At 42.1% G+C, this 144,007-nt stretch overlaps 5 protein-coding genes and 1 non-coding gene across 12 annotated transcripts in view; 4 read left to right on the top strand and 2 right to left on the bottom strand.

The window, feature by feature from the left end:
• The window catches only part of LOC110510389, an 84,850-nt gene extending 21,531 nt beyond the window's left edge, over positions 1-63,319 (bottom strand). Inside the window, exons 1-14 of one of the 2 annotated variants that reach the window (XM_036948845.1) lie at positions 63,218-63,319; positions 62,551-62,639; positions 50,150-50,228; positions 49,995-50,041; positions 49,788-49,866; positions 49,259-49,532; positions 48,609-48,778; positions 2,151-2,430; positions 1,767-1,936; positions 1,339-1,633; positions 986-1,083; positions 544-823; positions 167-285; positions 1-25 (exon numbers count right to left, since the gene is read on the bottom strand). The exon at positions 1-25 is cut by the window's left edge and continues 285 nt beyond it. In XM_036948845.1, the coding sequence (XP_036804740.1) occupies positions 1-25; positions 167-285; positions 544-823; positions 986-1,083; positions 1,339-1,633; positions 1,767-1,936; positions 2,151-2,430; positions 48,609-48,778; positions 49,259-49,532; positions 49,788-49,866; positions 49,995-50,041; positions 50,150-50,228; positions 62,551-62,639; positions 63,218-63,232 (2,020 nt within the window). In that variant the 5' untranslated portion in view covers positions 63,233-63,319. The remainder of the gene's footprint in view (positions 26-166; positions 286-543; positions 824-985; positions 1,084-1,338; positions 1,634-1,766; positions 1,937-2,150; positions 2,431-48,608; positions 48,779-49,258; positions 49,533-49,787; positions 49,867-49,994; positions 50,042-50,149; positions 50,229-62,550; positions 62,640-63,217) is intronic. The other variant, XM_036948846.1, reaches the window with a different exon arrangement.
• Positions 63,320-71,341: 8,022 nt separating this feature from the next.
• LOC110493376 (zinc finger protein 501) lies at positions 71,342-82,044 on the bottom strand. Of its 4 annotated transcripts, none has more exons than XM_036948841.1 (5): positions 81,239-82,044; positions 78,576-78,695; positions 75,658-75,798; positions 74,439-74,757; positions 71,342-74,346 (listed from the first exon to the last, which is right to left on the bottom strand). In XM_036948841.1, exons 2-5 carry the CDS (start codon positions 78,679-78,681, stop codon positions 73,581-73,583), a joined length of 1,332 nt encoding a protein of 443 aa, XP_036804736.1. In that variant the 5' UTR covers positions 78,682-78,695; positions 81,239-82,044; the 3' UTR covers positions 71,342-73,580. The 4 variants fall into 4 exon arrangements, with proteins under 4 accessions (XP_036804736.1, XP_036804737.1, XP_036804738.1 ...); XM_036948842.1 differs by having other exon boundaries at positions 81,296-82,044; XM_036948843.1 differs by having other exon boundaries at positions 81,489-82,044.
• A 3,841-nt stretch (positions 82,045-85,885) lies between these two features.
• On the top strand, positions 85,886-97,207 carry LOC110495039 (zinc finger protein 2 homolog). The gene is made up of 4 exons (XM_036948301.1): positions 85,886-85,986; positions 86,708-87,181; positions 87,653-87,824; positions 95,275-97,207. Exons 1-4 carry the CDS (start codon positions 85,972-85,974, stop codon positions 96,528-96,530), a joined length of 1,917 nt encoding a protein of 638 aa, XP_036804196.1. The 5' UTR covers positions 85,886-85,971; the 3' UTR covers positions 96,531-97,207.
• A 4,400-nt stretch (positions 97,208-101,607) lies between these two features.
• LOC118936444 (zinc finger protein 239-like) lies at positions 101,608-119,833 on the top strand. 3 transcript variants are annotated; one of them, XM_036948838.1, is made up of 2 exons: positions 101,608-101,770; positions 117,600-119,833. In XM_036948838.1, exons 1-2 carry the CDS (start codon positions 101,638-101,640, stop codon positions 118,865-118,867), a joined length of 1,401 nt encoding a protein of 466 aa, XP_036804733.1. In that variant the 5' UTR covers positions 101,608-101,637; the 3' UTR covers positions 118,868-119,833. The 3 variants fall into 3 exon arrangements, 2 of the variants coding, with proteins under 2 accessions (XP_036804733.1, XP_036804734.1); XM_036948839.1 differs by lacking the exon at positions 101,608-101,770 and adding an exon at positions 112,698-112,848; XR_005036796.1 differs by lacking the exons at positions 101,608-101,770; positions 117,600-119,833 and adding exons at positions 112,706-112,848; positions 113,050-113,761.
• LOC110494880 (zinc finger protein 239) lies at positions 104,326-108,138 on the top strand. Its single transcript, XM_036948840.1, has one exon. The coding sequence runs from the start codon at positions 106,735-106,737 to the stop codon at positions 107,875-107,877; it is 1,143 nt and encodes a 380-aa protein (XP_036804735.1). The 5' UTR covers positions 104,326-106,734; the 3' UTR covers positions 107,878-108,138.
• LOC110494873 lies at positions 111,616-112,602 on the top strand. Its single transcript, XR_005036797.1, has 3 exons — positions 111,616-111,676; positions 112,353-112,532; positions 112,572-112,602. It is a non-coding gene; the product is annotated as an uncharacterized LOC110494873 (transcript).
• Positions 119,834-144,007: the final 24,174 nt, after the last annotated feature.

Here is a 144,007-nt window from a genome sequence, read left to right as displayed (position 1 = left end):
TGTCCATCTCTAGCTTTGGGATTTTCTAGATTCAAATCAACAGAATAGATAGAACATACTTCTATAACAGGGACATGTTCTATATTAATCTGACCTGTCCTCTTGTTCTATTGTGAACATGTTGGTCACCATGGCAGCAGTGAGAAGGGCAGGGACAATCAGGCACCTTATGTTTGATGAACAACGGGGCTCTGCCAGTCAATGGGACACAATGCTCCTCAATCTTTTCGCGCCTGGAAACTAGACCAGGCCAGGATGGTTCCTCACTTGTTCTCCTTTTCTTTCCTGCAGGGGTCATCAAAAAGAGAGAGAGAGAAAGAAAGTGTAAAGAAAGAGAGAGAGAGAGACAGAGAGAGAGAGAGAGAGCAAGAGAGAGAGAGAGAGAGTTTAAAGTGTTGTTAGCTGGTTAACATACCCACATGTTAGTGTAATAGTCAGTTTAGAAACAGTCAACAGGCTGTGCGGGATCTTTGTGTGAATCTCTATCACTCAATATCCCAGATCTGAGTGTGTAATGATAAATCTATCGTCTGGATGTGTTACCTCTACTGTGATATATCTCTAACTTCTCTGCCAGATCATCCAGATTCATCCCCCTCAGGATCCTCAGTGTGATCCTCACAGCTCCCTCATGGTCGTATCTCTTCACCATCTGATCCACTGTGTCCTGTCTGTCAGTGTTCTCCAGCTGGCTCTCTGGGATGGGAGGAAAGTCTAACATCCTGCCACTAGTCAGGTGAGACTGAAATTTCTTCAGCTGTTCTTCAGTGAGTTCCTCCAGACTGGTCAGCAGCAGAGCTGGAACAGTCAATATTTGGGGTCTCTAAAAAGGTGACAAGATTTAAAGAAGGAATATAAACACTGGTTACTGATACAAAGAACATGAATATAGCCACACACACACAAACATCCTAATTTCTCTGACAGATAATTTTTTCAAATGAGAGGGTGTTAGCGTGTTGTGCATGTGCACCCGTCCTCTCACCTGTAAGCTGTGTTGTACTGAGGAGGGAAGGAACCTGGAAGGCTTCTCCATGACAACACTGGGTGGATAGAGGGCTTGGTAGAAGACAGGGCTGGAATCTGGAGTTATGGATGAAAATATTGATTTGTGATAAGAGCCTGAGTGACCAGAGGGACTCCCTGGGGGCATAGGGTCTCCCTGAGCGAGAGAGAGCGATATATATGTATTTATATTAGCTGGTTAACTTTGATCCTACATTATAACATTACTAAAACTAAATGTTAACAATCTGGGGTGATCTTTGTGTGAATCTCTATCACTCAATATCCCAGATCTGAGTGTGTAATGATAAATCTATCAACGGGATGTGTTACCTCGTCTGTGATATCTCTCGAACTTCTCTGCCAGATCTTCCCGGTTCATCCTCCTCAGGATCCTCAGTGTGATCTCCACAACTCCCTCAGGGCCGTACCTCTTCAGCATCTGATCCACTATGACCCGTCTGTCATTGTTCTTCAGCTGAGTTTTTGGGATGGGAGGAAAGCCAGTCAGGTAAGGTGGAAGCTGTTTGCTTAGAGTCAGTTCCTGCTGAAATATCTTCAGCTCGTCTGTGCTCAGCTCCTCCAGAGTGGCCAGCAGCAGAGCTTCTCTTTTCTTATCTGCAGGTTTCTAAGAAAACAACAACAGAACAGATAGAATTTTAATTTGGTGACAACCCTTTCTTTCTGTCACTATAATCGGTCTCCATGACTTCTACCAGGTGTGGGGTTACGTGAACCTAAACATCCCCTCTCCTCCTCACCGTGACCAGCTCATATTTGTCCTTTGTGATTCCAGTGTCTTTGCTGCCTGCTGCCTCTCTGTCCAAGGCTCTAGAACGTCCAGACAGATGGACATGTTTCTTCTCTCTCTCTTCATCATTGCCAGTGTCTGATGAGTTGCTCCACCATTTTGTTTCTGTTGTAGATACAGCTATAGAAGATGAAGTGAAGAGGGATAATGGTGTTGTTGTCTCATTACATTTTCCTATTTATCTACAATTATCAATCTACACCATGTTGTCTTCGTTTAAGCAATTATAAGGAGCCTGTCCTCCTATAACTCCCCTAACCAGCCTCCTCTGGCTTAGACCTACACTGAACTGTGATTGTGATGTATAGATTGATGTACATTGTTGTTATGTTACCTCTAGTGTGATATCGCTCTAACTTCTCTGCCAGATCATCCAGATTCATCCACCTCAGGTTCACAAGTGTGATCTTCACAGCTCTCTCAGGGTCGTATCTCTCCACCATCTGATCCACTGTGACCTGTCTGTCAGTGTTCTCCAGCTGGCTCTCTGGGATGGGAGGAAAGTCTAACATCCTGCCACTAGTCAGGTTAGACTGAAATATCTTCAGCTGTTCTTCAGTGAGCTCCTCCAGAGTGGTCAGCAGCAGAGCTGGAACATCCAACGTGGAGGATCTCTAAAATAACAAAGAAGATAAGATAGAAATAAAGGGATAGAAATACAGACTACTGATATAAAATAAAGAACATGAACATCGCCACACACACACAACGTGATAGGAATGTATTTTACGCTACTGCTACTCTCCGTTTGTCATATATGCATTGTCACTTTAACTATACCTACATGTACATACTACCTCAATTAGCCCGACTAACCGGTGCCTGTATATAGCCTCACTACTGTATATAGCCTCTACTGTATATAGCCTCTCTACTGTACAGTGCCTTGCGAAAGTATTCGGCCCCCTTGAACTTTGCGACCTTTTGCCACATTTCAGGCTTCAAACATAAAGATATAAAACTGTATTTTTTTGTGAAGAATCAACAACAAGTGGGACACAATCATGAAGTGGAATGACATTTATTGGATATTTCAAACTTTTTTAACAAATCAAAAACTGAAAAATTGGGCGTGCAAAATTATTCAGCCCCTTTACTTTCAGTGCAGCAAACTCTCTCCAGAAGTTCAGTGAGGATCTCTGAATGATCCAATGTTGACCTAAATGACTAATGATGATAAATACAATCCACCTGTGTGTAATCAAGTCTCCGTATAAATGCACCTGCACTGGGATAGTCTCAGAGGTCCGTTAAAAGCGCAGAGAGCATCATGAAGAACAAGGAACACACCAGGCAGGTCCGAGATACTGTTGTGAAGAAGTTTAAAGCCGGATTTGGATACAAAAAGATTTCCCAAGCTTTAAACATCCCAAGGAGCACTGTGCAAGCGATAATATTGAAATGGAAGGAGTTTCAGACCACTGCAAATCTACCAAGACCTGGCCGTCCCTCTAAACGTTCAGCTCATACAAGGAGAAGACTGATCAGAGATGCAGCCAAGAGGCCCATGATCAAAAGCCATTTCTTAAAGATATCCATAAAAAGTGTTGTTTAAAGTTTGCCACAAGCCACCTGGGAGACACACCAAACATGTGGAAGAAGGTGCTCTGGTCAGATGAAACCAAAATTGAACTTTTTGGCAACAATAAAAACGTTACGTTTGGCGTAAAAGCAACACAGCTCATCACCCTGAACACACCATCCCCACTGTCAAACATGGTGGTGGCAGCATCATGGTTTGGGCCTGCTTTTCTGGAGCTCGAGCTGTTTTGCAAGGAGGAATGGGAAAAAATTTCAGTCTCTCGATGTGCAAAACTGATAGAGACATACCCCAAGCGACTTACAGCTGTAATCGCAGCAAAAGGTGGCGCTACAAAGTATTAACTTAAGGGGGCTGAATAATTTTGGCACGCCCAATTTTTCAGTTTTTGATTTGTTAAAAAAGTTTGAAATATCCAATAAATGTCGTTCCACTTCATGATTGTGTCCCACTTGTTGTTGATTCTTCACAAACAAATACAGTTTTATATCTTTATGTTTGAAGCCTGAAATGTGGCAAAAGGTCGCAAAGTTCAAGGGGGCCGAATACTTTCGCAAGGCACTGTATATACAGTAGCGAGGCTATGCACAGTAGAGGCTATATAAGGTAGAGGCTATATACAGTAGAGAGGCTATATACAGTAGCGAGGCTATATACAGTAGAGAGGCTATATACAGTAGAGGCTATATACAGTAGAGGCTATATACAGTAGAGAGGCTATATACAGTAGAGAGGCTATATACAGTAGCAAGGCTATATACAGTAGAGAGGCTTTAAAAGGTAGAGGCTATATACAGTAGCAAGGCTATACACAGTAGCGAGCCTATATACAGTAGAGGCTATATAAGGTAGAGGCTATATAAGGTAGAGGCTATATAAGGTAGAGACTATATAAGGTAGAGGCTATATAAGGTAGAGGCTATATAAGGTAGAGACTATATAAGGTAGAGGCTATATAAGGTAGAGGCTATATAAGGTAGAGACTATATAAGGTAGAGGCTATATAAGGTAGAGGCTATATACAGTAGAGAGGCTATATACAGTAGAGAGGCTATATACAGTAGAGAGGCTATATACAGTAGAGGCTATAAACAGTAGCGAGGCTAAATACAGTAGAGATGCTATATACAGTAGCAAGGCTATATACAGTAGAGAGGCTTTAAAAGGTAGAGGCTATATACAGTAGCAAGGCTATACACAGTAGCGAGCCTATATACAGTAGAGGCAATATAAGGTAGAGGCTATATAAGGTAGAGGCTATATAAGGTAGAGGCTATATACAGTAGCGAGGCTATATACAGTAGAGGCTATAAACAGTAGCGAGGCTAAATACAGTAGAGATGCTATATACAGTAGCAAGGCTATATACAATAGAGGCTATATACAGTAGCAATGCTATATACAGTAGTGAGGCTTTATACAGTAGTGAGGCTATATACAGTAGTTGGGCTATATACAGTCGTGGGGCTTTATACAGTAGAGAGGCTTTATACAGTAGTGAGGCTATATACAGCAATGAGGTTATATACAGTAGAGAGGCTATATACAGCAATGAGGCTATATACAGCAATGAGGCTATATACAGTAGAGGCAATTCCAGTAGAGAGACTTTACACAGTAGAGGCTATATACAGTAGTGAGGCTTTATACAGTAGTGAGGCTATATACAGTAGTTGGGCTATATACAGTCGTGGGGCTTTATACAGTAGAGAGGCTTTATACAGTAGTGAGGCTATATACAGCAATGAGGTTATATACAGTAGAGAGGCTATATACAGCAATGAGGCTATATACAGCAATGAGGCTATATACAGTAGAGGCAATTCCAGTAGAGAGACTTTACACAGTAGAGGCTATATACAGTAGTGAGGCTATATACAGTAGTGAGGCTATATACAGTAGTGAGGCTTTATACAGTAGTGAGGCTATATACAGTAGAGGCTATATACAGTAGAGGCTAAATACAGTAGAGGCTAAATACAGTAGTGAGGCTTTATACAGTAGTGAGGCTTTATACAGTAGTGAGGCTATATACAGTAGAGAGGATATATACAGTAGTGAGGCTATATACAGTAGAGAGGCTTTATACAGGAGAGGCTATACACAGTAGTGAGGCTTTATACAGTCGAGAGGCTATATACAGTAGAGAGGCTATACACAGAAGTGAGGCTATATACAGTAGTGAGGCTATATACAATAGAGGCTATATACAGTAGCGAGGCTATATACAGTAGTGAGGCTTTATACAGTAGTGAGGCTATATACAGTAGTGGGGATTTATACAGTAGAGAGGCTATATACAGTTGTGGGGCTATATACAGCAATGAGGCTATATACAGTAGTGAGGCTTTATACAGTAGTGAGGCTATATACAGTAGAGGCTATATACAGTAGTGAGGCTATATACAGTAGAGAGGCTAAATACAGTAGAGGCTAAATACAGTAGAGTCTAAATACAGTAGTGAGGCTAAATACAGTCGTGAGGCTTTATACAGTAGTGAGGCTATATACAGTAGTGGGTCTTTATACAGTAGAGAGCCTAAATACAGTAGAGGCTAAATACAGTAGAGGCTAAATACAGTAGTGAGGCTAAATACAGTAGTGAGGCTAAATACAGTAGTGAGGCTTTATACAGTAGTGAGGCTATATACAGTAGTGGGGCTTTATACAGTAGAGAGGCTATATACAGTCGTGGGGCTTTATACAGTAGAGAGGCTGTATACAGTAGTGAGGCTATATACAGCAATGAGGTTATATACAGTAGAGAGGCTATATACAGCAATGAGGTTATATACAGTAGAGAGGCTATATACAGCAATGAGGCTATATACAGTAGAGGCAATTCCAGTAGAGAGACTTTACACAGTAGAGGCTATATACAGTAGTGAGGCTATATACTGTAGTGAGGCTTTATACAGTAGTGAGGCTATATACAGTAGAGGCTATATACAGTAGTGAGGCTATATACAGTAGAGAGGCTAAATACAGTAGAGGCTAAATACAGTAGAGTCTAAATACAGTAGTGAGGCTAAATACAGTCGTGAGGCTTTATACAGTAGTGAGGCTATGTACAGTAGTGGGGCTTTATACAGTATAGAGGCTAAATACAGTAGAGGCTAAATACAGTAGAGGCTAAATACAGTAGTGAGGCTAAATACAGTAGTGAGGCTAAATACAGTAGTGAGGCTTTATACAGTAGTGAGGCTATATACAGTAGTGGGGCTTTATACAGTAGAGAGGCTATATACAGTCGTGGGGCTTTATACAGTAGTGAGGCTTTATACAGTAGTGAGGCTATAAACAGCAATGAGGTTATATACAGTAGAGAGGCTATATACAGCAATGAGGCTATATACAGTAGAGGCAATTCCAGTAGAGAGACTTTACACAGTAGAGGCTATATACAGTAGTGAGGCTATATACTGTAGTGAGGCTATATACTGTAGTGAGGCTTTATACAGTAGTGAGGCTATATACAGTAGAGAGGCTAAATACAGTAGAGAGGCTAAATACAGTAGAGGCTAAATACAGTAGTGAGGCTAAATACAGTAGTGAGGCTTTATACAGTAGTGGGGCTATATACAGTAGTGAGGCTATATACAGTAGAGAGGCTAAATACAGTAGAGGCTAAATACAGTAGAGTCTAAATACAGTAGTGAGGCTAAATACAGTCGTGAGGCTTTATACAGTAGTGAGGCTATGTACAGTAGTGGGGCTTTATACAGTAGAGAGGCTAAATACAGTAGAGGCTAAATACAGTAGAGGCTAAATACAGTAGTGAGGCTAAATACAGTAGTGAGGCTATATACAGTAGTGGGGCTTTATACAGTAGAGAGGCTATATACAGTCGTGGGGCTTTATACAGTAGTGAGGCTTTATACAGTAGTGAGGCTATATACAGCAATGAGGTTATATACAGTAGAGAGGCTATATACAGCAATGAGGCTATATACAGTAGAGGCAATTCCAGTAGAGAGACTTTACACAGTAGAGGCTATATACAGTAGTGAGGCTATATACTGTAGTGAGGCTATATACTGTAGTGAGGCTTTATACAGTAGTGAGGCTATATACAGTAGAGAGGCTAAATACAGTAGAGAGGCTAAATACAGTAGAGGCTAAATACAGTAGAGGCTAAATACAGTAGTGAGGCTAAATACAGTAGTGAGGCTTTATACAGTAGTGGGGCTATATACAGTAGTGAGGCTATATACAGTAGAGAGACTAAATACAGTAGAGGCTAAATACAGTAGAGTCTAAATACAGTAGTGAGGCTAAATACAGTCGCGAGGCTTTATACAGTAGTGAGGCTATGTACAGTAGTGGGGCTTTATACAGTAGATAGGCTAAATACAGTAGAGGCTAAATACAGTAGAGGCTAAATACAGTAGTGAGGCTAAATACAGTAGTGAGGCTAAATACAGTAGTGAGGCTTTATACAGTAGTGAGGCTATATACAGTAGTGGGGCTTTATACAGTAGAGAGGCTATATACAGTCGTGGGGCTTTATACAGTAGAGAGGCTTTATACAGTAGTGAGGCTATATACAGCAATGAGGTTATATACAGTAGAGAGGCTATATACAGCAATGAGGCTATATACAGTAGAGGCAATTCCAGTAGAGAGACTTTAAACAGTAGAGGCTATATACAGTAGTGAGGCTCTATACTGTAGTGAGGCTATATACTGTAGTGAGGCTTTATACAGTAGTGAGGCTATATACAGTAGTGAGGCTATATACAGTAGAGAGGCTAAATACAGTAGAGAGGCTAAATACAGTAGAGGCTAAATACAGTAGAGGCTAAATACAGTAGTGAGGCTAAATACAGTAGTGAGGCTATATACAGTAGTGGGGCTATATACAGTAGAGAGGCTTTATACAGGAGAGGTTATACACAGTAGTGAGGCTTTATACAGTCGAGAGGCTATATACAGTAGAGAGGCTATATACAGTAGTGAGGCTATATACAGTAGGGAGGCTATATACAGTAGAGAGGCTATATTCAGTAGAGATGCTATTTTCAGTAGTGAGGCTTTATACAGTAGAGAGGCTATATACAGTAGAGAGGCTATATACAGTAGAGAGGCTATATACAGTAGAGAGGCTATATACAGTAGAGAGGCTATATTCAGTAGAGATGCTATTTTCAGTAGTGAGGCTTTATACAGTAGAGAGGCTATATACAGTAGAGAGGCTACATACAGTAGAGAGGCTATATACAGTAGAGATGCTATATACAGTAGAGAGGCTTTATACAGTAGAGAGGCTATATACAGTAGTGAGGCTATATACAGTAGAGAGGCTATATACAGTAGTACCTCTCTACGGTGTATAGCCCCTCTACTGTATATAGCCTCTCTACTGTATATAGCCTCTCTACTGTATATAGCCTCTGTACTGTATATAGCCTCTCTACTGTATATAGCCTCTCTACTGTATATAGCCTTGCTACTGCTATTTTCCACTGTCCTTTTACTGTTGTTTTTATTTCTTTACTTATCTATTTTTCACCTAATACCTATAATTTACTTAAAAATGGCACTGTTTGTTAGGGCCTGTAAGTCAGTATTTCACTGTTATGTCACCTGTTGTATTTGGCGCACGTGACAAATACACTTTGATTTGATTCACAGCTTTTTTTGTCTGATGGTGTGTGTAGGGATATGCCACCTGACCCCCACCACTCATAGAGTATGTGTGTACTGTATCATTTCAAACTGTAGAACTGAATATGACAGTGAGTACAGGTGATGGAACATATGAAGGTAGAACTGTCGAACTGACTATGACAGTGAGTACAGGTGATGTAACATATGAGGGTAGAACTGACTATGACAGTGAGTACAGGTGATGTAACATATGAGGGTAGAACTGTAGAACTGACTATGACAGTGAGTACAGGGGATGTAACATATGAGGGTAGAACTGACTATGACAGTGAGTACAGGTGATGTAACATATGAAGGTAGAACTGTCGAACTGACTATGACAGTGGGTACAGGTGTTGTAACATATGAGGGTAGAACTGTAGAACTGACTATGACAGTGAGTACAGGTGATGCAACATATGAGGGTAGAACTGTCGAACTGACTATGACAGTGAGTACAGGTGATGTAACATATGAGGGTAGAACTGACTATGACAGTGAGTACAGGTGTTGTAACATATGAGGGTAGAACTGTAGAACTGACTATGACAGTGAGTACAGGTGGTGTAACATATGAGGGTAGAACTGTCGAACTGACTATGACAGTGAGTACAGGTGATGTAACATATGAGGGTAGAACTGTAGAACTGACTATGACAGTGAGTACAGGTGATGTAACATATGAGGGTAGAACTGACTATGACAGTGAGTACAGGTGATGTAACATATGAGGGTAGAACTGACTATGACAGTGAGTACAGGTGGTGTAACATATGAGGGTAGAACTGTCGAACTGACTATGACAGTGAGTACAGGTGATGTAACATATGAGGGTAGAACTGTAGAACTGACTATGACAGTGAGTACAGGTGATGTAACATATGAGGGTAGAACTGACTATGACAGTGAGTACAGGTGATGTAACATATGAGGGTAGAACTGACTATGACAGTGAGTACAGGTGATGTAACATATGAGGGTAGAACTGTAGAACTGACTATGACAGTGAGTACAGGTGGTGTAACATATGAGGGTGGAACTGTAGAACTGACTATGACAGTGAGTACAGGTGGTGTAACATATGAGGGTAGAACTGTAGAACTGACTATGACAGTGAGTACAGGTGGTGTAACATATGAGGGTAGAAGTGACTATGACAGTGAGTACAGGTGGTGTAACATATGAGGGTAGAACTGTAGAACTGACTATGACAGTGAGTACAGGTGGTGTAACATTTGAGGGTAGAACTGACTATGACAGTGAGTACAGGTGATGTAACATATGAGGGTAGAACTGACTATGACAGTGAGTACAGGTGATGTAACATATGAGGGTAGAACTGTAGAACTGACTATGACAGTGAGTACAGGTGTTTTAACATATGAGGGTAGAACTGTAGAACTGACTATGACAGTGAGTACAGGTGGTGTAACATATGAGGGTAGAACTGACTATGACAGTGAGTACAGGTGATGTAACATATGAGGGTAAAACTGTAGAACTGACTATGACAGTGAGTACAGGTGGTGTAACATATGAGGGTAGAACTGTAGAACTGACTATGACAGTGAGTACAGGTGATGTAACATATGAGGGTAGAACTGACTATGACAGTGAGTACAGGTGTTTTAACATATGAGGGTAGAACTGTAGAACTGATGTAACATATGAGGGTAGAACTGAATATTACAGTGAGTACAGGTGTTTTAACATATGAGGGTAGAACTGTAGAACTGACTATGACAGTGAGTACAGGTGATGTAACATTTGAGGGTAGAACTGACTATGACAGTGAGTACAGGTGATGTAACATATGAGGGTAGAACTGACTATGACAGTGAGTACAGGTGATGTAACATATGAGGGTAGAACTGTAGAACTGACTATGACAGTGAGTACAGGTGTTTTAACATATGAGGGTAGAACTGTAGAACTGACTATGACAGTGAGTACAGGTGGTGTAACATATGAGGGTAGAACTGACTATGACAGTGAGTACAGGTGATGTAACATATGAGGGTAGAACTGTAGAACTGACTATGACAGTGAGTACAGGTGGTGTAACATATGAGGGTAGAACTGTAGAACTGACTATGACAGTGAGTACAGGTGATGTAACATATGAGGGTAGAACTGACTATGACAGTGAGTACAGGTGTTTTAACATATGAGGGTAGAACTGTAGAACTGACTATGACAGTGAGTACAGGTGATGTAACATTTGAGGGTAGAACTGACTATGACAGTGAGTACAGGTGATGTAACATATGAGGGTAGAACTGACTATGACAGTGAGTACAGGTGATGTAACATATGAGGGTAGAACTGACTATGACAGTGAGTACAGGTGATGTAACATTTGAGGGTAGAACTGTAGAACTGACTATGACAGTGAGTACAGGTGATGTAACATATGAGGGTAGAACTGTAGAACTGACTATGACAGTGAGTACAGGTGATGTAACATATGAGGGTAAAACTGTAGAACTGACTATGACAGTGAGTACAGGTGGTGTAACATATGAGGGTAGAACTGTAGAACTGACTATGACAGTGAGTACAGGTGATGTAACATATGAGGGTAGAACTGACTATGACAGTGAGTACAGGTGTTTTAACATATGAGGGTAGAACTGTAGAACTGATGTAACATATGAGGGTAGAACTGAATATTACAGTGAGTACAGGTGTTTTAACATATGAGGGTAGAACTGTAGAACTGACTATGACAGTGAGTACAGGTGATGTAACATTTGAGGGTAGAACTGACTATGACAGTGAGTACAGGTGATGTAACATATGAGGGTAGAACTGACTATGACAGTGAGTACAGGTGATGTAACATATGAGGGTAGAACTGTAGAACTGACTATGACAGTGAGTACAGGTGTTTTAACATATGAGGGTAGAACTGTAGAACTGACTATGACAGTGAGTACAGGTGGTGTAACATATGAGGGTAGAACTGACTATGACAGTGAGTACAGGTGATGTAACATATGAGGGTAGAACTGTAGAACTGACTATGACAGTGAGTACAGGTGGTGTAACATATGAGGGTAGAACTGTAGAACTGACTATGACAGTGAGTACAGGTGATGTAACATATGAGGGTAGAACTGACTATGACAGTGAGTACAGGTGTTTTAACATATGAGGGTAGAACTGTAGAACTGACTATGACAGTGAGTACAGGTGATGTAACATTTGAGGGTAGAACTGACTATGACAGTGAGTACAGGTGATGTAACATATGAGGGTAGAACTGACTATGACAGTGAGTACAGGTGATGTAACATATGAGGGTAGAACTGACTATGACAGTGAGTACAGGTGATGTAACATTTGAGGGTAGAACTGTAGAACTGACTATGACAGTGAGTACAGGTGGTGTAACATTTGAGGGTAGAACTGACTATGACAGTGAGTACAGGTGTTTTAACATATGAGGGTAGACCTGTAGAACTGACTATGACAGTGAGTACAGGTGATGTAACATATGAGGGTAGAACTGACTATGACAGTGAGTACAGGTGTTTTAACATATGAGGGTAGAACTGTAGAACTGACTATGACAGTGAGTACAGGTGATGTAACATTTGAGGGTAGAACTGTAGAACTGACTATGACAGTGAGTACAGGTGGTGTAACATATGAGGGTAGAACTGTAGAACTGACTATGACAGTGAGTACAGGTGGTGTAACATTTGAGGGTAGAACTGACTATGACAGTGAGTACAGGTGATGTAACATATGAGGGTAGAACTGAATATTACAGTGAGTACAGGTGTTTTAACATATGAGGGTAGAACTGTAGAACTGACTATGACAGTGAGTACAGGTGATGTAACATTTGAGGGTAACATTTATACAGGAGAGGTTATACACAGTAGTGAGGCTTTATACAGTCGAGAGGCTATATACAGTAGAGAGGCTATATACAGTAGTGAGGCTATATACAGTAGGGAGGCTATATACAGTAGAGAGGCTATATTCAGTAGAGATGCTATTTTCAGTAGTGAGGCTTTATACAGTAGAGAGGCTATATACAGTAGAGAGGCTATATACAGTAGAGAGGCTATATACAGTAGAGAGGCTATATTCAGTAGAGATGCTATTTTCAGTAGTGAGGCTTTATACAGTAGAGAGGCTATATACAGTAGAGAGGCTACATACAGTAGAGAGGCTATATACAGTAGAGATGCTATATACAGTAGAGAGGCTATATACAGTAGAGAGGCTATATACAGTAGAGAGGCTATATACAGTAGAGAGGCTATATACAGTAGAGAGGCTATATTCAGTAGAGATGCTATTTTCAGTAGTGAGGCTTTATACAGTAGAGAGGCTATATACAGTAGAGAGGCTACATACAGTAGAGAGGCTATATACAGTAGAGATGCTATATACAGTAGAGAGGCTTTATACAGTAGAGAGGCTATATACAGTAGTGAGGCTATATACAGTAGAGAGGCTATATACAGTAGTACCTCTCTACGGTGTATAGCCCCTCTACTGTATATAGCCTCTCTACTGTATATAGCCTCTCTACTGTATATAGCCTCTCTACTGTATATAGCCTCTCTACTGTATATAGCCTCTCTACTGTATATAGCCTCTCTACTGTATATAGCATCTCTACTGTATATAGCCTCTCTACTGTATATAGCATCTCTACTGTATATAGCCTCTGTACTGTATATAGCCTCTCTACTGTATATAGCCTCTCTACTGTATATAGCCTTGCTACTGCTATTTTCCACTGTCCTTTTACTGTTGTTTTTATTTCTTTACTTATCTATTTTTCACCTAATACCTATAATTTACTTAAAAATGGCACTGTTGGTTAGGGCCTGTAAGTCAGTATTTCACTGTTATGTCACCTGTTGTATTTGGCGCACGTGACAAATACACTTTGATTTGATTCACAGCTTTTTTTGTCTGATGGTGTGTGTAGGGATATGCCACCTGACCCCCACCACTCATAGAGTATGTGTGTACTGTATCATTTCAAACTGTAGAACTGAATATGACAGTGAGTACAGGTGATGGAACATATGAAGGTAGAACTGTCGAACTGACTATGACAGTGAGTACAGGTGATGTAACATATGAGGGTAGAACTGACTATGACAGTGAGTACAGGTGATGTAACATATGAGGGTAGAACTGTAGAACTGACTATGACAGTGAGTACAGGTGATGTAACATATGAGGGTAGAACTGACTATGACAGTGAGTACAGGTGATGCAACATATGAGGGTAGAACTGTCGAACTGACTATGACAGTGAGTACAGGTGATGTAACATATGAGGGTAGAACTGACTATGACAGTGAGTACAGGTGTTGTAACATATGAGGGTAGAACTGTAGAACTGACTATGACAGTGAGTACAGGTGATGTAACATATGAGGGTAGAACTGTCGAACTGACTATGACAGTGAGTACAGGTGATGTAACATATGAGGGTAGAACTGTAGAACTGACTATGACAGTGAGTACAGGTGATGTAACATATGAGGGTAGAACTGACTATGACAGTGAGTACAGGTGATGTAACATATGAGGGTAGAACTGACTATGACAGTGAGTACAGGTGGTGTAACATATGAGGGTAGAACTGTCGAACTGACTATGACAGTGAGTACAGGTGATGTAACATATGAGGGTAGAACTGTAGAACTGACTATGACAGTGAGTACAGGTGATGTAACATATGAGGGTAGAACTGACTATGACAGTGAGTACAGGTGATGTAACATATGAGGGTAGAACTGACTATGACAGTGAGTACAGGTGATGTAACATATGAGGGTAGAACTGACTATGACAGTGAGTACAGGTGATGTAACATATGAGGGTAGAACTGTAGAACTGACTATGACAGTGAGTACAGGTGGTGTAACATATGAGGGTGGAACTGTAGAACTGACTATGACAGTGAGTACAGGTGGTGTAACATATGAGGGTAGAACTGTAGAACTGACTATGACAGTGAGTACAGGTGGTGTAACATATGAGGGTAGAAGTGACTATGACAGTGAGTACAGGTGGTGTAACATATGAGGGTAGAACTGTAGAACTGACTATGACAGTGAGTACAGGTGGTGTAACATTTGAGGGTAGAACTGACTATGACAGTGAGTACAGGTGATGTAACATATGAGGGTAGAACTGACTATGACAGTGAGTACAGGTGATGTAACATATGAGGGTAGAACTGTAGAACTGACTATGACAGTGAGTACAGGTGTTTTAACATATGAGGGTAGAACTGTAGAACTGACTATGACAGTGAGTACAGGTGGTGTAACATATGAGGGTAGAACTGACTATGACAGTGAGTACAGGTGATGTAACATATGAGGGTAGAACTGTAGAACTGACTATGACAGTGAGTACAGGTGGTGTAACATATGAGGGTAGAACTGTAGAACTGACTATGACAGTGAGTACAGGTGATGTAACATATGAGGGTAGAACTGACTATGACAATGAGTACAGGTGTTTTAACATATGAGGGTAGAACTGTAGAACTGACTATGACAGTGAGTACAGGTGATGTAACATTTGAGGGTAGAACTGTAGAACTGACTATGACAGTGAGTACAGGTGGTGTAACATATGAGGGTAGAACTGTAGAACTGACTATGACAGTGAGTACAGGTGGTGTAACATTTGAGGGTAGAACTGACTATGACAGTGAGTACAGGTGATGTAACATATGAGGGTAGAACTGAATATTACAGTGAGTACAGGTGTTTTAACATATGAGGGTAGAACTGTAGAACTGACTATGACAGTGAGTACAGGTGATGTAACATTTGAGGGTAGAACTGACTATGACAGTGAGTACAGGTGATGTAACATATGAGGGTAGAACTGACTATGACAGTGAGTACAGGTGATGTAACATATGAGGGTAGAACTGTAGAACTGACTATGACAGTGAGTACAGGTGTTTTAACATATGAGGGTAGAACTGTAGAACTGACTATGACAGTGAGTACAGGTGGTGTAACATATGAGGGTAGAACTGACTATGACAGTGAGTACAGGTGATGTAACATATGAGGGTAGAACTGTAGAACTGACTATGACAGTGAGTACAGGTGGTGTAACATATGAGGGTAGAACTGTAGAACTGACTATGACAGTGAGTACAGGTGATGTAACATATGAGGGTAGAACTGACTATGACAGTGAGTACAGGTGTTTTAACATATGAGGGTAGAACTGTAGAACTGACTATGACAGTGAGTACAGGTGATGTAACATTTGAGGGTAGAACTGACTATGACAGTGAGTACAGGTGATGTAACATATGAGGGGAGAACTGACTATGACAGTGAGTACAGGTGATGTAACATTTGAGGGTAGAACTGTAGAACTGACTATGACAGTGAGTACAGGTGGTGTAACATATGAGGGTAGAACTGTAGAACTGACTATGACAGTGAGTACAGGTGGTGTAACATTTGAGGGTAGAACTGACTATGACAGTGAGTACAGGTGGTGTAACATTTGAGGGTAGAACTGACTATGACAGTGAGTACAGGTGATATAACATATGAGGGTAGAACTGACTATGACAGTGAGTACAGGTGATGTAACATATGAGGGTAGAACTGACTATGACAGTGAGTACAGGTGTTTTAACATATGAGGGTAGAACTGTAGAACTGACTATGACAGTGAGTACAGGTGATGGAACATATGAAGGTAGAACTGTCGAACTGACTATGACAGTGAGTACAGGTGATGTAACATATGAGGGTAGAACTGACTATGACAGTGAGTACAGGTGATGTAACATATGAGGGTAGAACTGTAGAACTGACTATGACAGTGAGTACAGGTGATGTAACATATGAAGGTAGAACTGTCGAACTGACTATGACAGTGGGTACAGGTGTTGTAACATATGAGGGTAGAACTGTAGAACTGACTATGACAGTGAGTACAGGTGATGCAACATATGAGGGTAGAACTGTCGAACTGACTATGACAGTGAGTACAGGTGATGTAACATTTGAGGGTAGAACTGACTATGACAGTGAGTACAGGTGTTGTAACATATGAGGGTAGAACTGTAGAACTGACTATGACAGTGAGTACAGGTGATGTAACATATGAGGGTAGAACTGTCGAACTGACTATGACAGTGAGTACAGGTGATGTAACATATGAGGGTAGAACTGTAGAACTGACTATGACAGTGAGTACAGGTGATGTAACATATGAGGGTAGAACTGACTATGACAGTGAGTACAGGTGATGTAACATATGAGGGTAGAACTGACTATGACAGTGAGTACAGGTGGTGTAACATATGAGGGTAGAACTGTCGAACTGACTATGACAGTGAGTACAGGTGATATAACATATGAGGGTAGAACTGACTATGACAGTGAGTACAGGTGATGTAACATATGAGGGTAGAACTGACTATGACAGTGAGTACAGGTGATGTAACATATGAGGGTAGAACTGACTATGACAGTGAGTACAGGTGATGTAACATTTGAGGGTAGAACTGTAGAACTGACTATGACAGTGAGTACAGGTGGTGTAACATATGAGGGTAGAACTGTAGAACTGACTATGACAGTGAGTACAGGTGGTGTAACATTTGAGGGTAGAACTGACTATGACAGTGAGTACAGGTGATGTAACATATGAGGGTAGAACTGAATATTACAGTGAGTACAGGTGTTTTAACATATGAGGGTAGAACTGTAGAACTGACTATGACAGTGAGTACAGGTGATGTAACATTTGAGGGTAGAACTGACTATGACAGTGAGTACAGGTGATGTAACATATGAGGGTAGAACTGACTATGACAGTGAGTACAGGTGATGTAACATATGAGGGTAGAACTGTAGAACTGACTATGACAGTGAGTACAGGTGTTTTAACATATGAGGGTAGAACTGTAGAACTGACTATGACAGTGAGTACAGGTGGTGTAACATATGAGGGTAGAACTGACTATGACTGTGAGTACAGGTGATGTAACATATGAGGGTAGAACTGTAGAACTGACTATGACAGTGAGTACAGGTGGTGTAACATATGAGGGTAGAACTGTAGAACTCACTATGACAGTGAGTACAGGTGATGTAACATATGAGGGTAGAACTGACTATGACAGTGAGTACAGGTGTTTTAACATATGAGGGTAGAACTGTAGAACTGACTATGACAGTGAGTACAGGTGATGTAACATTTGAGGGTAGAACTGACTATGACAGTGAGTACAGGTGATGTAACATATGAGGGTAGAACTGACTATGACAGTGAGTACAGGTGATGTAACATTTGAGGGTAGAACTGTAGAACTGACTATGACAGTGAGTACAGGTGGTGTAACATATGAGGGTAGAACTGTAGAACTGACTATGACAGTGAGTACAGGTGGTGTAACATTTGAGGGTAGAACTGACTATGACAGTGAGTACAGGTGGTGTAACATTTGAGGGTAGAACTGACTATGACAGTGAGTACAGGTGATGTAACATATGAGGGTAGAACTGACTATTACAGTGAGTACAGGTGTTTTAACATATGAGGGTAGAACTGTAGAACTGACTATGACAGTGAGTACAGGTGATGTAACATTTGAGGGTAGAACTGACTATGACAGTGAGTACAGGTGATGTAACATATGAGGGTAGAACTGACTATGACAGTGAGTACAGGTGATGTAACATATGAGGGTAGAACTGTAGAACTGACTATGACAGTGAGTACAGGTGTTTTAACATATGAGGGTAGAACTGTAGAACTGACTATGACAGTGAGTACAGGTGGTGTAACATATGAGGGTAGAACTGACTATGACAGTGAGTACAGGTGATGTAACATATGAGGGTAGAACTGTAGAACTGACTATGACAGTGAGTACAGGTGGTGTAACATATGAGGGTAGAACTGTAGAACTGACTATGACAGTGAGTACAGGTGATGTAACATATGAGGGTAGAACTGACTATGACAGTGAGTACAGGTGTTTTAACATATGAGGGTAGAACTGTAGAACTGACTATGACAGTGAGTACAGGTGATGGAACATATGAAGGTAGAACTGTCGAACTGACTATGACAGTGAGTACAGGTGATGTAACATATGAGGGTAGAACTGACTATGACAGTGAGTACAGGTGATGTAACATATGAGGGTAGAACTGTAGAACTGACTATGACAGTGAGTACAGGTGATGTAACATATGAAGGTAGAACTGTCGAACTGACTATGACAGTGGGTACAGGTGTTGTAACATATGAGGGTAGAACTGTAGAACTGACTATGACAGTGAGTACAGGTGATGCAACATATGAGGGTAGAACTGTCGAACTGACTATGACAGTGAGTACAGGTGATGTAACATTTGAGGGTAGAACTGACTATGACAGTGAGTACAGGTGTTGTAACATATGAGGGTAGAACTGTAGAACTGACTATGACAGTGAGTACAGGTGATGTAACATATGAGGGTAGAACTGTCGAACTGACTATGACAGTGAGTACAGGTGATGTAACATATGAGGGTAGAACTGTAGAACTGACTATGACAGTGAGTACAGGTGATGCAACATATGAGGGTAGAACTGACTATGACAGTGAGTACAGGTGATGTAACATATGAGGGTAGAACTGTAGAACTGACTATGACAGTGAGTACAGGTGATGTAACATATGAGGGTAGAACTGACTATGACAGTGAGTACAGGTGATGTAACATATGAGGGTAGAACTGACTATGACAGTGAGTACAGGTGATGTAACATATGAGGGTAGAACTGACTATGACAGTGAGTACAGGTGATGTAACATATGAGGGTAGAACTGTAGAACTGACTATGACAGTGAGTACAGGTGGTGTAACATATGAGGGTGGAACTGTAGAACTGACTATGACAGTGAGTACAGGTGGTGTAACATATGAGGGTAGAACTGTAGAACTGACTATGACAGTGAGTACAGGTGGTGTAACATATGAGGGTAGAAGTGACTATGACAGTGAGTACAGGTGGTGTAACATATGAGGGTAGAACTGTAGAACTGACTATGACAGTGAGTACAGGTGGTGTAACATTTGAGGGTAGAACTGACTATGACAGTGAGTACAGGTGATGTAACATATGAGGGTAGAACTGACTATGACAGTGAGTACAGGTGATGTAACATATGAGGGTAGAACTGTAGAACTGACTATGACAGTGAGTACAGGTGTTTTAACATATGAGGGTAGAACTGTAGAACTGACTATGACAGTGAGTACAGGTGGTGTAACATATGAGGGTAGAACTGACTATGACAGTGAGTACAGGTGATGTAACATATGAGGGTAGAACTGACTATGACAGTGAGTACAGGTGATGTAACATTTGAGGGTAGAACTGTAGAACTGACTATGACAGTGAGTACAGGTGGTGTAACATATGAGGGTAGAACTGTAGAACTGACTATGACAGTGAGTACAGGTGGTGTAACATTTGAGGGTAGAACTGTAGAACTGACTATGACAGTGAGTACAGGTGATGTAACATATGAGGGTAGAACTGACTATGACAGTGAGTACAGGTGATGTAACATATGAGGGTAGAACTGACTATGACAGTGAGTACAGGTGATGTAACATATGAGGGTAGAACTGACTATGACAGTGAGTACAGGTGATGTAACATATGAGGGTAGAACTGTAGAACTGACTATGACAGTGAGTACAGGTGGTGTAACATATGAGGGTGGAACTGTAGAACTGACTATGACAGTGAGTACAGGTGGTGTAACATATGAGGGTAGAACTGTAGAACTGACTATGACAGTGAGTACAGGTGGTGTAACATATGAGGGTAGAAGTGACTATGACAGTGAGTACAGGTGGTGTAACATATGAGGGTAGAACTGTAGAACTGACTATGACAGTGAGTACAGGTGGTGTAACATTTGAGGGTAGAACTGACTATGACAGTGAGTACAGGTGATGTAACATATGAGGGTAGAACTGACTATGACAGTGAGTACAGGTGTTTTAACATATGAGGGTAGAACTGTAGAACTGACTATGACAGTGAGTACAGGTGGTGTAACATATGAGGGTAGAACTGACTATGACAGTGAGTACAGGTGATGTAACATATGAGGGTAGAACTGACTATGACAGTGAGTACAGGTGATGTAACATTTGAGGGTAGAACTGTAGAACTGACTATGACAGTGAGTACAGGTGGTGTAACATATGAGGGTAGAACTGTAGAACTGACTATGACAGTGAGTACAGGTGGTGTAACATTTGAGGGTAGAACTGTAGAACTGACTATGACAGTGAGTACAGGTGATGTAACATATGAGGGTAGAACTGACTATGACAGTGAGTACAGGTGATGTAACATATGAGGGTAGAACTGACTATGACAGTGAGTACAGGTGATGTAACATATGAGGGTAGAACTGACTATGACAGTGAGTACAGGTGATGTAACATATGAGGGTAGAACTGTAGAACTGACTATGACAGTGAGTACAGGTGGTGTAACATATGAGGGTGGAACTGTAGAACTGACTATGACAGTGAGTACAGGTGGTGTAACATATGAGGGTAGAACTGTAGAACTGACTATGACAGTGAGTACAGGTGGTGTAACATATGAGGGTAGAAGTGACTATGACAGTGAGTACAGGTGGTGTAACATATGAGGGTAGAACTGTAGAACTGACTATGACAGTGAGTACAGGTGGTGTAACATTTGAGGGTAGAACTGACTATGACAGTGAGTACAGGTGATGTAACATATGAGGGTAGAACTGACTATGACAGTGAGTACAGGTGATGTAACATATGAGGGTAGAACTGTAGAACTGACTATGACAGTGAGTACAGGTGTTTTAACATATGAGGGTAGAACTGTAGAACTGACTATGACAGTGAGTACAGGTGGTGTAACATATGAGGGTAGAACTGACTATGACAGTGAGTACAGGTGATGTAACATATGAGGGTAGAACTGTAGAACTGACTATGACAGTGAGTACAGGTGGTGTAACATATGAGGGTAGAACTGTAGAACTGACTATGACAGTGAGTACAGGTGATGTAACATATGAGGGTAGAACTGACTATGACAGTGAGTACAGGTGTTTTAACATATGAGGGTAGAACTGTAGAACTGACTATGACAGTGAGTACAGGTGATGTAACATTTGAGGGTAGAACTGTAGAACTGACTATGACAGTGAGTACAGGTGGTGTAACATATGAGGGTAGAACTGTAGAACTGACTATGACAGTGAGTACAGGTGGTGTAACATTTGAGGGTAGAACTGACTATGACAGTGAGTACAGGTGATGTAACATATGAGGGTAGAACTGAATATTACAGTGAGTACAGGTGTTTTAACATATGAGGGTAGAACTGTAGAACTGACTATGACAGTGAGTACAGGTGATGTAACATTTGAGGGTAGAACTGACTATGACAGTGAGTACAGGTGATGTAACATATGAGGGTAGAACTGACTATGACAGTGAGTACAGGTGATGTAACATATGAGGGTAGAACTGTAGAACTGACTATGACAGTGAGTACAGGTGTTTTAACATATGAGGGTAGAACTGTAGAACTGACTATGACAGTGAGTACAGGTGGTGTAACATATGAGGGTAGAACTGACTATGACAGTGAGTACAGGTGATGTAACATATGAGGGTAGAACTGTAGAACTGACTATGACAGTGAGTACAGGTGGTGTAACATATGAGGGTAGAACTGTAGAACTGACTATGACAGTGAGTACAGGTGATGTAACATATGAGGGTAGAACTGACTATGACAGTGAGTACAGGTGTTTTAACATATGAGGGTAGAACTGTAGAACTGACTATGACAGTGAGTACAGGTGATGTAACATTTGAGGGTAGAACTGACTATGACAGTGAGTACAGGTGATGTAACATATGAGGGTAGAACTGACTATGACAGTGAGTACAGGTGATGTAACATATGAGGGTAGAACTGTAGAACTGACTATGACAGTGAGTACAGGTGTTTTAACATATGAGGGTAGAACTGTAGAACTGACTATGACAGTGAGTACAGGTGGTGTAACATATGAGGGTAGAACTGACTATGACAGTGAGTACAGGTGATGTAACATATGAGGGTAGAACTGTAGAACTGACTATGACAGTGAGTACAGGTGGTGTAACATATGAGGGTAGAACTGTAGAACTGACTATGACAGTGAGTACAGGTGATGTAACATATGAGGGTAGAACTGACTATGACAGTGAGTACAGGTGTTTTAACATATGAGGGTAGAACTGTAGAACTGACTATGACAGTGAGTACAGGTGATGGAACATATGAAGGTAGAACTGTCGAACTGACTATGACAGTGAGTACAGGTGATGTAACATATGAGGGTAGAACTGACTATGACAGTGAGTACAGGTGATGTAACATATGAGGGTAGAACTGTAGAACTGACTATGACAGTGAGTACAGGTGATGTAACATATGAAGGTAGAACTGTCGAACTGACTATGACAGTGGGTACAGGTGTTGTAACATATGAGGGTAGAACTGTAGAACTGACTATGACAGTGAGTACAGGTGATGCAACATATGAGGGTAGAACTGTCGAACTGACTATGACAGTGAGTACAGGTGATGTAACATTTGAGGGTAGAACTGACTATGACAGTGAGTACAGGTGTTGTAACATATGAGGGTAGAACTGTAGAACTGACTATGACAGTGAGTACAGGTGATGTAACATATGAGGGTAGAACTGTCGAACTGACTATGACAGTGAGTACAGGTGATGTAACATATGAGGGTAGAACTGTAGAACTGACTATGACAGTGAGTACAGGTGATGCAACATATGAGGGTAGAACTGACTATGACAGTGAGTACAGGTGATGTAACATATGAGGGTAGAACTGTAGAACTGACTATGACAGTGAGTACAGGTGATGTAACATATGAGGGTAGAACTGACTATGACAGTGAGTACAGGTGATGTAACATATGAGGGTAGAACTGACTATGACAGTGAGTACAGGTGATGTAACATATGAGGGTAGAACTGACTATGACAGTGAGTACAGGTGATGTAACATATGAGGGTAGAACTGTAGAACTGACTATGACAGTGAGTACAGGTGGTGTAACATATGAGGGTGGAACTGTAGAACTGACTATGACAGTGAGTACAGGTGGTGTAACATATGAGGGTAGAACTGTAGAACTGACTATGACAGTGAGTACAGGTGGTGTAACATATGAGGGTAGAAGTGACTATGACAGTGAGTACAGGTGGTGTAACATATGAGGGTAGAACTGTAGAACTGACTATGACAGTGAGTACAGGTGGTGTAACATTTGAGGGTAGAACTGACTATGACAGTGAGTACAGGTGATGTAACATATGAGGGTAGAACTGACTATGACAGTGAGTACAGGTGATGTAACATATGAGGGTAGAACTGTAGAACTGACTATGACAGTGAGTACAGGTGTTTTAACATATGAGGGTAGAACTGTAGAACTGACTATGACAGTGAGTACAGGTGGTGTAACATATGAGGGTAGAACTGACTATGACAGTGAGTACAGGTGATGTAACATATGAGGGTAGAACTGACTATGACAGTGAGTACAGGTGATGTAACATTTGAGGGTAGAACTGTAGAACTGACTATGACAGTGAGTACAGGTGGTGTAACATATGAGGGTAGAACTGTAGAACTGACTATGACAGTGAGTACAGGTGGTGTAACATTTGAGGGTAGAACTGTAGAACTGACTATGACAGTGAGTACAGGTGATGTAACATATGAGGGTAGAACTGACTATGACAGTGAGTACAGGTGATGTAACATATGAGGGTAGAACTGACTATGACAGTGAGTACAGGTGATGTAACATATGAGGGTAGAACTGACTATGACAGTGAGTACAGGTGATGTAACATATGAGGGTAGAACTGTAGAACTGACTATGACAGTGAGTACAGGTGGTGTAACATATGAGGGTGGAACTGTAGAACTGACTATGACAGTGAGTACAGGTGGTGTAACATATGAGGGTAGAACTGTAGAACTGACTATGACAGTGAGTACAGGTGGTGTAACATATGAGGGTAGAAGTGACTATGACAGTGAGTACAGGTGGTGTAACATATGAGGGTAGAACTGTAGAACTGACTATGACAGTGAGTACAGGTGGTGTAACATTTGAGGGTAGAACTGACTATGACAGTGAGTACAGGTGATGTAACATATGAGGGTAGAACTGACTATGACAGTGAGTACAGGTGATGTAACATATGAGGGTAGAACTGTAGAACTGACTATGACAGTGAGTACAGGTGTTTTAACATATGAGGGTAGAACTGTAGAACTGACTATGACAGTGAGTACAGGTGGTGTAACATATGAGGGTAGAACTGACTATGACAGTGAGTACAGGTGATGTAACATATGAGGGTAGAACTGTAGAACTGACTATGACAGTGAGTACAGGTGGTGTAACATATGAGGGTAGAACTGTAGAACTGACTATGACAGTGAGTACAGGTGATGTAACATATGAGGGTAGAACTGACTATGACAGTGAGTACAGGTGTTTTAACATATGAGGGTAGAACTGTAGAACTGACTATGACAGTGAGTACAGGTGATGTAACATTTGAGGGTAGAACTGTAGAACTGACTATGACAGTGAGTACAGGTGGTGTAACATATGAGGGTAGAACTGTAGAACTGACTATGACAGTGAGTACAGGTGATGTAACATATGAGGGTAGAACTGACTATGACAGTGAGTACAGGTGATGTAACATTTGAGGGTAGAACTGTAGAACTGACTATGACAGTGAGTACAGGTGGTGTAACATTTGAGGGTAGAACTGACTATGACAGTGAGTACAGGTGATGTAACATATGAGGGTAGAACTGAATATTACAGTGAGTACAGGTGTTTTAACATATGAGGGTAGAACTGTAGAACTGACTATGACAGTGAGTACAGGTGATGTAACATTTGAGGGTAGAACTGACTATGACAGTGAGTACAGGTGATGTAACATATGAGGGTAGAACTGACTATGACAGTGAGTACAGGTGATGTAACATATGAGGGTAGAACTGTAGAACTGACTATGACAGTGAGTACAGGTGTTTTAACATATGAGGGTAGAACTGTAGAACTGACTATGACAGTGAGTACAGGTGGTGTAACATATGAGGGTAGAACTGACTATGACAGTGAGTACAGGTGATGTAACATATGAGGGTAGAACTGTAGAACTGACTATGACAGTGAGTACAGGTGGTGTAACATATGAGGGTAGAACTGTAGAACTGACTATGACAGTGAGTACAGGTGATGTAACATATGAGGGTAGAACTGACTATGACAGTGAGTACAGGTGTTTTAACATATGAGGGTAGAACTGTAGAACTGACTATGACAGTGAGTACAGGTGATGTAACATTTGAGGGTAGAACTGACTATGACAGTGAGTACAGGTGATGTAACATATGAGGGTAGAACTGACTATGACAGTGAGTACAGGTGATGTAACATTTGAGGGTAGAACTGTAGAACTGACTATGACAGTGAGTACAGGTGGTGTAACATATGAGGGTAGAACTGTAGAACTGACTATGACAGTGAGTACAGGTGGTGTAACATTTGAGGGTAGAACTGACTATGACAGTGAGTACAGGTGGTGTAACATTTGAGGGTAGAACTGACTATGACAGTGAGTACAGGTGATATAACATATGAGGGTAGAACTGACTATTACAGTGAGTACAGGTGTTTTAACATATGAGGGTAGAACTGTAGAACTGACTATGACAGTGAGTACAGGTGATGTAACATTTGAGGGTAGAACTGACTATGACAGTGAGTACAGGTGATGTAACATATGAGGGTAGAACTGACTATGACAGTGAGTACAGGTGATGTAACATATGAGGGTAGAACTGTAGAACTGACTATGACAGTGAGTACAGGTGTTTTAACATATGAGGGTAGAACTGTAGAACTGACTATGACAGTGAGTACAGGTGGTGTAACATATGAGGGTAGAACTGACTATGACAGTGAGTACAGGTGATGTAACATATGAGGGTAGAACTGTAGAACTGACTATGACAGTGAGTACAGGTGGTGTAACATATGAGGGTAGAACTGTAGAACTGACTATGACAGTGAGTACAGGTGATGTAACATATGAGGGTAGAACTGACTATGACAGTGAGTACAGGTGTTTTAACATATGAGGGTAGAACTGTAGAACTGACTATGACAGTGAGTACAGGTGATGGAACATATGAAGGTAGAACTGTCGAACTGACTATGACAGTGAGTACAGGTGATGTAACATATGAGGGTAGAACTGACTATGACAGTGAGTACAGGTGATGTAACATATGAGGGTAGAACTGTAGAACTGACTATGACAGTGAGTACAGGTGATGTAACATATGAAGGTAGAACTGTCGAACTGACTATGACAGTGGGTACAGGTGTTGTAACATATGAGGGTAGAACTGTAGAACTGACTATGACAGTGAGTACAGGTGATGCAACATATGAGGGTAGAACTGTCGAACTGACTATGACAGTGAGTACAGGTGATGTAACATTTGAGGGTAGAACTGACTATGACAGTGAGTACAGGTGTTGTAACATATGAGGGTAGAACTGTAGAACTGACTATGACAGTGAGTACAGGTGATGTAACATATGAGGGTAGAACTGTCGAACTGACTATGACAGTGAGTACAGGTGATGTAACATATGAGGGTAGAACTGTAGAACTGACTATGACAGTGAGTACAGGTGATGTAACATATGAGGGTAGAACTGACTATGACAGTGAGTACAGGTGATGTAACATATGAGGGTAGAACTGACTATGACAGTGAGTACAGGTGGTGTAACATATGAGGGTAGAACTGTCGAACTGACTATGACAGTGAGTACAGGTGATATAACATATGAGGGTAGAACTGACTATGACAGTGAGTACAGGTGATGTAACATATGAGGGTAGAACTGACTATGACAGTGAGTACAGGTGATGTAACATATGAGGGTAGAACTGACTATGACAGTGAGTACAGGTGATGTAACATTTGAGGGTAGAACTGTAGAACTGACTATGACAGTGAGTACAGGTGGTGTAACATATGAGGGTAGAACTGTAGAACTGACTATGACAGTGAGTACAGGTGGTGTAACATTTGAGGGTAGAACTGACTATGACAGTGAGTACAGGTGATGTAACATATGAGGGTAGAACTGAATATTACAGTGAGTACAGGTGTTTTAACATATGAGGGTAGAACTGTAGAACTGACTATGACAGTGAGTACAGGTGATGTAACATTTGAGGGTAGAACTGACTATGACAGTGAGTACAGGTGATGTAACATATGAGGGTAGAACTGACTATGACAGTGAGTACAGGTGATGTAACATATGAGGGTAGAACTGTAGAACTGACTATGACAGTGAGTACAGGTGTTTTAACATATGAGGGTAGAACTGTAGAACTGACTATGACAGTGAGTACAGGTGGTGTAACATATGAGGGTAGAACTGACTATGACAGTGAGTACAGGTGATGTAACATATGAGGGTAGAACTGTAGAACTGACTATGACAGTGAGTACAGGTGGTGTAACATATGAGGGTAGAACTGTAGAACTCACTATGACAGTGAGTACAGGTGATGTAACATATGAGGGTAGAACTGACTATGACAGTGAGTACAGGTGTTTTAACATATGAGGGTAGAACTGTAGAACTGACTATGACAGTGAGTACAGGTGATGTAACATTTGAGGGTAGAACTGACTATGACAGTGAGTACAGGTGATGTAACATATGAGGGTAGAACTGACTATGACAGTGAGTACAGGTGATGTAACATTTGAGGGTAGAACTGTAGAACTGACTATGACAGTGAGTACAGGTGGTGTAACATATGAGGGTAGAACTGTAGAACTGACTATGACAGTGAGTACAGGTGGTGTAACATTTGAGGGTAGAACTGACTATGACAGTGAGTACAGGTGGTGTAACATTTGAGGGTAGAACTGACTATGACAGTGAGTACAGGTGATGTAACAAATGAGGGTAGAACTGACTATTACAGTGAGTACAGGTGTTTTAACATATGAGGGTAGAACTGTAGAACTGACTATGACAGTGAGTACAGGTGATGTAACATTTGAGGGTAGAACTGACTATGACAGTGAGTACAGGTGATGTAACATATGAGGGTAGAACTGACTATGACAGTGAGTACAGGTGATGTAACATATGAGGGTAGAACTGTAGAACTGACTATGACAGTGAGTACAGGTGTTTTAACATATGAGGGTAGAACTGTAGAACTGACTATGACAGTGAGTACAGGTGGTGTAACATATGAGGGTAGAACTGACTATGACAGTGAGTACAGGTGATGTAACATATGAGGGTAGAACTGTAGAACTGACTATGACAGTGAGTACAGGTGGTGTAACATATGAGGGTAGAACTGTAGAACTGACTATGACAGTGAGTACAGGTGATGTAACATATGAGGGTAGAACTGACTATGACAGTGAGTACAGGTGTTTTAACATATGAGGGTAGAACTGTAGAACTGACTATGACAGTGAGTACAGGTGATGGAACATATGAAGGTAGAACTGTCGAACTGACTATGACAGTGAGTACAGGTGATGTAACATATGAGGGTAGAACTGACTATGACAGTGAGTACAGGTGATGTAACATATGAAGGTAGAACTGTCGAACTGACTATGACAGTGGGTACAGGTGTTGTAACATATGAGGGTAGAACTGTAGAACTGACTATGACAGTGAGTACAGGTGATGCAACATATGAGGGTAGAACTGTCGAACTGACTATGACAGTGAGTACAGGTGATGTAACATTTGAGGGTAGAACTGACTATGACAGTGAGTACAGGTGTTGTAACATATGAGGGTAGAACTGTAGAACTGACTATGACAGTGAGTACAGGTGATGTAACATATGAGGGTAGAACTGTCGAACTGACTATGACAGTGAGTACAGGTGATGTAACATATGAGGGTAGAACTGTAGAACTGACTATGACAGTGAGTACAGGTGATGCAACATATGAGGGTAGAACTGACTATGACAGTGAGTACAGGTGATGTAACATATGAGGGTAGAACTGTAGAACTGACTATGACAGTGAGTACAGGTGATGTAACATATGAGGGTAGAACTGACTATGACAGTGAGTACAGGTGATGTAACATATGAGGGTAGAACTGACTATGACAGTGAGTACAGGTGATGTAACATATGAGGGTAGAACTGACTATGACAGTGAGTACAGGTGATGTAACATATGAGGGTAGAACTGTAGAACTGACTATGACAGTGAGTACAGGTGGTGTAACATATAAGGGTGGAACTGTAGAACTGACTATGACAGTGAGTACAGGTGATGTAACATATGAGGGTAGAACTGTAGAACTGACTATGACAGTGAGTACAGGTGGTGTAACATATGAGGGTAGAAGTGACTATGACAGTGAGTACAGGTGGTGTAACATATGAGGGTAGAACTGTAGAACTGACTATGACAGTGAGTACAGGTGGTGTAACATTTGAGGGTAGAACTGACTATGACAGTGAGTACAGGTGATGTAACATATGAGGGTAGAACTGACTATGACAGTGAGTACAGGTGATGTAACATATGAGGGTAGAACTGTAGAACTGACTATGACAGTGAGTACAGGTGTTTTAACATATGAGGGTAGAACTGTAGAACTGACTATGACAGTGAGTACAGGTGGTGTAACATATGAGGGTAGAACTGACTATGACAGTGAGTACAGGTGATGTAACATATGAGGGTAGAACTGACTATGACAGTGAGTACAGGTGATGTAACATTTGAGGGTAGAACTGTAGAACTGACTATGACAGTGAGTACAGGTGGTGTAACATATGAGGGTAGAACTGTAGAACTGACTATGACAGTGAGTACAGGTGGTGTAACATTTGAGGGTAGAACTGACTATGACAGTGAGTACAGGTGGTGTAACATTTGAGGGTAGAACTGACTATGACAGTGAGTACAGGTGATATAACATATGAGGGTAGAACTGACTATTACAGTGAGTACAGGTGTTTTAACATATGAGGGTAGAACTGTAGAACTGACTATGACAGTGAGTACAGGTGATGTAACATTTGAGGGTAGAACTGACTATGACAGTGAGTACAGGTGATGTAACATATGAGGGTAGAACTGACTATGACAGTGAGTACAGGTGATGTAACATATGAGGGTAGAACTGTAGAACTGACTATGACAGTGAGTACAGGTGTTTTAACATATGAGGGTAGAACTGTAGAACTGACTATGACAGTGAGTACAGGTGGTGTAACATATGAGGGTAGAACTGACTATGACAGTGAGTACAGGTGATGTAACATATGAGGGTAGAACTGTAGAACTGACTATGACAGTGAGTACAGGTGGTGTAACATATGAGGGTAGAACTGTAGAACTGACTATGACAGTGAGTACAGGTGATGTAACATATGAGGGTAGAACTGACTATGACAGTGAGTACAGGTGTTTTAACATATGAGGGTAGAACTGTAGAACTGACTATGACAGTGAGTACAGGTGATGGAACATATGAAGGTAGCACTGTCGAACTGACTATGACAGTGAGTACAGGTGATGTAACATATGAGGGTAGAACTGACTATGACAGTGAGTACAGGTGATGTAACATATGAGGGTAGAACTGTAGAACTGACTATGACAGTGAGTACAGGTGATGTAACATATGAAGGTAGAACTGTCGAACTGACTATGACAGTGGGTACAGGTGTTGTAACATATGAGGGTAGAACTGTAGAACTGACTATGACAGTGAGTACAGGTGATGCAACATATGAGGGTAGAACTGTCGAACTGACTATGACAGTGAGTACAGGTGATGTAACATTTGAGGGTAGAACTGACTATGACAGTGAGTACAGGTGTTGTAACATATGAGGGTAGAACTGTAGAACTGACTATGACAGTGAGTACAGGTGATGTAACATATGAGGGTAGAACTGTCGAACTGACTATGACAGTGAGTACAGGTGATGTAACATATGAGGGTAGAACTGTAGAACTGACTATGACAGTGAGTACAGGTGATGTAACATATGAGGGTAGAACTGACTATGACAGTGAGTACAGGTGATGTAACATATGAGGGTAGAACTGACTATGACAGTGAGTACAGGTGGTGTAACATATGAGGGTAGAACTGTCGAACTGACTATGACAGTGAGTACAGGTGATGTAACATATGAGGGTAGAACTGTAGAACTGACTATGACAGTGAGTACAGGTGATGTAACATATGAGGGTAGAACTGACTATGACAGTGAGTACAGGTGATGTAACATATGAGGGTAGAACTGACTATGACAGTGAGTACAGGTGATGTAACATTTGAGGGTAGAACTGTAGAACTGACTATGACAGTGAGTACAGGTGGTGTAACATATGAGGGTAGAACTGTAGAACTGACTATGACAGTGAGTACAGGTGGTGTAACATTTGAGGGTAGAACTGACTATGACAGTGAGTACAGGTGATGTAACATATGAGGGTAGAACTGAATATTACAGTGAGTACAGGTGTTTTAACATATGAGGGTAGAACTGTAGAACTGACTATGACAGTGAGTACAGGTGATGTAACATTTGAGGGTAGAACTGACTATGACAGTGAGTACAGGTGATGTAACATATGAGGGTAGAACTGACTATGACAGTGAGTACAGGTGATGTAACATATGAGGGTAGAACTGTAGAACTGACTATGACAGTGAGTACAGGTGTTTTAACATATGAGGGTAGAACTGTAGAACTGACTATGACAGTGAGTACAGGTGGTGTAACATATGAGGGTAGAACTGACTATGACAGTGAGTACAGGTGATGTAACATATGAGGGTAGAACTGTAGAACTGACTATGACAGTGAGTACAGGTGGTGTAACATATGAGGGTAGAACTGTAGAACTCACTATGACAGTGAGTACAGGTGATGTAACATATGAGGGTAGAACTGACTATGACAGTGAGTACAGGTGTTTTAACATATGAGGGTAGAACTGTAGAACTGACTATGACAGTGAGTACAGGTGATGTAACATTTGAGGGTAGAACTGACTATGACAGTGAGTACAGGTGATGTAACATATGAGGGTAGAACTGACTATGACAGTGAGTACAGGTGATGTAACATTTGAGGGTAGAACTGTAGAACTGACTATGACAGTGAGTACAGGTGGTGTAACATATGAGGGTAGAACTGTAGAACTGACTATGACAGTGAGTACAGGTGGTGTAACATTTGAGGGTAGAACTGACTATGACAGTGAGTACAGGTGGTGTAACATTTGAGGGTAGAACTGACTATGACAGTGAGTACAGGTGATGTAACATATGAGGGTAGAACTGACTATTACAGTGAGTACAGGTGTTTTAACATATGAGGGTAGAACTGTAGAACTGACTATGACAGTGAGTACAGGTGATGTAACATTTGAGGGTAGAACTGACTATGACAGTGAGTACAGGTGATGTAACATATGAGGGTAGAACTGACTATGACAGTGAGTACAGGTGATGTAACATATGAGGGTAGAACTGTAGAACTGACTATGACAGTGAGTACAGGTGTTTTAACATATGAGGGTAGAACTGTAGAACTGACTATGACAGTGAGTACAGGTGGTGTAACATATGAGGGTAGAACTGACTATGACAGTGAGTACAGGTGATGTAACATATGAGGGTAGAACTGTAGAACTGACTATGACAGTGAGTACAGGTGGTGTAACATATGAGGGTAGAACTGTAGAACTGACTATGACAGTGAGTACAGGTGATGTAACATATGAGGGTAGAACTGACTATGACAGTGAGTACAGGTGTTTTAACATATGAGGGTAGAACTGTAGAACTGACTATGACAGTGAGTACAGGTGATGGAACATATGAAGGTAGAACTGTCGAACTGACTATGACAGTGAGTACAGGTGATGTAACATATGAGGGTAGAACTGACTATGACAGTGAGTACAGGTGATGTAACATATGAGGGTAGAACTGTAGAACTGACTATGACAGTGAGTACAGGTGATGTAACATATGAAGGTAGAACTGTCGAACTGACTATGACAGTGGGTACAGGTGTTGTAACATATGAGGGTAGAACTGTAGAACTGACTATGACAGTGAGTACAGGTGATGCAACATATGAGGGTAGAACTGTCGAACTGACTATGACAGTGAGTACAGGTGATGTAACATTTGAGGGTAGAACTGACTATGACAGTGAGTACAGGTGTTGTAACATATGAGGGTAGAACTGTAGAACTGACTATGACAGTGAGTACAGGTGATGTAACATATGAGGGTAGAACTGTCGAACTGACTATGACAGTGAGTACAGGTGATGTAACATATGAGGGTAGAACTGTAGAACTGACTATGACAGTGAGTACAGGTGATGTAACATATGAGGGTAGAACTGACTATGACAGTGAGTACAGGTGATGTAACATATGAGGGTAGAACTGTAGAACTGACTATGACAGTGAGTACAGGTGATGTAACATATGAGGGTAGAACTGACTATGACAGTGAGTACAGGTGATGTAACATATGAGGGTAGAACTGACTATGACAGTGAGTACAGGTGATGTAACATATGAGGGTAGAACTGTAGAACTGACTATGACAGTGAGTACAGGTGTTTTAACATATGAGGGTAGAACTGTAGAACTGACTATGACAGTGAGTACAGGTGGTGTAACATATGAGGGTAGAACTGACTATGACAGTGAGTACAGGTGATGTAACATATGAGGGTAGAACTGTAGAACTGACTATGACAGTGAGTACAGGTGGTGTAACATATGAGGGTAGAACTGTAGAACTGACTATGACAGTGAGTACAGGTGATGTAACATATGAGGGTAGAACTGACTATGACAGTGAGTACAGGTGTTTTAACATATGAGGGTAGAACTGTAGAACTGACTATGACAGTGAGTACAGGTGATGGAACATATGAAGGTAGAACTGTCGAACTGACTATGACAGTGAGTACAGGTGATGTAACATATGAGGGTAGAACTGACTATGACAGTGAGTACAGGTGATGTAACATATGAGGGTAGAACTGTAGAACTGACTATGACAGTGAGTACAGGTGATGTAACATATGAAGGTAGAACTGTCGAACTGACTATGACAGTGGGTACAGGTGTTGTAACATATGAGGGTAGAACTGTAGAACTGACTATGACAGTGAGTACAGGTGATGCAACATATGAGGGTAGAACTGTCGAACTGACTATGACAGTGAGTACAGGTGATGTAACATTTGAGGGTAGAACTGACTATGACAGTGAGTACAGGTGTTGTAACATATGAGGGTAGAACTGTAGAACTGACTATGACAGTGAGTACAGGTGATGTAACATATGAGGGTAGAACTGTCGAACTGACTATGACAGTGAGTACAGGTGATGTAACATATGAGGGTAGAACTGTAGAACTGACTATGACAGTGAGTACAGGTGATGCAACATATGAGGGTAGAACTGACTATGACAGTGAGTACAGGTGATGTAACATATGAGGGTAGAACTGTAGAACTGACTATGACAGTGAGTACAGGTGATGTAACATATGAGGGTAGAACTGACTATGACAGTGAGTACAGGTGATGTAACATATGAGGGTAGAACTGACTATGACAGTGAGTACAGGTGATGTAACATATGAGGGTAGAACTGACTATGACAGTGAGTACAGGTGATGTAACATATGAGGGTAGAACTGTAGAACTGACTATGACAGTGAGTACAGGTGGTGTAACATATAAGGGTGGAACTGTAGAACTGACTATGACAGTGAGTACAGGTGGTGTAACATATGAGGGTAGAACTGTAGAACTGACTATGACAGTGAGTACAGGTGGTGTAACATATGAGGGTAGAAGTGACTATGACAGTGAGTACAGGTGGTGTAACATATGAGGGTAGAACTGTAGAACTGACTATGACAGTGAGTACAGGTGGTGTAACATTTGAGGGTAGAACTGACTATGACAGTGAGTACAGGTGATGTAACATATGAGGGTAGAACTGACTATGACAGTGAGTACAGGTGATGTAACATATGAGGGTAGAACTGTAGAACTGACTATGACAGTGAGTACAGGTGTTTTAACATATGAGGGTAGAACTGTAGAACTGACTATGACAGTGAGTACAGGTGGTGTAACATATGAGGGTAGAACTGACTATGACAGTGAGTACAGGTGATGTAACATATGAGGGTAGAACTGACTATGACAGTGAGTACAGGTGATGTAACATTTGAGGGTAGAACTGTAGAACTGACTATGACAGTGAGTACAGGTGGTGTAACATATGAGGGTAGAACTGTAGAACTGACTATGACAGTGAGTACAGGTGGTGTAACATTTGAGGGTAGAACTGACTATGACAGTGAGTACAGGTGGTGTAACATTTGAGGGTAGAACTGACTATGACAGTGAGTACAGGTGATATAACATATGAGGGTAGAACTGACTATTACAGTGAGTACAGGTGTTTTAACATATGAGGGTAGAACTGTAGAACTGACTATGACAGTGAGTACAGGTGATGTAACATTTGAGGGTAGAACTGACTATGACAGTGAGTACAGGTGATGTAACATATGAGGGTAGAACTGACTATGACAGTGAGTACAGGTGATGTAACATATGAGGGTAGAACTGTAGAACTGACTATGACAGTGAGTACAGGTGTTTTAACATATGAGGGTAGAACTGTAGAACTGACTATGACAGTGAGTACAGGTGGTGTAACATATGAGGGTAGAACTGACTATGACAGTGAGTACAGGTGATGTAACATATGAGGGTAGAACTGTAGAACTGACTATGACAGTGAGTACAGGTGGTGTAACATATGAGGGTAGAACTGTAGAACTGACTATGACAGTGAGTACAGGTGATGTAACATATGAGGGTAGAACTGACTATGACAGTGAGTACAGGTGTTTTAACATATGAGGGTAGAACTGTAGAACTGACTATGACAGTGAGTACAGGTGATGGAACATATGAAGGTAGAACTGTCGAACTGACTATGACAGTGAGTACAGGTGATGTAACATATGAGGGTAGAACTGACTATGACAGTGAGTACAGGTGATGTAACATATGAGGGTAGAACTGTAGAACTGACTATGACAGTGAGTACAGGTGATGTAACATATGAAGGTAGAACTGTCGAACTGACTATGACAGTGGGTACAGGTGTTGTAACATATGAGGGTAGAACTGTAGAACTGACTATGACAGTGAGTACAGGTGATGCAACATATGAGGGTAGAACTGTCGAACTGACTATGACAGTGAGTACAGGTGATGTAACATTTGAGGGTAGAACTGACTATGACAGTGAGTACAGGTGTTGTAACATATGAGGGTAGAACTGTAGAACTGACTATGACAGTGAGTACAGGTGATGTAACATATGAGGGTAGAACTGTCGAACTGACTATGACAGTGAGTACAGGTGATGTAACATATGAGGGTAGAACTGTAGAACTGACTATGACAGTGAGTACAGGTGATGTAACATATGAGGGTAGAACTGACTATGACAGTGAGTACAGGTGATGTAACATATGAGGGTAGAACTGACTATGACAGTGAGTACAGGTGGTGTAACATATGAGGGTAGAACTGTCGAACTGACTATGACAGTGAGTACAGGTGATGTAACATATGAGGGTAGAACTGTAGAACTGACTATGACAGTGAGTACAGGTGATGTAACATATGAGGGTAGAACTGACTATGACAGTGAGTACAGGTGATGTAACATATGAGGGTAGAACTGACTATGACAGTGAGTACAGGTGATGTAACATTTGAGGGTAGAACTGTAGAACTGACTATGACAGTGAGTACAGGTGGTGTAACATATGAGGGTAGAACTGTAGAACTGACTATGACAGTGAGTACAGGTGGTGTAACATTTGAGGGTAGAACTGACTATGACAGTGAGTACAGGTGATGTAACATATGAGGGTAGAACTGAATATTACAGTGAGTACAGGTGTTTTAACATATGAGGGTAGAACTGTAGAACTGACTATGACAGTGAGTACAGGTGATGTAACATTTGAGGGTAGAACTGACTATGACAGTGAGTACAGGTGATGTAACATATGAGGGTAGAACTGACTATGACAGTGAGTACAGGTGATGTAACATATGAGGGTAGAACTGTAGAACTGACTATGACAGTGAGTACAGGTGTTTTAACATATGAGGGTAGAACTGTAGAACTGACTATGACAGTGAGTACAGGTGGTGTAACATATGAGGGTAGAACTGACTATGACAGTGAGTACAGGTGATGTAACATATGAGGGTAGAACTGTAGAACTGACTATGACAGTGAGTACAGGTGGTGTAACATATGAGGGTAGAACTGTAGAACTCACTATGACAGTGAGTACAGGTGATGTAACATATGAGGGTAGAACTGACTATGACAGTGAGTACAGGTGTTTTAACATATGAGGGTAGAACTGTAGAACTGACTATGACAGTGAGTACAGGTGATGTAACATTTGAGGGTAGAACTGACTATGACAGTGAGTACAGGTGATGTAACATATGAGGGTAGAACTGACTATGACAGTGAGTACAGGTGATGTAACATTTGAGGGTAGAACTGTAGAACTGACTATGACAGTGAGTACAGGTGGTGTAACATATGAGGGTAGAACTGTAGAACTGACTATGACAGTGAGTACAGGTGGTGTAACATTTGAGGGTAGAACTGACTATGACAGTGAGTACAGGTGGTGTAACATTTGAGGGTAGAACTGACTATGACAGTGAGTACAGGTGATGTAACATATGAGGGTAGAACTGACTATTACAGTGAGTACAGGTGTTTTAACATATGAGGGTAGAACTGTAGAACTGACTATGACAGTGAGTACAGGTGATGTAACATTTGAGGGTAGAACTGACTATGACAGTGAGTACAGGTGATGTAACATATGAGGGTAGAACTGACTATGACAGTGAGTACAGGTGATGTAACATATGAGGGTAGAACTGTAGAACTGACTATGACAGTGAGTACAGGTGTTTTAACATATGAGGGTAGAACTGTAGAACTGACTATGACAGTGAGTACAGGTGGTGTAACATATGAGGGTAGAACTGACTATGACAGTGAGTACAGGTGATGTAACATATGAGGGTAGAACTGTAGAACTGACTATGACAGTGAGTACAGGTGGTGTAACATATGAGGGTAGAACTGTAGAACTGACTATGACAGTGAGTACAGGTGATGTAACATATGAGGGTAGAACTGACTATGACAGTGAGTACAGGTGTTTTAACATATGAGGGTAGAACTGTAGAACTGACTATGACAGTGAGTACAGGTGATGGAACATATGAAGGTAGAACTGTCGAACTGACTATGACAGTGAGTACAGGTGATGTAACATATGAGGGTAGAACTGACTATGACAGTGAGTACAGGTGATGTAACATATGAGGGTAGAACTGTAGAACTGACTATGACAGTGAGTACAGGTGATGTAACATATGAAGGTAGAACTGTCGAACTGACTATGACAGTGGGTACAGGTGTTGTAACATATGAGGGTAGAACTGTAGAACTGACTATGACAGTGAGTACAGGTGATGCAACATATGAGGGTAGAACTGTCGAACTGACTATGACAGTGAGTACAGGTGATGTAACATTTGAGGGTAGAACTGACTATGACAGTGAGTACAGGTGTTGTAACATATGAGGGTAGAACTGTAGAACTGACTATGACAGTGAGTACAGGTGATGTAACATATGAGGGTAGAACTGTCGAACTGACTATGACAGTGAGTACAGGTGATGTAACATATGAGGGTAGAACTGTAGAACTGACTATGACAGTGAGTACAGGTGATGTAACATATGAGGGTAGAACTGACTATGACAGTGAGTACAGGTGATGTAACATATGAGGGTAGAACTGTAGAACTGACTATGACAGTGAGTACAGGTGATGTAACATATGAGGGTAGAACTGACTATGACAGTGAGTACAGGTGATGTAACATATGAGGGTAGAACTGACTATGACAGTGAGTACAGGTGATGTAACATATGAGGGTAGAACTGACTATGACAGTGAGTACAGGTGATGTAACATATGAGGGTAGAACTGTAGAACTGACTATGACAGTGAGTACAGGTGGTGTAACATATGAGGGTGGAACTGTAGAACTGACTATGACAGTGAGTACAGGTGGTGTAACATATGAGGGTAGAACTGTAGAACTGACTATGACAGTGAGTACAGGTGGTGTAACATATGAGGGTAGAAGTGACTATGACAGTGAGTACAGGTGGTGTAACATATGAGGGTAGAACTGTAGAACTGACTATGACAGTGAGTACAGGTGGTGTAACATTTGAGGGTAGAACTGACTATGACAGTGAGTACAGGTGATGTAACATATGAGGGTAGAACTGACTATGACAGTGAGTACAGGTGATGTAACATATGAGGGTAGAACTGTAGAACTGACTATGACAGTGAGTACAGGTGTTTTAACATATGAGGGTAGAACTGTAGAACTGACTATGACAGTGAGTACAGGTGGTGTAACATATGAGGGTAGAACTGACTATGACAGTGAGTACAGGTGATGTAACATATGAGGGTAGAACTGTAGAACTGACTATGACAGTGAGTACAGGTGGTGTAACATATGAGGGTAGAACTGTAGAACTGACTATGACAGTGAGTACAGGTGATGTAACATATGAGGGTAGAACTGACTATGACAGTGAGTACAGGTGTTTTAACATATGAGGGTAGAACTGTAGAACTGACTATGACAGTGAGTACAGGTGATGTAACATATGAGGGTAGAACTGACTATGACAGTGAGTACAGGTGATGTAACATTTGAGGGTAGAACTGTAGAACTGACTATGACAGTGAGTACAGGTGGTGTAACATATGAGGGTAGAACTGTAGAACTGACTATGACAGTGAGTACAGGTGGTGTAACATTTGAGGGTAGAACTGACTATGACAGTGAGTACAGGTGATGTAACATATGAGGGTAGAACTGTAGAACTGACTATGACAGTGAGTACAGGTGGTGTAACATATGAGGGTAGAACTGTAGAACTGACTATGACAGTGAGTACAGGTGATGTAACATATGAGGGTAGAACTGACTATGACAGTGAGTACAGGTGTTTTAACATATGAGGGTAGAACTGTAGAACTGACTATGACAGTGAGTACAGGTGATGTAACATTTGAGGGTAGAACTGACTATGACAGTGAGTACAGGTGATGTAACATATGAGGGTAGAACTGACTATGACAGTGAGTACAGGTGATGTAACATTTGAGGGTAGAACTGTAGAACTGACTATGACAGTGAGTACAGGTGGTGTAACATATGAGGGTAGAACTGTAGAACTGACTATGACAGTGAGTACAGGTGGTGTAACATTTGAGGGTAGAACTGACTATGACAGTGAGTACAGGTGGTGTAACATTTGAGGGTAGAACTGACTATGACAGTGAGTACAGGTGATGTAACATATGAGGGTAGAACTGACTATTACAGTGAGTACAGGTGTTTTAACATATGAGGGTAGAACTGTAGAACTGACTATGACAGTGAGTACAGGTGATGTAACATTTGAGGGTAGAACTGACTATGACAGTGAGTACAGGTGATGTAACATATGAGGGTAGAACTGACTATGACAGTGAGTACAGGTGATGTAACATATGAGGGTAGAACTGTAGAACTGACTATGACAGTGAGTACAGGTGTTTTAACATATGAGGGTAGAACTGTAGAACTGACTATGACAGTTAGTACAGGTGGTGTAACATATGAGGGTAGAACTGACTATGACAGTGAGTACAGGTGATGTAACATATGAGGGTAGAACTGCAGAACTGACTATGACAGTGAGTACAGGTGGTGTAACATATGAGGGTAGAACTGTAGAACTGACTATGACAGTGAGTACAGGTGATGTAACATATGAGGGTAGAACTGACTATGACAGTGAGTACAGGTGTTTTAACATATGAGGGTAGAACTGTAGAACTGACTATGACAGTGAGTACAGGTGATGTAACATATGAGGGTAGAACTGTAGAACTGACTATGACAGTGAGTACAGGTGATGTAACATATGAGGGTAGAACTGACTATGACAGTGAGTACAGGTGATGTAACATATGAGGGTAGAACTGACTATGACAGTGAGTACAGGTGATGTAACATATGAGGGTAGAACTGACTATGACAGTGAGTACAGGTGATGTAACATATGAGGGTAGAACTGTAGAACTGACTATGACAGTGAGTACAGGTGGTGTAACATATGAGGGTGGAACTGTAGAACTGACTATGACAGTGAGTACAGGTGGTGTAACATATGAGGGTAGAACTGTAGAACTGACTATGACAGTGAGTACAGGTGGTGTAACATATGAGGGTAGAAGTGACTATGACAGTGAGTACAGGTGGTGTAACATATGAGGGTAGAACTGTAGAACTGACTATGACAGTGAGTACTGGTGGTGTAACATTTGAGGGTAGAACTGACTATGACAGTGAGTACAGGTGATGTAACATATGAGGGTAGAACTGACTATGACAGTGAGTACAGGTGATGTAACATATGAGGGTAGAACTGTAGAACTGACTATGACAGTGAGTACAGGTGTTTTAACATATGAGGGTAGAACTGTAGAACTGACTATGACAGTGAGTACAGGTGGTGTAACATATGAGGGTAGAACTGACTATGACAGTGAGTACAGGTGATGTAACATATGAGGGTAGAACTGTAGAACTGACTATGACAGTGAGTACAGGTGGTGTAACATATGAGGGTAGAACTGTAGAACTGACTATGACAGTGAGTACAGGTGATGTAACATATGAGGGTAGAACTGACTATGACAGTGAGTACAGGTGTTTTAACATATGAGGGTAGAACTGTAGAACTGACTATGACAGTGAGTACAGGTGATGTAACATATGAGGGTAGAACTGACTATGACAGTGAGTACAGGTGATGTAACATTTGAGGGTAGAACTGTAGAACTGACTATGACAGTGAGTACAGGTGGTGTAACATATGAGGGTAGAACTGTAGAACTGACTATGACAGTGAGTACAGGTGGTGTAACATTTGAGGGTAGAACTGACTATGACAGTGAGTACAGGTGATGTAACATATGAGGGTAGAACTGACTATTACAGTGAGTACAGGTGTTTTAACATATGAGGGTAGAACTGTAGAACTGACTATGACAGTGAGTACAGGTGATGTAACATTTGAGGGTAGAACTGACTATGACAGTGAGTACAGGTGATGTAACATATGAGGGTAGAACTGACTATGACAGTGAGTACAGGTTATGTAACATATGAGGGTAGAACTGTAGAACTGACTATGACAGTGAGTACAGGTGTTTTAACATATGAGGGTAGAACTGTAGAACTGACTATGACAGTGAGTACAGGTGGTGTAACATATGAGGGTAGAACTGACTATGACAGTGAGTACAGGTGATGTAACATATGAGGGTAGAACTGTAGAACTGACTATGACAGTGAGTACAGGTGGTGTAACATATGAGGGTAGAACTGTAGAACTGACTATGACAGTGAGTACAGGTGATGTAACATATGAGGGTAGAACTGACTATGACAGTGAGTACAGGTGTTTTAACATATGAGGGTAGAACTGTAGAACTGACTATGACAGTGAGTACAGGTGATGTAACATTTGAGGGTAGAACTGACTATGACAGTGAGTACAGGTGATGTAACATATGAGGGTAGAACTGACTATGACAGTGAGTACAGGTGATGTAACATTTGAGGGTAGAACTGTAGAACTGACTATGACAGTGAGTACAGGTGGTGTAACATATGAGGGTAGAACTGTAGAACTGACTATGACAGTGAGTACAGGTGGTGTAACATTTGAGGGTAGAACTGACTATGACAGTGAGTACAGGTTGTGTAACATTTGAGGGTAGAACTGACTATGACAGTGAGTACAGGTGATGTAACATATGAGGGTAGAACTGACTATTACAGTGAGTACAGGTGTTTTAACATATGAGGGTAGAACTGTAGAACTGACTATGACAGTGAGTACAGGTGATGTAACATTTGAGGGTAGAACTGACTATGACAGTGAGTACAGGTGATGTAACATATGAGGGTAGAACTGACTATGACAGTGAGTACAGGTGATGTAACATATGAGGGTAGAACTGTAGAACTGACTATGACAGTGAGTACAGGTGTTTTAACATATGAGGGTAGAACTGTAGAACTGACTATGACAGTGAGTACAGGTGGTGTAACATATGAGGGTAGAACTGACTATGACAGTGAGTACAGGTGATGTAACATATGAGGGTAGAACTGCAGAACTGACTATGACAGTGAGTACAGGTGGTGTAACATATGAGGGTAGAACTGTAGAACTGACTATGACAGTGAGTACAGGTGATGTAACATATGAGGGTAGAACTGACTATGACAGTGAGTACAGGTGTTTTAACATATGAGGGTAGAACTGTAGAACTGACTATGACAGTGAGTACAGGTGATGTAACATTTGAGGGTAGAACTGACTATGACAGTGAGTACAGGTGATGTAACATATGAGGGTAGAACTGACTATGACAGTGAGTACAGGTGATGTAACATTTGAGGGTAGAACTTTAGAACTGACTATGACAGTGAGTACAGGTGGTGTAACATATGAGGGTAGAACTGACTATGACAGTGAGTACAGGTGGTGTAACATTTGAGGGTAGAACTGACTATGACAGTGAGTACAGGTGATGTAACATATGAGGGTAGAACTGACTATGACAGTGAGTACAGGTGATGTAACATATGAGGGTAGAACTGTAGAACTGACTATGACAGTGAGTACAGGTGTTTTAACATATGAGGGTAGAACTGTAGAACTGACTATGACAGTGAGTACAGGTGGTGTAACATATGAGGGTAGAACTGACTATGACAGTGAGTACAGGTTATGTAACATATGAGGGTAGAACTGTAGAACTGACTATGACAGTGAGTACAGGTGTTTTAACATATGAGGGTAGAACTGTAGAACTGACTATGACAGTGAGTACAGGTGGTGTAACATATGAGGGTAGAACTGACTATGACAGTGAGTACAGGTGATGTAACATATGAGGGTAGAACTGTAGAACTGACTATGACAGTGAGTACAGGTGGTGTAACATATGAGGGTAGAACTGTAGAACTGACTATGACAGTGAGTACAGGTGATGTAACATATGAGGGTAGAACTGACTATGACAGTGAGTACAGGTGTTTTAACATATGAGGGTAGAACTGTAGAACTGACTATGACAGTGAGTACAGGTGATGTAACATTTGAGGGTAGAACTGACTATGACAGTGAGTACAGGTGATGTAACATATGAGGGTAGAACTGACTATGACAGTGAGTACAGGTGATGTAACATTTGAGGGTAGAACTGTAGAACTGACTATGACAGTGAGTACAGGTGGTGTAACATATGAGGGTAGAACTGTAGAACTGACTATGACAGTGAGTACAGGTGGTGTAACATTTGAGGGTAGAACTGACTATGACAGTGAGTACAGGTTGTGTAACATTTGAGGGTAGAACTGACTATGACAGTGAGTACAGGTGATGTAACATATGAGGGTAGAACTGACTATTACAGTGAGTACAGGTGTTTTAACATATGAGGGTAGAACTGTAGAACTGACTATGACAGTGAGTACAGGTGATGTAACATTTGAGGGTAGAACTGACTATGACAGTGAGTACAGGTGATGTAACATATGAGGGTAGAACTGACTATGACAGTGAGTACAGGTGATGTAACATATGAGGGTAGAACTGTAGAACTGACTATGACAGTGAGTACAGGTGTTTTAACATATGAGGGTAGAACTGTAGAACTGACTATGACAGTGAGTACAGGTGGTGTAACATATGAGGGTAGAACTGACTATGACAGTGAGTACAGGTGATGTAACATATGAGGGTAGAACTGCAGAACTGACTATGACAGTGAGTACAGGTGGTGTAACATATGAGGGTAGAACTGTAGAACTGACTATGACAGTGAGTACAGGTGATGTAACATATGAGGGTAGAACTGACTATGACAGTGAGTACAGGTGTTTTAACATATGAGGGTAGAACTGTAGAACTGACTATGACAGTGAGTACAGGTGATGTAACATTTGAGGGTAGAACTGACTATGACAGTGAGTACAGGTGATGTAACATATGAGGGTAGAACTGACTATGACAGTGAGTACAGGTGATGTAACATTTGAGGGTAGAACTTTAGAACTGACTATGACAGTGAGTACAGGTGGTGTAACATATGAGGGTAGAACTGACTATGACAGTGAGTACAGGTGGTGTAACATTTGAGGGTAGAACTGACTATGACAGTGAGTACAGGTGATGTAACATATGAGGGTAGAACTGACTATGACAGTGAGTACAGGTGATGTAACATATGAGGGTAGAACTGTAGAACTGACTATGACAGTGAGTACAGGTGTTTTAACATATGAGGGTAGAACTGTAGAACTGACTATGACAGTGAGTACAGGTGGTGTAACATATGAGGGTAGAACTGACTATGACAGTGAGTACAGGTGATGTAACATATGAGGGTAGAACTGTAGAACTGACTATGACAGTGAGTACAGGTGGTGTAACATATGAGGGTAGAACTGTAGAACTGACTATGACAGTGAGTACAGGTGATGTAACATATGAGGGTAGAACTGACAATGACAGTGAGTACAGGTGTTTTAACATATGAGGGTAGAACTGTAGAACTGACTATGACAGTGAGTACAGGTGATGTAACATTTGAGGGTAGAACTGACTATGACAGTGAGTACAGGTGATGTAACATATGAGGGTAGAACTGACTATGACAGTGAGTACAGGTGATGTAACATTTGAGGGTAGAACTGTAGAACTGACTATGACAGTGAGTACAGGTGGTGTAACATTTGAGGGTAGAACTGACTATGACAGTGAGTACAGGTGTTTTAACATATGAGGGTAGACCTGTAGAACTGACTATGACAGTGAGTACAGGTGATGTAACATATGAGGGTAGAACTGACTATGACAGTGAGTACAGGTGTTTTAACATATGAGGGTAGAACTGTAGAACTGACTATGACAGTGAGTACAGGTGATGTAACATTTGAGGGTAGAACTGACTATGACAGTGAGTACAGGTGATGTAACATTTGAGGGTAGAACTGACTATGACAGTGAGTACAGGTGATGTAACATATGAGGGTAGAACTGACTATGACAGTGAGTACAGGTGTTTTAACATATGAGGGTAGAACTGTAGAACTGACTATGACAGTGAGTACAGGTGATGTAACATTTGAGGGTAGAACTGACTATGACAGTGAGTACAGGTGATGTAACATATGAGGGTAGAACTGACTATGACAGTGAGTACAGGTGTTTTAACATATGAGGGTAGAACTGTTGAACTGACTATGACAGTGAGTACAGGTGGTGTAACATTTGAGGGTAGAACTGTAGAACTGACTATGACAGTGAGTACAGGTGATGTAACATATGAGGGTAGAACTGACTATGACAGTGAGTACAGGTGATGTAACATATGAGCGTAGAACTGTAGAACTGACTATGACAGTGAGTACAGGTGGTGTAACATATGAGGGTAGAACTGACTATGACAGTGAGTACAGGTGTTTTAACATATGAGGGTAGAACTGTAGAACTGACTATGACAGTGAGTACAGGTGGTGTAACATATGAGGGTAGAACTGTAGAACTGACTATGACAGTGAGTACAGGTGTTTTAACATATGAGGGTAGAACTGTAGAACTGACTATGACAGTGAGTACAGGTGGTGTAACATTTGAGGGTAGAACTGTAGAACTGACTATGACAGTGAGTACAGGTGATGTAACATATGAGGGTAGAACTGACTATGACAGTGAGTACAGGTGATGTAACATATGAGCGTAGAACTGTAGAACTGACTATGACAGTGAGTACAGGTGGTGTAACATATGAGGGTAGAACTGACTATGACAGTGAGTACAGGTGTTTTAACATATGAGGGTAGAACTGTAGAACTGACTATGACAGTGAGTACAGGTGGTGTAACATATGAGGGTAGAACTGTAGAACTGACTATGACAGTGAGTACAGGTGATGTAACATATGAGGGTAGAACTGACTATGACAGTGAGTACAGGTGATGTAACATATGAGGGTAGAAGTGATCAAGCACTTCTCTAACCGTGCTCTTACCTGTGAGCTGAGCTGTCCTGAGCTACCAGCTGAAGTTAACGACCACAACTCCTTAGATGAGCCAGGGAAGGAAGGAGGAGGAGGAGCTGGAGTGAAAGGAGGCCATGAAGAGTAACAGAAGGATTTGGGCCTGAGTTGGAATAAGGACAAGTGAGAGGGTGAGGCAGTGCCTGGGGAAGAGGGGGAAACGTGGGAAATAGAGGGGAAGACAGGAGGGGGATAGAGAGTCAGTTAGGGTTCTTGTCTACAGTCCTACTTCTCTGATCTCTAACTTCTCTGCCAGATTATTCTGGTTCATCTTCCAGATCAGGAAGCTCAGGAAGAGATATACAGTCATGATTAGAAAGTCTCATCTGTTTGTGAAATCTTCACTACTGTATGTATGGAATGTAATGAATGTTGGATTGTTGTTTAATCATCATGGGGTCACCTGGACACATCATGAATAAACATTATAAAAGAGGGGTCACCTGGACACATCATGAATAAACATTATAAAAGAGGGGTCACCTGGATACATCATGAATAAACATTATAAAAGAGGAGTCTGCTGAATGTTATTATGAAGTCAGTTGAATGTTATTTCTGGTTAGACCTACACTGAACTGTGATGGTGATGTATAGAATGATGTACATTGTTGTTATGTTACCTCTAGTGTGATCTCTCTGTAACCTCTCTGCCAGATCATCCCGATTCATCCCCCTCAGGATCCTCCCCATGTTCCCCACAGCTCTCTCAGGGCCGTATCTCTTCACCATCTGATCCACTGTGTCCTGTCTGTCAGTGTTCTCCAGCTGACTCTCTGGGATGAGAGGACAGCCAGGCAGCCAGGGCCTATACAGATACCACTGAAATGTCTTCAGCTCGTGTGGGTTCATCTCCTCCAGAGTGGTCAGCAGCAGAGCTGGAACATCCAATGTTTTCTAAAACAACAAAGATAACAACAATGAGGAAGGAATAGAAAACCTGACAACTGAAATAAAATAAAGAACCTGATTATATTCCTATTGTTAAGACGTACTAGAATATTTATACTGGTCTCTCAATATCTCATATCATCATGAAATACATTAGGAACATTGACAGACACACACACACACACACAGTATGTGGCTGTGATCTATATGTGGTTCGATCACAATGACATTTGACTTCTCAGACATGACCTCTAGTCTTACCTTCAGCACCTCCAGCCTCTCCTTCAGCTTAGAGATCTCATTCTCCAGAAAACAATGCTTCTCTCCAGATGGGGTCAACCTGAACACAAGAAACAGTCACTACACTGTTCCATATTAATTTCACGGGTCATGAGGATGATTTAATAAAATATGTTATGGTAGAGTTGTTAATATCAGACTCATAATACTTGTATTATGTCCACTCACCATCCAGAAGAGGTGCTGGTAGACTGCTCATCCCTGTTGACCTCTACCTGCGACACACACCCATAAACAAACACACACAGTATTCTTCAGAGAATACTGTGATCTACAGTATGTGGTTTGCTCACATTGACTTTAGACATGGCCACTAGTCTTACCTTCAGCTCCTCCAGCTCCTCCTCCAGCCTAGAGATCTCAGTCAATAGATCACAACGCTTCTCTCTAGACAGGGTCAACCTGGACACAGGAAACAGTCACACACTGTTCTGTTATCCTACACCACCACTACATGCTGTGGTCACTACACTGTTCTGTTACCCTACACCACCACTACATGCTGTGGTCACTACACTGTTCTGTTATCCTACACCACCACTACATGCTGTGGTCACTACACTGTTCTGTTCCCCTACACCACCACTACATGCTGTGGTCACTACACTGTTCTATTCCCCTACACCACCACCACTACATGCTGTGGACACTACACTGTTCTGTTCCCCTACACCACCACTACATGCTGTGGACACTACACTGTTCTGTTCCCCTACACCACCACTACATGCTGTGGTCACTACACTGTTCTGTTCCCCTACACCACCACCACATGCTGTGGTCACTACACTGTTCTGTTCCCCTACACCACCACTACATGCTGTGGACACTACACTGTTCTGTTACCCTACACCACCACTACATGCTGTGGTCACTACACTGTTCTGTTACCCTACACCACCACTACATGCTGTGGTCACTACACTGTTCTGTTCCCCTACACCACCACTACATGCTGTGGTCACTACACTGTTCTGTTCCCCTACACCACCACATGCTGTGATCTCTACACTGTTCTACATTAATTTCAGTCAGTTAATGAGGATGATGTAATAGAGGTATAGAAGAGATGTTAGAGGGTTAATTCACCACTTTTAAAGTTGATTATCTCTCCAGCACCATTCAATGTTACCAGTGACTATAGCAAATCAATCAAATGCATTTTATAAAGACCTTTTCTAATCAGCAGCTGTGACAAAGTGCTCATACAGAAGCCCAGCCTAAAACCCCAAGCAGCAAGCAATGCAGATGTTGAAGCATGGTAGCAAGAAAGAAACTCTCTAGAAAGGCAGGAACCTAGGAAAAAAACAGTGGAGGCTGCTGAGGGGAGGACGGCTCATAGTAAAGCCTTGAATAAAGTCAGTAGAATGGAGATCCTCCAGGTGTAATTCACATTCTGTATTAGTCTCTACCGGTAAAGAAGATCGTGGACTTCAGGAAACAGCAGAGGGAGCACCCCCCCCCCCCCCCCCCCCCCTATCCACATCGAGCAGTGGAGAAGGTGGAAAGTTTAAAGTTCCTCGGCGTACACATCACGGACAAGCTGAAATGGTCCACCCACACAGGCAGCGTGGTGAAAAAGGCGCAACAGTGCTTCTTCAACCTCAAGAGGCTAAAGAAATCTGTCTCGTCACCTAAAACACTCACAAACTTTTACAGATGCACAATTGGGGCGGCAGGGTAGCCTAGTGGTTAGAGGCAGGGTAGCCTAGTGGTTAGAGGCAGGGTAGCCTAGTGGTTAGAGGCAGGGTAGCCTAGTGGTTAGAGGCAGGGTAGCCTAGTGGTTAGAGGCAGGGTAGCCTAGTGGTTAGAGGCAAGGTAGCCTAGTGGTTAGAGGCAGGGTAGCCTAGTGGTTAGAGGCAGGGTAGCCTAGTGGTTAGAGGCAGGGTAGCCTAGTGGTTAGAGGCAGGGTAGCCTAGTGGTTAGAGGCAGGGTAGCCTAGTGGTTAGAGTGTTGGACTAGTAACCAAAACGTTGCAAGTTCAAATCCCCCAGCTGACAAGGTACAAATCTGTCGTTCTGCCCCTGAACAGGCAGTTAACCCACTGTTCCTAGGCCGTCATTGAAAATAAGAACTGCTTCTAAACTGACTTGCCTAGTTAAAAAAAGGTTTAAAAAAAATCAAATTGAGAGCATCCTGGCCGGCTGTATCACCACCTTTAACGTCAATTCCACCACCCTCAACCGCAGGGCTCTCCAGAGGGTGGTGCGGTCCGCACAACGCATCACCGGGGGCAAACTACCCGCCCTCCATGACACCTACAGCACCTGATGTCACAGGAAGGCCATAAAGATCATCAAGGACAACAACCACCCGAGCCACTGCCTGTTCACCCCGCTATCATCCAGAAGGTGAGGTCAGTACAGGTGCATCAAAGCTGGGACCGAGAGACTGAAAAACAGATTCCATCTCAAGGTCATCAGACTGTTTAACAGCCACCACTAACACAGAGAGGCTGCTGCCTACATACAGACTCGAAATCATTGGCCACTTTAATAAATAGATCACTTGTCACTTTAATAATGTTTACAGATCTTGCATTACTCATCTCATATGTATTTTATACCATCTACTGCATCTTGCCTATGCCACTCGGTCATCGCTCATCCATATATTTATATATTTTTCTTCCATCCCTACTTAGATTTTTGTGTATTAAGTAGTTGTTGTGGAATTGTTAGATATTACTGCACTGTTGGGAACTAGAAGCACAAGCATTTTGCTACACTCACAATAACATCTGCTAAACATGTGTATGTGACCAATAACATCTGCTAACCATGTGTATGTGACCAATAACATCTGCTAACCATGTGTATGTGACCAATAACATCTGCTAACCATGTGTATGTGACCAATAACATCTGCTAAACATGTGTACGTGACCAATAACATCTGCTAACCATGTGTATGTGACCAATAACATCTGCTAACCATGTGACCAATAACATCTGCTAACCATGTGACCAATAACATCTGCTAACCATGTGCATGTGACCAATAACATCTGCTAAACGTGTATGTGACCAATAACATCTGCTAACCATGTGTATGTGACCAATAACATCTGCTAAACATGTATGTGACCAATAACATCTGCTAACCATGTGTATGTGACCAATAACATCTGCTAACCATGTGTATGTGACCAATAACATCTGCTAAACATGTATGTGACCAATAACATCTGCTAACCATGTGTATGTGACCAATAACATCTGCTAAACGTGTATGTGACCAATAACATCTGCTAAACGTGTATGTGACCAATAACATCTGCTAACCATGTGTATGTGACCAATAACATCTGCTAAACGTGTATGTGACCAATAACATCTGCTAAACGTGTATGTGACCAATAACATCTGCTAAACGTGTATGTGACCAATAACATCTGCTAACCATGTGTATGTGACCAATAACATCTGCTAAACGTGTATGTGACCAATAACATCTGCTAACCATGTGTATGTGACCAATAACATCTGCTAAACGTGTATGTGACCAATAACATCTGCTAAACGTGTATGTGACCAATAACATCTGCTAAACGTGTATGTGACCAATAACATCTGCTAACCATGTGTATGTGACCAATACATTTGATTTGAAGTGGATCTATGTCATATTTAAAGCAGCTCAGCTGATGCAGAAATCCAGCACTACTGAGTGGACAGAACCAAATTCTATAGAATTCTACAGTGGACAGAACCAAATTCTATAGAATTCTACAGTGGACAGAACCGAATTCTATAGAATTCTACAGTGGACAGAACCGAATTCTATAGAATTCTACAGTGGACAGAACCGAATTCTATAGAATTCTACAGTGGACAGAACTAAATTATATAGAATTCTACAGTGGACAGAACCAAATTCTATAGAATTCTACAGTGGACAGAACCGAATTCTATAGAATTCTACAGTGGACAGAACCGAATTCTATAGAATTCTACAGTGGACAGAACCAAATTCTATAGAATTCTACAGTGGACAGAACTAAATTCTATAGAATTCTACAGTGGACAGAACCGAATTCTATAGAATTCTACAGTGGACAGAACCGAATTCTATAGAATTCTACAGTGGACAGAACCAAATTCTATAGAATTCTACAGTGGACAGAACCGAGTTCTATAGAATTCTACAGTGGACAGAACCGAATTCTATAGAATTCTACAGTGGACAGAACCGAATTCTATAGAATTCTACAGTGGACAGAACCAAATTCTATAGAATTCTACAGTGGACAGAACCTAATTCTATAGAATTCTACAGTGGACAGAACCGAATTCTATAGAATTCTACAGTGGACAGAACCAAATTCTATAGAATTCTACAGTGGACAGAACTAAATTCTATAGAATTCTACAGTGGACAGAACTAAATTATATAGAATTCTACAGTGGACATAACTAAATTCTATAGAATTCTACAGTGGACAGAACCAAATTATATAGAATTCTACAGTGGACAGAACCGAATTCTATAGAATTCTACAGTGGACAGAACCAAATTCTATAGAATTCTACAGTGGACAGAACCGAATTATATAGAATTCTACAGTGGACAGAACTAAATTATATAGAATTCTACAGTGGACAGAACCAAATTCTATAGAATTCTACAGTGGACAGAACCGAATTCTATAGAATTCTACAGTGGACAGAACCGAATTCTATAGAATTCTACAGTGGACAGAACCAAATTCTATAGAATTCTACAGTGGACAGAACTAAATTCTATAGAATTCTACAGTGGACAGAACCGAATTCTATAGAATTCTACAGTGGACAGAACCGAATTCTATAGAATTCTACAGTGGACAGAACCAAATTCTATAGAATTCTACAGTGGACAGAACCGAGTTCTATAGAATTCTACAGTGGACAGAACCGAATTCTATAGAATTCTACAGTGGACAGAACCGAATTCTATAGAATTCTACAGTGGACAAAACCTAATTCTATAGAATTCTACAGTGGACAGAACCGAATTCTATAGAATTCTACAGTGGACAGAACCAAATTCTATAGAATTCTACAGTGGACAGAACTAAATTCTATAGAATTCTACAGTGGACAGAACCAAATTATATAGAATTCTACAGTGGACAGAACTAAATTATATAGAATTCTACAGTGGACAGAACTAAATTCTATAGAATTCTACAGTGGACAGAACCAAATTATATAGAATTCTACAGTGGACAGAACTAAATTATATAGAATTCTACAGTGGACAGAACCAAATTATATAGAATTCTACAGTGGACAGAACTAAATTCTATAGAATTCTACAGTGGACAGAACCAAATTATATAGAATTCTACAGTGGACAGAACCGAATTCTATAGAATTCTACAGTGGACAGAACCAAATTCTATAGAATTCTACAGTGGACAGAACCGAATTCTATAGAATTCTACAGTGGACAGAACTAAATTCTATAGAATTCTACAGTGGACAGAACCGAATTCTATAGAATTCTACAGTGGACAGAACCGAATTCTATAGAATTCTACAGTGGACAGAACCAAATTCTATAGAATTCTACAGTGGACAGAACCGAGTTCTATAGAATTCTACAGTGGACAGAACCGAATTCTATAGAATTCTACAGTGGACAGAACCGAATTCTATAGAATTCTACAGTGGACAGAACCAAATTCTATAGAATTCTACAGTGGACAGAACCAAATTCTATAGAATTCTACAGTGGACAGAACTGAATTCTATAGAATTCTACAGTGGACAGAACCAAATTCTATAGAATTCTACAGTGGACAGAACTATATTCTATAGAATTCTACAGTGGACAGAACCAAATTATATAGAATTCTACAGTGGACAGAACTAAATTATATAGAATTCTACAGTGGACAGAACTAAATTCTATAGAATTCTACAGTGGACAGAACCAAATTATATAGAATTCTACAGTGGACAGAACTAAATTATATAGAATTCTACAGTGGACAGAACCAAATTATATAGAATTCTACAGTGGACAGAACTAAATTATATAGAATTCTACAGTGGACAGAACCAAATTCTATAGAACTCTACAGTGGACAGAACCGAATTATATAGAATTCTACAGTGGACAGAACCAAATTCTATAGAATTCTACAGTGGACAGAACCGAATTCTATAGAATTCTACAGTGGACAGAACTAAATTCTATAGAATTCTACAGTGGACAGAACCGAATTCTATAGAATTCTACAGTGGACAGAACTAAATTCTATAGAAGTCTACAGTGGACAGAACTAAATTCTATAGAATTCTACAGTGGACAGAACCGAATTCTATAGAATTCTACAGTGGACAGAACCGAATTCTATAGAATTCTACAGTGGACAGAACCGAATTCTATAGAATTCTACAGTGGACAGAACTAAATTCTATAGAATTCTACAGTGGACAGAACTAAATTCTATAGAATTCTACAGTGGACAGAACCAAATTCTATAGAATTCTACAGTGGACAGAACCAAATTCTATAGAATTCTACAGTGGACAGAACCGAATTCTATAGAATTCTACAGTGGACAGAACCAAATTCTATAGAATTCTACAGTGGACAGAACTAAATTCTATAGAATTCTACAGTGGACAGAACCAAATTCTATAGAATTCTACAGTGGACAGAACTAAATTCTATAGAATTCTACAGTGGACAGAACCAAATTATATAGAATTCTACAGTGGACAGAACTAAATTCTATAGAATTCTACAGTGGACAGAACCAAATTCTATAGAATTCTACAGTGGACAGAACCGAATTCTATAGAATTCTACAGTGGGCAGAACCAAATTCTATAGAATTCTACAGTGGACAGAACTAAATTCTATAGAATTCTACACTGGACAGAACTAAATTCTATAGAATTCTACAGTATACCATTCATGGACAGGGAGACGGTCCACTCACAGCCTTATTTATTTTCTAATGGTCAAAGTTTGAGTCCGTTTTTATTTAAATGTTCTCTTGTTGCCTTTTCTACATAGAGTAGAAAAGTTTGAGTTTTGTTGCATTTGAGGGAGTTAATGTCTTATTAATGCCCCCCCCCCCCCCCCCCCCCCCTTGGACTAGTATACTCTATGTTCACTGTGAGAGGTGTCCCTGACTGTACCAGGTAGATCATATACTATATGTCCACTCATATCCACTCTGAGAGGTGTCCCTGACTGTACCAGGTAGATAATATACTCTATGTCCACTCATATCCACTCTGAGAGGTGACCCTGACTGTACCAGGTAGATAATATACTATATGTCCACTCATATCCACTCTGAGAGGTGTCCCTGACTGTACCAGGTAGATAATAGATAATATACTATATGTCCACTCATATCCACTCTGAGAGGTGTCCCTGACTGTACCAGGTAGATAATAGATAATATACTCTATGTTCACTCATATCCACTCTGAGAGGTGACCCTGACTGTACCAGGTAGATAATATACTATATGTCCACTCATATCCACTCTGAGAGGTGTCCCTGACTGTACCAGGTAGATAATAGATAATATACTATATGTCCACTCATATCCACTCTGAGAGGTGTCCCTGACTGTACCAGGTAGAGAATAGATAATATACTCTATGTCCACTCATATCCACTCTGAGGGGTGTCCCTGACTGTACCAGGTAGATAATATACTATATGTCCACTCTGAGAGGTGACCCTGGCTGTACCAGGTAGATAATATACTATATGTCCACTCATATCCACTCTGAGAGGTGTCCCTGACTGTACCAGGTAGATAATATACTCTATGTCCACTCATATCCACTCTGAGAGGTGACCCTGGCTGTACCAGGTAGATAATATACTATATGTCCACTCATATCCACTCTGAGAGGTGTCCCTGACTGTACCAGGTAGAGAATATACTCTATGTCCACTCATATCCACTCTGAGAGGTGTCCCTGACTGTACCAGGTAGATAATAGATAATATACTCTATGTCCACTCATATCCACTCTGAGAGGTGTCCCTGACTGTACCAGGTAGATAATAGATAATATACTCTATGTCCACTCATATCCACTCTGAGAGGTGTCCCTGGCTGTACCAGGTAGAGAATATACTCTATGTCCACTCATATCCACTCTGAGAGGTGACCCTGGCTGTACCAGGTAGAGAATATACTCTATGTCCACTCATATCCACTCTGAGAGGTGTCCCTGACTGTACCAGGTAGATAATATACTATATGTCCACTCATATCCACTCTGAGAGGTGTCCCTGGCTGTACCAGGTAGATAATATACTCTATGTCCACTCATATCCACTCTGAGGGGTGTCCCTGGCTGTACCAGGTAGATAATATACTCTATGTCCACTCATATCCACTCTGAGAGGTGTCCCTGGCTGTACCAGGTAGAGAATATACTCTATGTCCACTCATATCCACTCTGAGAGGTGACCCTGACTGTACCAGGTAGATAATAGATAATATACTCTATGTCCACTCATATCCACTCTGAGAGGTGTCCCTGACTGTACCAGGTAGATAATATACTCTATGTCCACTCATATCCACTCTGAGGGGTGTCCCTGACTGTACCAGGTAGATAATAGACTCTATGTCCACTCTGAGAGGTGTCCCTGGCTGTACCAGGTAGATAATAGATAATATACTATATGTCCACTCATATCCACTCTGAGAGGTGTCCCTGACTGTACCAGGTAGATAATATACTCTATGTCCACTCATATCCACTCTGAGAGGTGACCCTGGCTGTACCAGGTAGATAATATACTCTATGTCCACTCTGAGAGGTGACCCTGGCTGTACCAGGTAGATAATATACTCTATGTCCACTCTGAGAGGTGTCCCTGGCTGTACCAGGTAGATAATATACTATATGTCCACTCATATCCACTCTGAGAGGTGTCCCTGACTGTACCAGGTAGAGAATATACTCTATGTCCACTCATATCCACTCTGAGAGGTGTCCCTGACTGTACCAGGTAGATAATATACTATATGTCCACTCATATCCACTCTGAGAGGTGTCCCTGACTGTACCAGGTAGAGAATATACTCTATGTCCACTCATATCCACTCTGAGAGGTGTCCCTGACTGTACCAGGTAGATAATATACTATATGTCCACTCATATCCACTCTGAGAGGTGTCCCTGACTGTACCAGGTAGATAATAGATAATATACTCTATGTCCACTCATATCCACTCTGAGAGGTGACCCTGGCTGTACCAGGTAGAGAATAGATAATATACTCTATGTCCACTCATATCCACTCCGAGAGGTGTCCCTGACTGTACCAGGTAGATAATATACTCTATGTCCACTCATATCCACTCCGAGAGGTGTCCCTGACTGTACCAGGTAGAGAATAGATAATATACTCTATGTCCACTCATATCCACTCTGAGGGGTGTCCCTGGCTGTACCAGGTAGATAATATACTATATGTCCACTCATATCCACTCTGAGGGGTGTCCCTGGCTGTACCAGGTAGATAATATACTATATGTCCACTCATATCCACTCTGAGGGGTGTCCCTGGCTGTACCAGGTAGATAATATACTCTATGTCCACTCATATCCACTCTGAGGGGTGTCCCTGACTGTACCAGGTAGATAATATCCTCTATGTCCACTCATATCCACTCTGAGAGGTGTCCCTGACTGTACCAGGTAGATAATATCCTCTATGTCCACTCATATCCACTCTGAGAGGTGTCCCTGACTGTACCAGGTAGATAGTATACTATATGTCCACTCATATCCACTCTGAGGGGTGTCCCTGGCTGTACCAGGTAGATCATATACTCTATGTCCACTCATATCCACTCTGAGAGGTGTCCCTGACTGTACCAGGTAGATAATAGATAATATACTCTATGTCCACTCATATCCACTCTGAGGGGTGACCCTGACTGTACCAGGTAGATAATAGATCATATACTCTATGTCCACTCATATCCACTCTGAGGGGTGTCCCTGGCTGTACCAGGTAGATAATATACTCTATGTCCACTCTGAGAGGTGTCCCTGAATGTACCAGGTAGATAATAGATAATATACTCTATGTCCACTCATATCCACTCTGAGGGGTGTCCCTGACTGTACCAGGTAGATAATATACTATATGTTCACTCATATCCACTCTGAGAGGTGTCCCTGGCTGTACCAGGTAGATAATAGATAATATACCAGGTAGATAATAGATAATATACTCTATGTCCACTCATATCCACTCTGAGAGGTGTCCCTGACTGTACCAGGTAGATAATATACTCTATGTCCACTCATATCCACTCTGAGAGGTGTCCCTGGCTGTACCAGGTAGATAATATACTCTATGTCCACTCATATCCACTCTGAGGGGTGTCCCTGGCTGTACCAGGTAGATAATATACTCTATGTCCACTCATATCCACTCTGAGGGGTGTCCCTGACTGTACCAGGTAGATAATATACTATATGTCCACTCATATCCACTCTGAGAGGTGTCCCTGACTGTACCAGGTAGATAATATACTCTATGTCCACTCATATCCACTCTGAGGGGTGTCCCTGACTGTACCAGGTAGATAATACACTATATGTTCACTCATATCCACTCTGAGGGGTGTCCCTGGCTGTACCAGGTAGATAATATACTCTATGTTCACTCATATCCACTCTGAGAGGTGTCCCTGACTGTACCAGGTAGATAATATATAATATACTCTATGTCCACTCATATCCACTCTGAGGGGTGTCCCTGACTGTACCAGGTAGATAATATACTCTATGTCCACTCATATCCACTCTGAGAGGTGTCCCTGACTGTACCAGGTAGAGAATATACTCTATGTCCACTCATATCCACTCTGAGAGGTGACCCTGACTGTACCAGGTAGAGAATATACTCTATGTCCACTCATATCCACTCTGAGAGGTGTCCCTGACTGTACCAGGTAGATAATATACTCTATGTCCACTCATATCCACTCTGAGGGGTGTCCCTGACTGTACCAGGTAGATAATATACTCTATGTCCACTCACATCCACTCTGAGGGGTGTCCCTGACTGTACCAGGTAGATAATAGACTCTATGTCCACTCATATCCACTCTGAGAGGTGTCCCTGGCTGTACCAGGTAGATAATATACTCTATGTCCACTCATATCCACTCTGAGGGGTGACCCTGACTGTACCAGGTAGATAATATACTATATGTCCACTCATATCCACTCTGAGGGGTGTCCCTGACTGTACCAGGTAGATAATATACTCTATGTCCACTCACATCCACTCTGAGGGGTGTCCCTGACTGTACCAGGTAGATAATAGATAATATACTCTATGTCCACTCATATCCACTCTGAGGGGTGTCCCTGACTGTACCAGGTAGATAATATACTATATGTCCACTCATATCCACTCTGAGAGGTGTCCCTGGCTGTACCAGGTAGATAATAGATAATATACTATATGTCCACTCATATCCACTCTGAGAGGTGTCCCTGACTGTACCAGGTAGATAATAGATAATATACTCTATGTCCACTCATATCCACTCTGAGGGGTGTCCCTGACTGTACCAGGTAGATAATAGATAATATACTCTATGTCCACTCATATCCACTCTGAGAGGTGTCCCTGACTGTACCAGGTAGATAATATACTCTATGTCCACTCATATCCACTCTGAGGGGTGTCCCTGGCTGTACCAGGTAGATAATATACTCTATGTTCACTCATATCCACTCTGAGAGGTGTCCCTGACTGTACCAGGTAGATAATAGATAATATACTCTATGTCCACTCTGAGAGGTGACCCTGGCTGTACCAGGTAGATAATAGATAATATACTCTATGTCCACTCATATCCACTCTGAGGGGTGTCCCTGACTGTACCAAGTAGATAATAGACTCTATGTCCACTCATATCCACTCTGAGGGGTGTCCCTGACTGTACCAGGTAGATAATAGATAATATACTCTATGTCCACTCATATCCACTCTGAGAGGTGTCCCTGGCTGTACCAGGTAGATAATATACTCTATGTCCACTCATATCCACTCTGAGGGGTGTCCCTGACTGTACCAAGTAGATAATAGACTCTATGTCCACTCTGAGAGGTGACCCTGGCTGTACCAGGTAGATAATAGATAATATACTCTATGTCCACTCATATCCACTCTGAGGGGTGTCCCTGACTGTACCAAGTAGATAATAGACTCTATGTCCACTCTGAGAGGTGTCCCTGACTGTACCAGGTAGATAATATATAATATACTCTATGTCCACTCATATCCACTCTGAGAGGTGTCCCTGACTGTACCAGGTAGATAATAGACTCTATGTCCACTCATATCCACTCTGAGAGGTGTCCCTGGCTGTACCAGGTAGATAATAGACTCTATGTCCACTCATATCCACTCTGAGAGGTGTCCCTGACTGTACCAGGTAGATAATATACTATATGTCCACTCACATCCACTCTGAGGGGTGTCCCTGACTGTACCAGGTAGATAATATACTATATGTCCACTCATATCCACTCTGAGAGGTGTCCCTGACTGTACCAGGTAGATAATAGATAATATACTCTATGTCCACTCATATCCACTCTGAGAGGTGTCCCTGACTGTACCAGGTAGATAATATACTATATGTCCACTCATATCCACTCTGAGAGGTGTCCCTGACTGTACCAGGTAGATAATATACTCTATGTTCACTCACATTCCAGAAGAGGTGCTGGGGAGTTCGCTGGACAGCTCTTCACTCTCCTCCCCTGCTGGTGTCCTTTCCTTCTCAGAGGCAGCTACCTCCTACACACACACACACACACACAGTGTCTGCAGTCTTTTCTATTGATTACCACATTGGAAAGCCACCGCATCCACACACATGGCACTGTAACTGCTTGATATCAAACTAGGTTAGGGTCTAGCCGTGTAATGGAACTTAATGGATGAGACAGTCATTGTTGAGATCACTATGTCTCTTGACAACGTCTCTTGATTGAGATGGTATGTGATTGAAATCGCAAAAGTTTACAATGTAGATCATAAATTATTTCAGATTTCTTCACTCCTTCGAATGACGTGAAAGTACTACCTATAAATTAATCGGATATTACTGCGTTATGAACATAGCTAGATTATAACCTAGACATTTTAATGTAGACCTATTAACTATTACATCACATGTTGTTCCGTCGTGTAAAGTACTTTTCCCCTGTTACTTTGATCGAGTCAATCTAAAACATCCCGTGTTGCTGTAAGAGAAATATGGATACAATGTAGCCTACTTTACTGTATCGCCAACCTTTACCAGTGACGTTTACCACTAATATTTATCCACGAAATAACAGCACACTCAGTTTTACTTCAAACTATTGTCTTACCTTAGATGGGTCCATTTCCTGCCACTCCAGACGCAGCCAGACGACTGGAAAATAATGAAACCTGATCGTAGAGCCCACACTTTAGTTTTCAGCAGTCCAGCCCATCACAACCACCCTATAGTTCATTCTCTTGTAGTGCGTCGCCCTCTTGTGGACAAACCGACACCAAACCAAAATAGATGTGAGAACCATCCTTATCTAGCGATGAAGTCGATTCAACATCTGATAATATTTAGTTATTTATGTTTCCAGTTGAATCACAGGTTGTAATTGTAATTAAATAATATTCTGATTCCTTTTGTGGCTTTGTGGGATTTATTTGAGATAAGAAGAAAACATGTTAATAATTGTCTGCCTGCCTGTCTGGATGTAGGAGTAGGGTTGCAAAATTCTGTGAAATGTCAATAAATTCCCTGGTTCTCCAGAGGATTCCGGATTTCCTGCGTATTCTCTCCTGATACTGGGAATACTCCAATAGGGATTACGAGAAAACCAGGGAATTTATTAAAAACTTATTCGGGATTGGAGTCCCTTCCACGGGACGGAAACACTGTGTACCTGGCAACCTTGGTTAGCGCACACTGCGCCCGGCCCGCCACAGGAGTCGCTGGTGCGCGATGAGACAAGGACATCCCTACCGACCAAGCCCTCCCTAACCCGGACGACGCTAGGCCAATTGTGCGTCGCCCCACGGACCTCCTGGTCGCGGCCGGTTACGACAGAGCCTGGGCGCGAACCCAGAGTCTCTGATGGCACAGCTAAAGAACTGCATCGGGTTCCTAGAATGTTAATTAAGGATTCGCCCCTTTTTTAAAAATGTTTGCCTAAAATGACATCCCCAAATCTAACTGCCAGTAGCTCAGGCCCTGAAGCAAGGATATGCATATTCTTGGTACCATTTGAAAGAAAACACTTATCCTTGTCTCTAGTGCCCCCTGGTGGTTCAGCAAGACATTACATTGTAATGTGTGATGATGGGGAAGAGGTGGAGGAGGAGGGCATGTGACGCTGTAAGGGAGGAATGACAGAGCGAGAGAGAAAGAGAGGAAGAAAGAGAAAGAGAGTCAGCCTAAAATAATTGAACGAATATTAGATGTAAATGAATACAGTAGAGTAAAGTCATGATGTAATTAATTATATTATAATCAGACAGGTCAATTCAAGTTTGGAGATGACGCAACAGTAGTAGGCTTGATTACCGACAACGATGAGACAGCCTACAGGGAGGAGGTAAGGGCTCTGGGAGTGTGGTGCCAGGAAAATAACCTCTCACTCAATGTCAACAAAACTAAGGAAATGATCGTGGGCTTCAGGAAACAGCAGAGGGAGCAGCCCTCTATCCACATCGACAGGACAGCGGTGGAGGAGGTGGAAAGTTTTAAGCTCCTTGGCGTACACCTTACTGACAAACTGAAATGGTCCACCCACACAGACAGCATGGTGAAGAAGGCGCAACACCGCCTCTTCAACCTCAGGAGGCTAAAGAAATTTGGCATAACACCTAAAACCCTTACAAACTTTTAGAGATGCACAATTGAGAGCATCCTGTCGAGCTGTATCACCGCCTGGTATGGCAACTGCACCGCCCACAACCGCAAAGCTCTCCAGAGGGTGGTGCGGTCTGCCCGACGCATGACCGGGGGCAAACTTCCCGCCTTCCTGGACACCTACAGCACCCGATGCCATAGGAAGGACAAAGATATCTTTAAGGGCATCAACCACCCGAGCCACTGCCTGTTCACCCCGCTATCATCCAGAAGGTGAGATCAGTACAGGTGCATCAAAGCTGTGACCGAGAGACTCAAAAAAACAGCTTCTATCTCAATGCCATCAGACTGCTAAACAGCCATCACTAGCACATAGATTAGAAATCACTGGCCACTTTTAGAAATGCCACGCTAGCCACTTTAATAATGTTTCCATATCTTATCATCTCATATGTATAAACTACACTCTACATTATTCTACGGTATCTTAGTACATTTTTATTGTGTTTACATATTGCATCACCCATCTCATATGTATATACTGTATTGTATTCTATACTATGCCACTGACTGTTAAACAGCCAACTCCAGCTGCTGCCTGTAGACATAGATTAGAAATCACTGGCCACTTCAAGGAAATGAAACACTAGCCACTTTAATAATGTTTCCGTATCTTGCATTACTCATCTCATAAACTCAGCAAAAAAATAAATGTCCAACTTTTTTATAGATTTTTTATAGATTTTTTACTTGGTTATGAGAAATGTACCCCATCAGCAATATACTTCCTCATGCTCATTCTGCAGTTGTAGGGGACACAGATATATTAAAAAAAAACAAATGCTCCTAAAACACCCAAATATGTTGTTTTTGAAGTGGCAACACTGCGCGGGCTACACAGGGAAGTATGCGGGCTACACGGGGAAGTATCGCTCAAGTCAAGTACAACATGGAATAGAACCTTGTAGATAAAGTTAAGAATGACACAATTTCATGTATAGGCCTACAGCACCTAAAGACCCCCAGCACTATACCGAGAGCATTGCCATTTCTAAAAATGACATATTTGGGTGATGAAAAGGTGAACTTGTCCTTTAAAAAGGGGAAATTCACTCCTTTTAAAATGTATTATTATCTATCCAGCACCGGACCATTAGACATATATTCAATCTCACCAGTGACTACATTGTTTTTTTATACTCAATTTCCACTCACATAAGAATTCGCTTCTGTTTCCTGTCAGAAGCAACTCATAACGTTTTATTACAGGCTTAGACACCGATATGTAAGCAGTGACAAATGTGTGTGGGCTAAGTGCTAGCAGCTATAGCTATTACAACGTTATGGATGAGTTATGAGTGAAGTGCTAGCAGCTATAGCTATTACAACGTTATGGATGAGTTATGAGTGAAGTGCTAGCAGCTATAGCTATTACAACGTTATGGATGAGTTATGAGTTAAGTGCTAGCAGCTATAGCTATTACAACGTTATGGATGAGTTAGGAGTTAAGTGCTAGCAGCTATAGCTATTACAACGTTATGGATGAGTTATGAGTTAAGTGCTAGCAGCTATAGCCATTACAACGTTATGGATGAGTTATGAGTTAAGTGCTAGCAGCTATAGCTATTACAACGTTATGGATGAGTTATGAGTGAAGTGCTAGCAGCTATAGCTATTACAACGTTATGGATGAGTTATGAGTGAAGTGCTAGCAGCTATAGCTATTACAACGTTATGGATGAGTTATGAGTTAAGTGCTAGCAGCTATTACAACGTTATGAATTCATAGCAAGATTATAACCTAGACATGTAGGCTTATAAACACAAACGTGACATGTTGCATCATTTCATCATGCATGTTATCATAAAGACGTTCCGTTACTTGGATAGAGTCAATCTCCCACTTCCCTTTGTTGGAATATGAACATAGGAGGGGCCCTGTGTTTTAGTTAATCATGTCACATGACCTAGATTTGTACTTTTATTTCAAGCTTTTCATCAAACTGTCCCCTTTTCTTTTTTTTATGTCAGATGGTCCAGACCCATCCTCAGACAATATGGTCTAATTCACATTTCTGGAAAAAGCTCAAAATAAAAAAGGTTAAAATACAGGTCAACCAAAACACCACAGGCCCTATAATTTACCCACGAAGTAACAACCAAAACACCACAGGCCCTATAATTTACCCACGAAGTAACAACCAAAACACCACAGGCCCTATAATTTACCCACGAAGTAACAACCAAAACACCACAGGCCCTATAATTTACCCACGAAGTAACAACCAAAACACCACAGGCCCTATAATTTACCCACGAAGTAACAAACAAAACACCACAGGCCCTATAATTTACCCACGAAATAACAGCCAAAACACCACAGGCCCTATAATTTACCCACGAAGTAACAACCAAAACACCACAGGCCCTATAATTTACCCACGAAGTAACAACCAAAACACCACAGGCCCTATAATTTACCCACGAAGTAACAAACAAAACACCACAGGCCCTATAATTTACCCACGAAATAACAGCCAAAACACCACAGGCCCTATAATTTACCCACGAAGTAACAACCAAAACACCACAGGCCCTATAATTTACCCACGAAGTAACAACCAAAACACCACAGGCCCTATAATTTACCCACGAAGTAACAACCAAAACACCACAGGCCCTATAATTTACCCACGAAGTAACAACCAAAACACCACAGGCCCTATAATTTACCCACGAAGTAACAACCAAAACACCACAGGCCCTATAATTTACCCACGAAGTAACAACCAAAACACCACAGGCCCTATAATTTACCCACGAAGTAACAACCAAAACACCACAGGCCCTATAATTTACCCACGAAGTAACAACCAAAACACCACAGGCCCTATAATTTACCCACGAAGTAACAACCAAAACACCACAGGTCCTATAATTTACCACAAAGTAACAACCAAAACACCACAGGCCCTATAATTTACCCACAAAGTAACAACCAAAACACCACAGGCCCTATAATTTACCCACGAAGTAACAACCAAAACACCACAGGCCCTATAATTTACCACGAAGTAACAACCAAAACACCACAGGCCCTATAATTTACCCACGAAGTAACAGCCAAAACACCACAGGCCCTATAATTTACCCACGAAGTAACAACCAAAACACCACAGGCCCTATAATTTACCCACGAAGTAACAAACAAAACACCACAGGCCCTATAATTTACCCACGAAATAACAGCCAAAACACCACAGGCCCTATAATTTACCCACGAAGTAACAACCAAAACACCACAGGCCCTATAATTTACCCACGAAGTAACAACCAAAACACCACAGGCCCTATAATTTACCCACGAAGTAACAACCAAAACACCACAGGCCCTATAATTTACCCTTGAAGTAACAACCAAAACACCACAGGCCCTATAATTTACCCACGAAGTAACAACCAAAACACCACAGGCCCTATAATTTACCCACGAAGTAACAACCAAAACACCACAGGCCCTATAATTTACCCACGAAGTAACAACCAAAACACCACAGGCCCTATAATTTACCACAAAGTAACAACCAAAACACCACAGGCCCTATAATTTACCCACAAAGTAACAACCAAAACACCACAGGCCCTATAATTTACCCACGAAGTAACAACCAAAACACCACAGGCCCTATAATTTACCACGAAGTAACAACCAAAACACCACAGGCCCTATAATTTACCCACGAAGTAACAACCAAAACACCACAGGCCCTATAATTTACCCACGAAGTAACAACCAAAACACCCACAGGCCCTATAATTTACCCACGAAGTAACAACCAAAACACCACAGGCCCTATAATTTACCACGAAGTAACAACCAAAACACCACAGGCCCTATAATTTACCCACAAAGTAACAACCAAAACACCACAGGCCCTATAATTTACCCACTAAGTAACAACCAAAACACCCCCAGGCCCTATAATTTACCCACAAAGTAACAACCAAAACACCACAGGCCCTATAATTTACCCACGAAGTAACAACCAAAACACCACAGGCCCTATAATTTACCACGAAGTAACAACCAAAACACCACAGGCCCTATAATTTACCCACGAAGTAACAACCAAAACACCACAGGCCCTATAATTTACCCACGAAGTAACAACCAAAACACCCACAGGCCCTATAATTTACCCACGAAGTAACAACCAAAACACCACAGGCCCTATAATTTACCACGAAGTAACAACCAAAACACCACAGGCCCTATAATTTACCCACGAAGTAACAACCAAAACTCCACAGGCCCTATAATTTACCCACGAAGTAACAACCAAAACACCACAGGCCCTATAATTTACCCACTAAGTAACAACCAAAACACCCCCAGGCCCTATAATTTACCCACGAAGTAACAACCAAAACACCACAGGCCCTATAATTTACCCACGAAGTAACAACCAAAACACCACAGGCCCTATAATTTACCACGAAGTAACAACCAAAACTCCACAGGCCCTATAATTTACCCACAAAGTAACAACCAAAACACCACAGGCCCTATAATTTACCCACTAAGTAACAACCAAAACACCCACAGGCCCTATAATTTACCACGAAGTAACAACCAAAACACCACAGGCCCTATAATTTACCACGAAGTAACAACCAAAACACCACAGGCCCTATAATTTACCCACGAAATAACAACCAAAACACCACAGGCCCTATAATTTACCACGAAGTAACAACCAAAACACCACAGGCCCTATAATTTACCCACGAAGTAACAACCAAAACACCACAAGCCCTATAATTTACCACGAAGTAACAGCTAAAACACCACAGGCCCTATAATTTACCACGAAGTAACAGCCAAAACACCACAGGCCCTATAATTTACCACGAAGTAACAGCCAAAACACCACAGGCCCTATAATTTACCACGAAGTAACAACCAAAACACCACAGGCCCTATAATTTACCCACGAAGTAACAACCAAAACACCCACAGGCCCTATAATTTACCCACGAAGTAACAACCAAAACACCCACAGGCCCTATAATTTACCACGAAGTAACAGCCAAAACACCACAGGCCCTATAATTTACCATGAAGTAACAACCAAAACACCACAGGCCCTATAATTTACCCACGAAGTAACAGCATGCTCAGTTTTCCTTTAAAAGGGTTCTTACCATCGAAGGGTACATTTTTGGACACCAGGAATCTATGTGCAGCCAGCCGACTGGAATATAATGAAGCCTGCTAGCACAGCGCTTCAGTTATCAGCATCCCATCCCATCTCATCTCACCCCATCCCATCCCATCTCATCCCATCCCATCCCATCTCATCTCATCTCATCCCATCTCATCTCACCCCATCTCATCTCATCTCATCCCATCCCATCTCATCCCAGAACGTATTCTCCCTTGTTCTCTGATAGTGAATCACCCTCATGTGGACAAACTGACACCAAACCAAAATAGAAGTGAATGTCTAGAGTAGTGTTTCCCAGTCCTGGGGACCCAAGGGGAGCACCTTTTGGTTTTTCCCCCAGCACAACACAGCTGATTCAAACAATCAACTTAACATTAAGCTGTATTTTAAATCAGCTGTGTAGTGCTCGGGCAAAAACCAAAACGTGCATCCCTTGGGATGCCCAGGACCGAGTTTGGTTAACACGACTCTAGAGCAGTGAGTGTTTCCTAATCCAGGTCCTCCTGGGGAACGTGTCCTGGCACATTAAGCCTTTGATTATTTGAATCAGGTTTGTTAATGTTGAGTTGATTAGATGAAGCAGTTGTGTAGTGATAGTAGAGGCAAAAACAGAAATGTGGACCTTCTGCTTCCCCAGGACCAGGATGAACAAACACTGGTCTAGAGATCATGGTCTGACATTCTAGCCATGAAGTCGATACAACATCTCTGATATGGTCTTGTTCTTTATGTTTCCAGTTGTATCACAGGTTGTATTTGTAATGAAACAATATTCTGACTCCTTGATTGGGTTTGTAGGATTTATTTAAATATTTACACTACCGGTCAAAAGTTTGGGGTCACTTAGAAATGTCCTTGTTTTTGAAAGAAAGGCAAAACATTTTTTGTCCATTTAAAATAACATCAAATTGATCAGAAATACAGTGTAGACATTGTTAATGTTGTAAATGACTGAAAACAGATGATTTTTAATTGAATATCTACATAGGTGTGAGCAACTATCACTCCTGTGTTCCAATGGCACATTGTGTTAGGTAATCCATCTTTATAATTTTAAAAGGCTAATTGATCATTAGAAAAACCCTTTTGCAATTATGTTAGCACAGCTGAAAACGGTTGTTCTGATTAAAGAAGCAATTAAACTGGCCTTCTTTAGGCTAGTTGAGTATCTGGAGCATCAGCATTTGTGGGTTCGATTACAGGCTCAAAATGGCCAGAAACAAAGAACTTTCTTCTGAAACTCGTCAGTCTATTCTTGTTCTGAGAAATGAAGGCTATTCCATGTGAGAAATTGCCAAGAAACTGAAGATCTCGTACAATGCTGTGTACTACTCTCTTCACAGAACAGAGCAAACTGGGGCTAACCAGAATAGAAAGAGGAGTGGGAGGCACCGGTGCACAACTGAGCAAGAGGACAAGTACATTAGAATGTCTAGTTTGAGAAACAGACGCCTCACAAGTCCTCAACTGGCAGCTTCATTAAATAGTACCCGCAAAACACCCGTCTCAACGTCAACAGTGAAGAGGTGATTCCGGGGTGCTGGCCTTCTTAGCAGTAAACTATCAGAGTATATCCTAGAATCCAGTAGAATCATGTAACCTATCAGAGTATATCCTAGAATCATAATGTATCAGATTATATCCTAGAATCTAGTAGAATAGTAATAATGTAAACTATCAGAGTATTTACTAGAATACAGCACACTGTAATCATAATGTAACCTGTCAGAGTATTTCCTAGTGTCTACAGAATAAAGTATACCCTACCATACAACATATCATTGTATACTTATAGAATGACTGGGGCAAGGCAAGGGTAGCCTATAATATAGGGTCGATTGGCAACAGTGATGGTCTAGTCCATCATTAGCCCAATGGGTGGGCCTGTCTGAATGTTTTTGTTGTGCAGAATGGCCATTATTTGGCTAATAATGGGGGAAAAAAGTAAACGATGTGGAAGCCTCGAGGACAAATATGGGCTTTTGTGCAGGGTTGAGGTCAATTCCAGTCAATTCAGAAAGTAAACTATTCCAATTCCACATTTCCCTCATTGAAAAGTATTGAAGAGAATTGACATTTCAGTGTACTGAATTGACTGGAATTTAAATGAAGTAAATACCTACTTCAATTCCAACCACAAAACCTCCGTTTAGATTTTGAAACCTAAAAATAACTTGCCTAGCTAACAGCTAAATGTTGTTTTTACTTTGTATTCTAATTGAGGCTCCACATGTTGTCATGGAAAATATGAATGTTATTTCCAACAGCCAAGGAGCAACTCCGCCATAAATCCAGTGCATATTGAACAATATTGATGCAATAATGTTCATGGTATTTTGGAAATGTTCTATCAGCTGATGCTGGGTTGCCATGGTAATGTAAAATGCTCATTCAAATGATACTAACTGATGTGGCTCATGCAATGGAATGTATATATTTTTTTAAACATCAGTTTAGTTCACTCAACAAATCACAGCACAGATTAAAGGGTACACTTCCTGCTTTTACTTCCTGGCATGGATACACTCAAAATGGCTGCCAGTCCACCCATTATGCCATCATTGACTTGAATGTTGACACCTTTCTATTCATATTTCTATGGCTGAAAGGCCAGTCTCTTTGGGAGTGACGAGGAGTGACGAGGAGTGGGATGTTAGCTGGAGAGACCGTTACCTAGACTACAGATAATGGGTTTCATTGCAGGACTTTTTGGGGACCAACAATTGATTCCCATTCAAAATCCTATTTTTCCTAACCCCTAAACCCTAACTGTGAACCTAACCCCTAAGCCTAAAATAACCTTTTTACAAGTGAAGACTGAAAAAAAAAGTCCTTCTCTGGATTTTAGTTAGTTTACTATTCATGAGGACTTCTGGTACTCACAAGTATAGTAAAACGTGTACTCACACACACACACACACACACACACACATACAAAACACCAGCCTATTAAATGTACCATTAAAATAGTTATGTCAGACGTATAAAGAGCATTGTTCAGTGTTGATTAAAATGGGACGAGGCGTAGACCAGAGGGCTAAACTACAAAGACCATTCAATGAGTCAGCCTGTCTAAATACTCTGATATGACCTTTTCTTGTTTTTAGAAAGAGAAGCTTGGAATTGGCATTGTATAGCTGACTCAACCAACAACGCATATCTCATTTTGAATGCATTAATTAGTCAGAAAAATCAATAGATATTTCTGGTTGCTTATCAAAGTTAGCTGGATAACTAATTGATCCTGCTTTGTAGTACACCTCCTCTATACACATGTCATTTTAATACTCACAAGCAGATCCCTACTGCAAGCTATTAAAGTTAATTAAATTATTTGTGTTGGTTCTGGGTTGCTGACATTAATAATAACAGTCATTTAGTAGATGCTTTTATCCAAAGTCAGTCATGCATGCACACATTCACGTATGGGTGGTCCCAGGAATTGAACCCACAATCCTAGTATTAATATTAGTAGTATTAACTATTAGTAGTATTAATATTAGTAGTATTAATATTAGTCGTATTCATATTAGTAGTATTAATAGTAGTAGTACAACACTACAGTTGCTGCTCTTTCAAAGCACACAGAGACGTCTTCCTTATGTGTATCCAGCGTGTGTCCGGCATGTGTTAGTCCGTTGTGTGTGTTAGTCCGTTGTGTGTGTTAGTCCGGTGTGTGTCTTAGTCCGGTGTGTGTGTGTGTGTGTGTGTGTGTGTGTCTTCTGGTGTTTTCTGAGTCTCCAGACGTGCAGAAAGCGTTTGCCACAGACCAGACACTGGAAGGGCCTCTCTCCTGTGTGAATGAGCTGATGCTCTTTTAAACTAGAAGATGTGGAGAGACTGGCCCCGCAGTCGGCACAGTGGTGAAGTTTCTCCCCTGTGTGAGTCCGATGGTGTGCCCTCATGTTACCCCTCTGTGAGAAACCCTTCCCACACACGGGGCAGTGGAATGGTTTCTCTCCAGTGTGAATCCGCTGGTGAGATTTCAACTGCTGCAAGTCAATGAAGCTTTTCCCACAATCAGTGCAGAGGTGAGGTCTCTCCCCCGTGTGGATGAGAAGGTGCCTCTTCAGAGTCTCTGACCGGGAATAGGCCTTCCCACAGTCAGGGCAGCGGTGCGGTTTCTCTCCCGTGTGAGCGCGTTGGTGCCGTCGAAGCTCGGATGGTTTGGGGAAGCAGATCCCGCAGTCAGCGCAGCGGTGGGGTCTCTCCAGCTTCCCTTGGTGAGCCTGCTCGTGCACTTTCCGGTGACGGTCGTCGGCAAAGCTCTTCCCGCACTGGGAGCAAGGGAACGGTTTCTCTCCGGTGTGTCCTCGCTCGTGCCGAACCAGGCCGGATAACTTCTTGAAGGTCTTGCCACATTTAGGACACGGGTGGTCCATCCTCTTTCTCCTCTGGTGTACGGGCTGGTGCCTTAGATTAGAGCACTATTGTTATGGTCTACACAGTTAATTGTCCATGAATTTTTTACAGAACAGAAATGGCTCTTTGGTGTTCTGGCTTACCTTCTGAGGCGCGACAGCTTCTCAAACGTCTTGCCACACTGTTGACACTGGTGAGTCGGCTTCTCGGTGCTCTTGTGTGTTCCCCTGTGTTTCTTCAGGACTGAGAGGTTGCCAAAAGACTGGTTGCAGTCAGGGCACGGGTGCTTGCTCTTCCTCAAGTGTGATGGCTCGTGCCTCTTCAGACGCGACAGCCTCTCAAAGGTTTTACCGCAGTCGGGGCACTGGTGGAGTTTCTTTACTGTGTTCTTATTCTTTGGTGCTTTGGGTTCTCCCACCTTCACTACCACAGCGGGACTTGGTGTGTAGTCGGTGTCTGAACCTAGACAGACAAGGGAATAGATTTAGCCTGGTTAAAACATTGGTTAATGTCTGGATTAACCAGGCTAGATTTTTTTAGTTTAGAGTAAACAAAAAATGTGTGTGTGTGTGTGTGTGTGTGTGTGAGTGAGTGAGACAAGACACAGGTAGTTATTGGGCGGGCAGTCACTCAATGTCGGGCATATTACACAATGTACGTGACATATACTATTAAAGGCCCAATGCAGCCGTTTTTGACTGAATATCAAATAATTTCTCGGTAACAATTAAGACCTTACTGTAATAGTTTCCAATTAAAGTTGTCAAAAATAAACAAAAATAGCTTTGTAGCAACAACAAAAAAAATCTCATGCAAGAATCTTGCTAGTTCTGTCTGGGAGGGGCCGAATTGAAGGGAATTGTCACCTGAAAACGATCTGTTATTGGTAGAGAGGTTTGGGACTCTGTTATTGGTCTATTAACTCCACCCATACAAAATCTGCTGATTAGAAAATGTAGATCAGGGGGTGGGCAACTCCAGTCCTTGAGGGCCTGATTGGTGTCACACTTTTTCTCCATCCCTAGCAAACACAGCTGATTAATCAATCTGCATTCTAAACTGAAAATCATGATTAGGTGATTATTGGAGTCTGGTGTGTTAGCTGGGGCAAAACTGTGACACCAATCAGGCCCTCGAGGACTGGAATTGCCCATCCCCTGGTGTAGATGGCATTTTCAATCAGCAACTATCAAGAAATAACACTGGTCATATATATATTACACTTTTACAGTGTTATATTTATAGAACAGCTGATGAAACTGACACAAAACAAAGAAAGGCTGAATTTTGACCACAACTGGGCCTTTAACACAATGCTACGGACATTACTATGAAACTGATAATGTTCTCCCCAAACCCAACCTCGGTCAACCATGTCCTCCTCATCATCCTCATCATCCTCATCTTCCTCCTCCTCTTTGACAATCACATTGAATGTTGGTTTTCTTGCCTCACGGAGGCCTGGAAGGTCCTCTGGTTCCAACCCAGACTTATCAACAGCACCTGGGGAGGGAATAGAATTAGGTTCATTTCTAAATCCCCTTAATAGCAAAATCCCAGTTGGAAGAATCCCAAGATCAGGAGAGAAGCAGGAAATCGGTGAATTCTCCAATTAAGATTTCTGGAAAATCTGGGAATTTTTGGCGAGTTATGGGAATTGTGCCTAACTGGCCTTATTGTCAACACTAGCTAGGTTTGTTACAATATGGCATTTCCATGGTAATGGAATGACACGGACTCAGATTTTTCCACTTTAAAATGTATGCCTAACAAACACCATTGAAATCAAAGTTTAACAAACCATATCACTCTATTTTAACAATGTACACTGAAAATGTTACTATAAAACACATTTACTAGAAGAACTGTGCAGATCCAAAGTTTGGTAACAGAATTTCAGTAAAATCTCCCTCAGCTTTTTTATGGAACCAAGATAAAGTTTGATCATACAGTTACTGTTCCCCTTCCCCTCTTGAATTCATTATTAAGGGGCCATCACCATGACTTTAATACACCAATGGTAACATGATATTCTCTTACCCAATTAAAAAAATGGTGGAAGCCCTCAATGACAACATCCACGCTAAAACAGGTGATATACATCTAAAGTCCTCTGTGGTTTGAGCAGAAATCAAAACGTTGCTTATTTCTAATATTAAGGATATAAAATGGTTGGGGAAAGTATACAGTTGAAGTCGGACATTTACATACCCCTTAGCCAAATACATTAAAACTCAGTTTCACAATTCCTGACATTTAATCCTAGTAAAAATTCCCTGTTTTAGGTGAGTTAGGATCACCACTTCAGAATAATAGTAGAGAGAATGATTTATTTCAGCTTTTACTTCTTTCATCACATTCCCAGTGTGTCAGAAGTTTACATACACCCAATTAGTATTTGTTAGCATTGCCTTTAAATTGTTTAACTTGGGTCAAACGTTCTGGGTAGCCTTCCACAAGCTTCCCGCAATAAGTTGGGTGAATTTTGGCCCATTCCTCCTGACAGAGCTGGTGTAACTGAGTCAAGTTTATAGGCCTCCTTGCTCTGCCCACAAATGTTCTATGGGATTGAGGTCAGGGCTTTGTGATGGCCACTCCAATCCCTTGACTTTGTTGTCCTTAAACCATTTTGCCACAACTTTGGAAGTATGCTTGGGGTCATTGTCCATTTGGAAGACCCATTTGTGACCAAGCTTTAACTTCCTGACTGATGTCTTGAGCTGTTGCTTCGATATATCCACAATTTTCCTACCTCATGATGCCATCTATTTTGTGAAGTGCACCAGTCCCCCCTGCAGCAAAGCATCCCCACAACATGATGCTGCCACCCCCGTGCTTCACAATTGGGATGGTGTTCTTTGGCTTGCAAGCCTCAACCTTTTTCTGCAAACATAACGATGGTCTTTATGGCCATTTTTGTTTCATCAGACCAGAGGACATTTCTCCAAAAATTACAATCTTTGTCCCCATGTGCAGTTGCAAACCGTAGTCTGGCTTTTTTTATGGCAGTTTTGGAACAGTGGCTTCTTCCTTGCTGAGCGGCCTTTCAGGTTCTGTCGATATAGGACTCGTTTACTGTGGATATAGATATCTTTATACCGGTTTCCTCCAGCATCTTCCCAAGGTCCTTTGCTGTTGTTCTGGGATTGATTTGCACTTTTCGCACCAAAGTACGTTCATCTCTAAGAGACAGAACGCATCTCCTTCCTGAGCAGTGTGACGGCTGCATGGTCCTATGGTGTTTATACTTGTGTAATATTGTTTGTACAGATGAACGAGGTACCTTCAGGCGTTTGGAAATTGCTCCCAAGGATGAACCAGACTTGTGGAGGTCTACCATTTTTTCCCCTGCGGTCTTGGCTGATTTCTTTTGATTTTCCCATGATGTCAAGCAAAGAGGCACTGAGTTTGAAGGTAGGCCTTGAAATACATCCACATGTACACCTCAAATTGACTCAAATTATATAAATTAGCTTATCAGAAGCTTCTAAAGCCATGACATCATTTCCTGGAATTTTCCAAGCTGTTTAAAGGCACAGTCAACTTGGTGTATGTAAACATCTGACCCACTGGAATTGTGATACAGTGAATTATAAGTGAAATAATCTGTCTGTAAACAATTGTTGGAAAAATGACTTGTGTCATGCACAAGTAGATGTCCTAACCAACTTGCAAAAAACTACAGTTTGTTAACAAGACATTTGTGGAGTGATTGAAAAGTTTTAATGACTCCAACCTAAGTGTATGTAAACTTCTGACTTCAACTGTATATGCCTTAATTTCTCAAAAATATAGACTCAGCTTTCATTTGACACCAGATTTGACATTCTCCTATGACCTTTACATGTTGGTGCTCATGGGTCCTTTTACATGGAACTGGAACATGTGGTCTAGTGGTCTAAGCTGCTGGCTCCAGAACAAATATACCGTTGGTGGTGTTCCGTACCGACAGATGCGCAGGCGTTGCATAGCGTCAACCAATGGTTTCGCGCCACATCATCGACTAGTCAGTCTGGCATCAAATTGATACATCACATGATGTGGTTAGCTGGTATGTTAAACACCCATCCAGCCGTTGTGAGATCTGACATGATGGCATGTTTTCAGGCAGTAACCTCCCACCACCGTGTACGGCTGCGGTCCACTTCTATTTCAGAACGCTTTCCTCTCTACTCTATCCTACCCAATGAAACAGAACATATGAGAGGAGTGGCACTGCCTCACTTCTTAAAACACTTTTAAAGTAGGAAAAAACATGTTATATATATATCCTAGTTTACCTTCATGACTGTAGTCCATTTGTGAGGGCTGGACAGGGTTGCACCAGCTGTGTGTAACGTCATCATCACTAGTGGGTTCGTCTTTAACACTGATGTGAGGATCCATATACGGTGCTTTATCTGTAGGTGTGATGGCATGCACACACACACACACACACACACACACACACATAGAATGAAGTGAAATGTTAAGTTTTGGCGACAGTAGGCAGGTTTCCATTGACCCAGCAACGTCGCAAAAAATATCATTGCGACATGTGTAATGGAAACGGCAGATCTAGGATAACTTTTCTAAACATCAACAACATTTGTATCTGTTTCGACATGGGTAGATGTGTCTTTTGCCAAACTTTCTTTACTACAAGACATGATGATTGAAAGTGTTTTGTTTTTTTCAAAAGAAATTATAGCAGGATAATGTTGAAGGTACGCAGGGCCCGTGATGTTATCATGTAACTATATATAAAACTCCACATTTAATTGAAAATGCCTACTGCCTGCAAAATCTATTTTTTCAACTAAAAATTACATTTATTTTTAGGACTGATTTTCCTAACTTTCAAGAATACCTGAATTGCTTTGCCTCGCAAGTTTCGCCATCCAATTATTTAAGATCTACAGGAGAGCAAGTTACCCAATGATCTACCGTATATATTTTTACACACACACTAGATGACAGAGGGCGCTGTGTTGAAGCCACCGTGTTGCCATCTTGACACTCTCCCACCATTGTAAATAATATTTTGGAAGCTACAGAAAGGCTCCATTTGTTTTTGACACATGAATTCCATTACAGACATTTTAATGTATACTTTTAAATGATTTGACCTAAAATATAAAAATATAAAAACATGTTCCTTAAAGTAGATTACTAGTGTTATTGTCCTCACTAAAACAAAAATACACGTAATTGAAATACTGTAGAATGCCATTCATTCCTATGGAGAACTGCTCCTACTAGGGAGTGCCAATATGGATGACCAACAGCTTCAAAGCCTCTCAATGGCCCATACATATCATCAGCAATCCAGAGTTTATATACATCATTGCACTTACCCCATTCATAGACGCCAAATGTTTTTGCGCCTGTTTGTGATAGTATCTTCTGACGAGGGAGTTTTGTTAAGAGCCTAGCTTAAGGTACCGTTTTGGAAACATAAATAACTTATAAAACAACACCTTCATAAGGTTAGTGTTCCACGTGGCCATATTATATCCATGTTACAGCGTTTGTTTACAGAAAACAGAGGTGACCACCTGTGCTATTTTGCTATGTTTCGAACACACCTGCACAATGAAATGTTGCGTTTGCCTTGCAGCATCGTGTTGCGGAGGGCAGTTGCAGTGCGTTCGGTGTGGTGCATACGTTGAACGTATGCGTCAAACTAAGTGTAGACGGCTTGACAGAAATGGCAGCAGAAGGTGAATGTTGAACTTTGGTTGCATACATATCCAGATGATGCTGCATACTATTTTGCGCAATGTCACGGTCGGTGTGTTCGAAGCGTATCTAGCGTGCTTCAAACACTTGTACGCGTAACTCGGGAAGTGTAGTGTAAGTGTAGTTTCGTCAGATGGAGGCACCCATATCTGTATGAATCTGTGCAAAATATTTTTTATTTCAAGTATTGTTTTCTCGCTAATGAAAGGGCCATATGTTTCGAGAGCGATGATTACCAAATCGTATTAGTCACAAGCACCGAATATAACAGGCGAAATGCTTACTTACAAAGACCCCAACAAACAATGCACGCTTAAACCACTTCATTTTTATTCCACACTGTAGGTTTTAGCGAAAGTATTTTTTTTTTTTAGGTGTGAAGTCATTATGTCCAGCTGTTTTACCTGGACAAGATAGCTGAATGGAAACGCAACATAATAGGGAATTGTCGCATTTGCCTGGAAACCCAACATTGAATTGGTTAGAATTCTATGTCAGCAAGAAATTACCTTTTGAATAATGAACGTTTCCTCTCACGGCCCCTATTTTATTTAACTAGGCAAGTCAGTTAGGAACAAATCATTAGTTTCAATGACGACATAGGAACAGTGGGTAAACTGCCTTGTTCAGGGGCAGAACGATAGATGTTTACCTTGTCAGCTCGGGGATTCGATCTTGAAACCTTCCGGTTACTAGTAAAACGCTAGGCTACCTGCCGCCCCGCTATAGGCCAGAATGTTGAATACAATTACCGGTGTCTGTGCAAAAGTTGATGTTTTCCTATCGATATGACTCACATTCCTACCACCAAAGGGACCAACTGCACGGACCACCGGTAGGCCTACCTTAAAATAGATTCGTATTCAACATTCTCGCTTGTGGAGGTCGCGAGAGGAAACTTTCATGATTCAAACGCTCATTTCGGATGGACGTAGAATTCTAGGGAATTCAATGTCGGGTTTCCAGGCAACTGTCGCATCTATCTTCTATGCGAACTTTGTAAATGTCGACAAATCACTGGACATAACTAGTGACACAAAGGAGATAAGTCACTCACAACATAGAGCTGGTAGGCAGAGGCATAATGTTTAACGTTATTACAGATCTGATGTTTACAGACATAAAAGACCGAAGGCTACAATTAGCAATGACATGATGATGATAACGGCGGAAATATTACGGTTTATTTTTGTGAACATGTTGCCACTATTTCAGCACTCACCAATAAAGGCCAGCTTCTGACATTAACAGTACTGCAGCAAACAAAACAGCCACCCACCTATGCTAACGATGCTAGTACTTCTGTTAGCTTGCTCTCTCTGTTTCTGTCCTTTTCATAGAGTTCTAGCTATTTAGATGATCTCGCATTCTAGTAGGGGCAGTAATCCTTAAATCAGCAACGTATCAAGTCACGTCTCATATATAAATATATTTATTATAACTTGGAAAACGCGGAGTTGCTAGCCACCTACCTGATGGCAGCACAAATATTACGCCACTTCCGGTTTTAGTACGGAACGGAAGTTTACAGTCCTACTGGAGCTCAACCTTTTCTCCCCAAACGATTAATAGCAAAGACTTTTCAACGTTAAATGTGAGTTTGGGAGTTGACTAATGTGCGACTAAAGCTTGCATGGCGCACAGTAAACATGAGGGTTACTGCAGGTAGCTGCTAGCCAAAGGTAGCTTTTTTTTTGTTACTAGCTAACGTTAGCTAGCTGCACCAGTATCTTGGTAGAGGAGACGTTGGATTTGACGAATATCCTCTATTGTCCAATAATTTACAATTTATTGCCCCATTAGACAACTCTGCAACCGTTATAATGTCAAAATACGTTCGCTCCGATTTGGAAAATCGTTTTGAACAGCCATCCAAGTCGGATACTAGGGTATCTTTCTAGAGCTCCGACCTGAAGTTCACTAACGTCATTATTTAACCTCGTTTCCCCCCCAGTTGTCCTGAAAGCACCAGTACTTCCAAAAAAGGTCTACATTCGAGAAGGGGGTAGCTGCCGCTCAATATGGCGAGTGGATGTGTCGAAAGCGCTCTGGTTTTGATGGATTTGCGCTCCGGTTTTTTTTTCTTCCGTTTCTTACCACGCAATACTGTACATTGACCTAATATACAGCGAGAGTTTGTACTTCTGTTTTGAAGCCAAAGGATGAGTCCGAGTCGCATTTCACTGTTAGTTTTATACAAACCATGTTTTTTGTACTGATGATGAGGGAAAGGGTACCTAGTCAGTTGTTCAACTGAATGCATTTAATCCAACCCCTCTGCTTCACGCGCTGTAAGCATGTGCTGACTATCACCCTGAAACTAGGTAGCTACTACTCACGCCATTGCCGGACAGTAGTGTTGTTGCCATTCATGGCCTCCCCACTGAGTCGAATGTATGTACATGTATCAAGGTGACAACTAGATGGTTATCAATATTAACTATCTAGAAAGGCACTATAGGAGTGTCATGGCAAAAACTAACAGATTGGCCAATAGCTTCTACCCGCAGACCATTTGGGCTCTCGAGTGGCGCAGCATCTCAGTGCAAGAGGCGTCACTACAGTCCCTGGTTCGAATCCAGGCTGTATCACATCTGGCCGTGATTGAGAGTCCCATAGAACACCGGTGCACTAGTCTACGGCTTATTGACTCGTTGTGCAGCCCAATCAGCCATGTACAACCGTTTTGAGTGGCAAAAAATCTGCCCAATTAGCTGATTCGCTCTCCATACACCCACACCTTTCGACACACCCACACTCCGGTTGCCATATTGGGCTGCAGCTACCCATACTTTCTCAAATCTTTGTCTTCTTCAGCTTTGTCTTCTTTGGTGGGGTTTTAGGGTGGACTACAACCTGAAAAGTTGTATTCCTGCCCTCTGCTGGATTCAGAAAACAAAGGGTGGAAATCCAAAATAGAAAAGGGAAAAAAAGGAAAACAACTTAACCCCCTCAAACGTCTGAAAAACAACATACAAAACAAAAACGTAATCCTCAGTCATTCAAATTCCCCCAGAGCCCTACACAGATCTGGGGACCTGAGAGGATGGAACTACTCCAGCCAGTATTCCGTGCAGCTGTCAAGGTCCCCTGTCGCGCATCGCCACCTTGCTGTCAAAGGTCTGAAGAAAAATGTAGAAAACAACTATGTAAAGTAGCTTGAGCTACCACCACGGGGGGAAGGAAGGTGGTACGACGTCCCCGGCAAAATAAATAGTGGGGGTACGCCGTACTGGTAAAACATGAGCCTTTCACAATAATTAAAACATGAGCCTTTCATAATAATTAAAACATGAGCCTTTCACAATAATTAAAACAAAATGTCAAACTGTAGGCTAGTAGACCACTATTTATCACTACTGTCTGTCAGAGGCATGAACAACGAGCCAATGGCCTTAAACGGGTGGTGTAGCCTACGCTCCATAATGTCAGTGTTCTCGTCTAACCTAACACATTTAGCCAAGGCAGAGATGAGTTGACGACACGAGACTCACGCGGACAGCAGTGGATGCATATATTCTGGCATAATGACAATCTCCAAATGTCATCACACTTTCTGGTGTTTTGTGTATCAGATGTCTCTTTCCATTCACGACTGTAGCCTAATAAAGGAGACCTTTTGAGGTGATTGTTTGACAATGAGATGAAAACATTATTTCATGACTGGTTGTGTTTATGCCACAATAAAACATTTACATTTATAAAGTCAAATCACAAATCTTTATGACTCACAGAGATGCTATTAAAGGGATTCTTAATGTAATTATATTTCAATTGAACCGTTATTTAACTAGGCAAGTCAAACTCTTATTTTCAATGACTGCCTAGGAACAGGGGTAGAATGACAGATTTGTACCTTGTCAGCTCGGGGATTTGATCTTGCAACCTTTCGGTTACTAGTCCAACGCTCTAACCACTAGGCTACCTGCCTCGCCATAAATGAATATGATGTCGTGACGTGACTATAATTAATGTGATGACAGCTATTGATGAATAATTACCTACTACGTTTAATTGTTACTCAATTAAATTAATCATGTAACAATTAACTCATTGGGAATTTGGGGCACCACGGGAAAAGTTCTCCCGACTTAAACTATAAAGATCTATACATTTCTCTTACATTAATAACAGTCAATTATTCATTATTACCTCATCAGTCTCATTCTGAACGTCGCAATATTCCTGGATCCGCAAGAACCCTTAACCTAAGTGATGAATCAGCGATACATAAATTGGCTTAATTATTTATTTAGTAACTAAATAATCACACAGAATACACAAACACACGGTATAGGTTATTGATTACTAACATAATGCAATGGTCCCTAGTGGACCGTTTGGTTACACCATGCAAAGGGAGGGGTGATAAGGGATGAAGGAGACAAAAAAGAGTCAACTTATCGTACATGCATTTGGAAGCTACTCTCCTGGGAATATGAACATTTTGCACCCTAACAACCGCTCATTCGGATTAGAAATGCAACATATATTTACGCGTAGATGTCTTTATCTGTCATCTCTGTTGAAACCACTCGATCCGTCTAATGTGGACACAAACTCTGACCTCATTAGGGGCGTGGCTTAGTGAGTGTGCAACAGGCATGAAAAACCATTGTCTCATTAGAAGAATAAACTCACATTTCTATCTTTTTCAAACATAGTTTAATTTTTTTTATTTTACCTTTATTTAACTAGGCAAGTCAGTTAAGAACAAATTCTTATTTGCAATGACAGTGGGTTAACTGCCTGTTCAGGGGCAGAACGACAGACCTTGTCAGCTCAGGGGTTTGAGCTTGCAACCTTCTAACCACTAGGCTACCCTGCCGCCCCATTTCATCGTTCTTCATATTGTATGAACATCCTATAGGGTGGAAACTTTACAGCTTGAATGTGTCTTTCTGATCATTTTAATGACATCCCAAAATATACATACATTTTCCATATTCCATCCCTCATCATCCCCAACGTTTGGATGTTGAAATATATTGTCCCAGTGACTGTTGTTTGATGTTGAAGTTTTGGCGGCAAAGTCTCTCTGTGTAACAAAAATATTTTTAACTTCTCAATATTGCAGGGCAAGAGAAAGAGAGAGTTTATGACCGGCGTTAAGTCATAAAACCGGCCATACTCCCCCCCCTAACTCAGACGACGCTGGGCCAATTGTGCCAAAAGTTCTTCAAATTGAAACTGTGGGGGAAGCCCTATAAGTCCTTCAAATTGAAACGGTGGGGGAAGCCCTATAAGTTATTCAAATAACCTTTTTAAATAACCTTTTGGGGTAAAAATGTAACCCCCTCCCCCATAGTATTATTAATATGCATAACAATAACAACAATAATACAATATTTTAGTTGTCAGTGTTATGATTTTAGTGGCAAAGCAGAATAAAAACAATCTAAACATGAGGTAAACTCCCAGCAGAGGCCCAAGTCCAATGTGTATATCCTCTGGCCTGTTGATGTTAATGTGTTGATGTTCTCCGTATATAGCCAGAAGGATTTTGCAGTGCATGATGATTGAACAGGTTTCCTGTTATATTCAGAGGTGTAGGGATGGTGAAGTCTGTGAATCCAAAAAAATACAAAGGTATGTTAATTGGTATGTGTTATGCATATCAAATTTACCATCCTCCTTCCTTACCTTTGCCAATGGATATCCCATAGGACAATGTATGTTTATGAAAACCATTATCACATTTTTTTTTTTCATTCACACTATTCACAAAAACCAAGGTATGATGAATATAACAGGAAACCTCTGGCTATTCTGGCTATGGATACCGAGAACATCAACAATACTTGGCAGGGTAATTTGTATTTTTCTATCACAAAGTATAATTTATTTATTCTCCGGTCCAGTTGGTGGCGGTAATGCAACATTATACTGGATGCCACCCGCTGTTAAACCAAAGAAGGAGTTGCGCGAGCTAGAACAACAACAGCTGCCAGTTCAATGTCAAGCGTCAAGGTAAGATCTAGATTCCTAATATATTCTGAAACGATTCCATATGTAAACATTAGTAGGCGGATTATTTATCCACGTCCACCAAATTATGAGTAAACAATAGCCATTTTAGCAAACGTTAGCTAGCTTACTCACTGGTCATTAAAATGCCTACTCAACCTAACGAAGGTTTCTATCTATCTATCTATCGATCGATCATGCCAAGCAACTCTTAAAGATGCTGTTGTGAATGATACTGTTATTTGTTATTAAGACAGTAATGTGAATTGTGTGATGTGTGAATTGTCCATCTTCAAGATGGCAAAGATATATTGGCAACCCTTAGCTAATAAGTTAGCATGGCTAGTTAGCTAGTCTGTTTCTAAGGCTGGCTAGCTAGCAAGCTAGTTATTTTAATTTCAGTACCTAATCATTAGCTAATTGGTCATTTTAGAGATTACAAATCAAATGTTATTTTGGTTCGGCAATGTTTCAAATTAACTTCTTGCTGATCATTTGTTTATCGTTTTTTCCTAGTGAGAAAGTGACAGTAAAATTCGTCAGTAAGCTAATGCTAACCCAACTGGCTTAACGTTGCTAACGCTAGCTGTACAATCGCCAAAGCAATACTAGCTAGCTAAATGTATTAGTGAATATTTAGATATATTCCTTTATTAACTAAGATGTTCCAGTTGTGAAACTCACCTTACGTTTTCGTTTATGCCTCTTTTGAATCCTACTATAGCCTTCCATGTCTGAACCCAAGTCCCCGGGTTCTTACTGTGGTGTTCCAGCACAGAGAAGCTCACAGTGGGGTCCAGAGATGGTCTTAGTGAAGCTGGAGGACTGCAGTCAACCACTGGAACTCAATGTGATAGTCAAAGAGGAGGAGGAGGAGGAGAGAGGGATTAAAGAGGAGGGGGAGGAGAGAGCATTCAAAGAGGAGGCAGAGGAGAGAGCATTCAAAGAGGAGGAGGCAGAAGAGAGAGCATTCAAAGAGGAGGAGGCAGAGGAGCGCGCATTCAAAGAGGAGGCGGAGGAGAGAGCATTTACAAAGGAGCAGAGAGCAGTCACAGAGGAGGCGGAGGAGAGAGCATTCACAGCGGAGCAGAGAGCATTCAAAGAGGAGGCGGAGGAGAGAGCATACAAAGAGGAGGAGGAGGCGGAGAGAGCATTCAAAGAGGAGCAGAGAGCAGTCACAGAGGAGGCGGAGGAGAGAGCATTCAAAGAGGAGGAGGAGGCGGAGAGAGCATTCAAAGAGGAGCAGAGAGCATTCACAGAGGAGGCGGAGCAGAGAGCATTCATAGTGGAGCAGAGAGCAGTCACAGAGGAGGCGGAGGAGAGAGCATTCACAGCGGAGCAGAGAGCATTCACAGAGGAGGCGGTGCAGAGAGCATTCACAGCGGAGCAGAGAGCATTCAAAGAGGAGGCGGAGGAGAGAGCATACAAAGAGGAGGAGGAGGCGGAGAGAGCATTCAAAGAGGAGCAGAGAGCAGTCACAGAGGAGGCGGAGGAGAGAGCATTCAAAGAGGAGGAGGAGGCAGAGAGAGCATTCAAAGAGGAGAAGAGAGCAGTCACAGAGGAGGCGGAGGAGAGAGCATTCAAAGAGGAGGAGGAGGCGGAGAGAGCATTCAAAGAGGAGCAGAGAGCAGTCACAGAGGAGGCGGAGGAGAGAGCATTCAAAGAGGAGGAGGAGGCGGAGAGAGCATTCAAAGAGGAGCAGAGAGAAGTCACAGAGGAGGTGGAGGAGAGAGCATTCACAGCGGAGCAGAGAGCAGTCACAGAGAGGGCAGAGGAGAGAGCATTCACAGAAGTGGAGAACAGGGAAGAGGAGGAAGAAGTAGATGGGAACACTGACCCAGGTAAGTTCAGTAGTTTAGGATGGAGAGAGGCTGGTGCATTGACAACCACAGGGGATTCCAGAACTATTATTGTCTTTCCACCAATCTGGTAACTTTTTCTTTGAAGGGGTAAGTGGGGTAGGCTCTATCTGCCAATTAGGGCTGTGTATGTAAATATATTTTAATTTGTATCAACATGCCCAGAAGATCAGACTGAGCATTTCAAGGGCAAAAGGAGGCTCAGGGAAATCAATGATAACAAATATATTTAAAGTTATTTTCATGAAATAAAAACATGCAGTGATTTATTAAAAATACTGCATGGGGGCTTTAACATTATGGGCTCTTTTCAGCGGGCGATTAGGAGGCCGAAGTGTCAAACACACATTAGTTTGGAATTGTAAGAGCACCGAGTACTGGCTTTTTCCAGCCATAACGCCAGGTGCAACAATGTTACACAGATGTTAGACAGGTACATCAGCTCACTTGTGCTGAGGTGGGAGGGGTGGCAATATTGGAGGCGTGTCCTTAAAAACACTGACAGTTTCATGCAGCTCTAAAAGGAACGTTTCAGACCCACAAACAGCAGGTCTCCTTGGTAACACAGTTGGTTTAGAGAGTGGAACCACAACCTATCCAGCCATGACACACAGTGTCCATGGTAGAGAGATGTTCATTTTGTGCTGGTGAATCTCGTATTTACAAACAGCCTACCCTACTCCTAAATCCTGGCTGGTTTAACAGCATCACATAGGTGTCTTTTGATCCTGGCCATTAGCCCAGTAGCCTAATAATAAAGGGGTTTTAAATGGTCTACTGAGAGTGCCTTGAAATATTAGCCTTAATGTTTTTTCATTATTCACATACAGTGCCTTGCGAAAGTATTCGGCCCCCTTGAACTTTGCGACCTTTTGCCACATTTCAGGCTTCAAACATAAAGATATAAAACTGTATTTTTTTGTGAAGAATCAACAACAAGTGGGACACAATCATGAAGTGGAACGACATTTATTGGATATTTCAAACTTTTTTAACAAATCAAAAACTGAAAAATTGGGCGTGCAAAATTATTCAGCCCCTTTAAGTTAATACTTTGTAGCGCCACCTTTTGCTGCGATTACAGCTGTAAGTCGCTTGGGGTATGTCTCTATCAGTTTTGCACATCGAGAGACTGACATTTTTTCCCATTCCTCCTTGCAAAACAGCTCGAGCTCAGTGAGGTTGGATGGAGAGCATTTGTGAACAGCAGTTTTCAGTTCTTTCCACAGATTCTCGATTGGATTCAGGTCTGGACTTTGACTCGGCCATTCTAACACCTGGATATGTTTATTTTTGAACCATTCCATTGTAGATTTTGCTTTATGTTTTGGATCATTGTCTTGTTGGAAGATAAATCTCCGTCCCAGTCTCAGGTCTTTTGCAGACTCCATCAGGTTTTCTTCCAGAATGGTCCTGTATTTGGCTCCATCCATCTTCCCATCAATTTTAACCATCTTCCCTGTCCCTGCTGAAGAAAAGCAGGCCCAAACCATGATGCTGCCACCACCATGTTTGACAGTGGGGATGGTGTGTTCAGCTGTGTTGCTTTTACGCCAAACATAACGTTTTGCATTGTTGCCAAAAAGTTCAATTTTGGTTTAATCTGACCAGAGCACCTTCTTCCACGTTTGGTGTCTCCCCCAGGTGGCTTGTGGCAAACTTTAAACTACACTTTTTATGGATATCTTTAAGAAATGGCTTTCTTCTTGCCACTCTTCCATGAAGGCCAGATTTGCGCAATATACGACTGATTGTTGTCCTATGGACAGAGTCTCCCACCTCAGCTGTAGATCTCTGCAGTTCATCCAGAGTGATCATGGGCCTCTTGGCTGCATCTCTGATCAGTCTTCTCCTTGTATGAGCTGAAAGTTTAGAGGGACGGCCAGGTCTTGGTAGATTTGCAGTGGTCTGATACTCCTTCCATTTCAATATTATCGCTTGCACAGTGCTCCTTGGGATGTTTAAAGCTTGGGAAATCTTTTTGTATCCAAATCCGGCTTTAAACTTCTTCGCAACAGTATCTCGGACCTGCCTGGTGTGTTCCTTGTTCTTCATGATGCTCTCTGCGCTTTTAACAGACCTCTGAGACTATCACAGTGCAGGTGCATTTATACGGAGACTTGATTACACACAGGTGGATTGTATTTATCATCATTAGTCATTTAGGTCAACATTGGATCATTCAGAGATCCTCACTGAACTTCTGGAGAGAGTTTGCTGCACTGAAAGTAAAGGGGCTGAATAATTTTGCACGCCCAATTTTTCAGTTTTTGATTTGTTAAAAAAGTTTGAAATTTCCAATAAATGTCGTTCCACTTCATGATTGTGTCCCACTTGTTGTTGATTCTTCACAAAAAAATACAGTTTTATATCTTTATGTTTGAAGCCTGAAATGTGGCAAAAGGTCGCAAAGTTCAAGGGGGCCGAATACTTTCGCAAGGCACTGTACTGTTGTATTGTTATGTTTTATAAACATCCTTCATCCATCTAACGGGGGAAATGTCCACTCACCATTATACTGTTGTATTGTTATGTTTTATAAACATCCTTCATCCATCTAACAGGGGAAATGTCCACTCACCATTATACTGTTGTATTGTTATGTTTTATAAACATCCTTCATCCATCTAACGGGGGAAATGTCCACTCACCATTATACTGTTGTATTGTTATGTTTTATAAACATCCTTCATCCATCTAACGGGGGAAATGTCCACTCATCATTATACTGTTGTATTGTTATGTTTTATAAACATCCTTCATCCATCTAACGGGGGAAATGTCCACTCACCATTATACTGTTGTATTGTTATGTTTTATAAACATCCTTCATCCATCTAACAGGGGAAATGTCCACTCACCATTATACTGTTGTATTGTTATGTTTCATAAACATCCTTCATCCATCTAACGGGGGAAATGTCCACTCACCATTATACTGTTGTATTGTTATGTTTTATAAACATCCTTCATCCATCTAACGGGGGAAATGTCCACTCACCATTATACTGTTGTATTGTTATGTTTTATAAACATCCTTCATCCATCTAACGGGGGAAATGTCCACTCACCATTATACTGTTGTATTGTTATGTTTTATAAACATCCTTCATCCATCTAACGGGGGAAATGTCCACTCACCATTATACTGTTGTATTGTTATGTTTTATAAACATCCTTCATCCATCTAACAGGGGAAATGTCCACTCACCATTATACTGTTGTATTGTTATGTTTTATAAACATCCTTCATCCATCTAACGGGGGAAATGTCCACTCACCATTATACTGTTGTATTGTTATGTTTTATAAACATCCTTCATCCATCTAACGGGGGAAATGTCCACTCACCATTATACTGTTGTATTATGTTTTATAAACATCCTTCATCCATCTAACGGGGGAAATGTCCACTCACCATTATACTGTTGTATTGTTATGTTTTATAAACATCCTTCATCCATCTAACGGGGGAAATGTCCACTCACCATTATACTGTTGTATTATGTTTTATAAACATCCTTCATCCATCTAACGGGGGAAATGTCCACTCACCATTATACTGTTGTATTGTTATGTTTTATAAACATCCTTCATCCATCTAACGGGGGAAATGTCCACTCACCATTATACTGTTGTATTATGTTTTATAAACATCCTTCATCCATCTAACGGGGGAAATGTCCACTCACCATTATACTGTTGTATTGTTATGTTTTATAAACATCCTTCATCCATCTAACGGGGGAAATGTCCACTCACCATTATACTGTTGTATTGTTATGTTTCATAAACATCCTTCATCCATCTAACAGGGGAAATGTCCACTCACCATTATACTGTTGTATTGTTATGTTTCATAAACATCCTTCATCCATCTAACGGGGGAAATGTCCACTCACCATTATACTGTTGTATTGTTATGTTTTATAAACATCCTTCATCCATCTAACGGGGGAAATGTCCACTCACCATTATACTGTTGTATTGTTATGTTTCATAAACATCCTTCATCCATCTAACGGGGGAACTGTCCACTCACCATTATACTGTTGTATTATGTTTTATAAACATCCTTCATCCATCTAACGGGGGAAATGTCCACTCACCATTATACTGTTGTATTGTTATGTTTTATAAACATCCTTCATCCATCTAACGGGGGAAATGTCCACTCATCATTATACTGTTGTATTATGTTTTATAAACATCCTTCATCCATCTAACGGGGGAAATGTCCACTCACCATTATACTGTTGTATTGTTATGTTTTATAAACATCCTTCATCCATCTAACGGGGGAAATGTCCACTCATCATTATACTGTTGTATTATGTTTTATAAACATCCTTCATCCATCTAACGGGGGAAATGTCCACTCATCATTATACTGTTGTATTGTTATGTTTTATAAACATCCTTCATCCATCTAACGGGGGAAATGTCCACTCATCATTATACTGTTGTATTATGTTTTATAAACATCCTTCATCCATCTAACGGGGGAAATGTCCACTCATCATTATACTGTTGTATTGTTATGTTTTATAAACATCCTTCATCCATCTAACGGGGGAAATTGGCACTTTTCCATAAATAGAAGGAGAAATTGCATTGAAGCCATGTCCCTTCTCACCATGAAACCACGGATGCTGAATCTTTCTAATACCTTTGTTTTTCGTTTAATTTGATTAAAACCCAAATCTATTTGTTAAACCAACAACAATATTTCTAAATAGGATTTGGGTCAGAAACATCAACTCATAAAATCGCTTCTCTGTGCACACGCCTAAATGTCTTCACACATAACATTTGCAAGTGTATACAAAATACTAGGCTCCTATCAATAGTTGATGGCATTATAGGAGGATGGAATAGTTTGGAGCTGGAGTTGGGGCTGGATAGCTTACTCAAAACGAGGAGAATGAAGTATGCTGGTACAGTGCCTTGCGAAAGTATTCGGCCCCCTTGAACTTTGCGACCTTTTGCCACATTTCAGGCTTCAAACATAAAGATATAAAACTGTATTTTTTTGTGAAGAATCAACAACAAGTGGGACACAATCATGAAGTGGAACGACATTTATTGGATAATGCAAACTTTTTTAACAAATCAAAAACTGAAATTGGGCGTGCAAAATTATTCAGCCCCCTTAAGTTAATACTTTGTAGCGCCACCTTTTGCTGCGATTACAGCTGTAAGTCGCTTGGGGTATGTCTCTATCAGTTTTGCACATTGAGAGACTGAATTTTTTTCAACAAACACAATATGGATGTTCCAGGAAAAAAACAACGTCTCTTCTGCATCGCTTTGATATTTTAAGAAGAAATTGTGCACCAATAATGACTTTTAAAAGCCTGTTATATTAAATGACCACAGAGAAGTGCAGATATGTAGCATTTTGACAAGTCCCTCCTGTGCACCTCAGTGGACGTCTTGGACGATTGTAACCCATTGGTCATTTAATATAACAGGCTTTTAAAAGTCATTATTGGTGCACAATTTCTTCTTAAAATATCAAAGCGATGCAGAAGAGACGTTTTTTTTCCCTGGAACATCCATATTGTGTTTGTTTAAAGGGGCGGCCGGCAGCCTAACGGTTAGAGAGGTGAGCCAGCGACCAAGGATTGCCAGTTTGAATTCCGGGTCCTGCAGAGAAGTTGGTGCGTTGGCAGCCCCAGGAGGTTCCAAAACTCTGTCGGAAGGTGAGCTGTGCAACTGGAAGGTTGCTGCTATCTGATATCAAAATCCCAGACGTCATCACCCGCTGTTGTGCACTTAACCCTCCACAACAACTGCTCCACGGGAGCCAGAGCATGGAAGTCCCCTGCTCCAACCTCTCCAACCTGTGTGTGTGTCTTTCAGGGACAAAGCAGAAGTAAACATTTTCATTGGACCTTGTGTACAATGGGGAACATTCTTAAATCTAGAATCCTTTGCTGCTACATCCATTTTTTGACTTTGAAAAAAATGATATTTACCCATTGATTCTTGATGAATGTAACTTAGAAATGGCTCGTAGTTCATTGGTCGTTCCCCATCAGAACCAAACATACAAGCTTGTTTTACTCCAATATTTGTAAACAATGTTAAATGTAACCAAACACTGTATCGCCTCTAAACATGTTTAAAACTATAATGTTGATATCATGCATGGTCAGTCCTTGTATCTTCAGATCTGTCTATTTCATTTGACAGTGGTTACATTTCCCTCAGAGTTTTACCACAACAGAGATGTGGTGTTTTCTTTGTTATTGGTTTAAATAAGGAATCTAGATTTTAAAGTCCAAGTGCACTCAAAATGCAGTTTTTCCTGTGTTTTACATCATTTTGTACGACAGCTCATGAAACTAACACTAAAAGTGTGATTTAAAAAAAAATCCTGTTAGTTGCTGTTTTACGCAGGACCTTGTAATCAGCATACTTGTGTGGCCGGGAGTTGAGGCTTCCATGGTGATGTCACCATGTGGTAAATTGTGCAAAGTTCTTGCTGGAGAAAGTTTTTTTTTTGTTGTTGCTAAAAAGCTTATTTTTTTCCCTTCCCAATTTCGATGGAAATCTACACTGAACAAAAATATAAACGCAACCTGTAAAATATTGGTCCAATATTTCATGAGCTGAAAGAAAACATCCCAGAAATGTGCATGCACAAAAAGTTTATTTAAATTTGGGGCACAAATTGTGTGCTCTTCACGGATGAATCCCGGTTTCAACTGTTAGTGAGCATTTCTCCTTCGCAAAGAGAATCCATCCACCTGACAGGTGTGGCATATCAAGAAACTGATTAAACAGCATGATCAACTGGAACTGGGGACAATAAAAGACCAATCTAAAATGTGCAGTTTTGTCACGCAACACAAGGCCAAAGATATTTCAAGTTTTTAGGGAGCAGTAGCTGTTGCTAGATAATTTAATGTTCAATTCTCTACCATAAGCACGCTGGAGAAGTGTGCTCTTCACGGATGAATCCCGGTTTCAACTGTACCGGTCAGATGACAGAAAGCGTGTATGGTGTCGTGTGGGCGAGTGATTTGCTGATAACGTTGTGAACAGAGTGGTAATGATGTATGGTATGGGCAGGCATAAGCTACTGTGTTCCTTGTCAGCTCGGGATTTGAACTTGCAACTTGTTACTAGTCCAACGCTCTAACCACTAGGCTACCCTGCCGCCCCGTATCTATGACCAACCGATGCATATCTGTATTCCCAGTCATGTGAAATCCATAGAATGTTTTTCAATTCACTGATTTCCTTTTATGAGTATAATTTTTGAAATTGTTGCTTCTTGCATTTATATTTTTGTTCAGTGTATTAAAGTGAAGTACTCAGTTGTTACCCAATAAATGGTTTGATATTGATATAAAAACGACTGTTAAAGACCATTTCAATGCTGTTCCTGATTCTAATCCCATATCTGTTCATATTCCCACAGGAGAGATCTCCAACCCAGGTTCAGACAGTGAGCCCAGTTCCACAGCATCAGGAAACCATAAACAACACAGACGGAGGAACTCAAGACAGAAACATCACCACTGCATGGACTGCTTCACTAGTTTCTATGATCCAGAGGAGTTGAGAAGACACACTTGTAGGCCCCGACCCTGCTCAGATTGCAGAGGCAGTGTTATTTGTCCAACTCACCTCAAATCAAAACAGACTCAAAAAACGATGGCGACATACCCGTGTGGTCAATGTGGGATGAGATGTGAAACACCAAGCAAACTCAAGACGCACCAGAGAACTCACACAGGAGAGAAGCCATACCACTGCACTGTTTGTGGAAAGGGTTGCAGTCATTCGGACCATCTAAAGACGCACCAGAGAACCCACACAGGAGAGAAGCCTTACCACTGCTCCCAATGTGGAAAGAGTTTCAGTCAGTTAACAACTTTGAGAAACCACCACCTAACTCACACAGGACAGAAGTCTTACCTCTGCTCTCATTGTGGGAAGAGTTTCAGTCAGTTAGCCAACCGAAATACACACCAGTTAATTCACACAGGAGAGAAGCCATACAACTGCTCTCAGTGTGGGAAGGATTTCAGATCTCCAAGAGAATTAAAGTCACACACGAGAACGCACACAGGAGAGAAGCCTTTCCACTGCTCCCAATGTGGAAAGAGTTTCAGTCAGTTATCAAGTCTGAAAAGACACCAACTAACTCACACAGGAGAGAAGCCTTACCTTTGTTCTCAATGTGGGAAGAGTTTCACCACGTTATCTGAACTGAAGCCACACCAGATAACTCACACAGGAGAGAAGCCTTACCTCTGCTCTCAATGTGGGGATAGTTTCACCAGTTTATATTTCCTAAAGAAACACCACCTAACTCATACTGGAGAAAAGCCTTACCTCTGCTCTCATTGTGGGAAGAGTTTCAGTCAGTTAGCCAACCTAAATACACACCAGTTAATTCACACAGGAGAGAAGCCTTACCACTGCTCTCAATGTGGGGATAGTTTCACCAGTTTATATTTTCTAAAGAAACACCAGCTGATTCACACGGGTGGAAAGCTGTTCCAATGCTCCCAGTGTGGTAAGAGTTTCAGTCATTCATCAACTCTGAAGAAACATCAGATAACTCACACAGGGGAGAAACCTTACCACTGTTCTCAGTGTGGAAAGCGTTTCAGTCTGGTAGGAAACCTAAAGAGACACCAACTAACCCACACCGTAGAGAAGCCTTAACAATGCTCTCATTGTGGGAAGTGTGTCAGTCATTTACACCACCTAACGTCCACCTAACGTAACGTAATTCACACAGGAGAGAAACAACACCGCCGCTCAATACCGCAACGTGTGGGAAGCGTTTCAGTCAATCAGCAAATTTGAAGAAGCATCAGGGAATTCATACAGGAGAAAAGCTGTGTTGTTAGATCTGAAGACACCCGTTTGTTCACATAGGGGAGAAGCCTTAACTCTGCTATCAATGTGGGGATAGTTTCACCAGTTTATTTCCAAAATAACACCAGCTAATTATGACTAATAATAACTTACCTGGTTAGATAAAGGGGGTAAAAAATGACTTGCAAAGGATTGTGGCAGCTGCTCCCTGTGTGGAAAGCTTCAGTCAGTGAACAAATTTGAAGACCCACCATTTCACTGGCACAGTGTGAGGAAAAGATTCAGTCCCCTAGGAGACCTAAAGAAACACAAGCTAACTCACCCTGGAGAGATTCCTTACCATGTTCTTAAAATAAAGCTGGTATGAGAAGGCTTTATTGTGAACATATCCCTATTTCAGGAATCACCAAAAAGGCAGCACGGCAGAGAAAACTGAGTGAAGTTGACATTGTGGAATCCATAGAGAATCCTGAGTAATCACAGACATCATATATTCTAGTTGGATTTCTACATCACTTTTTTTTTTAAAAGAAGAAAAAATATATAATTTAGTCACGGAAAATGTAAACAACAAAAACTTCTAAATGGCAGAAAATAAACACAACTATTGTAAGTATCCTGTCTCTCTTTATTATGGAGGGTTGAAGAGTCATTATATCTGGTGTTTTACAGGTAGGCTATACTGTAAGTAAAGCTGTGGCGGTCGGTGCCGTTTTAAGATGAGAAGGAATATATATTTTTTAAATGTATGAGCCTTATTTCTATTACAGCAGACTGGATGCCTGTCATTCATATTCCATTCATCCAGATCAATGGAACATCGATAGGTTTAGGCTACTACACGATACTCATTTTCCCTCTACCCATCACGAGGATGCTACAACCTGGCCTATGAATTCAAGTTTAAAACATAGGTGCACAGGTCCAGATAATTTAGAGGAATCAAGGTGACAGACGCGTTCAATACTGCCTTGCACACTTGCCTGCATCTAGCTGATCTAGGGTTTAATCATTAGTCATTAGTCCAACAGTTGCACATTAGAGTTTCTGTTGGACAAAGGTAAGTTTATCCCTGTTTCGTTCCATTTGCTTCCGTTTAAGAAAAGTTCCTCACAAAGACAAAGACATGGCGGTTGGAACCAGAAGTCTTAAATTTGGGCTCATCAGACCAAAGGACATATTTCCACCGGTCTAATGCCCACTGCTCGTCTTTCTTGGCCCAAGCAAGGCTCTTCTTCTTATTGGTGTTCTTTAGTAGTGGTTTCTTTGCAGCAATTAGACCACAAAGGCCTGATTTACACAGTCTCCTCTGAACAGTTGATGTTATGTGTCTGTTACTTAAACTATGTGAAGCATTTATTTTGGCTGCAATCTGAGGTGCAGTTAACTCTAATGAACTTATCCTCTGTAGCACAGGTAAGTCTGGGTCTTTCCTTCCTTTGGCGGTCCTCATGAGAGCCAGTTTCATCATAGCACTTGATGGTTTTTGCGACTGCACTTGAAGAAACTTTCAAAGTTCTTATATTTCCAGATTGACTGACCATGTCATTTGAGCTGTTCTTGTCATAATATGGACTTGGGTCTTTTACCAAATAGGGCTCTTCTGTATACCACCCCCTACCTTGTCACAACACAACTGATTGGCTCAAACGTGTTAAGAAGGAAAGAAATTCCACAAATGAATTAAGAAGGCACAGCTGTTAATTGAATTCATTCCAGGTGACTACCTCATGAAGCTCGTTGAGAGAATTCCAAGAGTGCGCAAAGCTGTCATCAAGGCAAAAGGTGGCTACTTTGAAGAATCTCAAATAAAATATATTTTGATGTATTAATCCCTTTTATGTTACTACATGATTCTGTACAGTATGTGTTATTTCATAGTTTTGATGTCTTCACTATTATTCTACAATGTAGAAAATCGTCAAAATAAAGAAAAACCCTGGAATAGTAGGTTTGTCCAAACTTTTGACTGACACTAAATATCTACTTTTTTTCTGAGTGTAGTGTTAGATGGCAGAGTATCTGTTTTATTATTTTTTTCAAGCAAAGTATAATGGAGATATTCTCCATTCTAGTAGGTGGCTGTAATGCAATAATTATTGGATGCCAACCTCTGTTAAACCTCATCGAATAAGTTAAACCCTGGTATGACACTAGGGATGATGGCGGAGGCAGAAGTGTCGTGCTGAAAGCACGTCGAGGACCGTTAGCGAGAAGGATGAGTGGACAACAGTGAAGTCCAAGAATGGAACAAAAAGGGAGAAATTGTTGTGCAAATGAGTCTGATGAATCGTTGCTTGTTGGAGAACGTTTTTTGGATAATGATGTTTATTTGGGAAACTCTTTTGAAGTCACGAGGACGGTGAAGAAGGCTTCAGGAAAAGTGAATGTAGTCATAGTAACCAGGAGTGTTATGGTGTTGACATTGTGTAGTCATAGTAACCAGGAGTGGTATGGTGTTGACATTGTGTAGTCATAGTAACCAGAAGTGGTGTTGATGTACAGGGGTACCGGTACAGAGTCAATGTGCGGGGGCACCGGTTAGTCGAGGTAATTGAGGTAATATGTAGGTGGAGTGACCATGCATAGATAATAAATAGAGAGTAGCAGCAGCATAAAAGAGGGTTGAGAGGGGGCAATGCAAATTGTCTTGGTAGCCATTTGATTACCTGTTCAGGAGTCTTATGGCTTGGGTGTAGAAGCTGTTAAGAAGCCTTTTGGATCTAGACTTGGCTCTCTGGTAACGCTTGCCTTGCGGTAGCTGAGAGAACAGTCTAGTGTGGCTGGAGTCTTTGACAATTCTTAGGGCCTTCCTCTGACACCGCCTGGTATAGAGGTCCTGGGTGGAAGGAAACTTGGCCCCAGTGATGTCCTGGGCAGTACACACTACCCTCTGTAGTGCCTTGCGATCGGAGGCCGAGCAGTTACCATACCAGACAGTGATGCAACCAGTCAGGATGCTCTCGATGGTGCAGCTGTAGAACTTTTTGAGGATCTGAGGACCCATGCCAAATCTTTTCTGTCTCCTGAGGGGGTAAAGGTGTTGTCGTGCCCTCTTCACGACTGTCTTGGTGTGTTTGGACCATGATAGTTTGTTGGTGATGTGGACACCAAGGAACTTGAAGCTGCTCCACGACAGCCTTCGATGAGAATGGAGCAGACGGAAAGGCTGTTATCCTGTAACCACACGGCCAGGTCTGTGAACTCCTCCCTATAGGCTGTCTTATCGTTGTCGGTTGTGTCATCGGCAAACTTAATAAAGGTGTCAGAGAAGTTTTTGGGCCTCCAAGACTTAACGGCAGAAACACTGCATGGACTACTGTTGCCAGGAAAAGTCCCGCCATCACAGGATCCTTATGAATCTGTGTAGGAACCTGATTAAACAGAAAAGCAGGCTGATTTAGTTTAATTAACATTTCGTTGCTCAGTTTTGTATAGGTTTTATTTTTTACCATGCATTTTTTTCTCCCTTTGTGGGTCCTTATTATCCACCTGGACAGTAGGTGGCGGAACGCACATATAATTGTTGCGGACGCCATTATACCAAAGAAGAAGTTAATCCTCACCGAAAAAGTTACGCCAGATAGCTAGAACAACAAGAGCTGCCAATTCCAGTTTCAATGTAAGATCAAGATTTCTAACATATTCTGTAATTTTTCCTTAGGTTAACATTAGTAGTGGGATTATTTGTCCACGTCCAACAGATCGCGTGTAAACAAATCCATTTGTGCTAACATTAGCTAGCTTGCTTCCTAAATTACCCATTTAAACGGCTAGCCAAGCTAACTGGCTTTCTGTCATACCGACAAAGTGAGTTTATCTTCAAGATTTTGTTGTGAATGATAACGTTATTTGTTATTAAGACAGACATGTTAACTATGTGATATGTGCATTGTCCATCTTTAAAATGGCATAAATCTATTGGCAACCCTTATCTAGTAAGTTAGCATGGCTAGTTAGCAAGCCGTTAGCTATTTAGCCAGCTTTAGATAAATCAAACTCAATAAAAGTAGCTAACCTTAATCATTAGCTAACTGTTAATTTAGAGATTACAAATGAAATTACATCTTGGTTCGCGATTGCGTCAATCTAACTTGCTGGTAAAATGTCTATCTAGCTAGATCGTTTCATCCTAGTGAGAAAGGTGACATTTGAATTGGTCTGTAAGTTCAAGCTAAACCAACTACCTCGACACTGTCAACGCTAGCTGTACCTTTGCCACAGCAATGCCAGCTAGCAAAATGTATTAGTATACATGGAATATGTCTTTGTATTAGTATGGATGGAATATGTCTTTGTTAGCTAAGCTGTTCCAGTATTTTGTGAAACTCACCCTGTTTGTGAAACTCATCTTACATTTTGTTTGTGCCTCTTTTGAATCCTACTATAGCCTTCCATGTCTGAACCCAAGTCCTCGGGTTCTTACTGTGGTGTTCCAGCACAGAGAAGCTCACAGTGGGGTCCAGAGATGGTCTTAGTGAAGCTGGAGGACTGCAGTCAACCACTGGAACTCAATGTGATTGTCAAAGAGGAAGAGGAGGAGAGAGAAGTCAAAGAAGAGGTAGAGATCAAAGAGGAGGCGGAGGACATGGCCCTCAAAGAGGAGGCGGAGGACATGGCCCTCAAAGAGGAGGCGGAGGAGATGGCCCTCAAAGAGGAGGCGGAGGACATGGCCCTCAAAGAGGAGGCGGAGGAGATGGCCCTCAAAGAGGAGGCGGAGGAGATGGCCCTCAAAGAGGAGGAGGAGGCGGCGGAGGAGATGGCCCTCAAAGAGGAGGCGGCGGAGGAGATGGCCCTCAAAGAGGAGGAGGAGGAGGCGGCGGAGGAGATGGCCCTCAAAGAGGAGGCGGCGGAGGAGATGGCCCTCAAAGAGGAGGAGGAGATGGCCCTCAAAGAGGAGGCGGAGGAGGAGATGGCCCTCAAAGAAGAGGAGGAGGAGGCGGCGGAGGAGATGGCCCTCAAAGAGGAGGAGGAGGCGGCGGAGGACATGGCCCTCAAAGAGGGGGAGGAGGAGGCGGCGGCGGAGGAGAGGGTGGTCACAGAAGTGGAGAACAGGGAAGAAGTAGATGGTAACACTGACCCAGGTAAGTTCAGTAGTTTAGTACGGAGAGCGGTTGGTGTATTGACAGCCACAGGAGATTCCAGAACTATTATTTACACCAATCTGGTGGCTCTTTCTGAAGAGTAACTTGGTTTCACCTCGTTTTAAAGGGGCAGTGCAGTTAAAAACGTGTTACTGTTTTGAAAATAATTCCTGGAATTTCAGCTTGTTCAGGTGGGATGGAGATTTTGGCCCAGATCATGACATCACAATCTGATCTGAATGACCAGTCATCTTTTATTTGCACTTGTATCCTCCTACTTTGAAGGGGTAAGCGGGGTAGGCTCTATCCACCAATCAGGGCTGTGTATGTAAATATATTTTAATTTGTATCAACATGCCCACAAAATCAGACTGAGAATTTTAATGGCAAAAGGAGGCTCAGGGAAATAAATCATAAAATAATATATTTGAAGTTATTTTCATGAAATAAACAGTGATTTATTAGACAGCCAGTGATGATTTAACCATTCTGCCATCAGTGGCCACCGATGCTCCTTATAGGACACATCACTGCACTTTATACTACTCTGCATACTGGTCATCTCTGTATACCTGTCGCATGATGCACTGGCTGATGCTTCTTTAGAAAACCCTCTTTTGCCTCTCCCCCCCCCCCCCCCCCCCCCTATCTGAGATACCTACTGCAGCCCTCATCCTCCTCATCCTCCACATACAACACCCGTTCTGCTAGTCACATTCTGTTAAAGGGCCCCAAAGCACACTCCTCTTTTCAGTTCGCTGCAGGTAGCGACTGGAATGAGCTGCAAAACAAAAAACTCCAACTGGACAGTTTTATCTCAATTTCTTCATTCAAACACTCAGTCATGGACACTCTTACTGACAGTTGCACTCTTACTGACAGGCTGCTTCGCGTGATATATTCTCTACCTTGCCCTCTGTGCTGTTGTCTGTGCCCAATAATGTTTGTACCATGTTTTTTGCTGTTGCCTTGTTGTGTTGCTACCATGTTGTCATGTTGTGTTGCTACCATGTTGTCATGTTGTGTTGCCACCATGTTGTCATGTTGTGTTGCTACCATGTTGTCATGTTGTGTTGCTACCATGCTATGTTGTGTTGCTACCATGTTGTCATGTTGTGTTGCTACCATGTTGTTGTGTTGCTACCATGCTATGTTGTGTTGCTACCATGTTGTCATGTTGTGTTGCTACCATGTTGTCATGTTGTGTTGCTACCATGTTGTCATGTTGTGTTGCCACCATGCTATGTTGTTGTCTTAGGTCTCTCTTTATGTGGTGTCTTGATGTGTGTTTTGTCCTATATTTTTTTTAAATCCCAGCCCCTTTCCCCACAGGAGGCCTTTTGCTTTCTGGTAGGCCGTCATTGTAAATAAGAACTGGTTCATTTTTAATTTTTTTATTTCACCTTTATTTAACCAGGTAGGCTAGTTGAGAACAAGTTCTCATTTACAACTGCGACCTGGCCAGGATAAAGCATAGCAGTGTGAACAGACAACAACACAGAGTTACACATGGAGTAAATAAACGAGTCAATAACACAGTAGAAAAAAAAAAGACTATTTTACTATGCACTGACTTGCATAGTAAAATAAAAACATTTAAAAAATGAAATATTTCATGGGGGCTTTAACATTCTGGGCCTGTTTTCAGCTGGCGATTAGAGACCCAAGTGTCAAACACACATTAGTTTGGAATTTCCACATGTAAGAACATGAGCGCTGGCATTTTCCAGCCCCAACGCCAGGTTCAGCTATGTACCTGTCTAACATCAGCTCACTTGTGCTGAGGTGGGAGGGGTGTCAATATTGGAGGCGTGTCCTGTCGCGGTAGGGTATTCTGCTATAGGACCGTTAAGGTAAGACCGTTAAGGTTCCCCCGTCGAGGGTGATACAAGTCGTCTCACTCAAGTTCTTATGTCACCCGGCTAACAGGTGACTCAAGGGCTAACAGGTGACTCACGGGCTAACAGGTGACTCACAGGCTAACAGGTGACTCACAGGCTAACAGGTGACTCACAGGCTAACAGGTGACTCACAGGTCCGCCGGACTGGCCTGGTTATGTATCCTGCCCTTTTATTCTGAGATTAGACTTATGTGATGCCGTTAGGCTTGTTTCAGGATCTTAGATAATATCAATCAGACTTAGAGTACCTCTTGTTTCAGGATCCTAGATAATATCAATCAGACTTAGAGTACCTCTTGTTTCAGGATCCTAGATAATATCAATCAGACTTAGAGTACCTCTTGTTTCAGGATCCTAGATAATATCAATCAGACTTAGAGTACCTCTTGTTTCAGGATCCTAGATAATATCAATCAGACTTAGAGTACCTCTTGTTTCAGGATCCTAGATAATATCAATCAGACTTAGAGTACCTCTTGTTTCAGGATCCTAGATAATATCAATCAGACTTAGAGTACCTCTTGTTTCAGGATCCTAGATAATATCAATCAGACTTAGAGTACCTCTTGTTTCAGGATCCTAGATAATATCAATCAGACTTAGAGTATCTCTTGTTTCAGGATCCTAGATAATATCAATCAGACTTAGAGTATCTCTTGTTTCAGGATCCTAGATAATATCAATCAGACTTAGAGTACCTCTTGTTTCAGGATCCTAGATAATATCAATCAGACTTAGAGTACCTCTTCTTTTACTTTCCCTTTGTATGCTCTTATATCTAGACTCACGCAAGCTATACCTTAGTTATGATTTACAGTCTATGTCCGTCGACTAATACTACCTGAATATTAATATAGAGGATACCTGTTACAATAAAATGATTATTATGTCCAAACCATCATATTGTCTTTAGTGTAGAAACTAGACTTGTTCCCCTAGATTGGGAGTGTCAGAGGCGTTCTCTCCCCGAGGGTTTTGGGTCTAGTTTCTACTTTTTATTCAATGTTTGCAGTTCACACAGTTGTACACGTTATTACAGTTTCTTCTTTGTCCTTGTTCTATAACATCAAACATCATCAAAACACTTACTACTATTAATGCCTTATATGTATTACAACAAGCAGTTAATTACCTTTAATGTAGGTTGACCTGGTTAGTCCCCAAAGAGTATGTTCTTCTACTCACAATTGCTCCAGAGGCTTATCCAATCACTCAGTATCTGTTTCTCCTACTAGAAGTTTGTACTATGATTTACTGAAGAGAACGGTTTGAGACAAATAAAACTTATAACACCACTGACTCTGTTTATCCACTCTGGTTAGGAGGTGGATGTATTCAGCACGAGGAGTGTGGAGGGTAGTTGTCTCAGTATGTCTCGTTCAGAAGTCAAGAGATACAATTGTTCCAGAGTATGAAAGTCAGATATGACCTTTTAGGTTGATGATAGTTGAAGTGTCACGACCTGTCTGTCGGTGATAAGTCAAGTAGCACTATCATGGTATCACTATCATGCCCTCTTAAGGAAGGCACTCTCCTTATATCCTCTTTTCGGGACCAGGTCAGCTTTAGCGCTGAGTCACATTCTAACCTTGTGGCGAGCTATTTCTGTAAAGGGTCAGTTTGACATGTTACTGTGAAACATTACTAATGACAGATGCTTCCTCGATCCCCAACTCCTGCATCAGTTTAACCCATTCGACTTCTAGTCTATCTCTTCCTCGTTCCGTCGATGACCCGCTCTCTCCCCCTTCTGGGGGCGGTGCCCGAATGCAAGGCATCTCCTCGGGCCAGCTCTCCGGCCCCCACTCAAGAGGTGGAGCCGGTGGTGACGGTGTGTGCTGATCCAGCGAAGGATGTGTCCTCAGAGCCCCTTTCTGTGCTTCCGCATCAGTCCTTAAAAACACACAACACTGACAGTTTCAGCTATGTACCTGTCTAACATCTGTGTAACATCAGTTCACTTGTGCTGAGGTGGGAGGGGTGGCAATATTGGAGGTGTGTCCTTAACAACACTGACAGGTTCATGCAGCTCTAAAAGGAACGTTTCAGACCCACAAACAGCAGGTCTCCTTGGTAACACAGTTGGTTCAGAGAGTGGAACCACAACCTATCCAGCCATGACACACAGTGTCCATGGTAGAGAGATGTTCATTTTGTGTTGGTGAATCTGGTATTTACAAACAGCCTACCCTACTCCTAAATCCTGGCTGGTTTAACAGCATCACATAGGTGTCTTTTCATCCTGGCCATTAGCCCAGTAGCCTAATAATAAAGGGGTTTTAAATGGTCTAATGAGAGTGCCTTGAAATATTAGCCTTAATGTTTTTTCATTATTCACAATTCAGCATACTTCATTTTCCTCGTTTTGAGTAAGATTTCCAGTCACATGTCACAGTTCTTCCATGGCCTGCATACACACCAGACATGTCACTCGTTGAACATGTCTGGGATGCTCTGGATCGATGTGTATGACAGCTTGTTCAAGTTCTCGCCAATATCCAGCGACTTCATACAGCCATTGAGGAGGAGTGGAACAACGTTCCACAGGCCACAATCAACATCCTAATCAACTCTATGCGAAGGAGATGTTGCTCTGCATGAGGCAAATGGTGGTCACACCAGATACTGACTGGTTTTCTGATCCACACTCCTACCTTTTCTTAAAGGTTTCTGTGACCAACCGATGCATATCTGTTTTCCCAGTCATGTGAAATCCATAGATTAGGGCCGAATGAATGTTTTTCAGTCTACTGATTTCCTTTTATGAGTATAATTTTAGAAATTATTGCTTCTACCATTTATATTTTTGTTCAGTGTATTAAAGTAAGGTACCTAATTGTTACCCAGTAAATGGTTTGATATTGATATCAAAACTGCTGCATTAGGCCTTTAAACAAGTCTTTCAAAAACCATTTCAATGCTGTTCCTGATTCTAATCCCATATCTGTTCATATTCCCACAGGAGAGATCTCCAACCCAGGTTCAGACAGTGAGCCCAGTTCCACAGCATCAGGAAACCATAAACACAGACAGAGGAAATCCAGACAGAAACATCACCACTGCATGGACTGCTTCACTAGTTTCTATGAGCCAGAGGAGTTGAGAAGGCACACTTGTAGGCCCCACCCCTGCTCAGATTGCAGAGGCAGCTTTATTTGTCCAATTCACCTCAAATCAAAACAGACTCAAAAAAGGATTATGACATACCCGTGTGGTCAATGTGAGAAGATATGTGAAACACCAAGCAAACTCAAGACGCACCAGATAACTCACACAGGAGAGAAGCCATACCACTGCACCATTTGTGGAAAGGGTTGCAGTCATTCGGATCAACTAAAGACACACCAGAGAACTCACACAGGAGAGAAGCCTTACCATTGCTCCCAATGTGGAAAGAGTTTCAGTCAGTTATCTACTCTGAGAAAACACCACCTAACTCACACAGGAGAGAAGCCTTACCTCTGCTCTCATTGTGGGAAGAGTTTCCGTCAGTTAGCCAACCTAAATGCACACCAGTTAATTCACACAGGAGAGAAGCCATACCACTGCTCTCAGTGTGGGAAGGATTTCAGACATCCAAGAGACTTAAAGTCGCACCAGAGAACTCACACAGGAGAGAAGCCTTACCACTGCTCTCAATGTGGAAAGAGTTTCAGTCAGTTGTCAACTCTGAAAAAACACCAGCTAACTCACACAGGAGAGAAGCCTTACCTCTGCTCTCAATGTGGGAAGAGTTTCAGCAGGTTATGTGAAATGAAGGCACACCAGATAACTCACACAGGAGAGAAGCCTTACCACTGCTCTCAATGTGGGGATAGTTTCACCAGTTTATATTTCCAAAAGAAACACCAGCTGATTCACACAGGAAAAAAGTCATTTCACTGCTCCCAGTGTGGGAACAGTTTTAGTCAATCATCAACTCTGAAGACACACCAGATAACTCACACAGGAGAGAAGGCCTTCCACTGCTCTCAGTGTGGGAAGAGTTTCAGTCATTTATCAACTCTGAAGACTCATCAGATAACTCACACAGGAGATAAGCCTCACGCCTGCTCTCAGTGTGGGAAGAGTTTCAGTCTGGTAGGAAACCTTAAGCGACACCAGCTATCCCACACAGTAGAGAAGCCTTACTGTTGCTCTCATTGTGGGAAGAGTTTCAGTCAATCATCAGCTTTAAAGAAACACCAGAGAACTCACACAGGATAAAAGCTGGGTCATTAAATCTGAAGACACCAGTTTGCTCACATAGGGGATAAGCCTTAACTCTACTATCAATGTGGGGGTAGTTTCACCAGTTTATATTTCCCCCCCCCCAAAAAAAAAACAGCTGTGGAAAGGTTCTGTAATGAATAAAATGTTCTGTTTGCATCTTATCTTTGGTGTCCTAAACTGGTACTTGGTGCATCTAAGTTTGACTGTGACCTCTCCAGCTTGCTGACAATAAAGGGTGATTCATTTTAATATTGACTTTGAGTGTCCCAGTGTAAGAATTTCCACAACAATTCAGTCAGTCATCAAATTTGAAGACCTACCTTTTCACTGGCACAGGTGAGAAGCCGTACCTCTGCTCTGTGTGAGGGGAAAAGGTTCAGTAGCCTAGGAGACCTAAAGAAACACCAGCTAACTCACACTGGAGAGAAGTTTGTTCTGAAGTTTGACTATTGTTTATTGAAATAAATCAGGGATGATGATAAGGGGTTATTTTGAACATGTCACTATTTCAGGAATCAGTCAAAAGGAGAGAAAAGGCAGTTTTACAGAACGTGTATTTATTTGATTGGTGGACATGGTTTGTCATGGTCAGTATTTCCACTAAACAGCTGTCTGGGAATGCAGTACTATTTTTTTAACTAGGCAAGTCAGTTAAGAACAAATTCTTATTTTCAATGACTGCCTAGGAACAGAAGAACAGATTTGTTCCTTGTCAGCTCGGGGGTTTGAACTTGCAACCTTCCAGTTAATAGTCCTACGCTCTAACCACTAGGCTACCCTGCCTGTGACCACTAGGCTACCCTGCCTGTAACCACTAGGCTACCCTGCCTGTAACCACTAGGCTACCCTGCCTGTAACCACTAGGCTACCCTGCCTGTAACCACTAGGCTACCCTGCCTGTAACCACTATGACCTCCTCTTTAGGACCATATGCCAGAACGCCCTGACTATGTTCTTTAAGACAGGAGACTCCAATGAATCATGTTTATGTAGGTTTAGATAGCGGTATATACGGCTTTATGTAAAGGAAGGCCCTTTTAGAGCTTCACACTGGTTCTTATGCATCAAAGTTTGACTGTGACCTCTCCAGCTCTCCTACCATTTGTCCCATCTCTAATTGGACCTACTTCACAGTAGTCAATAGAATAGTAGTAAACAGATGAGCTATTTCAAGTATTTAGCTCTATATAGCCCCCGACCCGAAGTTAAACTGTAAAAACAGACAGTTCACATTTTCCATTGACTGGCCATAGCCTACGTCTGAATACTGTAATGTCAAATGTATCAAGTAGACAATATTTAATTTATAAACATAATGCATATCATAAACAATTGCAGAATAATTTTCTCACCATTTCTGGCCATGAGTTCATATTCCCGAAGTAGCCATACACCAAATTACCATACACATCTCATTTAATTGTTCCTATTAGATAGACTATTATCATTTCTAGTTTTTGCTCTATGCATGTGCAGCTGTTTGGCCATGGAAACCCATTTCCTGACGCTCCCGACGAACAGTTATTTTGCTGAAGTTGCTTCCAGAGGCAGTTTGGAACTCGGTAGGTGAGTGTTACAACGTAGGACAAACCATTTTTATGCACTACATACTTCAGCAATCGGCAGTTCCCCTCTGTGAGGTTGTGTGGCCTACCACTTTGCGGATGAGCTGTTGTTGCTCCTAGACATTTCCACTTCACAATAACAGCACTTACAGATGACCGGGGCAGCTCTAGCAGGGCAGACATTTGACGAACAGACTTGTTGGAAAGGTGGCATCCAATGACTGTGTCACGTTGAAAGTCACTGAGCTCTTCCGTATGGACCATTCTACTGCCAATGTTTGCCTATAAAGATTGTATGGCTGTGTGCTCCATTTTATACACCTTTCAGCAAAGGGTGTGGCTGAAATAGCTATATCCACTAATTTGAAGGGGTGTCCACATACTTTTGTATATATAGTGTATGTTGTCCTTGTCCTCTTGTCCTCTCCTTGGTTGATTTAGAGGAAATATTAAAGAAATAATTAAAGTCAGTAATAAACATTGTAAGTCACATAAATAGACACCAAAACCACTCAATCATCCTAACATAATACATGTAATGGTCTTATTTAGCAAATAAGTGTTTAATTTAAATCAGTGTTTAATAATTTCAACATCCGTGATCATATGAAATTGATTTGTCTTTTTCAGTTCCTCTTAAGGATCCGCCCCCTTTTTTTCAATTTTCACCTAAAATGACATACCCAAATCCTAACTGCCTGTAGTTCAGGTCCTGAAGCAACGATATGCATATTCTTGATACCATTTGAAAGGAAACGCTGAAGTTTGTGAAAATGTGAAATGAATGTAGGAGAATATAACACGTTAGCTCTGGTAGAAGACAATAAAAAAGAAAAAAAAACATGCTTTTTTTTGTATTTTCTTTGTAGCATCATCTTTGAAATGCAAGAGAAAGGCCATCATGTATTATTCTAATCCCAGGCGCAATTACAATTTTGGCAACTAAATGGCAGCAGTGTATGTGCAAAGCTTTAGACTGATCCAATGAAATATTGCATTTCTGTACCAACTTTTGTATCAAGACTGCCCGGAATGTGCCTAATTGGTTAATTAATAACGTTACAAGTTCATAACTGTGCACTCTCCTCAAACAATAGCATGGTATTATTTCACTGTAACAGCTACTGTAAATTGGACAGTGCAATTAGATTAACAAGAATTTAAGCTTTCTGCCAATATCAGATATGTCTTTGTCTTGGGAAATTTTCTTGCTACTGACAACCTCATGCTAATCGCATTAGCCTACGTTAGCTCAACAGTCCCGCGGTGGACCCACCGATCCTGTAGCGGTTCCAGGTAAGTAAAAATGAATGAACTAATACATTTTGTCATTAACACCACATTCTGTCCTTTCCATCACAGTTCATTATGTGGTGGCAATGACGTGTGGTGAGAATTACATTTTTGCAGTATTTGGTCATAAATAGCAGGGATTCTAGCATGCTAACTCCAGTTGGACAGCTAGCATACAATGTCTCCTAAATACACATCATTAAAACCATTTCCTAATCTGAAATAATTTGAGGAAATTAGCTAAATATATATTCTCATACTTGTGCAAATCTTTCTAAAGCCGAAAATGGAGACAATTCAAAGGATATCAATCAACAAAGTGGTAAGAATATTTAGGCTATAACAATATGCTGAAAGATGGCTGTATTGTTTAGAGATGACTGAACTGCTCAGTTTTGTGTTTATGTCTGCAGGTATACAGACAAGGAGGCATACAAAGTTATGTCAATTGGTATTGGTATGTTATGCAGATCACATGTAAACACCCTCTTCCCTTACTTCTTCAATGAATATCCCATAAGCCTCTACATTATGGACAAGGCATGTGTATGAAAACTGTTTTGATAATGGTTTTCATTCACATTCACCACAAAAAGCAAGTTATGAATACTGTCTTGTGCATGTTTTGTTAATCATCTGTATAATTACTTAAAAAAATGTCACAGACTTCAGCCTCCCTAAACCTCTGAATATAACAGGACATATTTTCGATCACCATGCACTGCAAAATCATTCTGGCTATGGATACCGAGAACATCAACAATACTTGGCAGGGTAATTTGTATTTTTCTATCACAAAGTATAATTTATTTATTCTCCGGTCCAGTTGGTGGCGGTAATGCAACATTATATTGGATGCCACCCGCTGTTAAACCAAAGAAGGAGTTGCGCGAGCTAGAACAACAACAGCTGCCAGTTCAATGTCAAGCGTCAAGGTAAGACCTAGATTCCTAATATATTCAGAAAAGTTTCCATATGTAAACATGATGAATTCGATTATTTGTCCACTAAATCATGTGTAAACAATAGCCATGTGTGCTAACGTTAGCTAGCCAGTAAAATGGCTACCCAAGCAAATGTGTTTATCTTCAAGATGCTGTTGTGAATGATAACGTTATTATTTATTGAGACAGCAATGTGAATTGTGTGATGTGTGAATTGTCCATCTTCAAGATGGCATAAATATATTGGCACCCTTAACTAATAAGTGAGCATGGCTAGTTAGCTAGGCTGTTTCTAAGGCTGGCTAGCAAGCTAGATAATATAATTTCCCTATCTAATCATTAGCTAACTGGTCATTTATAGATTACAAATCAAATGTTATTTTGGTTCGGCGTTGCTTCAAAATAACTTATTGCTAGTAATTTGGTTATCTAGCTAGATCGTTTCATCCTAGTGAGAAAGGTGTCAGTGATCTAAAGCTAACCCAACTAGCTCAACATTGCTAACGCTAGTTGTACGATTACCACAGCAATGCTAGCTAGCTAGTTACATGTATTAGTAGATTCCTAGTGGTTGGAATATTTAGATATATTCCTTTATTAACTAAGATGTTCCAGTTGTGAAACTCACCTTACATTTTGTTTGTGCCTCTTTTGAATCCTACTATAGCCTTCCATGTCTGAACCCAAGTCTCCGGGTTCTTACTGTGGTGTTCCAGCACAGAGAAGCTCACAGTGGGGTCCAGAGATGGTCTTAGTGAAGCTGGAGGACTGCAGTCAACCACTGGAACTCAATGTGATAGTCAAAGAGGAAGAGGAGGAGAGAGGGATTAAAGAGGAGGAGGAGGAGGTGGCAGAGGAGAGAGCATTCAAAGAGGAGGTGGAGGAGAGAGCATTCAAAGAGGAGGCAGAGGAGAGAGCATTCAAAGAGGAGGAGGGGGAGAGCGCATTCAAAGAGGAGGAGGGGGAGAGCGCATTCAAAGAGGAGGAGGGGGAGAGCGCATTCAAAGAGGAGGAGGGGGAGAGAGCATTCAAAGAGGAGGAGGCGGAGGAGAGAGCATTCACAGCGGAGCAGAGAGCAGTCACAGAGGAGGCTGAGGAGAGAGCATTCACAGAAGTGGAGAACAGGGAAGAGGAGGAAGAAGTAGATGGGAACACTGACCCAGGTAAGTTCAGTAGTTTAGGATGGAGAGAGGCTGGTGCATTGACAACCACAGGGGATTCCAGAACTATTATTGAGTCTTTCCACCAATCTGGTGCCTCTTTCTGAAGAGTAACTTGCTTTCAACCTATTTTAAAGGGGCAGTGCAGTTAAAAATGTGACGTTCCTGTTTTGAAAATAATTCCTGGAATTTCAACCTGTTCAGGTGGGATGGAGTTTTTGGCCCAGATCATGACATCACAATCTGATCAGAATGACCAGTCATCTTTTATTTGCACTTGTATCCTCCTACTTTGAAGGGGTAAGCGGGGTAGGCTCTATCCGCCAATCAGGGCTGTGTATGTAAATATATTTACATTTGTATCAACATGCCCAGAAGATCAGACTGAGCATTTTAATGGCAAAAGGAGGCTCAGGGAAATCAATGATAACAAATGTATTTGAAGTTATTTTCATGAAATAAAACAAACACAGTGATGTATTAGACATATGGGATGATTTAAAAATACTGCATGGGGGCTTTAACATTATGGGCCTGTTTTCAGCTGGCGATTAGAGGCCCAAGTGTCAAACACATGTTAGTTTGGAATTTCCTAATGTAAGAATATGAGCACTGGCATTTTCCAGCCCCAACGCCAGGCTCAGCTATGTACCTGTCTAACATCTGTGTAACATCAGCTCACTTGTGCTGAGGTGGGATGGGTGGCAATATTGGAGGCGTGTCCTTAAAAACACTGACAGTTTCATGCAGCTCTAAAAGGAACGTTTCAGACCCACAAACAGCAGGTCTCCTTGGTAACACAGTTGGTTTAGAGAGTGGAACCACAACCTAAATAACCACAATGTAAATAGTCCTGGTAGCCATTTGATTAGCTGTTCAGGAGTCCTATGGCTTGGGGGTAAAAACGGTTGAGAAACCTTTTGGTCCTAGACTTGGCACTCCGGTACCACTCGCCATGCGGCAGTAGAGAGAACAGTCTATGACTGGGGTGGCTGGGGTCTTTGACCATTTTTAGGGCCTTCCTTCGAAACCCATTTCATGAAGCTCCCGACGAACGGTTCTTCTGCTGCTGTTGCTTCCAGAAGCAGTTTGTAACTCGGTAGTGAGTGTTGCAACGGAGGACAGATTAATTTGACGCGCTTCAGCACTCAGCGGTCCTGTTCTGTGAGCTTGTGTGGCCTACCACTTTGTGGCTGTCTATTCATTTGAGTGGTTACCTATCTCAAAGCCCATCCCTCAACGTTTTACCAAAACAGAGAAGGGGTTTGTTATTGGTTTAATTAAGGATTCCAGCTTTAAAGACCAAGTGCAAAACATTCCGTTTTTCCTGTGTTTTATATCATATTGTTCAACGGGATGAAACTAAAACTGTAAAAGTGTGATTTAAAAAAAAAAAATCAGTTATTTCCTGGTAGTTGCTGGTTGAAAATACAATTTACACAGGACCTTCTAATCAGCAGACTTGCGTGGGCGGGAGTTTAGGCTTTTCATGGTGACATCACCATGTGGTAAATTGTGGCAAACTTCTTGCTTGAGAAATAGTTTTTTTTCTCTCCTAAAAAGCAATTATTTTTCCCATTTATAATGGAAATCTACACTGAACAAAAATATATACACAACATGTAAAGTGTTGGTCCCATGTTTCATGAGCTGAAATAAAAGATACCAGGAAAAAGCTTATTTCTCTGAAATGTAGGGCACGAATTTGTTTACAGCCCTGTTAGTGAGCATTTCTCCTTAGCCAAGATATTCCATCCACCTGACAGATGTGGCATATCAGGAAGCTGATTAAACAGCATCATTAGCGTCACACCCTCTATAATGTGCACTTTTGTCAAACAACACAATGTCGCAGATGTCTGCAATTTTGAGGGAGCTGTTGGCATGCTGACTGCAATAATGTCCACCAGAGCTGTTGCTCTAATGTTAATTTCTCTACCATAAGCCACCTCTACCGTCATTTTAGAGAATTTGGCATTATGTTCAACCGGCCTCACAACTGCAGACCACATGTAACCATGCCAGCCCAGGACCTCCACATCCGACTTCTTCACCTGCGGGATCGTCTGAGACCAGGCACCCGGACAGCTGATGAAAATGTGGGTTTGCACAACTGAAGAATTCTGCTCAAACTGTCAGAAATGGTCTCAGGGAAGCTCATCTGCGTGCTCGTCGTCCTCATCAGGGTCTTGACCTGACTGCATTTTGGCGTCGTAATCGACTTCAGTGGGAAAATGCTCACCTTCGATGGCCACTGGCACTCTGGAAAAGTGTGCTCTTCACAGATTAATCCCGGTTTCTACTGTACTGGGCAGATGGCAGACAGTGTGTATGGCGTCATGTGGGCGAGCGGTTTGCTGGTGTGAACGTAGTGCCCCATGGTGGCGGTGGGGTTACGATATGGGAAGGCATAAGCTACGGACAATGAACATTATTACATTTTATTGATGGCAATTTGAATGCACAGCGATACCGTGACGAGATCCTGAGGACCATTATGGTGCCATTCATCCACCGCCACCACCTCATGTTTCAGCATGATAATGATCCTGAGGACCATTATGGTGCCATTCATCCACCGCCACCACCTCATGTTTCAGCATGATAATGATCCTGAGGCCCATTATGGTGCCATTCATCCACCGCCACCACCTCATGTTTCAGCATGATAATGATCCTGAGGCCCATTATGGTGCCATTCCTCCACCGCCACCACCTCATGTTTCAGCATGATAATGATCCTGAGGACCATTATGGTGCCATTCATCCACCGCCACCACCTCATGTTTCAGCATGATAATGATCCTGAGGACCATTATGGTGCCATTCATCCACCGCCACCACCTCATGTTTCAGCATGATAATGATCCTGAGGACCATTATGGTGCCATTCCTCCACCGCCATCACCTCATGTTTCAGCATGATAATGATCCCGAGGACCATTATGGTGCCATTCCTCCACCACCTCATGTTTCAGCATGATAATGATCCTGAGGACCATTATGGTGCCATTCCTCCACCGCCACCACCTCATGTTTCAGCATGATAATGATCCTGAGGACCATTATGGTGCCATTCCTCCACCGCCACCACCTCATGTTTCAGCATGATAATGCACGACCCCATGTCGCAAGGATCTGTAGACAGTTCCTGGAAGCTGAAAATGTCCCATTTCTTCCTTGGTCTACATACTCACCAGACATGTCACCCACTGTACATGTTTGAGATGCTCTGGATCGATGTGTTCTGATCCCGCCGATATCCAGTAACTTTGCATAGCCTTCGAAGAGGAGTGGGACAATGTTCCACAGGCCACAATCAATAAACTCTCCCTCAATGTCAACACAACAAATGAGCTGATCGTGGACTTCAGGAAACAGCAGAAGGAGCCACGCCTCTATCCACATCGATGGGACCACAGTGGAGAAGGTGGAAAGCTTAAAGTTCCTCGGCGTACACATCACTGACAATCTGAAATGGTCCACCCACAATGCGTCTTCAACCTCAGGAGACTGAAAAAAATGTGGCTTTGCCTCTAAGACCGTAACAAAGTTTTACAGATGCACAATTGAGATTATCCTGTCGGGCTGTATCACCGCCTGGTACGGCAACTGCACCGCCCGCAGCCGCAGGGCTCTCCACAGGGTGGTGTTGTCTGCCCAACGCGTCACCGTGGCACTGCCCTCCAGAACACCTATAGCACACAATGTCACAGGAAGTCCAAAGCTACGGCCTGTTCACCCCTCTACCATCCAGAAGGCGAGATCAGTACAGGTGCATCAAAGCTGGGACTGAGAGACAAAAAACAGCTTCTATCTCAAGGCCATCAGACTGCTACCACCCGGTTACTCAACCCTGCACCTTAGGGGCTGCTGCCCCATTTACATAGATGGAATCACTGGTCACTTTAGTAATGGAACACTAGTCATTTATCACTGGTCACTTTAGTAATGGAACACTAGTCATTTATCACTGGTCACTTTAGTAATGGAACACTAGTCATTTATCACTGGTCACTTTAGTAATGGAACACTAGTCATTTATCACTGGTCACTTTAGTAATGGAACACTAGTCATTTATCACTGGTCACTTTAGTAATGGAACACTAGTCATTTTAATAATGTTTACATACTGCTTTACTCATTTCATGTATTTTTCTCAATGTCAATATTAATATTTATATATTTCTTAATAACATTGTTACTTTTACATTTGTGTGTATTGTTGTGAATTATTAGATACTACTGCACTGTTGGAGCTAGGAACACAAGCATTTCGCTACACCCGCAATCACATCTGCTAAACAGGTGTATGTGACCAATACAATTTGATTTGAACAGCCTAATCAATTCTATGCGATGGAGATGTCGCCCTGCTGAGGCAAATGGTGGTCACGCCAGATACTGACTGGTTTTCTGATCCACACCCCTACCCCTACCTTAAAGGTTTCTGTGACCAACAGATGCATATCTGTATTCCCAGTCATGTGAAATCCATAGATTAGACCCTAATGATTTTTTTTCAGTTGACTGATTTCCTTATGAACTGAAAATAAGTAAAATTCTTGAAAATGTTGCATATTGCATTTTATATTTTTGTTCAGTGTATTCAAGTAAAGTACTTAATTGTTACCTAATAAAGGATTTGATATTGATATCAAAACGGCTGCATTAGGCCTTTAAACAAGTCTTTTAAAGACCATTTTCAATGCTGTTCCTGATTCTAATCCCATATCTGTTCATATTCCCACAGGAGAGATCTCCAACCCAGGTTCAGACAGTGAGCACAGTTCCACAGCATCAGGAAACCATAAACGACACAGACGGAGGAACTCAAGACAGAAACATCACCACTGCATGGACTGCTACACTAGTTTCTATGATCCAGAGGAGTTGAGAAGGCACACTTGTAGACCCCACCCCTGCTCAGATTGCAGAGGCAGCTTTATTTGTCCAACTCACCTCAAATCAAAACAGACTCAAAAAAGGAGGAAGGTGTACTCATGTGGTCAATGTGGGAAGAGATTTCAAACACCAAGCAAACTCAAGACGCACCAGAGAACTCACACAGGAGAGAAGCCATACCACTGCTCTGTTTGTGGGAAGTGTTTCGGTCAGTCGAACCAACTAAAGACACACCAGAGAACTCACACAGGACAGAAGCCTTACCACTGCTCTCAGTGTGGAAAGAGTTTCAGTTGGTTACACAGCCTGAAGACACACCAGATAACTCACACAGGGGAGAAGCCTTACCACTGCTCACAGTGTGGAAAGCGTTTCAGTCTGGTAGGAAACCTAAAGAGACACCACCTAACCCACACAGTAGAGAAGCCTTACCGCTGTTCTCATTGTGGGAAAAGTTTCAGTCAGTTACACCATCTAAAGACACACCAGTTAGTTCACACAGGAGAGAAGCCATATCACTGCTCTCAATGTGGGAAGAGTTTCAGTCATCCAAAAGACTTAAAGTCGCACCAGAGAACTCACACAGGAGAGAAGCCATTCCACTGCTCCCAATGTGGAAAGAGTTTCAGTCAGTTATCAACTCTGAAAAAACACCAGCTAACTCACACAGGAGAGAAGCCTTACCACTGCTCTCAATGTGGGAAGCGTTTCACCAGGTTATATCAACTGAAGGCACACCAGATAACGCACACAGAAGAGAAACCTTACCACTGCTCTCAATGTGGTGATAGTTTCACCAGTGCATATTTCCTAAAGAAACACCAGCTAATTCACACGGGTGAAAAGCCATTCCACTGCTCCCAGTGTGGGAAGAATTTCAGTCATTCATCAACTTTTAAGACACATCAGATAACTCACTCAGGAGAGAAGCCTCACCACTGCTCTCAGTGTGGGAAGAGTTTTGGTCATTCATCAACTCTCAAGACACATCAGATAACTCACTCAGGAGAGAAGCCTCACCACTGCGCTCAGTGTGGGAAGAGTTTCAGCCAGTCATCAACTTTGAAGAAACATCAGAGAACTCACACAGGAGGAAAGCTGTGTCATCAGAGCTGAAGACACTAACTTATTCACATAGGGGAGAAGCCTAAACTCTGCTGTCAATATGGGGATAGTTTCACCAGTTTATATTAATAAAATATAACACCAACTGATTATGACTAACAATAACTTACCTGGTTACTTAAAGGGGGTTAAAACTTGCAAAGGAGTGTGGAACATGCTGTCTGTGTGGAAAGCTTCGGTCGGTCATCAGATTTGAAGACACAGCATTTAACTCGCACAGTAGAGAAGCCTTACTGTGTTCGGGAGTTGTTTTGAATATTGTTTATTGAGATGAAGCTGCTATGTTCACAATAAGCCATTATCATCATATCACTTTTTCAGGAATCAGCAAAAAGTCAGCACTGCAGAGAAAAGGCAGTTTTACAGGAACTGTATGTATTTTGTTGATGCTTAAACCAGACATGGCTTGTCGATGTCAGTATGTCCACTATACAGCTGTCTTTTTGAGGAATGCAATACTTTCCATACCAGCAGACCTTCCGCAGCCACAACGGGCAATTCAGTGAAGTTGTATTTGCCATTGTGGAATCCATAGCTAATGTCTGTCCATAGAGAATCCTCAGTAAATCAGACATCATATATTCTAGTTGGATTTCTATAATCACATTTTTTTTTTTTAAGTTGAAAAACGTATATAATTTAGTCACAAAAAAATGTAAGCAAACAAAAACTTCTAATTAGAGGAATATAACCAAAAATGAATAAACATATTGTATTTCAATTACTATGCTCAGTCTCCTGTCTCAGTTTATTGTGGAAGGTTGAAGGTTCATTATTTCTGGTGCTTTACAGGTAGGCTATACTGTAAGTAAAGCTGTGGCGGTCGGTGCTGTTTATGATGAGGATGATTATAATTAGTTTTTTTTATCAGCCTTATTTCTATTACAGGATGATTTGTTTATGGCTTTATACATGGTATTGTCATTCGTATTCCATTCACCTAGTTTAATGTAACATCGATAGGTTTAGGCTACTACATGATAGTCATTTTCCCTCTACCCATCATGAGGTTGCTACAACCTGGCCTATGAATTAAAGTTTAAAACATACAGTCCCAGTCAAAAGTCTGAACACACCTACTCTTGGCAGTCTCTCAACCAGCTTCAGGATGAATGCTTTTCCAACAGTCTTGACGGAGTTCCCTCATAAAGTGGGAAGAACAAGTATTTGATACACTGCTTATTTTGCAGGGTTTCCTACTTAGAAGGCATGTAGAGGTCTGTAATTTTTATCATAGGTACACTTCAACTGTGAGAGACGGAATCTAAAACAAAAATCCAGAAAATCACATTGTATGATTTTTAAGTAATGAATTTGCATTTTATTGCATGACATAAGTATTTGATCACCTACCAACCAGTAAGAATTCTGGCTCTCACAGACCTGTTAGTTTTTCTTTACGAAGCCCTCCTGTTCTCCACTCATTACCTGTATTAACTGCACCTGTTTGAACTCATTACCTGTATAAAAGACACCTGTCCACACACTCAATCAAACAGACTCCAACCTCGCCACAATGGACAAGACCAGAGAGCTGTGTAAGGACATCAGGGATAAAATTGTTGACCTGCACCAGGCTGGGATGGGCTACAGGACAATAGACAAGCAGCTTGGTGAGAAGGCAACAACTGTTGGCGCAATTATTAGAAAATGGAAGAAGTTCAAGATGACGGTCAATCAACCTCGGTCTGGGGCTCCATGCAAGATCTCACCTTGTGGGGCATCAAAAAAAAAAAACTTTAAATGCATCCAACAAGTACTAAACTTTTGACTACTTTAATACACATATACTGTAAGTGATTTTTGTCCCAATACTTATGACACCTTCAAATGGGAGGACTAGATACATAAAGTGCTTTTATTTTGTGAAGGAACATTTTATGTTTGTGGTTTTCTAATAACCAATTTGACTGGGTTCATGCAAGTGACTGATTGATCGTGCCTGGGAGGAATCCTCACTATCAGTATAAGCAATTTGGCAGAACGCCCATAACATTGTTTTGAAAACCGAAAGAGATGTCTCAGTTTCAAGGTCTCAGCTTGGAGCGAAGAGGCCTCGTAAGGTAATGGTCGGTCACATGCATGAACCAAATGTTAATGATGAATTAATTATGAATAATGAATAAGTTAAATCATGCAAATATAACAAGTATATAAGTATATATATAAGTATATATAATATAAGCAGTATATAAGAGAACTAACGGGACTGCCCCAGGGGAGCTCCTGATCGTCATGTGTACTATGGTGCATTAAGTTTGTTGGAACCTCTCCAGCTTGCTGATAATAGAGAATGATTAATTTAAGATTGACTTCAGGTGTCCCTGGTGGTATTTTCCACGACGGTAAAACATATATGTATGAAAATACCCTCAATACATTCTGTACTGTCGCCTCATATGAAACAATATACTGGAGTATAGAGCCAAATTAAACGTTTTAGCTTCACTGTCCAAATAAATACGTAGGTGTGTATCGCAAATATCCAAACAACATGTAGTATCACTATTCTCCAATAAAGGGGAATAAACGCCTAGAAGAGGCTACGCAAGGGGCCTTTTCTTGCCTGCCACTGTAAAGGTTGCTTAATGTCGTACAACCATCCGGAAGCCTCGCAAGCTTACGTTTTGTTTCGCTATGCGGATTCCAGTGGTAATCGGTCTGGGCCCGGTTTCCCGATAGCGATGGAACTTAAGCCTCGTTCACATCACCCATAAACACTCCATCACGTTGCCCCGGATGTCATGCATTTTAATGGCGATGTCCACAACGGAGTGAAAAAGCAACGCCCCCTTGTGGTTCAAGGTACCGTTGCGAGACGGACACTGCATACGTTGACATTTTTCAAACTTTTTGTTTGTTTTGTTGCTAGCTACAATGCTATATTCAACCTAGCCTAGCTTTTAGCTAGCTAGATGCTTTGCAATGCTCGCTGTGCCCTGAATTGCCCGTTTAACTTTTTTCACAGTTTGGTGCCTTTAAAATTAAATCTGAAAAATTATTAAATTAGACCATTTTTCCTACAGATTTACTCAAATTCTTTCAAAGTGAAAGAAGGCTATACAATTTTCCAAATAAAAATAAATAAATATAGTAATTGGATAAGTCTCCACGCCCCTAAGTTAATACTTGATGGAAGCACCTTTGTCAGCCATTACAGCTGTGAATAATTTGGAATAAGATTTGACCAAATTTGCACAACATATATCCATTGGTTTTGTCAAAATTGCTCAAGCTCATCAAATTTGGTTAGGAATCATTGATGGATTGCAGTATTCAAACCTAGTCTCTGTTTTTTAGGCAAATTTAAATCAGGACTGAGACCAGACGATTCCAGAACACTTAACACCTCTTGGAAATCCATTTTGGTGTGTCTTTGGCAAAAACATTTGTGTAATTGTCTGGCTGAAAAGTTGTATCCTATCCCAGGGTTTTCCTTTCATATTTCATTGGATCCTGACAAACTTCCCACTCCCAGCCAACGGCAAGCAAACCCATAACATGATGCTGCCACCACAATACTTGAAAATAGACTGTTTCAGTCTGTGTTGGATTGGATTTGACCCAACCTTGTAGTTTTTAATTTATGACAAAACGTTTTGACTTGCAGTATTACTTAACAGCCTTGTTGCTAACAGAATGGGAGTGGATTCTTTAACAAAGGCTTCTTCCTTTTCACTTTGTCATACAGGCCAGTAACATGGAGGGAATCACATCAAATTATATTGGTTACATGGTTAGCTGATGTTAATGCGAGTGTAGCGAATGCAATGATGTTGATCCCTTTTGGATTTTTTAACTATTGTGGTGGCAGCATCATGTTATGGGTATGCTTGTCACCGGCAGGGAAGTGTATTATGAACAGGTTCTGAAAGAGGAAACATTAACTACTTGAGAAAGGAAGGTTAGCTAGAAAGTCAGTCTGTATGCCACATTATTGTAGCTATTAGAAAGCTATTCATCATGAAACCTGAACAAAAATTGATTTTCATGACATTTAATCCACAGATGGTCCTTTGGAGGAAGGATTGTTGACATACAATGGGGCAAAAAAGTATTTAGTCAGCCACCAATTGTGCAAGTTCTCCCACTTAAAAAGATGAGAGAGGCCTGTAATTTTCATCATAGGTACACTTCAACTATGACAGACAAAACGAGGAAAAAAATCACATTGTAGGATTTTTAATGAATTTATTTGCAAATTATGGTGGAAAATAAGTATCTCAGATATATTGCTGTGGAAGCTGGATGTATTTCTGATACACTCATTTCTGAACATGGCCATGTTGGGATTGTAAATGATCTGTTGCTTTGGTACACTTGTGGCTCTGCTATGGACTGTATTGGATCAACTTGGAGTTTCATGAACAGCTCAGCAGGTTTGATACCATCTCTATGATGGAGGGTCATACAGTAATCCTAAACGACTTTAGGCTGCATGTACTTCTGACATCCAGTTTTGGATCACGGCCATGTTAGGAGAAGGTCACTGACAGGGGGTAATAATATGGAATATTTGTTTGTCTAAAGATCTGTAAATCTTGCTGTAAAACACAACAACTCCCCATTTGATCCAACTGTTTCTCCTTGTAAATGTATTAGGTTCATATTACATGCATCCCTCCATTGACTTCACACTGCATGCTGAAAGGTGAAGACCTCATACCTTTACTATGGACCACAGAGAGATCTGATACAGGCCAGCACATTATTTTGACCTTATAAGTCAACCACGAGGTCCTCACATTGCTGATACCGTAATAGATTTACAGAGAGACATGTGACTTGAAAAATAAGATCTGAATGAACTGAGCCAAGCTTGGTTGTTTTGTGGATCCATGCCAAAGCATGTGACATTTCATATCCAGATTTAGATTTTTACTGGGTATGACATTTTAATTGATTGAATCATGAAAATAACTCTGACGTGAGCCAAAGCACTGGGGTGTCTCAGGCCAAAGCACTGGGGTGTCTCAGGCCAAAGCACTGGGGTGTCTCAGGCCAAGGCTCTGGGGTGTCTCAGACCAAGGCTCTGGGGTGTCTCAGACAAGGCTCTGGGTGTCTCAGACAAACTCCTGTCTGTGGTGATAAAACTACTTTGTGAGCACAGACTTGAGTCGTTTAAAGCACCCTTAAAATGTATTGGATCAGGAGTTACTATCTGATCCTCCCAAGGCCCTGCTAAAATACGACATATGCACAATAACAGTTTTATAAGGACAGTTTACTCAACTTCTTAATGACATCTGTCAGTTAATACCAGTATATCAGGGGTCTGTAACTCCTGCTCCTGTTCAGCATCTCTCCTCCGGCCCATCCTCATGGTGTGCAGGCTCTTGTTCCACACCAGCACCACAGCAGGTTCAGCTAAATCAGAGAGGAAGAGGCAAAGTGTGAGGTTTTCCTACTCTCAAATCAGTCCACGAAGATAAGCCCACGAAGTGAGGAATTTTTGCATGGAGGTCAATGAGTGTCGAATTGGTGTATGCTGTCACAGATGTTAATGACACAAATAGATGTATGTTAACCCATATATTCATCAGTTTATCATTTTATGCTAAATGATATGACTTTGTTATGTTTATCCTGGTGGTCTCCTAAGTTTGTGGCTGTATGTTGCTGCAGTTGTAAGCTCATTCTCTTTATCTAGTCACCTTGAGCCACCTTTTATGTTGATATTCCTAATATGTTTCCCTCTTGTTTCTCTTCCAGACCACCACATCCTTCCACAACCTAACCTTCCTACCGGCCTTTCAAGCTCCAACTCTTAAACCCCAAACCTTAAATTCCATTCCAAACCCTCCCCCATGTGCTCTGGGTTGGTGTTCAAATGTGTTGAATAAATACCATAAACCTGTATTCCTCCTCTCCATCTCCTCAATGCATTATTCTTGCCGATTCATCATGTTGGCAGCAGAAAATCCTAAACCAGTCAGTTATATAGGAAATGTCCTACATTGTTTTTAAAATCATAATCCTAAAAAATAAATCTTCCTTAATTAATGTAATGCTTCATTTCTTATAATCAGGTTCAGTATGTTAGAAATTCAATTCAGTTAATTCAGGAAGTAAAACTGAAATTAAAATCTTTGACAATACTTTTGTCAATGCCGTGTGTATAGGGGGCAAGGAAGTCAGGCGCAGGAGAGTCGAAATAATGTGTAAATGGAGTCTTTTAATAACTGTCCACAGAACATGCTCCATAACACTAAATAGTACAGACATGAAAAAACATGGGTACGAGGACCCGTCGCGCACCAATACAACAAATAAACAACACTGACAATGAAACAATCTCTGACAAAGACATGAGGGGAAACAGAGGGTTAAATACACAACAGTTAATGAAGGGGATTGAAAACAGGTGTGTGGGAAGACAAGACAAAACCAATGGAAAATGAAAAATAGATCAATGATGGCTAGAAGACCGGTGACGTCGAACGCCGAGCACCGCCCGAACAAGGAGAGGCAACGACTTCGGCAGAAGTCTCCAGCCGCGCGTCGACACCGGCCTCGGGGACGACCCGGAGGGCGAGGTGCAGGGCGATCCGGATGGAGACTGGAATTCTGATAACATGGAAGGATCTAACACGTCCTCCACCGGAACCCAGCATCTCTCCTCCGGCCCGTAATGTCTAGAGGAGGCAGAGGAACATCACGCACTTCAGCCTCCTGGAGCGGGCCAGCCACCACCGGCCTGAGGAGAGACACATGGAACGAGGGGTTAATACGGTAATTAGTGGGCAGTTGTAACCTGTAACATACCTCGTTCACTCTCCTCAGGACTTTAAACGGCCCCACAAACCGCGGACCCAGCTTCCGGCAGAGCAGGCGGAGGGGCAGGTTTCGGGTCGAGAGCCAGACCCTGTCCCCTGGTGCGAACACTGGGGCCTCACTGCGGCAACGGTCTGCACCAATTTTCTGGCGCCTTATGGCACGCTGAAGGTGGACGTGGGCTGCCTCCCAGGTTTCCTCAGCGTGCCGAAACCAATTGTCCACCGCAGGAGCCTCGGTCTGGCTCTGATGCCAAGGAGCCAGAACCGGCTGATACCCCTTTTCAATTAGTATTAGGGTAAGGTTAGTGGAGGAGTGACGTAGCGAGTTCTGCGCCATCTCTGCCCAGGGCACGAACTTCGCCCACTCCCCCGGCCGATCCTGGCAATAAGACTGCAGAAACCTACCCACATCCTGGTTAACTCTCTCCACCTGCCCATTACTCTCGGGGTAAAAACTTGAGGTAAGACTAACCGAGATCCCCAGATGCTCCATGAACGCCTTCCAGACCCTTGATGTGAACTGGGGACCCCGATCAGACACTATATCCTCAGGCACCCCATAGTGCCGGAAAACGTGTGTAAACAGGGCCTCCGCAGTTTGTAAGGCCGTAGGGAGACCGGGCAAAGGGAGGAGACGACAGGACCTTGAAAAACGATCCACAACGACCAGGATCGTGGTGTAAACCTGTGAAGGTGGAAGATCAGTCGAAAAAATCCACCGACAGGTGCGACCACGGCCGTTGAGGAATGGGTAGAGGTTGTAGCTTACCTCTGGGCAGGTGTCTAGGAGCCTTGCACTGGGCGCACACCGAGCAGGAGGAAACATAAATCCTCACGTCCTTAGCTAAAGTGGGCCACCAGTACCTCCCACCAAGACAGCGCATCGTCCGACCAATCCCAGGATGACCAGAGGAGGGTGATGTGAGCCCAATAGATCAATCGGTCGCGGACAGCAAACGGAACGTACAGACGACCAGCTGGACACTCAGGGGGAGAGGGCTCTGCACGTGACGCCCGCTCAATGTCCGCGTCCAGCTCCCACACTACAGGCGCCACCAAACACGAAGCTGGGAGTATGGGAGTGGGATCCATGGATCGCTCCTCTGTGTCATACAGCCGAGACAATGCGTCTGCCTTAACGTTCTGGGAGCCTGGTCTGTAAGAAAGAGTAAACACAAAATGAGTGAAAAACGTGGCCCACCTTGCCTGGCCCATTCAGTCTCTTCGCCTGCCGGATGTACTCCAGATTGCGGTGGTCAGTCCAGATGAGAAAAGGGTGTTTAGCCCCCTCAAGCCAATGCCTCCACACCTTCAAGGCTTCTACGACAGCTAACAGCTCTCGGTTCCCCACATCATAGTTTCGCTCCGCTGGGCTGAGCTTCTTCGAAAAGAAAGCACAGGGGCGAAGCTTCAGTGGCGTACCCGAACGCTGAGAGAGCACTGCTCCTATCCCAGCTTCGGATGCGTCCACCTCCACTATGAATGACAAAGAGGGATCCGGATGAGCCAACACAGGCACCGAGGTAAACAGAGTCTTCAGGTGCCCAAAAGCCCTGTTCGCCTCAGCCGACCACTGCAAGCGCACCGGCCCCCCTTTAGCAGTGAGGTAATGGGAGCAGCCACCTGACCAAAACCCCGGATAAACCTCCGGTAGTAATTGGCAAACCCTAAAAAACGCTGCACCTCCTTTACCGTGGTTGGAGTCGGCCAATTACGCACGGCTGTAATGCAGTCGCTCTCCATCTCCACTCCTGAAGTGGAAATCCGATGCCCTAGGAAGGAGATGGATTGTTGGAAGAACAAGCATTTCTCAGCCTTGACATATAGATCATGCTCCAACAGGCGACCAAGCACCCTGCGCACCAGGGACACATGCTCGGCGCGTGTAGCGGAGTATCAGAATATCATCGATATACACCACTACACCCTGCCCGTGCAGGTCCCTGAAGATCTCATCTACAAATGATTGGAAAACTGATGGAGCATTCATAAACCCATATGGCATGACAAGGTACTCAATGACCTGAGGTGGTGCTAAATGCAGTCTTCCACGCATCACCCTTCCGAATACGCACCAGATTGTACGCACTCCTGAGATCCAATTTTGTGAAAAATCGTGCCCCGTGCATTAACTCAATAATAGTATTGAGCAGAGGTAGCGGGTAACTATATTTCACTGTGATTTTATTTAGACTTCGATAATCAATGCACGGGCGTAAACCGCCATCCTTTTTTTCACAAAAAAGAAACTCGAAGAGACGGGTGAAATGGATGGCTGAATGAACCCCTGATGCAGGGATTCAGAGACATATGTCTCCATAGCCTCCGTCTCCGCTTGCGACAGGGGATACACGTGACTCCTGGGGAAGCGCAGCGTCTGCCAGGAGATCTATCGCACAATCCCCCCGTCGATGGGGTGGTAATTGAGTCGCCTTCTTTTTACAGAAGGCGAGAGCCAAATCGGCATATTCGGGGAGAATGCGCACGGTGGAGACCTGGTCTGGACTTTCCACAGTAGTAGCACCAACGGAAACCCCTAAACACCTACCTGAGCACTCGCGACCACCCCGTGAGAGCCCTCTGTGGCCAAGAAACAGTGGGGTTATGACAAGCTAACCAGGGTAGGCCTAGCACCACAGAATACGCAGGAGAATCAATAAGGAAAAGACGAATCTTCTCCTTGTGACCCTCCTGCGTTATCATACACAAAGGTGCGGTTACTTCCCTGATAAACCCTGACCCTAATGGTCGACTATCTAAGGCATGAATAAGGAAAGGCATATCCACAGAAACAATAGGGATCCCTAAACTATGAGCTAAACTTTTATTAATGAAATTCCCAGCCGCACCTGAATCTACTAGTGCCTTATACTGGGAATGCAGGGAAAAATCAGGAAAAGAGACCGAAACAAACATTAGTGCAACAGAGGGCTCTGGATGAGAATGGTGCCTACTCACCTGGGGTGATGCCAGAATGCCCTGCCTGCCTTCTCTATTCCCAGAGGAACCAACCCGGCACCGACCAGCAGTGTGCCCTCTGCAACCATGAATGGTGCTCGAGCGGGAACCCCCTCCGGTCTCCCTGCGCATCATCCCTCCCAATTCCATAGGTTCGGGAGAGAGGGTGCGGGAGGATGGAACAACCAGACCCCGATCTAGACGTCCACGAGTAGCCAGCATGTTGTCCAGCCTGATGGACATGTCCACCAGCTGATCGAAGGTGAGGGTGGTGTCTCTACAAGCCAGCTCCCGACGGACGTCCTCGCGTAGACTACAACGGTAATGGTCGATCAGGGCCCTGTCGCTCCATCCAGCGCCGGCAGCCAAAGTCCTAAACTCCAAAGCAAACTCCTGTGCACTCCTCGTCTCCTGCCACAGATGATAGAGGAGCTCACCCGCTGCTTTGCCTTCGGATGGATGGTCGAATACTATCCGGAATTGGCGGGTGAACTCCTCAAAATGGTCCAACGCCGAATCCTCCTTTCTACACACAGCGCTGGCCCATTCCAGGGCTTTCCCGGTGAGGCATGAGACGAGGGCGTAACTCTTCTCACGGTCAGATGGTACTGGGGAGACCGTGGCCAGATACAAGTTCAGCTTAAGGAGGAAACCCTGGCAGCCGGCAGTATCTCCGTTGTATCCCGTGGGTAGGGATAAATGGATCTTCGGTTCCGGATGGGAAAAAGCGTTCAAGGGAGATTCCGGTTGTGGTTGTGGTGGCGCTGGAGAAACTCCCGGTCTCTCCCAGCAATCCATATTCTGGACAATGCGGTCCATAACAGAGCTCAAACAGTCAATCGCCTCCGCTTGTTTCCGGACACATTCCTCCACCTCCATGGGCGTAGTGTCCTCTCCTGCTGACTTCATATTTTTTGGTCAGAGATTGTCAGCGCCGTGTGTATAGGTGGCAAGGAAGTCAGGCGCAGGAGAGTCGAAATAGTGTGTAAATGGAGTCTTTTAATAACTGTCCACAGAACATGCTCCATAACACTAAATAGTACAGACATTGAAAAACATGGGTACGAGGACCCGTCGCGCACCAACACAACAAATAAACAACACTGACAATAAAACAATCTCTGACAAAGACATGAGGGGAAACAGAGGGTTAAATACACAACAGTTAATGAATGGGATTGATAACAGGTGTGTGGGAAGACAAGACAAAACCAATGGAAAATGAAAAATAGATCAATGATGGCTAGAAGACCGGTGACGTCGAACGCTGAGCACCGCCCGAACAAGGAGAGTCAACGACTTCGGTAGAAGTCGTGACAACTTTGAAATGACAAATACTTTTAGTTTGCTTCCTTAATTGACCTGATTGACCCAGCCCAGATCTCGATACAGTGCTCACTGCATTGTGAAGAGACCATGGCTGTACAGTCAGTTGAGATCTTTGTGGCCAAATGCACAGTTGTCTAGTTGGGTATGACAGCTGTACATATTCCTCTGACACTGATCTAAGGTCAGTTTTATCCGGGAGGGTAACTTCTGCCCAGAGAAAGTTTGGAGCTGAACATGTCCCTCAAATATAAAAACGCAGGTCATAGATCATGCAAGAGCTTTGCACATTAAAATCAATATCATACATGTTTAGTCTGCATGGTGAGAATGTTCTCTCCACACACAAAGACGTCAAGTAAATATCTTGTCGAATAACAGTGGCATAGGTGCCAGAATTAGACTGTGTTGGCAGATATACCAAACAATAAACCCTGGCTGCAGTGAAGATAAGAGCACAGTCCAAGAAATGAAAAGGCTTTGATGGGATCCTTCCAGATGGGAATGGGGAATGGACAAGCAAAATATTTTGTTCCCCTGCCTTTGACAAAGTTGGCCACTGATTATCAAAGAGCGACATCAGAGCTCACCTAAAATGCCCATATGGCACTGATTATCAAAGGGCGACATCAGAGCTCACCTAAAATGTCCATATGGCACTGATTATCAAAGAGTGACATCAGAGCTCACCTAAAATGCCCATATGGCACTGATGATCAAAGGGCGACATCAGAGCTCACCTAAAATGTCCATATGGCACTGGTTGAAATCAATGGTCCTGGTTTTTGGGCAGAATTATGTTTTATGTGTTGTTGGAGGTACGTCTTGGTCAGTTTCGAAAATGCCGCCCTCGTCAATCTGCCAACATAGGCTGGACGCCTAATCCTGCCTAATGAGTGGGTCCGCGGTGGAATTCATTGAAACGTAATGTAAAGGAATCTGTTACTTTATTGCAACTACTCCCTATTCAGTTTATAACAGTTTTATTGAAGCCAGTTCAGCTGCTAAGCGGTTAACCTCAGAGTGTAATACATGTTTGAGGCAGCTATATCGCTGTCAGCAATATGAGTGGATAAGATGATTGAAATACTGATATGTTGTTATGTAAGTCATAAGAATCCTACTGGACCGTTTTAGCCAACTGACAAGTGAGACAAATAAAAGCCCCTCCAGCAGCTTCATTAGATCAAACTGTAGATACTGTAAATAAATACACATTAGATTTTACCGGTTTATAAGCTGCTATTGAAAGCCTAATTTGACATGGCTGTAATGATTTGGTTAAATATTGCCTTAGACTGATGCACTACTTTGTCATGTTTTCTGTGGGACTGTAAAAAGAAAAAGGAGGAGAGGAGAGAGCAGTCACAGAGGAGTTGGATGAGAGAGCAGTCACAGTGGAGTTGGATGAGAGAGCAGTCACAGAGGAGTTGGATGAGAGAGCAGTCACAGTGGAGTTGGATGAGAGAGCAGTCACAGAGGAGTTGGATGAGAGAGCAGTCACAGAGGAGTTGGATGAGAGAGCAGTCACATAGGAGTTGGATGAGAGAGCAGTCACAGAGGAGTTGGATGAGAGAGTAGTCACAGAGGAGTTGGATGAGAGAGCAGTCACAGAGGAGTTGGATGAGAGAGCAGTCACAGAGGAGTTGGATGAGAGAGCAGTCACAGGGGAGATGGAGGAGAGAGCAGTCACAGAGGAGTTGGATGAGAGAGCAGTCACAGGGGAGATGGAGGAGAGAGGAGTCAAAGAGGGGAGATGGAGGAGAGAGGAATGAGAGAAGAGGAAGAAGAGATATCTGTCAAGGAAGAAGAGGAGGACTCTGGACAAAGAAGTAAACACATTAGAAACCTCACTCACCAGAGGGGTCTATATGAGAGCTGTTTTAATATATTTGTATATAATGTGAGACCTCTGAGGGGTCTATACGAGAGCTGTTTTAATATATTTGTATATAATGTGAGACCTCTGAGGGGTCTACATGAGAGCTGTTTTAATATATTTGTATATAATGTGAGACCTCTGAGGGGTCTATACGAGAGCTGTTTTAATATATTTGTATATAATGTGAGACCTCTGAGGGGTCTACTACACAGCAGAATCAATGAGTTAGATAGTTAACTTGACAACCAAAAATACCTATTGATTTTCAAGTTAATTAAGAAAGATAAACTTCAATATGTGTTTTTGGTTGTTGATTTAATTACACCATCCCAATTTCACACGTATCTTTCTAAAAAATGTTAAATCATTAATCCTGCTAGGTGGTATACCTCTCTGAGCTCTCACATTTCTCAAAAACAATATTAAAAACAGCAACAAAGTTCAGGACAAACACACACATATCACCTATAACGACAACCTGCCATTAAATTCTATATATAATCTTTACTATATACACACACGCATGAATAGAATAGATTATGACTGTAATGACTGTGTTATTGACTGACTGTTGTTGTAATTCTCTCTCTTTCCAGGTGGGGGAGCTGTGGGCTGACCTGATCCCAGTGTGACCAGTCTCCTGGGGGTCCACCTGTAGTCACCAATGGACAAATCTCCATTGAAAATGATTTTTATGTTTAACTTGTGTTTGGTAAACCACCCTTTCAAGTTAGTCAGGTTTGTCAGGCAAATGTTTTTGATAGGTTTAAATAGCGTACTGTGTATTCAGCCATACCCATCCACTCCCAGACCCCCTTCCACTCCCAGACCCCCACCCAGACCCCCTTCCCCCTTCCACCCCCTTCCACTCCCAGACCCCCACCCAGTCCCCTTCCACCCCCAGACCACTCTTAGACCCCCTTCCACCCCCAGACCACTTCAGACCCCTTTCCAACTCCAGACCCCCTTCCACTCCCAGACCCCCTTCCACCCCCAGATCCCTTTCCACCCCCAGACACCCTTCCACTCCCAGACCCCTTAACCTTTATTTAACTAGGCAAGTCAGATAAGAACAAATTCTTATTTACAATGCCTCCCCCCCAGCTTTAGACTGCTGCAACAGTGGTGACGTGACGAACTATTTAAACGATCTTCAAGCCGTTTCACATACGATTTGAGCTGAAAAATTACCATAACCTCCAAACAACTTTGTAAAAAATATAATATTATCCTAGAACGATTTAGTGAAGTTCCACAATGATCGCATCGTATGTTACGCAGCCATGACGGTCTTGAGAACACGACTGTATCCTTGCTATCACCGCACATATCGTTCTGGGCCAGGTTTTCCAAAAGCATCTTAAGACTAAATTCATCGTTGTAAACTTCGTAGGAGCATCGTTAAATCTACTAGTTGTTTCCCAAAAATCATCGTTAATGACGTTGCACTTGAAAATGCTCGTAATATAACGACTGCCTCCGAACACTGGAACAACAGCTAATTGCATCGTTCGATGGGTTTATTTTACCCTTCTCCATCACTTTATACACATCTCGGGTAAACATAGAATGATCGTTTATCAGTTTCTCTGTGACGGCTGATAACTACACAACAAAGTTGACTACAAATACAAAGTTGGAAATATCTTTTCAATTGATACAAACAAGCAACATATAAAACGACGCTTCAAATGAAAAACGAGATGACTACATTCAATGTAAATAGTGTGCGGGAATAGGCCTATTTCAATCATATTGATATACATTTCATGTTCAATTAATTGAGTTCTATTTTGCTACTTGTAGACTAATGTCTGTAATTTGTCTCAATTGATTTAATGATGGGTAGCCTAACATGTGCGCAATGATGTGCCAAATCCGTGATTTAGTGCCGTTTTATTGGGTAAGCATTACAATAAGCCACATCAACATTTGCAGCGATAGGTGGAAATACCTCTCTAGTAGCCGATCCGTCGTCGGTATTGTGAAATAATTGTAATATTAAGGTAAGATTTGAATGGAGAAAACTGATCCGAGAGCAGTGCTCCCTTTCTTCCGATCTTATATCAGTATCTACTCAAAGGACGCACTTAGCGACCGTTCTCTCTGCGTGGTGTGTTGTGAAACGCACTTTTACATCTTCGGCGGTTGTAGGAACGTTGCATCATTAAAACACTCCTAAGCCTAAATTCCATCGCTATCTGGAAACTGGGCCCTGAGTATTTCAATGGCAAAAGGAGGGTCAGGGAAATAAATAGTAAAAAAAAAAATAATGTATTGGGAGTTATTTTCGTTAAATAAACACAATGATGATCTGAAAATAAAAAAGACTGCATGTGGGCTTTAACACTCTGGCATAGAAAGCACATGTTCAACTTCATAAAAAGCACGTTTTCCAATCTCAAGAGGTTAAATAAAAAAAATATACTATAGTATGTGCCTACTATGTGCCAAATAAAGTAACAGGGTTGACTGTAGCAGAGTTGACTAACAGAGTTGACTGTACCAGAGTTGACTGTAGCAGGGTTGACTGTAACAGAGTTGACTGTAAAATAGTTGAGTGTACCAGAGTTGACTGTAAAATAGTTGAGTGTAATAGAGTTGACTGTAACAGAGTTGACTGTGCAAGAGTTGACTGTAACAGAGTTGACTGCAGCAGGGTTGACTGTAAAAGAGTTGACTGTAACAGAGTTGACTGTAACATAGTTGACTGTAACAGAGTTGACTGTAGCAGGATTGACTGTAACAGAGTTGACTGTAGCAGGGTTGACTGTAACATAGTTGACTGTAGCAGGGTTGACTGTAACAGAGTTGACTGTAACAGAGTTGACTGTAGCAGGATTGACTGTAACAGAGTTGACTGTAGCAGGGTTGACTGTAACAGAGTTGACTGTAGCAGGATTGACTGTAACAGAGTTGACTGTAGCAGGGTTGACTGTAGCAGGATTGACTGTAACAGAGTTGACTGTAACAGAGTTGACTGTAGCAGGGTTGACTGTAACAGACTGTAGCAGGGTTGACGATTTCATCTTAAATCAGCCATAAATCCCCTTGTGAAGCTTGTTGTGTGCAACAGGGAGTGACAATTGAGTGCAAGCTACACATTATTTGTTGTTGTTTAAATTGTTAAAACATTTCTAGCCTGTATATCTATGGGGAACATGGTTGGCCTATTATGCTCAACCCACTCAGTTTTCCACCACAAAACACCAGAACATGTAACCAGCTCACCTGTTTAGAAACAGTTCAACTGTTTTTACACTATGACATTACTATTATACTGAACAAAAATATACAGAAACGCTTCATGTAAAGTGTTGGTCCCATGTTTCATGAGGTGAAATAAAAGATCCCATAAATGTTCCATATGCACAAAAATGTATTTCTCTCACATTTTGTGCACAATTGTGTTTACATCCCTGTTAGTGAGAATTTCTCGTTTGCCAAGATAATCCATCCACCTGACAGGTATGGCATATCAAGAAGCTGATTAAACAACATGATCATTACACAGGTGCACTTTGTGCTGGGGACAATAAAAGGCCGCTCTAAAATGCTAGTCCACACCTGTTGTTTCTCTCTGCATTGCTGGGAAGGGCCCATAAGTAAACATTTCACGGCTAGTCCACACCCGTTGTTTCTCTCTGCATTGAGTGGGTAGGGGCTGAGTTACAGTGACAGCATGGAATTCAAATGAGGAGATGGACAGGAGAGAGAGGGAAAAGAGAATCTCCAATTAAGTTATCCATGTCTCTGTCATGGACCAAAAAGGGCAGCATAGGCTGAAATGACCGCAGATGACCGCAGATCCAGGAATTCCACATGGGCTGTGCGCGCAGAGTCCACTAAATTAGAAGGGTTGGCAGCCATGGGCAGTGGGGCGCTATGGACGTCTGTAAAACCAACAAGTAGAGGAACGAACAGAGATAGAAGAGAGCCTTCCTCTCTTTCCTTCCTCTGAATAACTCTGTACATCTTTGAAAAACTCAGAACATTTTTGTTTCGGAGACAGTCTTAGTTTTGGCGACAACACCGCCGCTTACAGCTGCTGCTGAAAAAACCAGGGAGACACTAACTACCCAGTCTAATTGCCACTTGCCTAGCAGAGGTGAAGAAAAATACCCCCCCCCCCCTAGAAGACAACAGGCCTACAAATTAGCACGACAATTACATAAACAGGCCTGAAAATGAATCTATGTCCACAGCAACAGTCACAAGTACTGACCAATAGACAGCTCAAACAACAATTATTAAGTAGGCTACTAGGTAGAGGATCGGAACTTGAATTAAATTGCCCTAGCAACAACTTACTGAATGAAAAAAGACACTTGATACTCTTGAAGGAGCTGATGGCCTTAGATTAGACTGGGGTACAGAGACTGGGGTACAGAGACTGGGGCACTGAGACTGGGGCACAGAGACTGGGGCACTGAGACTGGGGCACTGAGACTGGTGCACTGAGACTGGGACACTGAGACTGGGGTACAGAGACTGGGGTACAGAGACTGGGGTACAGAGACTGGGGCACAGAGACTGGGGCACTGAGACTGGGACACTGAGACTGGGGCCAAGTGAGTCTCATGAAATAGTCAGGGAAGACAGGTAAGGACACTCCCTCTTAAAACACCCAACACTTACCAAGACTATAACACAAATTGTCCTGAAATGTTTCTTACATTTCTGCTGCTCATCCTCCCCCTCCCTGCACATTTCTCTCTTTAATCCCCCTCTTCTGAACTGTGAACCGATATGATCAACACGATGATGTAGCTGATGTCTCAACCCTCAACCGATATGATCGACACGATGATGTAGCCGATGTCTCAACCCTCAACCGATATGATCGACACGATGATGTAGCCGATGTCTCAACCCTCAACCGATATGATCGACACGATGATGTGGCTCAACCCTCAACCGATATGATCGACACAATGATGTAGCCGATGTCTCAACCCTCAACCGATGTGATCGACACAATGATGTAGCCGATGTCTCAACCCTCAACCGATATGATCGACACGATGATGTGGCTCAACCCTCAACCGATATGATCGACACGATGATGTAGCCTATGTCTCAACCCTCAACTGATGTGATCGACACGATGATGTAGCCGATGTCTCAACCCTCAACCGATATGATCGACACGATGACGTAGCCGATGTCTCAACCCTCAACCGATATGATCGACACGATGACGTAGGCGATGTCTCAACCCTCAACCGATGTGATCGACACAATGATGTAGCCGATGTCTCAACCCTCAACTGATGTGATCGACACGATGATGTAGCCGATGTCTCAACCCTCAACTGATGTGATCGACACGATGATGTAGCCGATGTCTCAACCCTCAACTGATGTGATCGACACGATGATGTAGCCGATGTCTCAACCCTCAACCGATATGATCGACACGATGATGTAGCCGATGTCTCAACCCTCAACCGATGTGATCGACACGATGATGTAGCCGATGTCTCAACCCTCAACCGATATGATCGACACGATGATGTGGCTCAACCATCAACCGATATGATCGACACGATGATGTAGCCGATGTCTCAACCCTCAACCGATATGATCGACACGATGATGTAGCCGATGTCTCTGCCTCATATTTCTGAACAGCAGAAAGAACAACCCTGTGGCTATTTGAATGAACATTCCCAAAAACAATATATATTTTCTTGGCTAATTTAGGATGTAGGCTACAACCTTCTCTGTCTGATTTCAGTGGGATACTGCAGTAGCAGAAGCAGGGCTCAGTCTACACATAGCATTGGGTCAAAACAATCTGCCTTCTAACCACACGTTTACATTTGTAATGATGGTGTAATATTTATATTGTTGCCTGAGTTGCTGAGCACCACATGATTTGATAGAGCTGTTCCAACTCTGGGCAGCTGAAGCGTGTAGGCGCTAACCAGAGTTTGATAGTGGGCGAGTTCGTTCTGCAACAGGCCCAGAACCTACTGCTATTTGTCATATTATGCTGAAAAAAAGAACACTACCTATTTTGAACGGCCTGTCTGCCTCCTGCTTAGCCATTGTGTGCAATGAATGAAAAATAAAATGCTTGCTGTTTAGACTGCCTGTCTGTGTCTTGCTTGTGTTTGATATGCTAACTATAAATAGCTTGCCTAAATAGACTGCCTGTTATTTGTGTCGTACTTATGTTAGCAATAGCCTACTGTTACAACAGACAAAGAAGTTTGTAGACTACGCTAAAATAGACAAAGGTGTCCGATCATTGCTGCTGGGAGGAAGGACGGGGAAGCGGTAGCAGAGTGAGCAGCAGCTACTTAAAAACATCTACCTAGAGAATCCCGCAGACGCGCAGAAGCTTCCGAGACTTTTAGCTGGTCAGCAGAAGAAATGAAAAGGTCAGGGAATAGTCTGATCTGCAGCCACTCCGAAGAAAATATGACTTGTTCAAAAAATATCTATCTCTGAGCAAATGAATTAGTATAAAACATGAACATTTCCCAAAATGTTTTTTTTTTTTTGCGTACAACATAGCTCAGTATTTGAATTATTTATTTTATACAGTATTTTGGAATCATCATCAGTAATCATTTTGGAGGTGACTGCACTTCTAAGGAGTAGGCAAGACATGTTTCAGACACAGAAAGCGTTTTATTATTTGTGCAACGTTCACTTTGAACCACATGTAAAGGATGTCAGGCTGCTTGGCACCGACTGCCCTCCTGAAACATATGACCCTGTCGCGCCGCCCAAAACCTAGCTATTCAGTCGAGACACATCAGGCTGTTTGGCACCGACTGCCCTCCTGAAACATATGAGCCTGTCGCGCAGCCCAAAACCTAGCTATTCAGTCGAGACACATCAGGCTGCTTGGCACCGACTGCCCTCCTGAAACATATGACCCTGTCGCGCCGCCCAAAACCTAGCTATTCAGTCTAGACACATCAGGCTGAGAGATCCTCATCTGCTACATTCACCCCCCAAACCGTGACCCCCTAGATAGCTTCGTCAGCATAGCGGAGGCTTCACACATAGCAGATGCTTCACACTTTTATGACACGGCTATAAATAGAATCCACCGACTGTTTTGGCCTTTAGGTTGGAATAAAGGCCTACACAGTCAGTCAACACAGACCAGATACATGGTGACAGAAGGCACTTTTGGAGCAGTGAACAGTTACCCACTCTGTCAGCTAACATTAGTTGCATTTTTGTATTTTGTAAAAAAATCTGTGGTTCTTAAGCAAATGTCCACCGTCCAAGTTGACTACATTGCAGATGAATGCCAGATCTCAGAACGCCTGGATTGATGTTTAGGGATAGTTCATCCAAATTACAAAATTACACATTGGTTTTCTAACCCTGTAAGAATTATATGGACAAGGTATTACAGCAATCCATGCTTGGGTTTAGTTTCCCTGGCACTGTTTCCAAATGCTAGAGTTTTAGCATTTGTGTCAGAATTTCCATTCAAGTCATGGGACCGATTTTGGCATTTTTCGGGCATCATGTCCAAATCATTCGAAAGTATCAAAAATGTATAGTGAAGCTCAACAAAGTCACTTATAGATGTTGATGCTTGAAAAGTGTCTCAGTCAAAGTCCTGTCTGTGGAGATAAAACCATTTAAAGCAGCCTTAAAATATATTGGATCAGGAGTTACTATCTGATCCTCCCAGGGCCCTGATAAAATACGTCAAATATGTACAATAACAGTTTTATAATGACAGTTTACTCAACTTCTTATTGACATTTGGCAGTTAATAGCAGTATATCAAGGGCCTGTAACTCCTGTTCTGTACAGCTCATCCACATGGGGTGCAGGCTTTTATTCCAGCCCAGCACTAACACAGTGGGTTCCGGCTGCGTTTAGATAGCCAGCCCAATACTGATCTTTTTTTTTCAATAATTGGTCTTTTGGCCAATTCAGACAAGCTTTGAAAAAAATATCTGATGTGAAAGGATGTGATTGGTCAAAAGGCCAGTGAGGGAGTTCTATTACTGTCCCGGGCATGCCCCGGGGGAATCATGGTAGTGTCTACTCCCGTGTTTGAACCGTTATGGCTGACGGCGAAATTGGCTCCAAATAAAAGTGACATAGGTTGAGTAATGAGTAGAATTCTGCGGTTTCACAATGCAAAAGTGATTGCTTTTGATTTAAAAAAAAATGTGTCTTCCTTCCCAATGAAAATGAGTTTGAATGTTCGAACATGTATTTTATTGGCATGTTGGGTGTTTTAAGAGGGAGTGTCCTGACCTGTCTTCCCTGACTATTTCATGAGACTCACTTGGCCCCAGTCTCAGTGCCCCAGTCTCAGTGCCCCAGTCTCTGTGCCCTAGTCTCAGTGATCGAGTCTCTGTGCCCCAGTCTCTGTGCCCCAGTCTCAGTGCCCCAGTCTCTGTGCCCTAGTCTCAGTGCCCCAGTCTCAGTGCCCCAGTCTCAGTGCCCCGTTCTCTGTGCCCCAGTCTCTGTGCCCTAGTCTCAGTGATCGAGTCTCTGTGCCCCAGTCTCTGTGCCCCAGTCTCAGTGCCCCAGTCTCAGTGCCCCAGTCTCAGTGCCCCAGTCTCAGTGTCCCAGTCTCAGTGCCCCAGTCTCAGTGCCCCAGTCTCTGTACCCCAGTTACTGTGCCCCAGTCTCTGTGCCCCAGTCTCAGTGCCCCAGTCTCTGTGCCCCAGTCTCTGTGCCCCAGTCTCTGTGCCCCAGTCTCTGTGCCCCAGTCTCATTGCCCCAGTCTCTGTGCCCCAGTCTCAGTGCCCCAGTCTCTGTGCCCCAGTCTCAGTGCCCCAGTCTCAGTGCCCCAGTCTCTGTGCCCCAGTCTCAGTGCCCCAGTCTCTGTGCCCCAGTCTCAGTGCCCCAGTCTCAGTGCCCCAGTCTCTGTGCCCCAGTCTCTGTGCCCCAGTCTCTGTGCCCCAGTCTCATTGCCCCAGTCTCTGTGCCCCAGTCTCAGTGCCCCAGTCTCTGTGCCCCAGTCTCAGTGCCCCAGTCTCAGTGCCCCAGTCTCTGTGCCCCAGTCTCAGTGCCCCAGTCTCTGTGCCCCAGTCTCTGTGCCCCAGTCTCTGTGCCCCAGTCTCAGTGCCCCAGTCTCAGTGCCCCAGTCTCTGTGCCCCAGTCTCAGTGCCCCAGTCTCTGTGCCCCAGTCTCAGTGCCCCAGTCTCTGTGCCCCAGTCTCAGTGTCCCAGTCTCTGTGGCCCAGTCTCAGTGTCTCAGTCTCTGTGCCCCAGTCTCAGTGCCCCAGTCTCTGTGGCCCAGTCTCTGTGGCCCAGTCTCAGTGTCCCAGTCTCAGTGCCCCAGTCTCTGTGGCCCAGTCTCTGTGCCCCAGTCTCAGTGCCCCAGTCTCTGTGCCCCAGTCTCATCTAAGGCCATCAGAAGACACCGTAATAGATTTACAGTGAGATATGTGATCTGGAAAATAAAATCGGAATTAGCCAAGCTTGGCTGTCATGTGGATACATGCCACAGCATGACCCCGCCTCTCCACAGCATGTGACATTTCACATCCAGATTTAGATTTTTACTGGCTGTGACATTTTAATGGATTGAAAGATGTAAAAGAAATGCTGACGTGAGCCAAGGCACTGGGGTGTCTCAGCCAAACTCCTGTCTGTGGTGATAAAACTACTTTGCGAGCACAGACTGATCGTTTAAAGCACCCTTAAAATGTATTGGATCAGGAGTTACTATCTGATCCTCCCAAGGCCCTGCTAAAATACATCAAATATGTACAATACAGTTTTATAATGACAGTTTACTCAACTGCTTAATGACATCTGTCAGTTAATAACAGTATATCAGGGGGCTGGAACTCCTGTTCTGGACAGCCCATCCACATGGTGTGCAGGCTTTTATTCCACCCCAGCACTAACACAGCAGCGTCAGCTAAATCAAATTATCACAATCTTCAATTTAGCCATGAATTACTTGAAATCAGGTTCAGTATGTTAGGCTGTGTATAGACAGGCGGCCAAATTCAGATTTTTTCCCCCAACATTTTTGACCAATCAGAACATCTCTGAAAAGGATCTGATGTGAAATTGTCTGTTGTGATTGATGAAAAGACCAGTGAGAGAGTTCTATTAATGTCCAGGGCATGCCCCGGGTGATGCGGGTTAGGGTTGATTGCATTCGTTTTGGAACCAGGCTGCCTCTCGTGCATGAGCCAGGTGCCCCGTTTTGGCCGACGGCAACGTTGGCTCAATACTAAAGTGACATAGGTTAACATGTGGAGTAATGAGTAGGATTCTGTGTTTTCACATACTAAAGTGACATAGGTTAACATGTGGAGTAATGAGTAGGATTCTGTGTTTTCACATACAAAACTGATCGCTTTATCTGAAGTCTTTATCTGCCTTCCCGGTGAAAACTAGTTTAGAAAATTCGGACATATATTTTATGGAAAAGAGAGGAGTTGGCTCTTTCGAAAAATCTGGGGTGGGGTTTGTTCGCAGTTGTTTTTGTGCAGCAGTGAGTGAGTGTGTCATTCCAGTTCATCTAATCTGTTGTGTCATGCCATTACATTTTTATATATGATTATAGCCATTGACGGTGTGAAAGACTCACGTATGGCCTTGTATCAATAGAGAACGGTTGACTGAAGTCAGTGGTTCTCAATTCTCTCCCCCCCTACGGCGTTTTATTTTTATATTTCTGACACACCCTTTAATGAACGTGGCCATATTGGGCTTGTAAATGATCTGTTGCTTTAGTTTGCTTCCTGTAACTCTGCTATCGACTCTATAGGGATCAGATTGGAGTTTCAAGAACAGTTCAGCAGGTTTGATACCATCTCTATGACAGAGGGTCATAAACTAATCCTAAACGACTTCAGGCTGCATGTATTTCTGACAGCCAGTTTTGGATCATGGCCATGGTTGAAGAAGGTCACTGACAAGAGCTATATGTAAAACTGTTGACGACGTCTTGAACCTGCCCTTTACGCCATTTTGTATGTTTGTCCAAAGATCTGTACAGTTTTCTGAAAAACACAAGTGTCCAAGTGTTTCTCCTTGTAAATGTATTAGATTCATATTACATTTAGTCCTCTGTTGACTTCACACTGCATGCTGAAAGGTGAAGACCTCATAACCTATCAGCAGAGGCGAGTGGGTAAAATCTCTGGGGAAGCCAAGCCAGGAACAAAAAGTCATATTACAACCTATGTGTTGTGATAATTGCATTGTTTGCTCTATAACCTGTTAAAGTTCATGTGCCTTGCCACCGTGATATACAGGCCTAAGACTGAGACAATAAGAAGAAACAGCGGCAGAATAAAATCAACCACACCTTTGTTTAACCATGACACCGGAGAGCAACATCTGCCCAGTAGAGTCAACAAAGCATATCGCATGTACAGTAACAGACAAGTACATGACCTACAGCACGGTCAAGCGAGTTAATTTCTCCTACATTTTTGGACTACTAAACAACTATTGATTTAGAACCACAGAGAATTACCTCAAGTCGCGAAGAACACAGGAGCTGCCTCTCTCCACTATTCCAGCACCATTTCAACATTTCAACATCATTAACTCACTTGTGCTTAGTCTAATACAGTGTCAACTAAAAGGTTGATACTTTGTTTTTGTGCGCCCGGACAATTCACCTTTGAACTCACTCAGTTTAGCTCAACGCTGATTGGCTATTATTGTATGAAGAAAAAATATCAAGGGAGGTCAAATGCTCGCTGGCTTCCCCTTGCATTCAATGCTACGGGTCGCAACATTATCATACTCTTTTTGACCAGACAGCATCAGATAGATGGCTTACACATACAGAGGGGGTGCTGTTTCTCTCAAATGCTTTCCCCGGTGAGATACATTCAGCCTCTTGCAAGTTGAAGGAAAATTATAAAAACACAGAGAGACGAAATATAATTTATAATTTTTTTTGGGGGGGAGAAGCCTGGTTTCCCTTGGCATCCAAGAATACACGCCACTGTAACCTATGCCGTGGAATACAGAGAGATCCGATACAGGCCAGCACATTATTTTGACCTTATTAGTCACATTGCTGACACCATAATAGATTTACAGAGAGACATGTGACTTGAAAAATAAGATCTGAATGAACCGAGCCAAGCTTGGTTGTTTTGTGGATCCATGCCAAAGTATGTGACATTTCATATCCAGATTTAGATTTTTACTGGCTGTGACATTTGAATGGATTGAATCATGTAAAGAAAATGCTGACGTGAGCCAAAGC

This window comes from Oncorhynchus mykiss, chromosome 17, assembly GCF_013265735.2.
Source record: "Oncorhynchus mykiss isolate Arlee chromosome 17, USDA_OmykA_1.1, whole genome shotgun sequence".
NCBI classification, from domain to species: domain Eukaryota; kingdom Metazoa; phylum Chordata; class Actinopteri; order Salmoniformes; family Salmonidae; genus Oncorhynchus; species Oncorhynchus mykiss.
This window is presented reverse-complemented; position numbering and strand designations above follow the sequence as displayed.

Bases quoted from the DNA above. Each gene is read 5' to 3' on its own strand.
- LOC110493376 (XM_036948841.1), bottom strand. From the start codon at position 78,681: ATGGATCCTCACATCAGTGTTAAAGACGAACCCACTAGTGATGATGAC. The intron at 75,799-78,575 runs GTAAACTAGGAT...TTCCCTCCCCAG, and splicing joins AATGGACTACAGTCATGAAG to GTGCTGTTGATAAGTCTGGG. The intron at 74,758-75,657 runs GTTGGGTTTGGG...TTGTCTGTCTAG, and splicing joins GGAGGACATGGTTGACCGAG to GTTCAGACACCGACTACACA.
- LOC110495039 (XM_036948301.1), top strand. The intron at 87,182-87,652 runs GCATTCAAAGAG...TTCAAAGAGGAG, and splicing joins CAGAGGAGGCGGAGGAGAGA to GAGGAGGCGGAGAGAGCATT. The intron at 87,825-95,274 runs GTAAGTTCAGTA...ATATTCCCACAG, and splicing joins AGATGGGAACACTGACCCAG to GAGAGATCTCCAACCCAGGT.
- LOC118936444 (XM_036948838.1), top strand. From the start codon at position 101,638: ATGGCCCTCAAAGAGGAGGAGGAGGCGGCGGAGGACATGGCCCTCAAA. The intron at 101,771-117,599 runs GTAAGTTCAGTA...ATATTCCCACAG, and splicing joins AGATGGTAACACTGACCCAG to GAGAGATCTCCAACCCAGGT.
- LOC110494880 (XM_036948840.1), top strand. From the start codon at position 106,735: ATGGACTGCTTCACTAGTTTCTATGAGCCAGAGGAGTTGAGAAGGCAC.